This window comes from Passer domesticus, chromosome 14 (genome assembly GCF_036417665.1).
Source record: "Passer domesticus isolate bPasDom1 chromosome 14, bPasDom1.hap1, whole genome shotgun sequence".
Classification (NCBI taxonomy): Eukaryota; Metazoa; Chordata; class Aves; order Passeriformes; family Passeridae; genus Passer; species Passer domesticus.
In genome coordinates, this window is record NC_087487.1 from 15,776,067 (window position 1) to 15,897,962 (window position 121,896).

At 41.6% G+C, this 121,896-nt stretch overlaps 2 protein-coding genes across 33 annotated transcripts; one reads left to right on the top strand and one right to left on the bottom strand.

The window, feature by feature from the left end:
- Window positions 1-32,798: 32,798 nt before the first annotated feature.
- Window positions 32,799-111,093, bottom strand: LOC135280657 (uncharacterized). Of its 30 annotated transcripts, XR_010347530.1 has the most exons (9): window positions 108,025-110,840; window positions 102,264-107,887; window positions 100,237-100,284; window positions 92,123-94,004; window positions 91,599-91,953; window positions 88,591-88,872; window positions 85,073-85,148; window positions 84,336-84,449; window positions 62,473-79,400 (listed from the first exon to the last, which is right to left on the bottom strand). XR_010347530.1 is itself a non-coding variant. In XM_064388787.1 (8 exons), the coding sequence occupies exons 5-8, from the start codon at window positions 88,663-88,665 to the stop codon at window positions 79,286-79,288; spliced, it is 342 nt and encodes a 113-aa protein (XP_064244857.1). In that variant the 5' UTR covers window positions 88,666-88,872; window positions 91,599-91,953; window positions 92,123-100,280; window positions 104,845-104,915; window positions 108,025-110,837; the 3' UTR covers window positions 62,473-79,285. The 30 variants fall into 30 exon arrangements, 14 of the variants coding, with proteins under 14 accessions (XP_064244869.1, XP_064244857.1, XP_064244856.1 ...); XR_010347532.1 differs by adding an exon at window positions 32,799-34,283 and having other exon boundaries at window positions 78,185-79,400; window positions 92,123-107,887; window positions 108,025-110,842; XR_010347518.1 differs by lacking the exon at window positions 108,025-110,840 and adding an exon at window positions 34,864-47,747 and having other exon boundaries at window positions 78,185-78,249; window positions 79,290-79,400; window positions 84,336-84,411; window positions 92,123-104,661.
- Window positions 106,904-121,339, top strand: NR2F2 (nuclear receptor subfamily 2 group F member 2). 3 transcript variants are annotated; one of them, XM_064388785.1, is made up of 4 exons: window positions 106,904-106,963; window positions 107,345-107,406; window positions 115,122-115,649; window positions 118,799-121,339. In XM_064388785.1, exons 2-4 carry the CDS (start codon window positions 107,364-107,366, stop codon window positions 119,071-119,073), a joined length of 846 nt encoding a protein of 281 aa, XP_064244855.1. In that variant the 5' UTR covers window positions 106,904-106,963; window positions 107,345-107,363; the 3' UTR covers window positions 119,074-121,339. The 3 variants fall into 3 exon arrangements, with proteins under 3 accessions (XP_064244855.1, XP_064244854.1, XP_064244852.1); XM_064388784.1 differs by lacking the exon at window positions 106,904-106,963 and having other exon boundaries at window positions 107,262-107,406; XM_064388782.1 differs by lacking the exons at window positions 106,904-106,963; window positions 107,345-107,406 and adding an exon at window positions 111,397-113,308.
- The last annotated feature ends 557 nt before the right edge of the window (window positions 121,340-121,896 follow it).

Consider the following 121,896-nt stretch of genomic DNA (forward strand, 5'->3'; position numbering starts at 1 on the left):
GAAAGCAGTCCAACCAGTGCAGAGGGGATAAAATCATCTCATGGTTATATCTCTTATGTCTTTTATGTAACTTAGATATCTCTTAAGTAGTAAATTGTGGAACATTTGTGCATGGAGCTGTAGATGAAACCTTAGAGAGTGGAGTGCTTTAGCCTGACCTGGGCTAAAGGAGGATGCTTCCCAAAAGGCAGGTTTGAGTTTAGCAAGGATTGCATGGCTGTAGCAGGGACAGCTTTTTCTAGCCGGTGTTTTACAGCTCCTTCTCTCATTTTATGGGGTTTTGCTGAATGTTTAATGTTCCAGACACTAGTTACTTAAGTCTGCAAGGGAAACAGTCTGTGGCTGCTGGTTGAGGTGTCAAGAGAGAAACCTGTATGAAATGAGATGATGAGCATCACTTAGAGATGCTTACAGACTTTCAGTTACGTGGAAGGAAGAGCATTTTCTCCCTTCTCCTTGAATATTCTATTCACTTAGCCATTTTTTTTTCTTGTCAGTATTTGGCTTAATAGAAGAGCTGATTTTTCACCTGACCACAGGACTGAGAAGTCAATTTCTTTCAGTAGCTTTGATTACATCCAGCAACCTTCCTCCTGGAAATTCACAGCATCCAGTGAGTTTCAGTAAAGCACACCTTGAACTGCATTTATAGCACGCCACAATCTGATTCTGGATTTAAAGCACCAGAAGCATTTTCAGACAGACAAAAACAAAACAAGCATTTGTTTGTCCACTCCAAGTACCTGATTGAGGAAGGGGTCTAGTAAAAGTAACACCTACTGATGTTCTGCAAACATGGAGACTGGGAATTGCCTTAGGAGACAGAAGTTCAGGTGTCTATGTCTAGTCTAGAAGTCAATGAAAGTCCCTTTCCTAAAGCTTATGGTAGGATGTGTATTTCCCTGTGGCTTCAGTTCACTTCTTGTCTTTGGTTTCCCTGTCTGCAAAGAGAGTCAGGAGGTGCTCACCCACTTGTCCTACCTGCTTTTTGGGGCTGAGGATGGAAAATGGGAGCTGGTAGACAGCAGACACCACATAATGGCTTAAATAAATATAAAATACAAGTTAGGAATGACACCACATATTCATAGAAACAGAGACGGAGCTTAACTTCTTCCATCACGTGGTTGTACCAGGTCATCTGAACAGGAAAGTACGTGATCAATCCAGCCACAGGTGTATCATTAATATTGAGTGTGTATTAAATTAGTTTTTGCTTGGAAAAATTAAGAAATTGTAAATTTGTTTGGGAAGAGAGGATAACAGGAGATATTGTCAAGACAGTATGCCATTGTTTTAATGTCTCTAGGTAAGCAAAAGCATCTTTTCTTCATTTTCTCTTTACTACAGAAATTATAGTCAGGCTTCCTAAAGTAGTCTGGAATTTACAAATGAGGACTAATTTGTTAATATCCTGAAAATGTAAGCAACACTATAAAGAGTGATTGCAAGGAGCCTGAAAATGTTACCAAACAAACGTGTTATATCTAAGAAGAAAAAGTGTCTGAAACAGTGAACTTCCAGAGACATTTTCTGGGCTCCTTCTGCTTTGAGCAACATGAACACAATCCTCCTAATCCGCTGCTCCTGCTCTGACATTCCAGCCTCATGCATAGCCATTGGCAAACTTGGAACGTGCATCCAGTGCATTTTTTTGGTTGAAATGCTACATCTGGCTTAGCTGGCAAGTGTTACTATGCCTCTAGAAAGTAAGCCAAATTGAAAAAAAAAAAAAAAGAAAAAAAAGGAGGAATCTTAACTACATGAAGGAGAAGCTTACTGAAATATACTGTCCTCTTTGTTTCCTGGAAAACTGAAACTCCATTTATGGCCTCTGACCTTTGGAAGGATGGCCCCAGAGGAAAACCAGCTACCTAAGAGTTAATGTATGCAGTGTACTGTAAGTATTTCATTAATTTGCTTATTAAAAACATGAAAAGCTTTTGCCTCCTTGACACCCAAACAAAAGGCAAGCAATTGGGAGACTTTTGACCCGAGCTTATCAGATGACTGGTGTAATGCTGTCAAACCTTCCCCACTGCATGCAAGGAGGGTCACATTTTAGAGGTGTTTATGACATCCTAAGGTTCATAACGCCTATCTTTGTCAACAGGAGAATGATGCAGGTCAACTGGACGGGTTAATGAGGCTGAGCACGTAAGGAAAAACATACAAGAGAGATGGATGCCTAAATTAAAAGTCGCAATTTAAATAACTTGTAATGCAAACATGTTCTACCAAGGGATAGAAATATCACAATTGGCTTATACTTATCATAAACTTTGGTGCCCACTAGTATAAGCAGACTTAGGAGTTGGCTATTTTCAGTTGTAAGGCACTACTAGACAGCTTTGAAAACCCAAGGACAAAAGTGTTGTGATAAACTTCTTATAGTTCTCACAATTTCCTTTCATCCTTTTTGAGAGCAGGAATGTATATCATCTTCTTAAATATCTCCATAAACAGCAATTTCAATGAAAATGAGGGAAAAGATTGCTCATATAGTTTCATAGTGCAGCGTGATCTTTTGGGGGGAAAAAAAACTAGGTTGATCTTAAATTTTGCAACAAAAGAAACAGGCACAGGCTCAGATCATTTAAAATTCATTTAAGAATATTTGCACCAGATCCAAGGAAAAGAGAAGTGAAAAACAACTAACACAGAAAACGTTTGTAAAATCTGGAATACTTTCAAGATGTCATAGGCTACATCTACTTTCTCAAGGCAGCTGTGGCCACAGGAGCAGATCAATAGATTGGAGCAGTTGGAGCTGAAGGTTCTTTATTTGCACTATGGCAAATAAAGATAGAGACAGGATTGCTTTAAACGTGGTTTAGCCCAAATCCCCAAACTGAAATATCCCAGAGTGTGATTCCAAGCTTTCAGGAGGTCTAGTCATTGGTTTGGCCTCTTATTCCTGCAATAGGAACTGGAGAACATTTGGCACATGCCTGGATCAAAGCCTCCAGTTCAGTTTTCTCCAAACACAATCCAGATTATGGGCTGCAAAACCACTCTGGAAAGTGAACTACTGCACAGTAAATGGGACAGTCTGGGGCATGTGCTTCAAAACAGCATCACTGCTCTGAATCACAGCACTGATGTGGATGCAGTCATAAAAGCCTCCCAAAAGGCAATTTAAAAACAAGCATCCCAGAGGAGACATTACTGGCAATTCCTGATTCAGTGATAAGCCTCCTTTTCAGGATGGAGAATTTTTCTCTAATAGCTTGATCCTCTGAATGCACGTATTCTAAAGCACTGGACAATGTGTCATTAGGATCTAGGCTAAGTGAAACATCTAAAGTTGTTTGACTTTTCATTCCAAATTTCAGTCCACTGGTTGTTTTTTGGTTTTGTTTTTTTTCTCCCAGTAAGCATCAGCTAAAATGTACAGGGAATACCAATATTCTCTGTGCAAACATTTTAGGGATTTTCCATGTATTAAACACAGAAGTCTTACATGTGAATATACAGCAGAATGACATCCCAGTGTTTTCTCTGCTGGGAGAATGTAATGGAATAGGTGTACACAGGGAGTTTTCCTGTTCTTCTGCACCAATGCTTCTGAACATTAATGAAAAGACCCCTGCTTTTAAACTCCTAACACCAATATTTTGTTGAACCCAAATGTCTCTTCAACTCATTTGATGGAGGAGTGAGACTTTTCAGAGAGTAAAGAGGTCTAAGATAGGAGAGAAGTAACATGAAAAACAAGACGTTGTGATAATACGAAAAAACCAAGACATGTATTCTTTTTATATTTTTTTTAACCCTAGAAAACACCAGTACTTTAAGACAATAGAAAATTCAGAGGGATTATTTTAGCCCTATGTTCAATGGTGGTTGCTTGGTTGATGATTTTTTTTTTTTCCTCAAGATAAAGCTATTATTATGATGGTATTATTATCATGATTGTCTTAAAAGCTTTCTTATTCCCACCTAGCACTTTCACAAATTTCTTCCCTCTCCCCCTCCCCAGCATTAGGGCTTCTTGGAATTTTTAGTATCATTTCAATTATTTGTAAGAAAAACACGTCATTATATTCAAGGCTTGCCTCACAAAGATTTTGGGGTACAATCATTGCTTAGCTGAAGAAATGCCAAAAATACGAAGAGTGCATCTTAAAAAATAATGATGATAACTTCTAGTTAGTCTGATCATATATGTGGGAATGATTTTTAATGTCTTTTTGCTGCTGTCTGTGTAATACCTTCTGAGATGCCAGTAGATCCACAGAGGAAAATTCAGCTTTACATTTAGGATTAACACAAACTCCTCTACCTAAATTTAGAAATTCTACAGATAGATCTGCACAGGGGAGTGCAGAAAAGCCCCAGGAAAGGAGGAAGTCTCCCTGCTGCTTCAGGTAATCCTGCAGGTCCCCAAAGCCATCTGAGGAGTGAAAAGATGGAAGTGGACCCAAATCAAGAGCTGGATTTGATGATTCTTGGGGGCCCCTTTCAAGTCAGAATATTCTGAGTTACTCTGGGTTTAGAAGGACTAAAAGTAAAATTTCATTTTGTCACCCTTTCCTGGCTCTGTGACCCCATCTTGATATTCATCATAAGCCTCTCTACATCTGTTTTTTCAGCAATTTGCAGCATCCCAGTGATATCTTTGGGATCACAACCAATGACTCAGATAGATCTTCACATGCCAAACGAACACATACCAATATGCTACACTATATTTCAAAGGCATAATAACAATATTTTCTAGTCAAGAAACAGAGTCAAGCAGGTATCTATAGAGATAAAATTATGTATTCATGCTTATATTTATTAATTTTTTTCTTGATTATTGATTTTTTCTGTTTTACCGAAATTCTCTTTTTTTAAATTTCTCTTTTGTAAAAAAGCAAGCTCAAATTGGTGATTTTTAATTATGTACTTCCATGAACTTCATATGCGTAATTTTCAGAGCAGAACCAAAATTACATCAAACAAACCTGAGCATCACACAAAGTGAGGTGAATACGGAACAGTGGAAAGTTATGGAAATTCAGAGAGTTAATGGTGAAAGAGACCATATGTCCTCTGACACCTTGACTTGATGGAATGCCTCTCCATAAATGCTCCCTTAATGCATCCCGTTGTGCCTAGGTGTGGGATGACGTATGGCCTGCCTCCATCCTTTCATGAGCTTTCATCCCTTTCATTTACAAGCCCTGTGTTCTTATAATGAAGATTTTTCTGTTAACCAGAATATTAGAAAAGGGCAATTAGGGCTAATTGTTCAAAACCTTTGTTAGATGCACGTGCAAGCCTATGGGTAATATTTGGATATTGGAAGCTTTGGGAGTGGTTTGGTCAGGACTCTCTATAAATCAAAATAAAACTTTTGTCCTTTCCCTTTTCTGAACACTAAGGTTCAAAGCATTTGCAAAGGTGATTACTACTCTACAACCACTTTTAAGCACCCTACTCTCTGATGTGTTCTGATACCAAGAGTTGCACATTTCTTTACCAGGACAAAAGAACTCCTGGCAGAATTATTTTATTGTTACAATCTCTCCCAGACAGTTCCACATCCATAACAGTAGGGCCTAAATAGAGCAGCAATACACAGGAAGACATGGTCCCTGCCTCAAAATGTTTATGATCTAATTTAAGACAAGACACAACAAGTGAGTATAACAAATGTTCAACACAGGTTCCAAATGTAAACATACGGTAGATAGGAAAATGGCCATAAATTCCTCTATCAAAGATAACACCTCTCAAAGTCTCTCACACAGGCTCTGTAACATGAAACATGTCAAGTGAAACAAGGAGGGAGGGGATTGCACATGTTGGTGCTGCTGCTGAAGATTCAAGTGAAAAGTAATGCAAGCTTCAAACTTTTTTTGTGTTATTTAAGAAATACATTCAGCCCTAGGAAAATAAAATACCCACATGGTTGTGATTCAAACGGTTGGGATTTTTCAAGTGTGGACACTCCTATAGAAACATTTTCTAGCTGATACTAAAACAATAAATAGAAAAATGTGTGTGTTTGTGGCTGTTCTCTGGCTTTATGTTATCTAACACAGGAATGACATCTGGAGTGTTGGCTTTACGGTTTGTTTATTGCTTTATTGTTTTGTTTAAAAAGGTAATCTTGTCTCCTTTGGATCTGGTAGTGCCTATGAGCATAACAGACTGTGATCCTGTGTGCAGAGCAGTGGAGCTGGATGTACATGACATCCAGAGAGGGACAGCCCTGAACTTGCCTTATTCAGAGCTGCTTTGGGCCCGTGCTCCGAGTGAGAGCCACAGGCAATTCCAAGAGCAAGCAGCTAAGCTCTCTCCAGTCACCCTCACACCAAGATTTAGCACCCAGTACATTCAGTCACTCCACAACCAGATGCCATTCAGAGACTCTGAAAATGAACATGACACACCCTACAAACATTTCTAGCTATACCTTGAATCATTCACTCCAACAAAACTCAAAGGTCGCATCCTACATTTGCCCCAGTAAACAAGGAGGTGCAGTATTTTTCTCCAGCAGATTATTTGGGCTGTGTGATTTTGTTCAAGTCACCTTCAAAGGTCTTGGAACAGCTGGTTGTTGTGTGGCCAATCCTTCTCTCTCCCCCTTCCCCTTGTCTAAAGAACAATCATAAGCCTCAGAATCAATAATTACAGAGTCAGCTTTACCAACAGGCAATATTCAGACTCACAGGTACAAAATGTAAACATAATATAGGAAGCAAAGCAGCTGTAAATTTATCTCCTGAAGATAACACCTCTCAAAGTCCCCTTTCCAGACTTCATGAAATAAAACAAGCTGAGAACCAAAGGGACTGCATAGCAGTCTAAGGAGCAGGTTGGAAATCTCCAGGCTGCCTGGGTTTAGCTCAGCCATCCAGCAGGTTTTCCTTGGACCTTCCCACTCCCAAATTACCCCACGTGAGCCCCACACCATTTCCAGTGAGAGCTCACTTAGCTGAGCCCCAAGGGCCATGGTCTTTGTTGGGCTTGATATTGAGATTACAGATTCTGCAGCTTTTTTTACTGCAGGGATTATTTCTGCTCTTGGCTAGGACTAAATTCCCCCTCTGCTGTTTCTCAGGCTCTCTGCTGTGAGGCAATTCTCTGCTCAGCTTCCCTCACCGGCCTCTAGCAGACTCTGCCACTCCATGTTTCATATATAGATATAAAACCCCACTGTGCAAAATACTCTATTCACCCAGGCACTTGCATGCTATCTGTTATTGATAAATATCAATATTATCATCATTAGCAGAGCAGAAAAATTACCATTATTATCTGCTTAACTGGCTGCACATACAAAGGGATTTGGTTTGTTGATTTGGGTTTGTTTTGTTGTTGTTTTTTTCCTGTTTTAAACTCTATTATGGAAAGACTGTGAAGGAAATAAGGGGAAAAAAGGAGCACTCTACCATATGAAAAACTACATTCAGTATCTACAAACAGATTAAAATCACATATAGAAAAAGTATCTTCCACAAGAGAGAATTAATGAACAAGCACAGTGGCCCAAGTTCTGCCCTTAGGTGAAGTCAATGAAAAAAAGTAAGTGCATATTTTTGGCCCATTATGTCTTTTCTTGCAATGTTTTCTTAATATAAATCCAAATCTAGGGACCTGATCAACTCCAAAGTTTCTCAAGTTTTCTCTTGAGCAATATGAAATCTTATGGAAAATGATTTCTAATATCACAGAAAACAGAACACGTTCAGTACAACTGGGAACACACTTATTTCACACAAATGAAAGAAATAATCCCGCTCATTCTAATTGGAGAATATTTTTCTGGGGCAGTGATTTTGTCAGCTGTAAAAATGATTAATGCTGCAATTCAGCAGGATACTTAAGCACATGTTCAGTCAATTCCTATTCAGCAAAGCATTTAAGTACTTAACTTTACGCACATGCTCAGGAATTTCAGCATGTGCTCATGGGCGTGTGGAGCATCAAAAGACACAGTGGCATTGAGGAGGTTTCCAGCCACTGCCCAGCAGATGTGGGGTACAATACACTGACCTTCCTCTTGCCATGCGCTGCTCTCAACGCTCTATTAAATAAGTTTTGACTAGGAAATGGAGCCTTATTAAATAAGTTTTGACTAGGAAAAGGCAATATTTTTGTTATAAACTTAATACTTGGCATTTCCAACGCCAGTGGCCACAGTCACAGCCCAGTCCTTTTGCTCAGGGAATGTTTCCACACTGAGCCATGCTCTGCTCCAAAGCACCTCTTGAACTCCCCCAGGACAGCTCAGCTCCCCACTTGCACAATCCCATCTCCTCTCCACACCAACTGCTGAGGTGGAAACAGCTCTGGTTGGATCCCAGCAGGCAGGAGCTGTGCTGGGAGAGGCTGGGGGAGCAGAGCGGGTCACACACGCTGCAAGCACAGGCACGAGGAAACAAGCTTCCCTCTCTGGCTCGGGGACAAGTGCAGACACATGCCTGTGGCTGCAATGACAATATGATGTCAAACAACAGGATTTGTGCATGCCCTGTGGGAAAACACTGTTTGAGGAGAGCACAGGGAGCAGGGAGAGGAGTAGAGAGGCTTCTGTTGCTGGAGGAGAGGAATATCCCCACTGGTGGTGAAGAAGAGTGGGGGCAGAAAGAGCAGAAGTATGGCCAAGCACTCCATTAGGTAAAAAAGCCCTCTGAATCATCCATAGAAGGCTTGAACAGGGACAAATGTACTATTTGCCAAACTGTTTGGTGGCAGTTATCATCTTATCCAGATGTTCAGATATCATAACATTCCCACATCTAACCAGATGGATCCAAATGTTTCACAGTATTTTTTTCCCCAGTTCCCTTAAACAAGGGGGTTCAAAAACAGGTGTCCCCAGTGTAAAAAAGTCTTTAACCTTCAAGTGAAAATCAGCCAATACACAGAGGGCATCTCTGCATTAGGGAAAAAGAAGCCTTTTTTAAAAAGATAAGTAGTTTTTTATAAAAGCATGAGAGAAAAGTACATGTGTGTTACCATTGACCGCCATAAAAACTTTAGCATGGGAAATCTGGAAGCAGATGATGTTTTGTTACAGGGTGGGGGTTATTTTTCCCCTGTTGTTCCGACATCTGTTGAAATCAGAGCTGGATAAATACTTTCAATTAAATTTATACAGTCTAAGCATTTCATGACATCTTTACAAATTTTTGAGGACCGATAATTCCAAACAGTATCCAGTTTTTTTCTTAAATTGTGCATACCCACAAGTATAGAATTGGAAGCCATCTTATACCTTTTAACAAGAATGCCAACAGGTCTTTGGTGGTGTCGCTAAACATTTATCTGAGCAGAATTTGTAAAAATCTGTAAACATACAAATATATGTCAAGTTAGCAATCAATAAGCAGATAGAAGCTCTGGAGGCAAATTTCTTACTGTTGAAACCACAATCATTTAGTGAAGATAAAGCAAGCGCTTCTCCCACATGATTAATTTAGAGTAGCCTACAGGTTCTCCAAAAAATACTTTGATTTAGAATAAAATTCTGTTTTAGCTCTTAATAAAAACAAGAAAAATAGCACCTTTAAGTAATCCACAGAAAATGCAGCATGAAATTTAGTGCAGAGGACTTTTGGCATGAAAAGCTGAGCTACATATTCAGGATGGGTGGCCCAAATACAGATGCACATAGAAATATTTGTCTTTGACATGCCTGATGGAACACCAGGAATGAACAATTTCCCAGTACCTGAGGAAAAAGAAAAGATATGCAAAGAGCCTGGTTTTAAGGGAGCAGCTACAGATTAATAAAGATAAACGTGCCATTATGATGGAAACTTTATGAAGTGCCAAAATTCTACCCTATAGATGGTGTCTCATCTAAACCATGAAGCAGCTCAGTTTTATTTTCCTTCTCCCAACACTGGAAATAAAAATACTATTTCACAGAGGACAAAAGGAGCATAACAATGTTGTTAGGTCTGGTCAAACTTTGCAAATAATTTCAGGAAATATTTATTTCACTTGCAAAAAAAATCTTTCAATAATTTATTTAGATATACCATTAAGAAATACATCTAGAACTCTATCATGATGATAATCATATAAATCAGCAAACATTTTAAATGTTCAAAATCAGCCTCTCTAGGGCAGTTTTTCATCCTTTCTCCAAGGAACAAAAATGTAATTTGGCACCAAAAAAATTCCTAAATATTTGTTAAAGTAAATCATTAAGCAGGAAAAAAAATTACAGTTTTATTAAACAGAGTAAGAATAAATAAAGCAGGAAAAAGACAGCCTGAGGTATTTCAGATGGGATGAGATGGTCAGGGAAGCAACAAAGTACAAGGTCTTGGATATGAGAAAGCAGTAAATGAGAGAGATGTTAAGAAGGTGTGTGGGGCAAGAGTGGAGGGGATGGAGTATGATTTCCTGCAGGGGACGTGGAGAAAGCACAACAGAACTTCTTTGTTTCAATTTTATTTTAAAACCACCATCCTGTCTGGGTCACAAGTTAGCACACCCTTAAACTCAAACTGGCTCTGCAAGTTTTTCACTCCTTTAGACTGTGTTGCTGTGTTGTACTTTAAAACCTGTTTTTCCTGTGGTCAACAAAAAGTCAATGAAAAAGAACAATACAGCTCCAAGTGCATTTTTGGCCTACAGTTGATAACATTGCTTGAATATATTTGCACACAATTATTTCTGGTATAGTTCTGTGGTCATACTCAGATACAAGTTAGTGGTGGGAAACTGCATCATTAAGAGGCCTACAAACAATAGTCCAGTCTCATTTTTTTTTCTTTTTTCTTTTTCTAAATTAAATTTAGATGAATTTGGTTCCTTTTAGAAATCAAACCAGGTCAAATTCAAGTGTATCCAAAATCAACTTTTCCTGCAGATACCTGTCTGAAGTCACAGAGGCAGAAGGATTGCTAAAAACAGATTTCAGCAGGAGACCAATTCCTGTCAGAGATTCAGGCTGAATTAATTTTCCTTTTCATGATGTTGTTTGTACTTATAGTTAACTAATTTCCTAGGAAGACCAATAAGTCTTCTCGCCCCATTCCATCCTGCAGGTTGACCCAGGTGAGCCAACTCCAGGAGTTTGCACAGACTGTTTGCAGAAGTGTTTGTTTAATAGCCTGATTAATAGAGAAAACAACTTTCCAGAGCCCACAAAAACACATAAGTCTATAGTAAATTCCATTAAAACTTGAGAAACTTTTCTCCTCCCCTTATCCTGGCTATCCCTGTGTTTCCCATACATTTCTTTCTTGCCCAGTGCTGGCAGTGCTTTCCACACCCTCTCTCACTCTGCACTTTGTGACTCTGTGCCAAAGTTACAGGGCCTCATACAACACTTCTATTTTTAGCACTTAACTGCTCGTTCTCATCGCATTTTCTGACAAGATAACATCTTTTTCTGGAGTTTTCACATTTGTTATTTTTTCCGAACTGATGAGCCTGGCTGGGATTGGTGGAATCACCTGTGGATAGCATGGACTGTAATTTTTGGCATTTGCTGTAACTGAGCAGTTATTTACAGATATTTTTTCTATTACGAGCTAGCTGAGAGTACACCTGCAGCATTAGCAGCTATATGGTTTACTTGCTGTGCCAGTTACAGGAGGTAGCAGTTAAACAGTGAAACACAGCAGGCTCAGCTCCTCTCTGCTTATTTCCCCACTTATTTTCCACCAGTCCCAACTGGTGTAGTACCCCTCTCACATTTAATATTCCTAAAATGAATTTTGTTCCATTCACTTATCCTTAAAAACCCATGTCAAGGATCATTTTCCTACCTCTTTATATTTATATGGAGATGGAGAATCAAAGAGAAAATTTAGGTTTTTTGTGTGAATTCCCAACCTCATTGAAATACTAGGCTGACAGTGCCCTGACCCTAAGAGGTCCCCAAGGAGCTTCCCAAGGAGTCCCACCATGGCAGAGTGCCTCCAGCATGGGCAGATTCTGCACTTCAGTGGTGGGAGCAGAGAGGAGTCTCCTTCTTTTCTATTCATCTTTTCCATGGATTTGTAGGGCTGTTCACATCCAGCCCAATGGACAAACAGCTGACTGATCCATGAACCCACTCCCATTCCCTAAGTTAGGATCAGGTCACAGAGCCCTGTAGGATTCTGCCCTTTGAGAGAATTGGTTTGTTCAATAATATTTGAATTTCTCCCTTCCCCACTTCAAAGTCTGAAGATCTCTATAGCTCTCCTGAATGCTATTCCTCCTTCCTACACATTAAAACTCAGGAACCACCTCTCCTCCCTGCCCCCTCAACTGCCACTGTCCAAAACAATCTCCTGGAGGATAAATTCTTCAGCCATGGTAGACTTTCAAAAGGCCATGAAGATAAAACTTTGTAAAGAAGGAAGGAAAATCAACAATGGGGCACTGCCCTATCTAGGTTAAATACATATTTTGGTATATATACTATTTACGCAATCGAGCCTAATGGCTTCTTCAAAAGCCATTAAGGTGTATTAAGTAAATACATAATTTGGTACAGGAGCTAAATTTGAAAGCACATTATTCTGTTTACAATACATTCTTTCAGGTCTGAAATCTACTCTTCTGAAGTGCCTGAAGAGTGACTCACAAATGGATCCTTAATCCAAAGTGAGGAAATCACCTCCTAAAACCAGGCCGGCTGTCTTAAAGTTTACATAGATGGTTGGAAAGAAAAGAGAAAAGAATCCATATGAAATATTAACCAGCTGAGTGCTCTCCAGTGGGCTGAGTCCATGGGATAAAACACCACCAGGGATACACTATCCACCTAATTCACAACATGCCATCTGAAATACCATGGCATGTGAGATCCACATGTGAGGGCATGCACTCAGCTACGGCAGGAGAAGGGTTAGAGGAACTCTGCCTTTCTCTGCTGTGAAGTAAAATAAATGAAATGAAAAGTGATGTTTCAGGAAAGATCTATTTTGTGTAGCGCAGTATGTGAACTGATGTAATAAATGGCAACAGTAATTCCTTTTCTAGAGATTCATCCAAGCTAAGGCTGCAGATCCAAATGCTTTCAAGGTTTGGTACTAGATTTGAATTTTTTGGTTTAGATCAGCTGTAGTAGTAGCAAACATACTGTTTGTCTCTCATATAGAAGATTGCGTACCAATCATGAAGGTTGAGACCTTCATGAACCTCCTAAGAATTTTTGAAGGGAAGACACAAATATCCTTTCTTTTTACGCTGTGCATTTTGCAGCAGGAATTCTCATTTTATGATTGCAAATGCACAACTTGGCCCAATCCCCAGCTGTGCCTAACGATTTAAATGTCAAATCAAAATAAGGATAATCCATAGGCATTTCTGGGGAAGTCTGTGGACTTCCACTGCTGGCAGCACACATGGCAGTAGATTGTAGACTGAAGAATGACTAATTAATTTTTGTATGTATTTTATGACTGAGGGGAGCAGTATTTGGTTTTGAAATTCATGATGTGGGCTAAGAGATATAAAACTTTAACCTGATCTGTCTGAGCAGATTTGGAAAGCAGGAAGTTCTTTGCTCCAAAGCCAATTATCCACAAATATTGACCTGTTCTCTTATACAGAGGACTCTGGATATTTATCCTGAAACCAAGTCACATAGGAAGTTGTATTAGAGGGTCTGGGGACCAAATTATCTCAATTTTGCCCCAATACCTTGTTACAGGGCATTCCTCAGAAAGGCCTTGCAGGAAGCAAAACAGTGTATTAAATCAGATGTGATTAAACTCAATATAAATGATACATACTAATAAAACAGATTTCTTTGTCTGAAAAACAGGAAAAATTTAAGACAAGGAATGGGATGGGAGGACCAGACTGAAGGAATAATATTCAATGTTAAGAAAATGAAGTCATAAAATCTTTGTCAAGCATTGCTCAACTCTTCAAACCATATGGAGCATGACTGCTGGGCTTCATATAATGCCCCAAATGTTTTTCATTTTCTATTCCACCGTTCACAGCAAAGGCACAGTGCTGTAATCCCGTCCTTCCGTTAACTACCAATTGTTTCTTTTGCCAACCTTTTTGCTTTAAAATATCATTTTTTATGAAGGATAATGTTATATAGTGGAAAACTGTAAAAATTTTATGGATAGCCTTGGTGCTGAGAAAATGCATTCTTTCAACAGTTTTATTATATATATATTTTTTTGTCCATTACACATTTACAGGGTTTTCTCCACTGTATATATGTGTGTTTTATAGTTCATTCTAGACAAAAGGCATTATGTTAACAGTCCTATCATTTAGAACTTTAATTCACTATTATGTTTTTACCTTTTTGTGGAAAGAATATTATTTTTTTTCCTTCTCCTTGGTAGTGCTTGCTGCTGTTAATAAGAGTAATGGGTAATCCTAAAACAGGTTGGATGTGAATAACCACTGAATGGTTCTGTGAGCCACCAGAACCAGTGTGTAGGTCCAGCTCCCAGCACATCAGAGTGGATGATTTAGTCCCAAAATAAGGCAGGCTTACAGGTTATGTGCCCTCAGTCAAATGTTAACCAATTCTTCAGTCTCTGTGCTTCACCCATGTCCTTCCAAGCATCTGTTAACCAGCTCCTGTTCTTGTGACATCCATTCACAGGTAAATCAAGAAGAAACGTGCTCATATCAAAGGAATGAAATACATTTGCTCCAACTTTAAGAGATTCCTATAAACTCTCTTTTGACATTCCTTCCTACTAACCAGCCCAGTCCCTTCTTTTAAAGATTGACATTTCTTTGCTCTACAGCAGGCCTCAAGCCTTTAAATGTCAGCCTGCACTCCAAAGGTGCAGCTATAATCTCTGCTGGTTCACCACCACCCCACTGCAGCCCTGCCTCTCTTTGAAGCTGAGCTCTGAGGCAGGGCTGAGCCACTGGTGCCATTCCTGTCCCTTCTGTGCCCTCCTGAGCAGCCCAGTCCCCGGGAACAAGAGCCCAGGGAGGATTTCACACTGGTATCCACAGCCCAGCCAGGTTACCACAGCCAGAGAGAGGATCAGAAACTGAGACAGCAGAGGGTCAAGGATGCCAATCAGAGAGCATGACCTCTTGAAAACCTCCTGCTATCCCAGTTCTTCAGCCAAGTGGTTTTGAAACTTTTACAGTGATTAATGGGATCCAATTTGAGAAGAAATTTAAGAGCAAGGGTTTTTTTATGCTATGGATTTTGATAGGATATGGTCTTTACACTTTCAAGCAGCTAATCACATTCGCAAGTAATTAAATACTGCAACTTGTCTTCCTTATTTTCACCATAAATTGATATTTGCAGAAACCCAGAACAACTGCTTTAGTTATAAGGTTGTGACATATTTTTAGCTGCATTGTCTCTCATACATGACATTTTATGGGCAGTCCCTGAGCACCTTCTTTCCCCCTCTAGCAGAAAGGGGTTTCAGAAAGTTTCTACCACAACTAGAGTAAGTTGATCACACAAGACTTATGTGGGAGACATGAATCAGATTTCCTTGCTAGATGCAGCTAGATCATCAAGAAAAATTAATAATAATTAAAGATATAATAATAATTTTAGTAATTATTAAAGTAAATAATTAAACTTTTGGAGAGATAAAACCCTATGTTTCCACTTGCACAAAAATGACTTGCACTACTCCAGTCAGACTCTACTTCTATGCTAACATCAGTGAAGTAACAGGAGTCATAAATTGTGAATACTCAAAGTGTTCTCAAATAACCTGCAAGCCAGATCAGAAATTATTTAACTAATAATTTGAGATGATAAACAGAACACAAAAAAAAAGAAAAAAAAAAAAGAGAGAGCAGCAGATTATTTGCAGACCATTCATAAACAGGAGAAAGAGATTAAATATCAGATAAACGATTCATTATGGATTTTTCATTCAGTCTATGTGTGAACATGTGACCAGAGAAAACCAGTTTTATATCCATTCCCTGGATTTTTGCTTTAAACGAGCATGCTTGGTATAGGCTATTGTTTAGTTGGATTACAGAAGCATTTCATAAGAAGGGCTTCCCCATTTATCACTCAAAAAAAAATTAGAATTAAAAAAAAAGATGAAAAAAGTGAGGACAACGACCCTTCTGGAGTCTGAGTATACATATGTTCAAAGTAACTCTGCTGCATAAGCCAACAGAAAATTGGCCCCCAAAATGACTTATAAAGGGATTTTGTAAGACATGAACAGAACAGCATGGGCTCTGGCTAGGCAAAGTATTCAGAGTTGTAATAGAAAACATTTATTTGGCTACAGCTAAACATCCCAACACATGTTAGCATTTGCTGCCAATATGCTTCCTAATTAAGAACAACATAAAATCATAGGAAATCCTGTATCCCTGTCTTCATGCACTTTCCTTGTATCTTCGGTGTCCTGGCTCTGTTTCTCAAGTAGAGCCTGCACAAGAGAAAGGTTAATTCAAAAGTAATGTTTTGCCAGCCATTAACTGTGTTGTCATTAACAAGATTAATGTACATTCCACTATGCATCACCAAGTGCATTCCCCCTCCCGCCCCCACCCACCCCTTAAACAACTGCTCCTATTAAAACCTAATGAGCAAAGCACAATTTAAAGAATAGCACCATTTCTGTTGGGCAAAGTGTCGTCTCTAAACCATATAAAGCTGCAGGATTATTACAGTTCTAATTGAAGGGCAGCTGAAAAAAAATCTGTTCTCTCTTGGACTATGAAGTCCTGGCCATGTTTATATATTTTATCACAATGAACAGATTTCAAGACGAAGGACAGACTAGTATCTGTTTTTCTTCCTATCCCCCTCTTCCTTCAATCTCCACTCTTTCTTCATCTGAAACCATTCCGAGACTCCTGCTGTGCACAGTCCCACACCCAGGTTACCTCCAACTCATCATCCAGTGATTACTGCACAGATAAACAGTTGACTGGATCCTTCTAAACAATCATGAGATACATTTTTTTATAAGCTGCTCTTAGAGGGCCCTAATTCATCAGCATGGATGGAGTCTGGACTTGCTTGCCTGGCCAAACTCACTGTTTTTCCCAGCGGAAGCAGCAAAGAAATTGCTGGGCAATTATACACAGTGCTCCTCCTTCGTTTTCCTATTGAAAGGGCCACCAGTTTGGAGATCAAAAGATCAGCCATGAGACGCTTCCAATTTTTCATCAGATTCTTGAGAGTTCTCCGAATTATTTATTTTATTTCCAGAAAATCCATACTCTCCGCCCTGCTCTTTTCCTGCTTGGTTGCTTTACATTTCTGTTCCCTCCACAACTTCTTTTTTTTAAATCTATTTATTGCATGTTTTTCTTGGCTCATTCTCACTTTCCATTTTTCATTATTAGTTCTTTATGATCTTCTGTTTCCTTTTTTTTTTTTTTTTCTCTGTCATGGCTGCTCTCCCAGTTGTTCTCCTCTGGGGCCCTGAGTTTCCCTTAGCTAATGAAACTAGAGCTGCCTACCTCCCTTGCTTTTGCAATCCAGCTGTTTCCTTTTTAAAATATAAACTCATCTTTATTCAGTGAAGTTCCTGTGCAGGGTCTGATCCTTTAAGAGGAGATTGCATTTTGTGACAGCAAGTGGGAGGGAAAAAATAAACTTTGCTGGAGGAAAAGCCCTTTGGGTAGAAATCCAACCAGCTCGCTCTTGGAAGGCAAAACCTTCTCCAGTAAAACTGGATCATTATTTTACTTTGGCACCTTGACATTGCAAAAGTCTCCTCGTCAGTCTCCCCTCCTTTTCCTCCTAAAACCTCCCACCTTGAAAGCTTAACGTTTCCTGGCCTCTGTGAGAGTGTAGTCCAACTAACACCACAAACCTGGATTTTATATGATTAGTCAGTGAAAACTTGCCAACTTTAGGTGCTGCCTGCCAAGTCAAGTCAATTTACTGTGATGCTTTGACTGTGCAAGTAGGCCTTAATCCCCCTTTAATCTCCAGTGTACCCCTGACATCATGGAAATTACTTACAAAGCTAATGTCATCAGATGATCCATGTTAGCTATTTCAGCGAATGTTCTTCTGCACAATAGAGCAAGTTTACCTTGCAAGACACAGGCCCCAAAATATTTTCGTTTAATGAGCCCAGCAGATATCATCTTACAAATGGGGAATGAAAACTCCTTCTTCTGCACTGTAACTCCCCAAGCCTCATGTGACTTGGAATTTACATGCTAGCCAAGCATCAGGTCAGTGTATTTTATTTCATGTCTGATTGATTGGATAAAGAGATTTGCATAGTAGCCACAACAGCCCTGAGTTATTAGGAAAGCAACTTTCCCTTTTCAACTCTGCAAGGCATGTCTTGTGCTGAAAACATTTGTCCAACATAAAAATTTCTAAAACAATAATTTTTGAAAGTGAGTTCAGCCATCAAGAACATAATGGAAATGGAAAAATCAGGCCATGTTGTGCATGTGGCAACCAAGGTGGAAACCAGCATGTCTGACAGCAAGGAGCCATCTCTGGTATTACTTATTGACTTAATAATAAGGAATTCCATTTATATTGTCACATTTATCTCAAAATGACCCATTGTTCGCTGTATAACCAAAATAATTTTGTGGAACCTATGTAAAAGCATTGTTTCAGCCACAACAGGAGCAGTGGCAGTGCTGGGAAAGGAGCAGGACACACGGACATCTCCTGGACAGCCTGGGCTAAGGCTGAGGCCAGGGTTTAAGACAGGAAGTGGAAGGAATGCTGTGCACCCTCACATCCATAGGATGAGCTCATGATTTGGAGAGGAGCAAGGTCACTGGGGTCAGCTATCTCCTGTAAAAGAAGGAAAGCCTAGAGGGCTCATTTTAAAGGTCTGCAGAGGTGAAGCTTGTCCTTATGTCAGGAGGGCAGTGCTCTGCATAGGCAGTTTGTGATTAAGGACTGACTCATTAGTGTCTTAGAGGAAAGAGGAGCACTTACAAATGCTCCTTGCTGGGTCACTCAAGAGGCTTTTAGGAGTGCCTCATCCCAGCACCATCCTACCTCTCCCTCATTTAGGTTTGACATTGCCCTTTGAAAGCCAAGGAGATGTCTAACATTCATTTGCTTGGGAACAGGCCCAGATACTTCACTTGTGATACAAGATGAGAAAATAACACATAGCAGAACTTCTGTGACCAGGCAGACCCTGAGAAAACAAAAAAAAACAAAACAAAAACAAAAACAAAAAAAAAAAAAAAAAAAAAAAAACCACAACCACCCAAAAAAAGCATGAAAGTGGAAAAGGTTGCATGTGCTCTGTATCTGTGTGTTAAACTCCTTCTTCAATTCCAAAGTGCAGAATTCAGAATTGGATGTACAGGACTGGTTTTTACCTAGCTCTTGGTGCATTACAGAATAAACACCAACTTTCCTCCAACATATGTCTCCAGTCAACCAAAATTTTTCGCACTGTGAGAGGGGATCTCTTTCCGTCCCCAGACATGTGACCCCTGGGACAACAAACGGTGGCTCCATGTCAAAGGACATTACAACAGTTGAGGGAGAGAGTAAGATACAAATCCAGATTCAGACTTTACATGGGGAATAGATGGTGCTAATCCATGTCAGTGAGAGAAAGGGAAAATAAAAATTAACCTGGGCAACAAAAACTAAGAGAGTGTTTAATTAGGAATGTAAAGTACAGCCACCCTGTTTGAGATTGCACTAATACACTGAGCTCGCAGCCTCCCAAGCTCTCACAGCAATTTTTAACTAACAGATGCAGTCAAGCTTTCCGTTTTATATTGCCCTCATAACTCATGATACACAATCTTGGGCTGTTTCAGAAGGTCCAGCTTGCGATTTCATTCCGGAGCTGTGGCGCTGCTCTGCTGCCAGCACCTGTGCCCGACATCTGATCTTAGGGCTGGAGCACATCCTCTCCCCCCTCTTCCCTCTGCGACACTGCCTATGCCAAGCCAGCTAAGAAGCATTCCAGCAGATTATGAAGCACAACTATCTTGGCCCTCGCTGGCTCAGAAGAAACTGGACCTAGCAGGAATTTCTCACGCCATTCTCATGGATCTAAAGCGGGCTGTAGGGGCAGGTTGTGTCCATGTGCTCATCCGCGACCACGGGACACGCGGAGCCCCAAATGCTATCATTAGGTCAAGGATAATGGCAGGGACAACTGCTGCGCTGAAACATGGGATCAATGAAATGAACACATTCTCAGAAAAGGTGGCAAAGACGTAAATGGGAGTCGCTGATGCTTCCAGAGAATGGCTTGGATTACTGAATCCGTACGAGGACGGGTGTACCAAACATGAGGGAGAGAGGAAATGGGGAAACGCATCATGTTGGGCACTGCCTCAGGAATATTAAGGCCTCCTAAACAAAGGCCATTATCTCTGAGCCAGGCATTTGGATAGAGGGAAGTATGAGCCTAACTCTAAGCTTCCACAACTCTGATCCTCCTGGGAGAGTGACAGGAATGAAACAGAAATCCCTCAACACTGTCGCTCTTTTTATAGATCCCAAAGCAATGCAACGAAGAATGGAAAAGCACTTTGGTGTCACAAAGTGCACAGGAGGGGTCACGACAGATCAAATGATTGAAAAGGAAAATATGACATTCACCGTCTCCTGAACTGTAAAAAACAGGGAAAAAGAAGAAAGTTCACCATTCTTCCTCTCAACTGAAGGATCCAAAAGGGCCTCCTTTTAGTAAGGAATTTTTTCCAGAGTATTAGAATCCCCACAAAAAATCCTGCAGCTGTTTTAACAAGAATCAGTGGTCGTTTCCCATCAGTTTTGAAGGTCAGAGCTGTCAGGCAGGTGAGCTAAATGGGGCTAAGGCCAGTCCCACAAGAGGTATTGAGGCACCTCACTCCTACTGAAGTGCCTAAATATCTTCGTGGATATGGCCTTTAATCTTTGCATGAGCTGTGATCCCAGCAGAGAAATCTGAGTCCTCTAGATGAAATCTTCACTTCTGCCTGATCCAGGGTAATTCCAAGGATTACTACTCAGAATATTGGGAGAATCGACTGTCATGCTGTTTCCAGGCAGACAGCACTTTAAAATACCCAGCTAACACAAGATGCACACCAAGCTCCTGTGTCAAGCTAAAGGGTAGGAATTGCAGTGAAATCCTATTAACCAAGGGCATTACAGTCATTAAGTGAAGCACTGAATGCAATTTTGTGTGGAGGAACAAGAGGAAGGAGATAAAAAAGGAAACTACGTCTCATGTGGGAAGGGAATTCCCTGTCCTCTCAGATGTAAGCTTTGGGCTTTGGAGACATCTAGAAGCTTCAGAAACAAGACACACAACAACTGACACACGCTATTTTTTAAATTTCTTTAGTGCAAGACTACATGCTTGGTCTTGTTAACAACTCTGATACTTTATGTTCCCTTGTGCCTTTTAATGCCAAGGGGACTGATAGGCTTTATAGTCCTGCAAACAGACAGCATTCCACCTGCATCCGCCAAAGCATTTACAGATTTTATTAATCTGATATTTTAATTGTTTTTGAGATTAGGAAACAGCAGGCCCTTTGTTCCGACAATGTCAGTGCTCTCCTGGAGCAGTGGCAGAGGTTGTTTGATTTTTGTATATTGAGGTTGTTGATAGGACAGGGAAAGGAACATGACTCAGTGCAGGTGATTCATAGCGATCACAGACTAGAAGCCAGCTTCTCTGGAAGCTCATGACATTTCACAGATCAGGAATAAAAATGTTCTACTGGGTTGTCCCTGCACAGTAGCTCTGTGCTCACACAGCTCCTGTTCTACCCATCTATCTGCTGTTGTCTGCCAAAAGTACAAATCATGTTTGCTCACATTTCAGGGCTTTTAAATTAGGAGCAAAGGACTTTTCCTCCTGGATTTTATGCCAAGTGAAGTAGGACATTTAGACTGATTATAGCTCTTTCCAAATGTCAAGGCAGGGTCAGAGTGCGATAAAAATGAGATTACCAGAGGGGACAAGAACAGAGAAGGATCAAAAGGAGAAAAAGATGTAGTGTTGGGAGAAAAATGGAAAGTGGAAAAATCAAGCTACCAAGTCTCTACCACTGGGCTGTTGAGGCAAGAAGACCAGACATTACTGAAAAAGAAAGTTCATAGCTGTTGGGTAAGCAGTGTCTCCGCCAGTCACCATAAATGTCCTGATGCAAACAATAGAAAGAAAAGGGCGTGGTAAAAGTGTTACACAACTTGGGCAATACCCTGCTCAAATCAGAAGAGAACAGGGTGGAGATAAGGAACTCCAAAGGAAAGCAACAGTAAGATCTGAGCATCTGTAAAGCATTTCATGGGGAGGCACCTACCAGCAAAGCTTAGATCAGCCAACAATGATTTGGTCTTAGGTCCCAGGGGATAGAGGTGGGTCACAGTGAAGAAACAGACTTTCCATATATCACCTGGAGAGACCAAAGAGTACAAGATCAGATCTGGCTGTTCTATGGACTCTTAGTTATACTGTATGGATTCCACCTAAATGTATCTGTGAGTTCCAGGAATGGTTCCTGCTTTTTCCATGCAGGATAGCCCAAGTGTCCCTTCCATGTATGCATGAATTTTGTTGGTAGAAATGCCCCTCAGCCATTACCCAGCCCCGTGAGTTTTACAGCACAGCAGACACTTTATGGAGTGGCACAGCCAGCACACCCTGTTGACTTTCTAGTAGCAATAGATTTTTTTTTTTCCTTCGCTTTAGACGCCTATGATCTTATTTACAGAGTCAATTAACAAAAGATAACCTCCCATTGTGCAATCATCAATAAATCAATTGTGTTAATACTATCTTGGAATGTCCTCCACTATTTACTTTAATATTGTTGACTGTCGGCACTTAAGAAAGGCAGCACCTTCAAGTTTCACTTGATTATGGGCAAATGGATTTTGTAGTAGCCATTAATAAATATAAATTGTTTTGGAAAATATTTAAGTTTGTTGAATTTAACCCCTTCCTGAGCATTAAAACTACCCCTTATTGAACATATTTGACAAGCACTTCAAGAGAGTCAGTCCCACACTCTAAAACCATACTTCTGCCCCTTTGTACTTTGGTGGCTTACCATTCTTACAGCTCCTTCCAAATGTGAAGTGTCATTATTGATATAAACATATAAAAGACAATTAAACCATCCAGCTCAGTAAAGTGTTTTTCTGTCATTTGGCAGATTCCCACCCCAGGTAGTTTACTTCTCCATAGCTGATGTGTTGCTGCATTTACTCCCTGAGCAGTGCCACTGCTTTATCTCCACCAGGATGGACGATGCCACATCCATTAATGTTCATCAGCACAGAAGGGTCCGTTAGTCACATTGAATTGTGCCTGCTTCCACAGCAGGATGATTTATATCTACAGGGCTGCTCAGCATGAGCAAGGACAGTGGAATGTTTCCCTAAATAGACAATATATAGGCATAGGAATGGGGCAGGGTCATGTTAAGGAAATCCAATGCCCTCTGCTCATTCTGCAAGGACCTCCACCCAAAGCTGCAAAAAAAAAACGTTTATTTCAGGGCAGAATAAACATACAACAAAGAGTGGCAAAGGGGTAGTTTAGGTTTTGTTTCAGGCTGTTTGCAATCTCAGGCAGACAAAAAGCCTGGTTTTTGGTAGGCTTGTATTTCAGGTTTTTCTTTGCACCCCTAACATACTAAGAAAGAGGATGTTTCCATGCCATGGCTACAAGACAGCCTTTAAGAGCTTCTGATTTTACAGAGGACTAATATAGAATCCAGAAAGTTGCTTAAAAAGAGACAATTAACATGGCTAGTGTAATTCTTATGCCATATTACCTTCAAGGTAAGAAATCAATTATTTCACTTATTCTCCTATTGCTCCACAAGTCAGTAGCCTTGGCAGTAAATTGAATATTAGGCTGCCACAGACAACATCTTCCTTGTCAAGCCTGCATCTCCATTCTTCTCTTGATGATGATTGGTGACTTTAAAACTCACATGACTTCTAGATAATAAATGAAAACTGTCATTGTTCTGAAGCTGTTGGGAATCTTTTTTTTTTTCCCCTTTCCTCTGCTTTGACCTCATTGTGATGTATTGTCTACTTTAGGGTGTTTGGAAAAGTAAAGGAAATAGTGGACAAGGACTTTTAAAGAAAAAACCAGACCTCTAATTAGACCCCTCCAAGAGACCCTGCAATGACCCTGTTTAGATGGACATTAATGGATGGGCCTAACATCCATGTTTGAAGTGCTGTCCTGGTCAAAACAGACCTAAAAGAGGATTTTGGCTGGTGCCCAAGCTGCTGCCAACCTCATCTTCATCTTCACCATGGGCTGCATGTCCCTGGTATGCCCATGGCAGTTGTGTGAGTGCACACCCAGCCAGCTCAGGGCATGGAACAGTCTGAAAACCAGTCTTACTGAGGGCTCAAAGAGCCAGCAGCTCTCAGTCAGGTTAATCTGGCCTGATATTGGGTATAGGTGTGAATCAAATTTCAGGAGTGTGTAACTAAGGCCAGAGCTGCCTTCTATCAGCAAACTATGGCTAAATTGATCACATAATCACTCCTGTAACTGTCTGCACACCTCTGCAGCTTAAACACTTGATACTCATCCATTCCTTTTGTCAATCAGGAAGAAAATTTCTTTAAGTAGTTTTGTTCAGAGAATACCTTTGGCTGAAACCCCACACTAGACAGTTCCAGAACTTCAGGAGATTTCAGTTCTTGTAATTCAGTATAACTCCAAAACTCAAACTACCTTTCACTATTCAATGCTTTTTGAATTTCTCATCTGGGATATAAATCAGAATTAGGTTTCTGGAAGAAAGAAAATATTTTGTGTTTTCAGAGGCCTGTAGTGGAGCTGGAACTGAACCAGCTGACCATGGGGAGGCATGAGCAGAATGTGACAGAGGACTGAGAACTTGCTGACAGGGCAGTTTCTTTGAAGAAAGGGGCTGTGAGAGAAAGGAGTCACAGAGCCGGATGAAATGCACAATGTGGAAAAAAGAAATTCAACAGTTTAGTCATCATGCAGTTCAGCCATCATCACGTGTAGGTGAAAAATACAATCACACCATGCAGCATCTTTGGTTAGCCTCTTAAATTAAGAAAATCATATACACCAAATGTGGTGCCTACCTCTGCTTCTGTGGCTGCCTATTGACGTACTGGCTAAGGGAGACACAAAGTCTGGAAAAATAAGTTAGAGAAGGGTGTTCCCTGATGGATCATATCTTTCAGCACAAGAGAAAGTGGTTTGGATATGTTATGCTCTTAGTTCTGTAGTGACCACATGTGACTCTCTGTATTAATTCGTTATAAAACCAAATTATTAAAAGAAATGAAAGGAAGAATAAGGCCTGAACAAAAATAAAGGAATATGGTGCAGATAAAAAGTTTCTTTTAAATATGGGAATCAAGAATAGGAATTAAGATATACAAAATGTGTGTAAATGCTATCATTTAGCATCACTGAGCCCCGAGCCCATGCCTACTGATTACTCTGGTAGTTCATTTTCCTTGCTGGGCGAATCAGTCCCAAGGTTTTTGAAAGTCTAAGGCAGCAATGCCCACACATGAGAAAACCACTGCAGCAGAAATTTATATCTCTAGGAAGTACTTTTAATTATACCATTGGTAAGTGCTTCTGAACATGTATCTGCTCTGCTGCAGTCCTTATGGTATCAAGCACTCTGCTGGCTCTCCAAAAATAAATAACAAACCAGTGCCTATCCCTGCAGTATGGATTTATGCTCCTGCCTTCTGAGGCCACACAAAAATAAAGCAGGAAGGTAATAATCACATGGAAATTATTCTTGTGCTTTCTTATATACACACACATCTACACATGTATATAACAAAATCATGCCCTAACCACTCACCTTGTCAGCATATAGGCATTTAAAATATCTCCCACCTGCACTGCACAGAACACATGGCTGAATAACCTGCTCTCACACTGAACTGGAGGGAGAAATGAACGATACATTATAAATAAAAATAGTCATGGAAGCAGTCGGTTCTTAATCTCTCCCTATTATCTCTAGATCTGCAACCAGACTTCCAGAAGATGATGGGCTGCATGAGACAACCCTTGCCCCTTTTACTCACTCACCCAGGTGATCCCCATCCACTTGGGTACAAAATAAGTAATGTGAGCAGAATCTGTATTTAAATAATTGTGGCATAATAGAGGGAGTAAAGGCTAAGAAGAAGCTGTTCTGCTCCATTGGGTAAATATTATGATCTTTACAGTGGAAAATAAATGCCCAGCTATCTATGAAACCAACAGAGCTGTTCCCGTCTATCAAATTAGACCTTGTGTTTTTAAAAAACAATTTTAAATGGAGTTGCTCTGATCTATAGAGCACATTATATGGTTTGGAAAGACTCTGAATACATATTTATCTGGAAAACTTAAACAGCTCCCTATAAATAATAAGCATTGGAGGGGGGGAAGGTGGAAACCCTGATTAAATATGTCATTGCTTTGCACATAAAAGCAGATGAACAGAGAACACCCCTTCCCACAGGAATATTATATTTGATCCTTGTCCCTTGTCTCACAAGCTGAGATGTGTTGAGTTAGGTCAGTCTTAGATGAGACACCTCCAATGAAGGCATGCCTCTTGCAAAGGATGGTGCTGACAATTCCAGTTCATGCACTGTCCTCTGAGTCAGCACTGGATTTCTTTTCTGGCCTGACACTGCTGAGGTGTGCTGAGCTGTTGTCTTTCAGTGATGTCTAAAAGAAAAGCCTCCCCTGCACAACTGCAGCTCATTAAAGTTTCCACGGCGCGCTTTGCGAGGCCGGGGTGCCGGAGCCAATGTTCTGAAGAAGTTCCAGCAGAAATAATTAAATTCCCACTCAGGTCTCCCTGCGGTTCCAATCGGATGTGGAATGCTTCCTCGCATTCTCCCCTGGTGTGCAGTGTCACTGAACACCATTAGACAGCTGTTGTGCTTGAACCTGGGGATAACTCCCTACCAGCCGTGGGTGACGCTAATTCCGTGTTACACTCATCCAGCTCACAGGGCTTTTGGTGACTTAATTAAGGTGCTGGTTAAAAACAGTCTCAAGAAAGTATCGTGTATTTTTTTCCCCCCTTTTTGGTAATATGTTTACACGTTTAACAAATAAACCACGTGGTTATCACAACAAAAAGTAGGAACACAGCGTGGATTAATGGCTGCAGCACCACTCATCCCTATCTCCAGGAATAGATGGATTTGACCAAGTCCTGCCCCTCAGTCCTTCACGTTAATAATGCACATTTTAAAGAATATTTTTCTTTGTTTCCAAAGTGCTATAACTCCAGGTCAGAATGTCAGAAGAGCTTGATATTCTTGTGTTTTTTCAGGTTTTGTCATACCGTTATTTAAACATAGGTTTTTGGATTTAATTTGACAATCTTCATGTAGTTGCTGGCATGGTAATTGAGTCTACTTGTCTTTTTCAGGACACCAGAAGATCTAACTAAGTCAGAATGTCTCAGTTACAGTCCAGATTTCTATTTATTACCTACCTCAGCGAGAAAGACAAGGTGAGTTATCATTCAGTACAGAAAACCTGAAAGGCATTTATATGCTTGAAGTACTGTATAACCACCCTGTACAGAAGCACAGGGCTTAAGTAAATGTGTTACAGCACAGACAAACCTTTTTGAAACAATACTATTGAGCCCAAATTGTCTCTGTAACTGAGGGTACAAATCTAGAAAGCTTACCTCCCAGCCAGGACCAAAACAAACCCTTTCAGAGATTATTGATACAATGGCTTATGACAGATTGCTCCTCAGCCTTACAACTCACATGCTGTACGATAAATTCAACATAAAGTGACAGTCACAGCAAGTGTTCAAGGCTGTAACTAAAAAAAAAAAAAAAGAAACCTAATTTTTACTGGAGTTAGAACTCCAATGAATGAGAAAATGTGAACATGTACCTATGTATATATCAAAGCTGCAATCTCTGTAAATGCCATCACCATTACTTATGGCTGGGATGATGCTAATATTTGAAAATATTTCAATAGGAAGCCAATTTCCAACGTGTAAATTGTAATCACAAAGACAATATTTCAAGGCTTTTCTTAGGAAAGGATGTTAGTGGACCAAGGAAAAAGAAACCTGCCTGTTTCACTTATCTCCATAGGAGATTGGATGGGGCTATCCTACACCTACATCAGTTTGGGTGGGAAGTGCCCTCATGTTCTTTTTCATCCTAACCTGCTGCTTGTCTTTTTAATTTAGGTAAATTTAGTGAGAAAAATTATACATAGGGTTTGATATCATGGGTAAAAATTAGTGTCATCACTTTAAGGTTCCATCTAATTGTATCCCTCATGTAGCCTTTAGCTAATAGTAGAACACATGGAAGAGACATCTCACTTGTGTTCAGATTAATACTGAAATTATGATGCAAAAACACCAAGATTTACCTACAATAATTCTTTTAGTGAAGCATTTTATTATGCCTGCATGCTGGACCTATACTTTTTCCTGTTGTAATGTATTTTAAAACAAAACCATAAGTAAGGAATTTAAGTAAAGTTTTTTTATCCTTTACTTTCACTCTGCCATTTGACTGCAAAATCCTTATACAGATGTATGTGAATTATAAGTAGTATTTAAATTTTGTTTTTCACATCAGAAAAACTTTAGGTAGACAAGCTATGAAGAGTATTTTTTAGGTTATTAAAAAATGTTGACATTTACTGGCCATGTGCCTGACATGTAGTTGCAAAGGTCATCAATGAGTAAACAGACATTAATGGTTAGCTGGATAACTGGTACATAAACAGGTCATATTAATAATTAACAGAGAGGAAAACTGGCAGTTTATAGCAAGCTTAGGAAAATAGCTAATAGAAATAACTTTGGAAAGGGCAAGGACCAATATTTTAAAAGCATCAGAAAATCAAACCTAGAGGAGACTGAGTTTTAAGACATTCATTTCTCATTTTTCCTAATCTTTCTCATCTCATGAACAAATTATTTTTTAATTCATGGAGAGAAAATTTATTTGAATCACTGAAAAAAGTACTGCACAGCTGTTCGTTCTGCAATTGATTCTCAGACTGATGCTGTCCTGTTGACAACCCTGCAGCATATAAAATATTTAAAGAATTGGTTCCATCCCCAAACATACCACTAGTCCCTTTGTTCATTACAAGAAAGATATTAAAATATATGAATATTTGGATTTAATATTCCATCAGCAATTACTAGAGCTGCTTATTAATTCTAAATATATTCTAACTATAATTTAAATTGCCAATGGAAAAAGTTTTACCAACACCTTTTTTTTTTCCCTGAAATATAAATTCTCAGCATGTCTCCCCCACATCCTAAAGACTGAGATTTCTTTTTTTCAATTCCTTTTGGCTTATCAGCTCAGCAGCAGTTTTCCTGTGCAGTCCTATCTGTTTTTTTCCAGTTGAATATCAAACTCACCATGAAGCCAGGCCTCACTCTTAGCCCCACAATTAGTCCTAGTTGACTTGGCTCTGAATAGGTCCCTGGTTGTTCAGGCTGGGAAATAAAGGCAGCCAGATCTGAGACTAATTACATCTCTCCTGACATGTTTTCCTCACGCAAACTTCAGTGGACATGAATCAGTTGGCTTTTACCTTTAATTATTATTTTAACTAAAAATTAGACAAAACATACAGAACTTTATGTTAGAAGATAGTGGATTTTCCAGTTTTTCAACAGTAAACATCATGGTTCTCACACTATGGGAAAATATTTCTGTGGATGAATATTACACATTTATAGTGTTTAAAAAAATGCTGGGTTTGAATATTAAGCAAAGCAATGCTATCTGAACACTGAGTAAATTTGGAGAAACATCTAAGATCATCTCAAATGTACAGTCAAAAAGCAGAGGGCATTTTAGGCACACCAAAAGAAAATTGATGGAATATTTTATGGGGAACTGAAAGGGTTTCTGGTTATGGACTTGGAGAGCCAAGAGTCTGCTGTGGGCCTGGAGAAGAGCCTTTCTCCCTGACTTCTACCAAAATGCAATTTATTAAAGTTTCCTTAATGATATACAGAAGTCACCCTCTCTGTGTGCCAACATGTGCAGAAGTATTTATGTTTTATATAGTTTATAGGCAGTCTCAGGCTAAAAATGCAACTCAGACTAATAGCTTGGCTGAAGAACTGAGAATTAATACTTCTATCTTCTCATGAACATGTGACTATTTTATTTTGTGGTTCCTGTTCCCTGTTTGTCAAATGAAATCTAACTCATGATTCTGAAAACTAGTTAATGACTGAGAACTATTAATTAATACCTGTCTTACCCACCAAATAAAATAAAATATTGAAAATATTTTTTTAATATTTCTCATTGCAGCAGAATAAGAGGAGGGCAGCTGTAGATGTTTTTATCTTTGATGTTTTTAACATACCTCCCCTTTTGGCATCCTGGTTGGTATCACAGAAACCATACAGGTTGGAAGGGACCACAGAGATCATCTGGTCCCAGCCCCCTGACATGGGCAGGGACACCTTCCACTGGAGCAGGTTATTCAGAGCCCCCTCCAGCCTGGCCAGGAACATTTCCAGGGATTGGGCATCCACAGTTCCTCTGGGCATCCTGTGCCAGTGCCTCATTACACTCCTAGTAAAGAATTTTTTTTCCTAATATCTAATCTAAGCCAGCCCTCTTTGAGTTTAAAGCCATTCCCCTTTGTCCTATCACTGCCCTTGTATGACCTGAGGTTCAATCCCACCTAAAACACTTCACTCCCTCCCTCCCTCCCTCCCTCCCTCCCTTCATCCCATGAACTCTAGTTCTGTCCAAAGAGCAGTATAGGCCTAGAGTTACTAAAGACCTCTAGACTTATTCTAGATTGGAAAATACATCTTTACCCTGTAGAAATCTCTGTGAAAGATGAAGATCTGTCCATTTGGAGTGGGTGTCTGATTTGTTAGTGCTTGTTTCAGCGGCTCAGGAGACTCATGATAGCAAAAGGTCAATAGGTATTGATGTTCATTGCAACAAAATTCTGTTTAATGTTTTTAGAAATAGACCATCTCCTATTTGTTCAAATTCCTTATTCAATACAGCTAAGGTTATTGAAGACTTTTAATGGCTACACTTTAATATACAACCTACTCTTATCCTTGGACAGCCATATTTCTCCACCTTCTCCTTTACATGTATCTTTTTCTCATAAATTTACCTTTAAAAAAATCTATCTATAATTAACTATGCCAATTTTTAATCCTTTTCCTGCCACTAAAATGTATACTGAAGAACTTCTGAGTCAAAAGGGCATTTTGGTAAAAGAATATTGCAGCTGCATTGCCTGATATATCTTAGAAGATAGCGTCCACAGGGAGCAGGGGAGCTCAGCAAAAATACTGACAGATGTAAATAACAGTGTCACATTTTGGGATGAAAACCAGTTCATGGCTGTGCTCATTAAGAGCAATTTCTGTGTCTCTGCAAGGCTCCACGGAAATGGGGAGGTCTGCACCCCAGGCAGCAGATACTGCAGTGGCAGCGAGAGGAGACTCGCTCTGCACCGCTAATCCAGTTAATCCCGGTGATTTCAGGGTTCCCTCTGCAGCAATGCAGGGAGAGATGTGCCTGGGAGGAAGGGATGAGCCTGAAAGAGATAGTGGGCAAGGGCAAAGCAGCAGATTCCCCCTGGTGCTCCCGTTGTCCCGGGGTCTCTCCAGGCATCAGGCCACAATGGCTAACACGAAGCGACACTTTCGTCCCCTGAAAATTTTACCACTCAGCGGAAACAATGAAGCTGTGCATGGTGGACACAATTTTCCCCAAGGCCCTCATTTGGCAGCCCTTTCTGTGCTAAACCCACCCGGGAGATCGAAAGGAGAGGCTGTCTGGAGGACCGGAGGAAGGAGCACATGGACAGGTTCTCCTCCACAATCCAAGCTCCAGCCTGCGGTGCCCATCAGTAGGGCAGGAAAAAGCAGTGTGAGCTTGGAATGGCTGTAGAAAAATGTATTTGGGATTTCAGGGAAAAAAAAAATATAAAACACACCAATAAAATAAACTGAGAAATAAAAATGTGAAAGCCATTAAAAAACGTGGTTTAAACTTAAGAATAAATGCAATGGCATAGTCACATTCTTTTAAAAGCTTTGCTCCGCTTAGAATGGCTTTGTTATTAGTGATTCTTAATGCATGAGATAGTGGTTTGGAATAAATCTTTAAGTAATTCAAAACAAGGACTCTTCAGTAAATAGTTGAAATTAAAGGGGGAGTTAGAGTCATCTGGTTTCCATTAGGATGATAAAATAGTTCACTTGAAACCTTTTACAAGATGCTTTGTTACTGGGAGGTGTCTGTGCATCTCACTCCATCACTAGCCATTTGACACAACATAAAAGGCTTCAAAAGCCATGCTAGGCTTCTTAATCAAAAACTAATTGTAATAGATATTGGGGAGTGTTAACACTGTGACCGCTAGGTTGTATCTTCAGTATATAAGCAGGAGTGAACATTAAACACAACCCTGAGTTGATAGGGCTTATCAGAATTTCAGAGTTAAGTGCTAAGTACTGCAGCCCGGTATCTGCGCGCCATTGCTTTGTACCACTTTTGGAGTTAATTGCGCTGTAGAACTTCATCTTCCCAACAAAATTTATAGCATTGGCAGAGAAATTGGAAGCCCGCTGAAGAAACTGCAGTTTACAGGAGTTCTGTGAAATCATGGGGGGAAATATTGTGGTTTCTACTTCAGCATCTAAGAAGGGTTCCCTCCGCGGCCCCTCCCCAGCTCACCCCATAATAAAAATGAATTGTTTCTCCCTCTTGAAGCTTTACTTGCTGCTGGTGCTGTAGCAAAGGAATTGCAGCACCAGCTCCCCAAAACAATGCCTGCCCTAAAATTATCACTAAATTGTCATACGTGCATGCTTTGCATTCCCATATGTCTTATGATTGTTGACATGAATATTCACAGTGCTCATGGAAACAGCTTTATTGATTTTACTGATACAGTGGGCTCACAGTTACCGATTTTAACTTAATTCATGCATTTTTCCAGATAACAGATGACCTTAATATTTACACACAATTGCACCATAATAAACCCAGGCCAAATCCTCTCCTGTTATGAACTGTTGAAAATGAGAGCTGTGGTTTTTTTTAAGCTAGGGGCTCAGAACCAGGCTGTTGTACAGTGAGGAAATCAGAGACATGGCAATTTACCCCAGCTGAGAATGTAGCCCACAGTGTAAAATTCCTGGTTCAGTGCAGTAAAGTGCATTAAGGAGACTGCTATGTTATTTCTCATGAGTTCATTATAACCTGTATGCTACCAAAATCTCCAGGCAGCTGTGTTCCTTTTTACTCCAATTTCAAACAATATAATTAAAAAAGCATTTGATGAAATGTAGACACTTTTACCATTTACACTGGAATGCTGGCACCATCCAAAATCAGCCAGTCTGTAAATACCAGATTAGAATCTGTGTAGTCAAGGTTTTTACTCTAGGAAAGCATACTCCAAAGAAAGTCCCAACCTTTCTTGGTGAAGAATAAGCTTTATTTGTAAAACCCATAATTATCTCAAATGTTCCGAGAAGCTGAGAGAGCTGCAAATGGTAAAGCAAAACATAAGGAAACAGTTTTGGGCATTTAAGTGAAAGCAAATAAGGATGATGTACTTTTTCCCTATTAGTTTACTATATAAATGAGAAGACATTACAGAGTGAAATTTAATTAAAGTAATTGACCAAATTGCATTTTGTAGTAGTTATTGTCGTTAGCAGCCCTGACTCCTCTGTCAAAAGGATTTGCTGAAGATTATTTCTAAGGGGTATTTATTATGAATATTAATCTCTCCAGTAAGTACCATCAACATATTAAAATTCACTTGAAGCACTTTATGGAAGACTGCAAACAGAAATGACTGGTGAAAAACAAGGTGTCTAATCGTGTTAGCTTGGTTCACACTTGGTTAAACCACAAGTAGAACAGGGAAAGGAGATATAATAAAATGTATATTGGTTATATTATGATGAAAATATGCTTAAAGGGTGCCTGATTTTCAAAGATACACAGCTGCACTACCAGGAACGCTGATGACTCTGCTGTTTAGGGCAGGCTTTTAAATAGTCTTACACTGTCTCACTGGGAAAGTCTCATTCTCAGCCTGTGTGTTAATTTCTGTTTGATCTTTTCAGTGCTTGTTTGCAGGAAGTCTATATTTAAAGAAGTTTATAGAGAACTTGGTTTATGGGTGCCACCCACACTACTGATTCCAGCTTGGGTTCGGTATTCCATACCCCAAATTGTTTTGGTCAAGCCCCTCTCTTCAGTAGGGGGAAAGACACAACTTTTAATTACACTGTCCATATGAAGCGCTGCACAGAGTTTCATCACTGTCTCTTCCAGCAGTTAGATGATGCAGTTTCTTCTCTTCAGTTCTGTTCGGTCTTCTTGATGAGAAAATAAGAAAAGTGGAGGGAAGATGAGAAAGTAGGGATTGGCACTGAAAGAAAAGCACAAAGGGAGAAAAACTAGGAAATCTTGATGTGCTTTTTTTCAATTTTCCATGCTCTGGAGACAGGGTTTGAGGACTGATGGCTGTATGCTGGAGGAACAAAAGGTGTTTTTGAGTTTGCCAGGGTTGCAAGATGCACATTGGGTCAGTCTCCATCCTACTCAGACTCACCTCATCCTTTCTCTCCTTCACCCCTTTGCTTTGAACATTTTTTTCTTCCCTTCCAATGAAGTCACCTGCAACTTTCACACCACCTGTGTTTAAAATAAACACCTGGCATCAGCTTAGCCCTAAGTACACACAAGTTGGGCATCCCAAGTTTTGTTGCAGCTTTGGACGTTAGATGCGCCTGTCCTTTTAATAAAGGCTCAGATCCACATCGTCCTAGTGCTCTGCCTCTGTTCTGCCAGGAGGCATTCCTTTCCCTCCCTTACGAAACAGGCTGAACATTTTCCCCATGTAAACATTGTTCCACATCTGTTCATGCTGAAGAACATCAGAGCAGCACTTCCCAGAAACCATTCGGGCTATGTGTGACCAAATGTACCACAGAGGACCCAGCAGGAATTTCCTCAAAGTTGAGGCTGGGAAGAGTCGTTTAACTACAATGCCACAGTTACTAGGATAAATTTTTTGTAGGTTTTATTCACCTATTAGCACCAGTCAGTGTGGCTGTGGCAGCACAATCCCTCTGCACAGACCAGGGCTGTGGAGGCCACTAAACCACCAACCTGAAAGTAAAAATCCCAAACTAACTCTGATCCTGAATAGAGAAAAAAAGAGAAACCATTTCAATTGCTGAATATGACAAAAATCCTTAAGGGAGTCCACTGATTACACTACTGAGATTTGTATGAACTAACTAGGGTAAATAATTAGTCTATATTTTAATTAATATATCAGTGCCTGCTAGCACAATATAGTTAAATTTGTGCCACTATTAGAGCTGAATGAAAGAAAGTTGTCCTATTTGTAGTGAAATTATAATCATAATCTTTCCAAGAAAAAAAGAAAGCAAGAAAAATCCTGCAACTCTTTTTGTGCTGAAAGAAGTCAAAAGGTGCCTTTAGCTCACCAAGTGCCCATGTGCCTCTTCTCTAGGTAGCAAACCTGAATATGGCAAAAGTGTCTCTGGTGAACAGGGAAATGAGCCACACACACATATATATATGTGACACAGATGAGGGCTAAAAATACAGCTCAATTATTCAAAGTATATAATTTTTTTTTTCAAGCTTGACCTTGTTATTACATTGAAGCACCTGTGTCACTTGAAAGGCGCCCTTCTTGCACAAACAAGAAAAAATATCTATGCATTGCAATGCAGACTTTTCCCAAAACCTTGCTCCTCGAATAATATTGCAGGCTTTCCCCAAAATTTTGCTCCATGGATAATGTTGCAGTTTTGGGTAACAGAAAAACCCCTCCCTGTGGAGTGTTAGCAGTGTTTTTACACAACCAAATATGATCAAGACACAGAGTGGGTCTCTTTTCCTGCCTCCACAAATCAGACTTTCTTCTTTATTGCCAGAGGAGGCAGCTCTTTACCATCTTTCAGGAGCAAGGATGGAGAGATAGTAGTTTTATAGAACAAGGGATAATGGTTTTAAACTGAAAAAGGGAAAACTTAGATTGGATATTAAGAAGAAATTCCTTTCTGTGAGGGTGTTGATGCCCTGACACAGAGAAGCTGTGGATGTCCCATCTCTAGAAGTGTTCAAGGACAGGCTGGATGGGCTTGGAGCAACCTGGGAGAGTGGGTGGCATCTCTGCCCAGGACAGAGGGTGGAACAAAATGATCTTTAAGGTCCCTTCCAACCCAAACCATTCTTTGGCTTGATTATTTTATGATTATTAATCTTTTGGACTTCTCTGCATAAGAGGTGGTTTTCACAACAGCAAAGCAGGGCTGTATGTCCAGGGCAAGGCTGGCACCCAGAGCCCTTATTTGACATTCCATTGGAGCTCCTTCATGCTGAGCATCAGCAGGAGCCCAGGGATGTGGAGGGAGAGCTCACCAGCAGAACAGTGTGATGGTGGCTGTTTTCTGACCACTGCTCTGATGGCACCTAAAGACCAAGCCGGCCCACCCCAGGCCTCCAAAAATGACAGGGAGGTGAACTGATGGGGGAGTTTGAGACAGGGAACTGCTCAGCAGCAAAGAGCCCAATCTGCAGAGGAATCCTCCCTGTGGTGGCTCTGCAGAAGGAGAGGTTTTGCCTCCCAAGGTGGCAGCTGATCTCTGCTCACTGGCAGCCAGCGCGAAACACGAGGGCTTGATTTTCAGAAGGTGGGAGGCTTAACACTGGCTGAAAATAAGACCCATGTAAGTTGTCAAGACAGCAGTCACCTTGAAAGATTTAGGCCTTGAAAGATTTAGTTGGTTGTTCCCCTCACTCTGCCACATTTACCAACCCCACAAAAATTCCTTCCCATTCAAAAATATATTTGTTTTTGATCTCCTCATGAAAGTTATCACATTGGTTAATATTACTGTTCTTCCAAATTTTCCCACTTTTGGCCCACACAAGGCTGAGGATAGCCCCTTCCCTGTGCTGCCCCAGCACCACTTATCAAAAACACAGAGTGAAGGAGGCAACACACAATTCAGTTTTAACATTAATCTTCCCACCAGCTCCTCATTACTTTGCCAATAAGATGATCTCCCTCACACCACATTTCGATATATTTGACATCTGTCATAAAACTCAGGTCACATATATCTGTCTTCTGGTAAAATGAGTCATCCTACAGAGACCCGTGCCACACTGTTCAGGTCTCACCAGAAATAATTATTGATATATTGTCAACACATCCAGCCTACAGTATTAACAGGAGCCATAAATTACCAGCCTTTTTTCTACCCACTACCTAGCAGGGAAACAAGGGGACATACAGCAGGAAAACATGAATGGAAGTTGGGCAATGGATCCAGGCAGGGTCTTTCACTGTTTTGTAGAAAATTTGCAGAATATAAATATATTTAAGCAAATAAATAATTTCAGAAATCATTCAGAACTAGTAATAACTTTCCCTTCATCTTGGTTCTTTTAGGAATCATACAGGTCCTGATCTCTCATCAAACCAACCAGCCATGAACTCCCTAAAACTTGTAGCTGTAGTTAGTAGTTATTTAGGGAAGAATGGTTACAGACAGATAAAAGCTGAACTAGTCAAGAATAATATCATTGACTGGATTGAGAAGAAAAATTTAACCTGTTCTTGGCACTTAGTGTACAAGATAAAGGCAACTTTTCTGTTTCATCACATATATGAGGTGCCCCCCAGCTGATTTCATTAACTTAGTCATTGGGTTATTATTCTGCTCTTTTTCTTCTAAACTGCAATCTCTCACAGCTAAAGGTGAAGAGATGGAAGCCAGAGATAGGAGAGAGGAAAATCCTTTCCCACAAACAGTATCTGCTGCAGAACCGTCACAGGGTTCAAACGCTGTTTTATTTCCCTTTTGGGGTTGCTTCAGTGGGTTCCCACCTCCTCTCAATTTAGGGACCCAGGGGCTCCCCTTGCTCCACGTTTTCCTGTCGGAGGCACAAGGTCCAGGTGGTTACAACACCTTCCTGCAGGCCCAGAGAGAGGAGCACAAGCTTTGCTTTGAGGGCAGGGCTGAGCTGTGGGTGGGACTGGGAAGGGGGTGATAGCCATCACATGATGTTCTGCTCCATCGGCTGCAGAGCGAGGCCATTAGGCTGCTGTGATTAAGGTGTGCTGGGCAGCAGCCAGCCAGGCTCTGACCTTCACCTTTAGCAGGTGAATGCCATGGTTTGCAGCACTCCTCCTGTGCTCTCTGGAGCTGGGACTGTGATTGCCTTGCTACAGACCAGAGAGGAGCAGGACCACCATGGGGAGGTTCTCCCTGGGAAGGAAATTCATTTTGTACCAGTGAACCTCTACAGGCTGCTGTGTTAGAGACAGGCTGCTGTTGCTGAGGGCAGGAGAGTTCAAACCCACCAAATATCACATGCACACAATGTTGTGGAGTTGTGGGAGAATGTTCCTCCTTGTATAAATTTATCACTAACCCAAATCCCCAGCTTCAGTGTCAAAATCCCAAACCTTTTTGTGCAACATTCATTTGTTTTTGTGAGACCCCAGATGGGATGACACTGAGAGTGAGTTACCCAAGTAAGGGTGCTCTGCATGTTGCAGTAACACTCCACAGGCCCAGCAGCTGCTAAAATGTCACCTCAGTATTTTATGGTTTTAGCCCTTCCATATATACAGGAGCACTGAGAGCACCTCACACTAATTAATAAGCTGCTCTGTATCTTTGTGCATTACCTCTCTTTTCCCCCTTTGATTCACATACAAATTATTTTTAGAAAAGGGAAAAAGGTTTCAGGGAGGGGGTTTTAGGAAAAAGCAATGAAGTGAGGTCTGGCACTGCTCATCTGCTCTGTTCAGTGCCTCAGCAGTGTATTAGGTTTGTGGGAATGTGGAGGAAGGGGAAAAATTTGAAAAGTCCCTTCGCTCCTGTCACCTCCTTCCAAAACCTCCCAGGTCCTCAACAAGCACCAACTCCCTTCCTTCCTCCCTCTCAAAAAGCCCTGTGGTTTTACTCACAAAATCCTGGTAGGAATCTTTGCACTGTGCTCTGCCCGCTTTCCATCATCTTTGTGAGGGAAAGCTGTTGTTCCAAGGCAGTTTGTTTTCCTGGAGTACCTTAGGTGGCACATACCCAGGGTGACTGCCTTGGTGGCACCTCCAGCCTTACACTGCAGGCACCATGTGATGGCACAGCCACCTCAGATATTCGGTTCAGGTGTCGAGTTCTTGGGCAATTCTGGGCCAAGAAAAGTGACCTGCAGAGATCATTTTAAATCCTGCTAATTACAGTATCCCTGAATCTGCTCCAGTTTTTTTCCAGGTTGAATTTAGCAGATAGGAGTGCAGAAAGGCACTCTTGCTTTTCTTCTTGGGCACTGAGCTCTGACACACCAGAGGATGTCGTCTTTCATTATTAACTTTGGCAGCATTTAAATTAAGTAATATCTTGACAGGGGAAAGGAAGGGAATGAAGGGCCCTGGGAATATTTTTTTTTTCTCCTGTTTAATTGTACTGCATTTGATGTGTTCCAAAAACACTAGAAAAGCTGCTCTTCAGAGACCAGGAAAAAAGTTTATAAACCCCCACCAGTTGAGGTAGTTTGGCAGCACATAGAAGGATGGAGAATTATCATCTGTCCAGGGAAATCCACCCCCCACTCCTCCCAACCCTCTTTCAGCTGGTGCACGCAAGATGTTCCTGCTCACTTCATCTTCAAACATTTAAACACTTTGAGGACCACACACCTACAGTGCGTTATTTGCAGGGCTTTCCGAGCCGAAATCCAGCGTGTGTGTGTGTATCTGTGGGTGGGAATGGCTGGATAATGTTACCCTGATAGTTGATGATAATATTTCTACCAATTGTTAAGCTTCCTAAGTCTCCACTTCGCAAACGCTTCAGCGGATCGGTTTCTGAAAAACCCAGCTCTCCTTGCCTAGGGAAAGGGACGAGTCAATAACGCGTTTGTGCAGATTATCTTGGAGGCTCTGATTTAATCCAGAGGGAAAAAGGTCTCCCTTACAGAAATGCACCTTTCTAAACACTTCAGGGGTCGCATGGTTCACTGCAGGACTGTGTCGGTGCAGCCATAAAATGAGGCGGCCGCTCAAGCTGGCAGCGTAGCAGGTCCTGCAGAAACACAGATGTGCTGGGGCTGAGCTCCTCAGAAGTGGCTCCCTGCTTGTGAGCTCTCTGCTTTGGGTCCAAACAGACATTAGGAAAATGTGTGAGGAACAAGAGAGTGTGTTCCTTCAGTGTTTCAGGGGGGAAAAAAGCGTGGGACGAGGGATGATTTTGTTGAGTCAAATTCCTAATTCCCTTCAGACCTGTAAAGTCAGTGGGAGTTGCTTTTCTTTCATCTTAACATGCAAAGAGGGGTGAAGTTAGAACAAAGGAAGGTGGAAAAAAATAAAGAGGCTGTTTTTTATAAAGCGAGTTTAAGGAAAACCAAAAGAAGCAATGTTCTTGGTGTAAGGACAAAGACAAAGGCAAACTGCATTCTTCATAACATTTTATCTCATAATATTTTTTCAGATCCTGGCTTCTGAGAAGTCTTCTGCTCAGCTTTGTTCCATTTCCTCCACTGTGGTGACTCTTCTGGGCTATGCATGCCTCACACAAAGCATAATATCTTCTGGGACTTGCTTAAAATACTATTTAAGACCAACTTCAAGCCCAGTTCTAACTTTATCATGCCTTTGCTTCATATTTTCCATCAGTCCCTCCTCTTCATGCACTGAATTAAGGCACAAAATTCTTCTTTTATTCAAAGATATTTACAAGTTAAATCCTCCATAACATTCTTCTCAGCTGCTTTTGTCCCCAAAAAAATCAAACCTGACTGTACACTTCTCCCCCAAGTATGTGCAGTCTCAACATTTCTCAAACTCCACAAATTAACAATTCCTTTTGAAGCAAGGATTCACATTCTACCGTTCCAAATTTACCTTAGACTGAGCAGTTTTGCACCTCAAGTTCTGCAGAAAATTTTTGTTTAGTCTTGAAGCAGAGAATATCTTTTCAGAGATCCATTGGAGGCAATTTGTATATGTAAATCTGATTGTTAGAATGTTTAAAACTGCCATAGAGGACAAAAATGCCGTGGATTCACAATTCAAAATGAGTTGAAAAAATCACAGTTTAGATATTTGTAGATTTCCTGGTACTAAAAGGTTCTGTCTTTAATAAAACCATCTGTATTCTACTGTAAAATATACAGTAAAAACTGTGCTGTCCCCATCACAATGTTAGGCTCCCATACTCTTACCCTGAGAGCTCCCAGGCTCTCTCTTTCTCCTGGAGGCCACTGAAGAAATAGATTATACAAAAAGTCTGTTTGTGCACGAGGGGGAAAAGCCCAGCACCAAGGCTAAGCTAAGCAACAGCAATGAATCACTCGTTTCACTGGGGAGGCAGAGAGCCCCAGTTTTGTTTATCTTTTGTGTGGACAAGTTCCCTGGTCTGGGTCCCTATCTTTTTTGAAAGCCCCATCCCCCACCAGGCCCCAGCTGACAGCCCCATTGTCCCCATGGCTGTCGTGGGAAGTCATGATAGATGGCTGCACCCCGACCCTTTTAGGAGGTGCGTGTTCATGGCATGCTCAGAGCCCTTTTTTTTTTGATCAATAGTCATTTTGAACCTTTCCTCTCGTGGAGACACACAGATGCATTTATGTTTATGATGTATATATGTATAAATAAGTGGCTGGAGAATTGTTAAGATGAGCAAAACCACTTCAAGAGGTTTCAGCATTCTGGAACTCAAAGCAGTGATATCTCATGAGTAAATGTGGTCATTTGCAGTTTCTGCAGTATTTTTTTTCAGTATTTTAGTCAAAGGAAGAGCAGCCAGAATACTTTCATTGTGGGGAGCAGAGAGACTTGAAATAACTAGGGTTTGATACTAGCCATATTGCACTTCACTTTTCCTCAGCACAGAATGCCAGCTTGTTTCTTCAAATTAAGACAATATGCTTATAGTGATGAACCTTATTGGCCATCTATCTTCCTTTTGTAATCTGGCTCTCATCAAGCTGAAATGAAGCCATTTCTTCTGACTGTGGCTGATTAAACACAGAGTAAACCTAGATCTCTGAGGAGGCTCTAATGATTCTCCACAGGCCTGGTGTCAGCCCAGCACCTGCAGCATTCAGCTTCCCCATTTCCATCATAAAATGAAGCATCTGTTACAGAGAAGTGTTATCTTTTTATCATCGATGGTATCTTTCTGTTTGAATTCACCTACCCCATTTGGTATAAATTACAGCCATTTCATATGTAATGAATGGTCACACAGGATGCACTCTGGTTATTGGGGGTTAAAAGGGCACAAAATCCTTTTACTAAACCTTTATTTAACTTGGTGAAAGTTAAGACTACATGGCTTGTGTAAAACCTTCTTTCTTACAACAAACAGGAGGAAATACTTACCACAGCTTAATGCTGAAGCATTTTGATATTGCTTATCTAAATACTGGCCTTTGAGTTTTTTGGAAGCGATTCCTGAAGAAACATTATTAGTTGCAGAGAAGAGAAACAGAGAAACATGTTCATGCCAAAGACATTTCTGTCTCACTAACTTGATTAACTATAAGCCTGAGATGTAAAAGTAGACAAGAGTTGTTTGCTAGAAAGGGTAGTTGCCAGCTTAGAACCTGCTGCAAATCCCACAGAAGTCAACTGGCATATTTTCAATTATTTCGACAGCATTTGTTTGGATCAGGCCAAAGATCAGGTGGCTGTTTACTTTTTGTGTGGTCCACATGCTCCTCTATGTTTTACCTTCTCCAGCTTTCCATCTGAGCTGAAAGAGGCAACTTCATCTTAGAAACAATTTATTTTCCTCTGAGGGGGTTTGGGACACAGCTTTGCCAAGCATTTTGCTGTTTCCAGCCTACGACATGGATAGTCTGGACAACTTCACGTCTCAGAAAAGGAAAGAAAAACTTCCAAAGACTCTAACTCGGAAGTGAAACTCTGCTCACTGAAGTAGTAATGTAATTGATGGCAAAAGCAGTTGTAAAACTGCTGAATAATTCCACTTAGTAACAAGTAGCTACAGGATATAGAGGTGGGGACAAAACTGCACAATGGCCTTCCTGGTCACATGGGCCTGAAAGACGTTATAACATAGCAACCACTTTGATAACATCTGAAGATTGCAAATAAGAGATGGCTTGCTGTGTTTGATGTAAGTAGAGATAAAGACTTCACTGAGCCAAAGAGCAGCACAGAGAGACTCCAAAGCAGCTCGCTCAGGTATTGGTATGAGGCTATTTGAAATATCAGCTATTTCTTGGCAAATTCTTGGTGTGTTGAACCATTCAGGTGTTACATAAATCTGGGACAGGAGAGGCAGTTACAGCCCAAAAATTTCATTCCACTCTGTTCCACAGTCTGAACTGAGATCTACAGCGCAGCATAGCCCAGCAGCCACACAAAGCAGCACTGTCAGAGTTCTATTGAATTACAGATGTCAAACAACCAAAAAGGGAATTATAATCACCAAAAAATAACATGGCCACAGCATCTCTGGTGGATCATTTGCCCAGGTGTTTTTCATACTTCTCTACAAGTGAAATAATTTCACGATATAAAATTAACTTAAAATAATGTACTTTATTGTCATGTTTAAACTTTCAACTACCTGTTATCTCCAAAGCCAGGAATTGCTTAATGGACTCATTACTGGGGGGAGGGGGGAAATCATCCTTGTGAAAATAATGAAGAATGAGCAATTTTGTACCAACATGCATTTTCATGATAGCTTTGCTAACCTGAATTATGTAGTGACTTTCTGCTGATCCATTTTGTAGCAAGCAAAATCATATTGTCCTACCACAAGAGCACACTTGTTATTCAAAATAATTAAGATGTGAGTCATCTTAGTATCAAAGTTGGCATTAGTGATATATGGGGCTGATGACTGATGAGTCCAATGAATGTTTGACTCATGTAGACTTAAAATATGCAGCTGAAAAGCTCAGTTAATTCAGAAGAGACAGAGCATAGCTGTGATAGCATCTTGTAAAAGCAAGATCCAAGACAAGTAGAGATGCAGTAACACTAGTGATGAAAACAGCTGAGGTCTTTGGGTTTCTCAGGACAGCTGAAAAATGGAAGAACTTTTTCATTAAAAATTTCAAAATTCCATTGTTTTCCCCTTGACAATGTATAAAATGTAGCATTTTTTTCTACTGTTTACATGATATTTTTTGTAAGCACTGGAATTATTTCAGTTGCCTGTCCATTTTCTTTCATTTTTCCTTTTTGTTGCTGTAGTTGAATAAGTGAATAATATCCAAAATTTCAGTTTGGTTTGGAAAAGCTGTAACAGCAGAAAGAAAAATGAAACTACTTTAACCACTTTAGAGAGTTTCAGTTTTCCTTTGTTTTCCTCTGTAAGTTCTCCAGAATTAACAATTTTTAAGAATTAGTCGGAAAAGAGGAAAAATAAGGAGAACAAGGATGAGGAATGCAAAAGGAGGGGAAAGAAAAATAAGGGAAAAAAATCCATACTACTACTTATTCTCTTACAGGGAAAAAAAAAGGGAAAATGGGAAATAGGTGCTTAATATTTGTTTTAAACAAAAGAAATGGGAAAATATGAAAAGAAGCTTTTGTTTTAGTCTTTTCTTGTGGATGCCAACCATTTCCCTGTCAGCAACTGTGTAATTGACTTATACAGTGAACATGTGGCAACTATTTTCAGCTGTATTTAGCCAAGTCTGCTGTCTTGTTTCAGACATAATGAAAGCTTCCAATGCCCAATAGCTGCTTTTCCAGCTTTACTATGGATCTAACAAAAGCCATTGCACCTAAAAGCCTTTGACTTAGTTTAAAAAGTAGCAATGTTTGCATCTAAGTAAGATTTAGGACAGTATCAAGGGATAAATCTGTGTCTGGTACAATTAATTTTGAAGGCCAGCTCTGGTAAGGATTTCCACTTGGTAGCCCAGTCGAGGTGTCCCAAAATCAACTACCTCCAAAGCTGCTTCACAGAGCTGTAAAACTAATAAAGGCTTGTGCTTCAGCAGCTGGACACCCTGAGGCACACAGAAAGCAATCAGAGCCAGAAACTCCAGCTGATGTTTTCTTCCTCCATGGGACAGTTCTGGGTGACACCAGGGTGTTCCCCACCTCTGTGTTAGATCCAAATGTCACTGGAGTTAACAGGCTGTAAAGCAGTGGAGACCACAGCATTTAACTGCAGACTGTAAAACTTAGGGGATCTCGTTTCTACCAGACACCTCACAGGGAAATCTGGTTTGTAATGAGCCAAAAATAAACATTTGAAAACTGGGAGAAGAACACATAAGTGTCTCCCTGATAATGGCAAATATCAAGGCATCTAACCACAAGCTGATGTTAAAAGATTTGAAATTTCTGGAACCAGTCTTAGGTTTGTGCTCCCCTAGAAAAAAATTTGACCATTTTACTCCTCTTATTCTTTTTTAAAGTGTTGCTCTTTTACATTTAAAACGTTCAAGTGACACAACTATATTTGTGATCAAGTGTCTTCTTGCTGTAGGTTTTTTTGTTTTTTTCACTGATTCAGATGCTGTAATATATATAGATCATATATAATGGTGTCTGTAGAGGCTCCATTAATGGACTGAGACTATTCTGTGCTTATTCCAAACCATCAAATCATTCTGTAGTTATTCTGGGGGGGAAAAAATTACCCGAGCTAGAATGAAATATCAGAGGTGGACACCAACTTATGTGATTGTGAAGAATATGTGAAAAATGTTGTGATCACAGGAGATGAAGAAACTTTGAGATTAAATTGGTCTTTCACAGAAATATCAGTTCTCTTCATGAACAACAATGCATCTGGACAATGAACCAGTGTCATTGACTTCACCATTTTAAAGGCTTTTAATACTGATTACTGCCCAGTGAACAAAGGCTTTTCTTGTGAGGAGTCTGAAAAAGTTGATTATATGTACATTACAGCTGAAAATGGATCAGAGGAGTAGTAAGTTATGAAAGTACGAACACAAGAGAATAAAACCATTCACTGGGCTTGAATTACTTTAGTTTATCTTCTTAGGCTGAATTGTGGCTGTGGTCTTTTGCAACTCAAATAAAAAGCATAGATCAAGATGAGATAAAGATAATGGAGTATTTCCAGCATTAGGCAATAAAATCAGTAGCAGGAATGGAAGAAAACTTTGATAACCTGAGAGAAAAATGTTTAAAAGTTACGGTAATAGAGGCAAAATTCCTCTGTAGCTACTGCAGTTGAGTGAATTAGGCACTGAGACAATGAAAAGATACAAACATCTGCTCTTGCATTTCTTCATGAAGATATTTGGAACTGAAATTATTCTGACCAGCTGAAGGGACTGTCTCTGATGTTCCAGTTAAATATGGTTTCAAAGCAGCTAAAAGTTGAGAGTGGTAACAACTTTCATGTTAGGGCCCACACAGGATGGTAATTGAGATTCAAAATTCATTCAAAGTTCCATTTTACACTGGGGAAAAAGAAACAATTCTTTTCAAAAAAGCAGTTTGGTTCTTGAATGGATTGTCCAAGGACTTTAAAATCATGTTTCTTTCCATATATTGCAAAGAAAATTAAGTTTTAATTACTTTATGTTTGTTTTAAGATGAAGGAGGCAACAAAGCCACCACTGGAAGAATTTGTGTTGGCAACAAGAGTTCACACCTCAGGAGAAGAACAGCCTGGTCTCCAAGATTGAGCAGTTTGTAAATTGAGCAGACAGGGGAAAAAATATGATAAATATATTTCAAAAATGTATTTTTGCTCTAGCAACCACAATGAAGACCATGGAAGCCCCATTGTTATTCCTGTGCAACCAAGCACGGACTTTTTAAAACAAAAGATCCTAAATTAAATTTTAGCCACCGTATTAAAGGGTCATTTCCAAAAGATGAAAGTACATTCTGTGGCAGTGTAAAAGGATAATAGAGGGCAAAAAAAGAATTACAACACACTCGTATTGTGGAAAAAAGAGCGTGAGTTTAGATATCCATGAAATGTTAGATTTTCCGCTATTCACAAGGCTCTGCATTCTTAATATCTGTAAAGAATGGTCATCTCACTTGCTAAAATATAACCCAAATGCTCAAGCCACTCAGCTAAAATACTCCAAAGTAGCCACTCCATCCAGCTGATTCTGCCATTTAGCACTTCTCCTGTAACATCAGCAGCGTAACCTTAGTCCCCAAAAATTGGAGGGCAAGTTATGCCATTGACCTCAGTCTGATCTGGCTCTGGGACAAGCAGCTGTGCAGTCCCATGAGGCTAAGAGCCATGGGGAAACTCCAGGGCTCTGGAAGAAGAAAACAGCCCCAGATGCCTCAGCTGAAGTGGAAAGTCAGAGCTATAACCTCTCTCTGCAGCTGCCAGGAGCCTGAAGTAGTGGGGCCAGGTTTTCGGAGAATCACAGAATGGTTTGGGTTGGAAGGGCCCTTAAAGATCATCTTGTTCCACACTCTGCCATGGGCAGGGACACCTTTCATGAGACCAGGTTGCTCAAAGCCCCATCCAACCAGGCCTTGAACACTTTGAAGGACCTGTTCCACCCTCACAGTAAAGAATTTCTTGCGTATATCTAACCCTGCCCTCTTTCAGTTTAAAGCCATTACCCTTCATCCTGTCACTCCATGCTCTTGTCAAAAGACCCTTTCAGCTCTCTTGGAGCCCCTTTAGGCACTGAAAGGTGCTGTGAGATCTCCCCAGAACCTTCTCATCTCCAGGTTGAGCAATGCCAGCTCTCTCAGCCTGTCTCCATAGCAGTGGTGTTCCAGCTCTTGGATCATCCTTGTGGCCTTCTCTGGACTCACTCCAACATCCTTCTTATCCTGGGGTCTCAGAGCTGGATGCAGAGCTCTGAGTGGAGCCTCACAGAGTTAACCCTGGCACACGAAAAAGGAGAAATCCCAAATCAGAGCCCACCTGGTGACACACTGGAAGGTGCTGGAGCAGCCTCGTGTACAAACAGCCAGTGTTGGCTGAGGGCTTGGTGTTCATCATAGTGAGAAATTCACGTGTCCATGTCTTTAGACACATTGGTCAGATACCAAACCATTTTATTAAGTACTGGGGGGCACCCTCGTGCTGTCTCACACTCTCCAAAGTGCACGTCCACACACACCCCTGCACGGACACTTGCATGCAACCACTGTCTTCTCAGCCACAGAGCAAAACTCGCTAATTAATGTTTGTTAAAATTAATATTTTTTCCAGTCAGTATTAGTCACACTTGAAGCATCCTGAGCTTCCAGTAGGCTGTCTTAATTAAAGTTTTATCTCCCACTTAATGGAAGAATTATTACCAGTTTTGATCACTCTTTTTTCTTTCAGATAGCAGCAGTGCTGTATCAGACTTTGTGTCCCTGTATACAAAGCAAAATTTCTTTCAGATTTCAAAGGCAGGCTGATTTATTTTGCAATATTCTACTGCATCCTGGGGTGTCTTGGATCCAGTGCTCTCACCCCACAGTGCAGAAACCACGCAAACAGGTGTTCCCACAAAAGGAAAGGACAGTCCCCATGATGGATATTTTTATGGAAAGCAATACCATTTGCACAGCTTTGTTTTCAACTGCTTCAAAAATTTTCAACAGCAAAAAGCCATCCAAGTACTGCTTCTAGTTACAAGTGAATGTTCTTCCTTTTTTTTTAATCAAATAATAATCCAGCAACACTGATTTCCCTAATGTAAGGTCTATTGCCCTCATGCAAGTCTGGAATAATAGCACCATCAAGAATGGAATTCAATCTGGAGTCATTCAGGAGCAGCTGAGATCCAAATTCCCCAATCAGTAACATTTTGTTCCAGATTGCAAAACTTCTTGTTAGAACACAAACACTCTCTTTACAAGAGTTTAAATGAGTTGTTAGTGACGTCTTCACAGAGAGAGTTGGAGAATTTATTTGTACTTCACAAAGAACCTCTTCCTCTCTTTAAAAGCACCAGTTGTTTTAATTTAAACTATTATTAAAGGTTTCTTGCCCTGAGTGTGGTGTTGGATGTACAACTGTACAGCATCTCTCTATCAGTGGAGGAATTCAATGGCATAAAGACCAGGCACTGGAGTGAGACAGATCCTTGTATTGCTTCCCTCAGCTTGCCAGAATTAATCCAGATTTACACGCCACTCATCCGTAAGGGATGGTTAGTGCCTAATTCTTTCCTCATAACCATGGAGCAGCAGGGAAGACAAGACCCTCTATGTATTTTAATTGAAAAGAATGGATTGGTAAACCAAAATGTGCCTTTTTCAGTCACAGACTCAGACCTGGATCAAGTGACAATATGTCCTAGAAACTGCAGCGTCACCAGCACAGTGACCCAAGTCAGGAATGATTTGGTGGCACTTTGAAGCATTTCTTTTTCTCTTAGAAAAAAAAATAGCGGCCAATCTTCCTCTTGTGCCACGTTGACGTCAGGAAACACAGAAATCTACAGAATTCTCTTTAAAGTATTTTGGCCGCATGCAGCGGAGCTTAAATAGGATCAGCTCTTTCCTGACAGGTCACAGTATGCTGACTAAGTTTAGTTACACTTTATGATTTCAAAGGCTTCTCCCCAAAAGATACTCCCCTCTCTCCTCTGTTGTTTTTTTTAACAGCGCAATGATCAAAGTGCTTTTCAAAATGCTATTCATGACTACTTTGGGCTAAAAAATAAAACCTAAAGTGATTCCAAGCAGCATTTCATTTTAATTTAAGTGATGCATAAATTTTGCACGACTGCTCAGCTTACTCCATTCAACCACTATAGATAATAAAGAGTTATTCAAAATATGTGGAATATGCGAATAGTTCTATTAGTGTGAAATTATTCCATGTACATACCAAAAGCTGAAGAGATGCTGAAGAACTTTAAAATGCCCAAGAACTTTAAACCAGGGCAAGGGTGCTGGGTACCATGAAGAATTAAGGCAACAAGATACAAGCGAAACAGAGTCAACACATTTGATTTAATTGCTATAATTTTATTCAAGTTTTGAGTTATATGGAGCAAAATTTTAAAAACTGGAGAGTTTTATTATTGCAACTGAAAGGGAGAAAGAGGAATATTTCTGCCACTTGCACAGGGTATCCCAAGCATGTAACATGAAATGCAGCCTTGTGCAGAACTTCAGCAGAGATGAAAAGCACTTTAGTCTCCAGAGCAAGTTTATGTTTTTGTGTCGTTATCTAAAATACCCTCTCAATGCAAACTCCATACTTACCTTGGGAGGAAAAGCCAAGTTCTTTCTGCCAGGATTTAAACACCCTGTTCCTGGGAAGTGTGTGTTTTCCATGCTCAGACTGCCAAACCTCCTGCACCAGCACTCATTACATGGTCCAGCGAGAGTTAAGGGCAATCTACTTCCCAAAGAAACAGACTTTTTGCTCATTTCACCTTTTTTCTTCTGAAATATAGGGCTTCTCCAGGGGACCAGCTTCAGCTCCTAAGTAGGTAGTATATAATGACATAATATTCTAGGCTCAGTGTCTGCAAAGGTACACCCATCCCATGTGGAAGGCTGTTACTAAAAAACATTGCCATCTCTTTGGTATCCTTGGGAAAAAATGAAGGGGAAAACCAGATTAAGTGTTAGAGCAGAGAAGGGGGAGCCACTGGCATTTGTGCTGTTGATTCTCTCCAGTTTGGGGGCTGAGAAGTTAATGCATTCAGCTCATCTTGAACGCCAGCCTTCCCTCACGTTATTCATACAACTTAACTCCAGCTGCCTCCTCCTCATCCCTCCTGCTTTGCCTTGTGCTTCTCAAAAGGCATTTCTCTGCACGGCACATCAGAAACTAAAAATCTAAGTTGCTATCTTACTTCCAAACCAAGCTGTTGTCAGCATTAAACCTACACAATGCATTACAATATAATCCATTTACAGGGTGTCTTATCATGCAAATAACTCAAGGTGCCTCACAATAAAATAAAAAAGGACGAGAGGAATAAACCTCAGCCATTGGAACACACAAAAAGGAAACCTTGAAATTTACTTTTAAACACACTAATGGCTCTTTTCTCCCAGTGAGGCATGAAGAGGGACAGGGCAGAGGATTTGACCAAGGAATTCCTATTAGCATTTGATGTGACTTAAATGTGTAAATCCACCCCAAGGTTACTGGGAGACCAGACTCCTTAAAAGAAGAAACTTCCTTCATACCTTGAAGAGAGAAGATTCATGAAGGCACAAATGTTAGAGGAAGCCTTGGTCATCAAAAATCATCTCGTTGGCCTAGATCTAAACAGGAGTAAGGCCTGAATTATCCAATTCAGGGCACAAACCATGAAAATTCCCCATAACACAGGAGCAGAAATACTGTTTAAAAGTAAGAACAGCTTTGACCAGGGCTTACCTCTGACTCATTTCCAAAAAGGATTCTTAAAATTAATGTTCCATTATCAGCGTAGAAATAGCAAATAAAAGGTGCTTTTTTTTCCTTCCTACTTAATTTGTTTTCATTTTCCATAGTTTTTCCTTAGATTTATAAAATGCTCTTTGGAAGAGATGAATTGGCAGTTCCCCCCTCTTCTTTTCCCCCCTGGGTGGAAGCATGAAGCAGTCAGAGGCAAGAAGCAGATTGACTCTCCCAGGAGCAGAGCAGAGGAGGAACAGGCACCAAACCACACTTGGAATTATTGTTCTCCCTCTCTCCCAGCTCATGTTATGGCCCACATTATTCCCCTGATCAAACCAAATAAATTTTACCAAAATGACAATCAGAGGATGAGGCAAAGCAAATCATGGAATGGTTTGGGTTGGAAGGGGTCTTAAAGCCCAGCTCTTTCCAACCCCTGCCTTGGGCAGGGACAAATTCCACCAGACCAGGTTGCTCACAGCCCTGTCCAACCTGGTCTTGGACATTTCCAAGGATGGGGAGTCCACAACCTCTCTGGGCAACCTGTGCCAGTCCCTCACCCATCTCACAGGGAAGAATTTCTTCCAAATATCTGATCTAAACCTTCTCTCCTTCCTAGACACCATGTGCCTCGTATGGCACCCAGAAATAAAACCATCCTAGGAGAGTCACAGTTTGAGTCACTGTTCCTGCTCCTTAGAGCCCAATGTTTAATACTGAAAAAATGTCAAATACTGGAGATAAAAGGCAGCACTAGGAACAAACAAACAAATGTGAAGGTGCCAGATGTTGTAGCACAATCAAGGTTTTTGCTTTATTTTCTCATCCTTTTTCAAGGTACCTGCAGTTTCAAATTAAAAATATTTGGTGAGTGTTCAGCTTTGGGGCATTCAGGAAGGGAATTAGGAGGACTGGTGCACCTCAACCATCAGGAAACAATGGAAAGCATAGGATTCAGCATACAATTAAAAAATCATGGATATCTTGGCAGAGTTGAACAATTCTTCCTGCTCCCAAAAAAGAAAAAAACGTCCACAACCCAAATATATCCAGCATCCAGAGTTTACTACTTTTTTAATTAGTGAGCATTAACACAACATCCAAACCAAATAGTTCAGCTAGCATCCATCTATCCACTTCTAATTTTACTGAGGAATGTATAACCTATTTCCAAATCTATACTAGCAGCCATTATAGAAATTTATTATTATGCACCAATATTTGCTCTACTTCTGGAGCTCATTGCAGCCAGCCTTGCCTACAAGCTGAGTTAAGTCTACAGACAAATTAGCAGAAATATAAATTGCCATTTTACATTTTAAACACCGCTCCCTTTCTTTCAAGGTCACAGTAGCCATGGTTTCTGTGTTGCTGAACACTGGCTCTACTCAGATTTGAGTGATCTTTTTCTTCAGGATTTCCATTTCCACATTTATTCCCACAGATTTAAATCCAGAGTAATACTTAAATAGTGAGTGATTTTCCACATTTCTAAATGCTATCAGATATTTTCCTATGGCCCAGGCTAAGCAGTAATGAACTCCTAAAGTTACTTTAAGAAATAAAAGACTAAAGTAAAAATGCAATTTAAATTGGAAAGCACTGTGTTGTTTGACTTCTCTTGCTTCAAAGTAAAAAGGCCAATTTATTTGCCATTTGAAGAGGATGAAAGCCTTTCTCAGACACTATTCCCCCTTCATCTATCACATATTGCTGGACATGTATTGCACCCATGGTTTGTGAGAGCCCTTCCTGGGGGATCATAGCTAATTTCAGAAGAGACAGAGGGATATGTATCATCTGCCTTGCCAAGATCAGAATCAGGTCTGCCTTGGTAAGCTAAGCTTTAGCTTGGAGAGAGTTTTTATGGCTGAGTTATAAAAACCCTGGAAACAGGGGAGTTTATGACAGAACCACTGACAGACCCTTAACTATGGCAGTATTCATGGTTACCACTACAAGACAGGCATTATGTTGGAGGGCAGTAAAGTTAAACCTGCCCATAGGGCATTCCCAAATGTTAACTGCTGGTGCATACAGTAAAATTTTTAGCACAGGTGCACTCTCCAAATAAACTTGACTTCCAGAAACCCCCTTTAAAAAAAATAGGAAAAAAAGGTTTTCATCTGTGCCACTGGAAATATTTCTATAGTTGTGAACAACTACATTTGATTAAAAACTGTCAGATTTATCTTCTTAGCAGGAGGGAAGAAATATGTGTTTTCCTCCAAAAGGAAATCAATGTGTCTTTATGACAGATACAGAGTGAAAAAAGGGATGGTGTCACTTTAAAAGGGGAGGGAGGAAGGACAGGTGACCCACAGGATGTGACCATTAGCTGCTGGCATTGTGAGGAAATGCCCTGTTCAGGTCTTATATTCTGCATTTATAGGAGTGGTTTATATCACTGACCCAACAGTTACTACTCACACTCTTAAGGCACAGCATCTTCAGTGCAGAGTCACTGTGATTCTTTGTCCTCTTCCCATTTCTTAATTATCACACCTTAATGAAATCTCATGAAAAAGGCCCTTGGCTTTTTCTTTACTGATATTATCACTGCTAGAGTCCAACCAGTTTCTTTAAAACAGCAGAATAAAAGCAAATTCATTTTGCTTGAAATAACACAGAATTTTTTATTATGGCATGCTGGTTGATTTAGTGGCCAAAACAAATATTCTCGCTGAGACAATGTATCACTGAAATTAAAATATATATACATAAACTGAAAGAGTGAAATGGCGCTTGATTAAAACCAGTGACTTAATGCCCTTATCAGACTATTTGACCTTAACAAATGCATTATCAGCTTGGATTATGACATCATACAGATTTACCATACAACATGGTTTAAAGAAAAATCTAGAGGTGAAGATGCTGCCCCTATCCTGGAAAGCTTAGAAGCTGAAGAGAGGTGATGGCAGAAACAAGTAATGATTTCACCTCTGAGCAACTGCACTGCAGGAAGATGAAACAACTTGCTCAGTAAGACAGATTTTTGGCAGAGAAGGAGTACAACCTGTATATCCCAAATGCCAGATCACAGCCTTAAGCAGAAAAATACATTCTCCTTTTGAAACTATTTTAAATTTAACCAAGCAAAACCACGGTGGCTTTTAACGCCAGGTGATGTTCAGAACCATCCCTTGCTCTGCACAAATTCCTTTTAATGAATTTCTGCCAAAGGAATCAGTAACTTCACGTGCATCTCCAGCAAGAGCACACAGATTTTTAGAAAGGCTTCGAGAAAGTTTCAGTGCTTTAAACTAAGCTGTCCTAAAATGTGATGGTTGCAATAATAAGTATCCAGTTTTCAGAGTGGGAGCAGTTACTGAGTAGGGGCCCCCAGAAGTGACCAACTATGCTGATCATACATGGATAAATGATAGAGAATTATCCAACACTCTCCAAGCTGAAATATCTCACTGTACTGAGTGCCAGAGTATTAGAAAAAGAGGAGAAATTCAGTGTCACTGGGTGGAGAGTAATAAAACTGCAATCCAGACACACACAGAGGCTGTAGATGCCTCTGTGCCAGAAAGATCTCAGTGATTGTGAATAATTCACTGTAAAGCATCAATTCAGCACCCCACAAAAGGGAAAATAAGATACAAGATTATGAGTGGAGAATGAAAATGCAGAAAATATCCTCATGCCATGTATAAATCCACTGTAGATCTGGTCACTCTGACTCAAAATAGATGCAGAAAATTACAACACCTTCCTGCTTCTTTTAAGTAAAGAATACCTGAAAAAGAAAAAGAGAGCACAATATCTGGCCTATAAAATCTGGAATAGAGAAGGTAAGTAGGGAATGATTATTCACTCTTTTTCATAATACAATATAGGGCACCTACTACAAAAAAGTATTTTTCTCCTCAGCATGAATTCAATGATGGAACTCATTTTCAAAGATGTTGGAGAGAACAAAAGTATAGATGGATTTTAAAAACCATGAAACCACACTGAGTAATATTAAACATCAGCTCTGGATGTCTTTTAACTGCAGATTTTGAAATCAGGAAGGTACAGAGTTCTCCTTCCAATAATCTTCCCCTAATCTATCACAGACTATGGCTGGGCCAGGTTTTACTTTGGTTTGACACAACTTGAAGTTTATAGTATCATGAACTTTATTATGAAATTTTCACATAGCACATAAAATTGTGCCAATAAAATCTGTAGATGACAGGAAGAATTATTTTAGCAAGTGATGGGAAAGGATGAGGTTCTGATTCAGGGCAGTTTGTTATGCTGTATTTGCTGCAATGTAGCTAAACAATACAAAAATCAGGGAACAAGGTTTATTTTATAGAGTGGGAAAATGTCTCAAAACATTTGAACCTGAAGTATTTAAGAGTCCAGAGGAGCCAGAATTAAAAAAAAAAAAAATTAAAAAAAACTTTACCTTCAAAAGGGAGATATACCAAAGTAAGACCGTAGGAGAATAAAATAACCTAGATATTAGAAACAAGCACTGCTTTGCAACATATAAACTCAAATTCCTCAGCCGAACAAGAAAGGAGGAAGAGGACTTGATTTCTAAGCAGTGGGACCTGTGCACAGGGAGAATATTGGATAACATGGGGCATTTGACCTTGTGCCAACAACATGACAAGATGCAAAAATGGAAACAGGAGTTACAGAAAGTCAGCTTTGAAGTAAGATGCAGTTTCCCAGTGCTGCAAACTGCTAAACTTTGAGATCATCGGTCTTGGACAACACAGAATTTATCTTCTTCATCGTCTGACTTGGGACACCCAGCAGTTTACACGCCCTCCTGTTTGACAGGATATGGGGAAAGGAGGAGGATTCTTATGCAAGTGAGAGAAATGCAGATGCTCAGCATCCATAAAGCAGAGTCTTTTTCTTTACCATTCTGTGAATGTAGGGCTTTGCCTTGTCCCCTTTTATTATCCTTGTGGTCCAACATTAGGAAAATATTTATGCTTCAGAGTCCCAAGCATTAGACAGGTATTTACCATGTCAAAAATAATTCTCACACCTTGGTGTATAACTCAGCTACTGGTCTTGCTTTATGCCAGTGTTTTTTCCCTTGGCTAAATCCAAGATTTTGCAATGCTAGGCATGAAATGCAGAAGAGGTGATCAAAGTCTGGGGGGGCAATGAAGAGGTGCCACAGGTGGTAGCTGGTGCCTGTTCTTGTCATGTTCAGGGTTGCACTGATCACTAGTTTCAGATCTGAGAGTGAAATTAGCCCAGGTCAGATTATCAGGGACAGTGAGGGAATTCTTACTGGGCAGGAATCCCCAGATATATTTCAGCCAGTTTCTCTGGACTTTAGTACTGCCTTGCTATGACCCATTCTCTGCCTACTCTTAATATCTGAGGAACAAGAAAGGGCAGAGCAGAAGAGGGGAAAAAAATGTACAGAGTTTTAAATAGGTTGCAATCTCTGCTCTTATCATAGGTAATTTGTAGTATTTAATAGCCCTGATATACAGGAGGTCACATGAAATCATTTAGAAGTCCTGTCTGGATTCAATTTCTAAGAATGTATTAATCTCTGCCTGGCACGGGAAAGATAATGGCATTTCCTTCAGTGGAGCCTCGGTGTGTGCCAAGAGCAGGAGCCCGACTGTCATCGGATCAGCCAGTGAAAACAAGAGGGGTGTATGGTTGTTTATTTATTGAGTCATTCCAGCCTGGTATTGGCTTTGTGCCAATGCATATAAGTCCAGAGATAAAGAGTTATTCCCGACGATAGCAGGACAACCCGTTTCTCCCCATCACCGTGCAGAAATCCAGTGCTAAATTAAATCCAACCCCAGATATGCAGGTAACCTGAATCTCGACTTTCACGAGGGAGAAAAGGTTCAGGAGACAAGTTGGGACAAATCCAGAGAAGGGTCATAAAGGCACAACGAGCCAGATCCCTGCACAAACCTTTCGCTGTCTTTCAACAGCCCAGTGCAGATCTGAACTTGGAAAGGTCCAAAGGAAACTATTTAAACCCAGGTCCCAGAATGCAAAGTGAGCTGGTGGGATTGCTCAGGAGCCTGAAGTGGCATTTTTTTATAGAGCAAACAATATAAAGTAAATAAAGGAGAATGACAACCCTCTAAAAGAAGACTAAAAGCCTCACTGGTGTGTGCTGCTTGTCAGAGAATACAAGAGCAAAATGCAAGTGTGGTAAAAGGTTCTAGCCTGGAAAACCTTCTTTTTTTCCTTCTTCTTTAAAGTAATGAAATGGTTCAACAACCTTCTGAGGAGGTGAAAAATCTTGCCTGTTTACATTTGTAAGAGAAGCCTGAATTACCTGCCTTTCCCTTTAAGCATTTTCAGATACAAATCAAACACAGATGGCCCATTATGTTTATGACCTCACTGTCAATTGCTCTAGATAGTGCATGCATTAATTATTGAAATATTTTCATAGTATACAACTTTTTAGTGTTCACATTGTCACAGATAATTTCAACTTTCTGATTAGGAGATATAAACAGTGTTATTTACGAGAATTAATCTCCCGAATGCCATAAAAGTCACAAATATACTGGGGGGAAGGGAGGTTTTCCATATATATGTATATATATACACACAATGAATCCAGCCCAAAAAAATAAAATAAAAAAAATTGGCCTCAGTCCTGAAAGTCAACATTATGTTAACATTCCCTGTGATACATAAACGATGCCAAAACCTATTACAATTGCAGTAAATTTTGATTACCAGAGTTGTTTGTTATTTATGTCTAGAAGATAAAGATAATATTGGGAATAGCCCTCTTCTTTTCTGCTTATAAATTACATCCATAAAATACTGTGTTCTTCAAAGAGTAAGAAACTTGATTGAGGTTTTTTAAATTGTGTCTATTCTGCTTCTAGAAAACCAGCTTTGGTGAGTGAGCAGGTAGTAGAACTTTTTTAATTCTCATTTAGTTTCATTAGTAAAAATTCAGCAGCTCTAGACTGCGTCCAGAGAATTCTACAGAGTAACAAAGAGATCCTAGGGGTGGCAAAGTGTTCATTTTACAGTGATGTCATTAAAAACACCAGTTTCACTAGAAACAGCCCATCGTAACATGCCTGTTAATCATTGTATCTCTTTAAAAACAAAAATAAAAAAATTACTCTTGACTTCCAATTCTGTTTTACCCCTCCCAATACTATTTTTCCCCTCCCAAAAATCTGCATTCATATTGTGATAAACTTTTCTAGGCTTTCTCCAGCAGAAAAGTGTGGAATTTTTATCCTAGGTGCTGTTTAAAAGGAAAGAAGAAAAAGAGATCTCTTGCTTATTAAGGTTGCAAAAGTATATCTATGGAGGAAAAACTTTTCAGTTTCTTTTACTGGTACTTCTCTTGCCCTAGTATTTCTGCAAGGCAAAACTAGAGTGGAAACCCCAAATTTATGGGGTGAAGAATTGAAAGAGTTAATCCTCCCCAGAATGTTCCAGATGAGCCAAGAGAAAACATGCTTTTTTAATATTTCTATTTTCAGCAAACCCCTCCAATCAGCTGATGGCATCCAAAGGAGCAAAGGTAGAATGAGGAGGGGGGAAGGAAGAGAAAGAAACATCTCATGGAAGTAGCCCAAGGGAGAAATAAGTTCATGACTAGCACATTTACACCTTTCTTGATTTATTTAAGGTACAAGAATAGTGTAATATGACCTGTTTGCTTCCCTAACAAGCATTTCTATTTGCAGCAGATCAAGTCCAGACCCACTTCTTGTGGCACAGGCACCTCTCAGAGCCCTTCAGGAGAGCTTGAGCACAGACCTGAGCCCTCTGCAGCATCCCACAAGCATGGGGAAGAGCAGCTGAAGTAGAAGAAAAACCCCACACCACTCCTTTTTAACCAAATTTTGTGGTGAAGCAGCATTCTCTCTTTTAACCATAGCCCCCAACCTCACATAGACTCCACCTCTAATTGTTCCAGCCAAGTGGCTTTTGGGTTCTCATGGAGCCCAGATTTCTTACTAGTCCCATGAAACCCTCCCAAACAATTATTTACCCTCTCCTCACTTCACTCTCCTCAAACATGTCTGTCAAAGATTTTCTGATAGTCAAAATAACAGAAAAAGAAAAAGAGTTGGCAAATAAAATCCTAAATTTTCCAGGACACCCCTTGTGTCGTGATGGAGATTTTCAAGTCCTGTGAGGACCCAGAATTCCCTCAGTTCAATTTACACCCAGGCCCCAACTCTCTGTAAATTTCCTTGATGCAACTTCTTCCCCTGTGGGGTCCCATGCATTGTTAGAAGGGAATTGGGAAGGAAAGAAGAGGTTTGCTTCTAGATAGAAGTTTTTCTGACCTTGGAGGAAGGAAAGTTGTAGGTTTTCCGTGCGCCTGTTTCTATGCAAAACTGCTCTTAATCCATCCTGCTGATTTTATTGATTCTGAAATTGTTAGTACTGGGTTTTGCTGGAGCTGAGAAACAGGAGAAGAATTAGGTTTCTTGACTTTTTTGTGGGTCTTTTTTTATTCTGTAGAGGATTGTTACAGTTTTCTTCAGCTTGAAGAGCTAAACCTCACACTTGTGATTATTTCGGATGGATTGTCCCTATCAACCCTTCCAGGACTAGTGCTTATGAGAGATAATAAATATTAACCCTCTCTTCTTTCCTTTTTTGCTTCCAAACAGAAAGCAGAGGCCAGGTGAAGCTTCTGTCCAGGCAGATAAGTAGGAAGTTTATTGTTTAACTATCATTTAACAGCAAACTTTTCCTGCTTTTTTCCCCCCTATAAACTGTAAGGGAAAAGTGGATAATCAGGAAAGGACAGACCCTACTGAAACATGTTTGGGGCTGATGGAAGCAGGCTGGCTGTGCAAACAGATCTTTGGGGATTTATGATGATCAGTTTTTCAAGCATTAGGAAAGCCTGAGAGCACATTATTTTTAAATGAGTTATATATTTAGCACTATGCCCACCATTCTTTCAGTTCTAATTTTAGAGGGCAGGGGACAACTCTGGCACTATTGTAGCCTTGTCTAAATTTAATATAGTTGAGCAGCTGATGATTATCAGAGAGATTGGCTTTTTGCTCCTTCAGGAATTTTTCACTCAGGAAAAAAAATCACTGCGTAGTACTCTGCTCAGGGTATTGTACAATCTGCTGTAGTACTTGAGAAGAAAGTGTGCTCTGAAATAGTCTTTGAAGCCTTATCTCTTACTCCAGGTAGGGATTTTCATTACAGGAAAAGGGCATGAGGTTGGTTTGGTCAAAGTTTTCCTTTCCTTTATGCAGGAAGGGCAGTACCTCGTGCTGTCATGTGCCAATAGACCAGGCCTTTCCCAACTCCTTATGAGTACAGACACAACTGGAGGCAGAACAGAGCTCAGGAACTTCCAGGTCACCAGCTGTCCTGTGGGAAGGGTGAGGAGAGGTGTTCCCAACTTCTTGCCCACAGCCAAAAGTCAGGTGGTCCAGCCAGAGCCATGGGTTGAAGAGCAGAAGAGGAACTTTTGTAATCCTTCAGCTCAGCCTCCCATAAATCCCCCAGTCCCAGTCAAATGTGACTTTTAACTCTTACATGCACTGCAAGACAGCCCAGACCTGGTGCTGTCTTTTTCCTGTGGCCTTAGAGAGCAGTGTCATCTCAAGCAGTGTCTCTGAATTTGACAAATGATATGCCAGTCATAGTTTATGGAAACAGGGCCACGATTCAGGGAGGGTGTTTAAGTGTTTGTGAGTGATTAAAGGCAACATTCAGAAACACTTCAGTACTAGAGGCAAGCTCAATCTGCATAACTCTACACAGTGTCAAAGACTCATTCGAGACAAAGGATGTTTAAGGAAAATCTCTGTAAAAAGAGGCCTTGCAACTTCCTATAAATATTAGGCTTTCTGCCTTCCTTCTGAAATATATTAACAGCCTCAAGAGGGATTATTGATGCTGGCAAGTTTAAACAGCCCTCAGAAGTCCCTGACACTGTGTACAGCATTAGAATTTTGCATATGGTCCCCCCCTCATGCACTGAAGTGTTTTGAGGTTGGGGTGACTGCAGGTCTCTGAGAAAGCAAGATTGATAAAGCAAAGCAATCGGAGTTATTTCCTATGCATGAAATTGATTAAATGCTTCACTAAATGGCTTATAAATTTGGCTCTCATATTTCTGTCACCCACTGCAAAGATTACAGAAATTCCGTCTATAACCATGTTGTATACAATACCAAATTACAAAAGGTTGTAAAAACTAATGTTTTGTTTAAAGTTCTGAGCAGGACCATATGCCTTTGGTGACCTTGAGTAAGCTATTTTAATTCAAAACATTTTAAAGAGTAGAGGAGAAGGGAAAAAATCCATCTGCATAACAAAACTGAACTAAGAGAATTTAGTACTTAGGATGCTGCACATCATTTTTCACTTCTTGCCAGAAAAAATGTTGAACCCCCTTCTACCAAAGTATTCTAATTTTATAGCTACTAAATGTACATGCCATGAAACCTAGAAGCTCAGGTTTCCCCAGATTGAATTTGCTTTTCTTATTTTATGAATTCTGTTATCAAATCTACCTGGGAACTTGCATGGTCCCCTCTACTCTTGAAGCCATGTGCATCAGGCACTGGTGTTTTCTTGACCTCATCAACCCTTTAAAGTGAAGCTTTATTGATTCTTGCCTTAGCATAGAGTTTCATTACCTCCCAAAATAGGGTGAAAAACTGAGCCACAGAGACCCTGAGGATCTTTAGATGCCAAAAACAGGTGTGAGTGTAGTTTGCACCCAGAACTGCTTGTTTTCCTTTCACGTGAGACAGCCACAGGACATCCTAGAGTTTGTGCAATGCTCTGTGAGCACTGTCAGCTGCTGAGACCCACTGGTACAACATTAATTTCCTGACTGTGCTCAGCCATGTGCAGTACTCTGCACACATTTGACAACAGCTGCTGCTCACACCCAGTTGTGCTCTCAGTCCACAGCAGAGTAAACTTCGGGGCATCTGAGTCTTCTGTGATTTTAAAATCTTGTGTTGGATTATGCCTTGGCTGCCCTTGTGGAAGCACGTGACCTGGAAACCTAAGCTGTCCCATAGTATCTAATTGTAGATGTCCCGTCCCTGGCAGTGGCCAGTGTCAGGTTAGACAAAGCTTGGAGCAATCTGGTATAGCAGAAAGTTCCCTGCCCACAGCAGGGGAGTTGGAACAGGATGATCCTGGAGGTTTCAACCCGAATTTTTCTGTGATTCTCTGACTGTAGCAAAGGACGATATTTAGAAAGTTACAGATATATAGTTAGCCACACTGAAATAGCCAGATTACTTTATAGATCAAATAAACTTCTGACAGTCACAGATAAAATTTTACAGGATCCTTTTTAAATGGAGCTCCATTGTACAGATGAGAAAAGTAAAGTTCAGTGGGCTTTTGCCCAGTTTCACAGTGCAAGTCCTTTGGCAAAACTTGAGGCTGAGCTCTGGCTCTTTTACTCCCCAGTGCTTCAAGAACTCAACCATTCTGTCCTCAACTATACAAATAAAGACCTTAAGTGATTAAATGTAAGTACTGAAGCGAAGCTCATAGCAAGCAAGAGTGAATTGGCATGAAATGCAAACACAAGCATGAGAAAACAATCCATGTTTTAACCATAAATGCCTGTTTTCTACAGGAAAAAGCTGTGTTCTCCCATAACATTTACAAGCCATCTTGTCCCCAGCAAGGATTAACATTTGGCATCGAAGTACTGATCTGGCAAAGGGCTGCCAGTAACGTAATCTTTTTTACAACCAACAACATGCTTAAAGTCTTGACAGACTTGACCTCTGCCCATTGCTAATCCCTAACTTTCTTGCCCACTCAGATATACATCTTTAAAGAGATGGCACCGAATGTATAGCAAACAGCTACACTTTAACTGATGGTGAAACAAGACCTGCCCAGGGAAAATCATTGGGTGGAGAGCCTACCCAGCCTGGCTGGGATTTTGGCTCCATGGTGGGTAGAGGTGCCTGCTCATTTAGACATTTGTGGAGACTTTGTGGCTGCCCAGATGGGGGAACACACCTTTTGGCAAGAGAGGATGTAATGTATTTGCTTGGATTACTGGAGAGCCCAAACTGTAATCAGACTCTTGGTGCTCAGACAGTCTGAACAGTCTTTGATCCCAAAGGATAAAGCTAAACAAAGTAGATGAAACTCACACATGGAAAAATGAGATATAAAGAGACCTTATATTTTACTGAATCAGTTTCTAAACTCCCAGTTCAGGCGTCTGGTTGAAAAACCAGAGTGGTAGATTTACATTATATTCACAGAAAATAACAGTCAATCCAAAAAGATTCCAGCTGTCTTTTCTTTCATTTGTATGACAACCAGTCCTGGGACACATGCCAGCTCCTCAGATATTGCTGCTCCACAGTCTAGTTATTTTAACTTCTGGCAACTGGTTATTTGACCTCTTGGTGGCTTGTCGTTTTAGTATCACTTTCTCTATGTGGATAATCTAGTGGGAATCCTTCTTTTATAATGCAACATGGTAATTGGCCAGAACACTTAAGCATTGTGCCGTTAAGTCCAGTCTTGAGCTACAGCTGAGGAGCTGTGGCTGGGAAGCACAAAAAGTACATTTCAGGGTCTTGTTCATGAATTGGTGGTCATCAGACACTAGGAGAAAATGAATTTTTTCTAAGCCATGTGTTATATATCAGCTTGGGGTCACTCCATAAAGCCATGTGGTAGCAACCTCCTTCTCCTGGAGGAACACAGCCCGGGCTCCAAATGACACACAGGGAGGAGATTTGAACAGCATCACCCTCAGCTTTCACTGGCTTGAGAATGCTGAGTGAGATCACTCTGGTGAGAGAAACCAGCCAGGTGTAAGACCTGATCTATCCTTCTCTATCCACTGATTCCAAAGTGGCACAAAAGCCAACAGAGTTCTCTGTAGCCCACGGAATTCCTCCAGGGATTGGCCAGCACTGCTGGATGAGAGCTGCTTTTCAACAGTTTCTAAAGTAGCCTGAAAACACTTCAGAAGAGCCTTGTGTCTGTAAACAGTCTCATCTTCTGATGAGAAAAAGCAGTGAGAAATGTAAACAAAAGAGGCAGCCATATATCTTTAATTTAAGGCAATATTCCTTTGTCCACCTTGAGCAGTCAAAGCACAGCCATGGATTTTTCCAGTAGCCTGGGAATGGGATCTTAGAAAATGGTGTACTCAGTCTGACATGGACTTAAATAGGCTTCAGAATAATCCATTATGCATCAAGTGTTTAATTGACATAATTAATATTTTTAAGGGGAGCCATTTACATTGTAAGTTCTATACACATTATTTACAATTTCAACAGTAACAGTTAATGCTCTGTGACAAACTATATTGTTTCCAGCTTGTTATCCATTCATAACAAGGTCAATCTATTACCATTATTTTTGTGAATGTAGCTGTTACCTTGAGGCAAAAAGTTAATTGTAAATTACAGAGGAGGGATTATTGAGTTGGATTTTTTAACTGTATTCACTGCAATGTATGGTAATGCTGCTATTTTATGAAACATTTACATTTAAAAGCATTTTGTTATTCATATCACACATGCTGGACAAATTCACTTTTAAACTTTTCAAGAGCTAACTCAATGGGAAAGGAAGAGCCATTTGGAAGGATCCAGCTGAACACTTCATAGCCACTGCAGTTAAAACCAGATGGAGCCTCATCTGTTTTTCCCCCTTTGTCTGAGGCTGGTCCCTTTGCCATGACCATCCAACACAACTCTGAGAAGTGCTTAGTGCTCTGAGGAGCAGGAGCAGATTTGATTGTAATTTAGAGTAAGATCACAAAAGTGATGTATCTGCAGATTTTACTCAGCCCCTGACACACAGCATGTACACAGAGCCACTCTGGTGGCTGAACTCTTCTCTTCCCTTCTTACTCCCAATTTCTACTGCATTGGTTGATGCCCTGGCAGTCAGAGTTAAATTTTATATTTACACCCTGCCTTGTTTGCTCCCACCTGAGCAAAAGTCAAAGGTTCCACGGCATTGCTGCTTCCCAGATGGCAGTAAAATTGTCATTCAGAGACTACACAGAAAAGGATGGAGAACCATCATAAAATCTGTCTTTACCACATCATTTTAACAATGCATCTCAGGGCAAAACCCATGAGCTTTCCATTAGATGATGGACTTGTCCATCTTAATGGAGAGCTGACACCATTTAACTCCAATCTAGATCTGTCTGCAACGTTGATCTCCACTTTAGTTTCCTTCTGTATTGTACTTGGAATTAGGTGATTCATATAGTCCCATTCTATTCTGGCTTCAATTAAAATACTGTCATTTTATCTTCACAATCACTTCCAGAATAAGAGAAGACAAACTCATAAACACTGAATATTTTGAGCACACTAAAGAATGTAAGAGACTGATCAGATGCAGAAATGCATTTGCAGTCACACAGAAATAAAAAAGCATGTTAGTTTTATCTTCCTTTCTCTGTTTAAGAATAGGCAGGTGGGAGTTGTTGGGATATTTCCTTAACCAAGCTATAGGAGACATGTTCTAACTTCTCAGTGATGAAATTTGTGTAGTATGCTGATGGTGTTTAGGTGAAATTTTATAGAGAACAATTTAAGTCTGTTAGAATCTCAGCTGCTCACTTGAAAAAATGTATTCCTTTCTTCCTCAAGTCCTGATGAAAAATAAATTTGTCAGGCTTGTGTCTGATATTTCAAATGTTTAATGTGCTATATCAGACCAAGGTTTTTACCTACCTCATGTTCTCAGAAACTTCAAGGAATCATCAGGTATTAGCATATCGAGCTTGGAATGGGTTAATTAACATTATTTCTGTGGTCTCCTTTGCTGGTAGCATGTTCAAAGTGCACAAAGCTCAGGACATGTGCATTCTTCGTCCAATAACTTGTCCAGTAATTGGTATATTGATTGCTAATGTCATCATGTTTTAGTATATATAAACCCTCTCACTCTATCACACAGCCGCCAACAATCCAAGAAGTCATTGTTTATTCATCGTAACTCCCAAACTGGCCGTGTCAGATTCTGCTTCAGGCCTTGCTGATAAAAATCAGCAGATGATTGGGCACACACATTCTTGACATGGCTGACCCATGACATCTTAGGGCCAGCAGGGAGCCTGTCATTATGTGTACAATACTCTTCTTTCTTCCCCCTTATCTATTCCCAGATGACTTTGAGATTTTTATTAACTCATTAATGACTGAAGATGTCATTAAAGAAAGTGGGGAGGAAGGGGGAAGGAGGACTTTGTGTTTGTTTGTTTAAAAGTGGGGAGCAGCAAGCCATTGGCTCCATTTGGAGAAAGGTGAGGAGCCTTAAAGACAAAGCTGAAGTACATCCAATGGAAAAGATCATTAGTTCATTAGGATGACTAAAGCCAAGCTTTGAACAGAGAAAAAAAAATATCTCATATTTGAAACAGAACTAAAAAGGGAGGGATGAATTTCTCTGCAAAAATAGCAAAAAAGGGCTGGTCAGGTTTATTTAGCACAATCAGGAGCCCTTACAAGCATATAAGGATATGTCCCTGTCACTGCCTGGGTGTTCAAACACTTCAATATTCAGTCAGAAGGAGTTTTGTGTTCAGGCTTAGAATTTTATCATGTCTTTAAAAGAGCATCACTTTACACAGAGAAATAGTGCCTGGGTTTATGGTTTTTTAAATTTTCTTGTATACATGTCAGTTGAAAGGACATTGAAAAGCATTGAATAGCAATCACACCTGAAGTTTTTCTCAGAGTTTTTTTTTTTTTTATCTTAAGTTTATTAATTCTATCTGTAAATGTAAAAGACTACTGCATATATAATTTTGCAGATTTTTATTATATGGTCAGAATTTTATTACATTCAAATATATGTATTTAATGCAGAATTTTCATGTGAGTCTGCTGATAGCCTGTTTCTGATCCTACAGCACTCAGTCACAAAAATTACCATAAATTCAGGATAAATACTTGGTCCTACCATATAGATTTTTCTTCCACCTCAAAGTATTGCTTATATTCCTTAATTTCTCTCTGAAACAATCTCAAATCTGATACTTTATTGGAAGCTGGATTCTTATGACAATGAAAGTAGTCTTTTTCTCCTGAAATTTTTGTGTTTCCTATAATTAGAGTCCTGTCAGTTTAGAACCAAGGACTTAATATTTTAAAGATTGCAATTATTTTATTTTAATGATTGCCATTTGTGGGTTGACTGAGGAATAGTGAATGTTTTCCTTTCCTGGGCAGCTGTCCTCCATATGGTTGTTGATCTCAACCTACAAAACTCTGATGTGTTTCTGTGATTCCTGGGTGCTAAAGTGACCCAGAGCTCGGTGTCATCTGCATTGGCTGGCCCATAGTATTCCTTGTTTCCATGTCTTTCTGCTTCTTGAGGTGAGTGGAATAAAGATGAGCTTATTTCTCAAAGGGATCTGCAGGTATTGGTATAAAATAATGGAATAACCTCCGTAGATAGGACCTGTGACTTCCTGCTACCAACTCAAACAGGAATCTGCTTATTCCATCCCATAAACTGCAGATAATGGATCAGATGTATCAGTCAGATCTTATAGACTGAGTACAGTCAGTTTAAGTACTCCTAATAGGAGCTAAATTAAAATAATTTAATTAAACCACATTGTTTGTGACAACTCTCCATTCTCTCCACTCAACAGGTGATCAGATCACCTGGGTCATAGGGCAAACATTTATTCTCAGGAATAATGATAATATTTGCTGTGTCCTGAGTCCTTGTGAAGACAGTGGACATTTTCTCCAATATTAGATGTCATTTCGGGTTTGCTTCTTTAAGAGTAATTTCTATCATTCTTTTGTCTCCTGATAATTAACAGAACATTGTTTGTATTGTAGTGGGAGCTGGAGTTCTCCATCATAGGTCACAGATGCGGTCAGGGGCTTTTAAAAACTGCACATACATATATTTTTATATACCTATATTCTCCAAAGGAGCACAGATGGGTTTAAAAAGAAAAAAAAAAAAAAAAGGCAAGCATTTGCTGGCCTAATCAGCAATGCCCTGATTAATCAAGGTGTGTCATTTCCCAAATGCACCTTTCTTAGAGGAAGCTTTCCTTTCTCCTCCCTCTCTGACATCCAGCTTCTCTTCCATCGTGTACCAGAGTGGGAACCTGTCATGAATCTTTGGATAATGGACTGTTCCTTTGACAAACTACTCCTGGTGAAACACGTGCCTGTCTTGGCAACAATAATAGCAAAGTGCAGATTTTGGGGAAGAAATAGAGGTTTTGAGGGCTGCAGCGCCAGACTTTGAGTCTATAAATTGCTGGCCAGGGATGTTAGATGCCTTTTAATATTTTCAAACGTCCAGTAGAGTAATGAAAGTACTGTAGGACTTCCCTGATGTAAGACCTCGGGAGAGTTGTTTTCAGAGATCATGGGAGCTCAGAACTTGTTTAAGAACATGAAGTCCTATCCAAGTAATAGCTGGAAATAAGTTGCTTGATTTTTCTATCCCTAAAGACAAATTCTTGTAATAGCAAAAGTGTAAAATCCAACAAAGAGGGGCTTGATACTTTCAGATACTCCAGCCACTTCACAGTGGAGAAAAAAAAAACAAAAAAGGGCAGACTGACAGTGAAACTATTTGGGCTAAATAATGAGGACAGACTTCTCAGAAATAAACTGGCGTGGATTTGGCCATGAGATGTCAGATTCATAACTTGGGAAATGAAAGCCTCTATATACTAGAGAGCAGGCCCTAGCCCAGCAGTGGCAATTCAGCCTTCTGAGCCACAGGGATTTCTTTATAAGCAGTGGTATATTAAATGTGGGATGGGGTAGGCCAAAGGGACAGCAGTAAAACAGAGACAACGTGCAGCGACCAAAAATGAGCTAAAGCCAGACACTAATTACTTCACAGTAATTTGGTTTTCCTGTAGAGTTGACTAATATTGCTTGCTCCTGGAGAGTAAATGCTTTCCCTATCAGTTGGGTTTTAGACCTAGTATGTTTTGGTTTTTTTTTTTCGTTTAAGTGAAACTGGGGAGAAAGCAGTTTTTGTTTATTTATCTGATTTTGCGCCTTTTTCAACGTGAAGATGCAGGGTGGATTGTTACACTGTGCACATAGATGGAGTGGGCTGAGGAGGAGACAGGCCTAGGTCAACAAAACAGATTCATCCATCACATCTGCCAGAGTGGAAAGATAGTTGTCTGGATGCTCGGTCAACCCGAGACCTTTCTGCTGAGTCAACTGACAAGACTGCAGATACCTGTGACAACGAAGACACTTATCCACCAGTAACTGGACTGGAGACCACCAACACGTTTTGGTGGTGGGTCTTCAGCTTGGGAAGCTCTGAACTCTTGAACAACAGCGTTTGCAATGCTCCTCTCCTTATCGCCTGAGCATCGTCACCAAAAAAACTAAGATGGAATGAGATAAAAAGAACAAAAGGAAGAGATCCTGAGGTGCTAATGGTGGAAGGTGTGAGAGTCAGTAGAAAGTACAGTAAAGAAACCCATGACAAGTCATGATAAATGGGTCGTTATAAAATTCATGTTTAGGCTGCACCAGTCTGGGGATAATGCCATTCGTCATGGCAACACTGGGGCACTAATGAGCCCTCATTGCATATTCATGGCTTTGGCGCCTCTCTCCTCTCTCTGCCTCCCTCCCACCCCGAACCAATGCCTGGTAAATATCTCCACCTCAAGCTGAAACTCGACTTAGGCTGCTTTTTTTTTTTTTTATTTGTTATGTTGCAGCAATTACACTGTAAAAGTGCTGCACAAGATTGATTGCTCTGATCTGTAGTTCAATTGTAAATTAGAATACACATCCCCCTGGGGACACACGGCCCCTATTTGTGATTAAGAAAAAAGCCCCATAATAGACTAATAGCTAAAGTTCTCTCTCTTTTACTTTCAGGCAATTAGCTTGATGAAATGGCCTCTTTTTGTGTACCCTGGAAGTGTAAACCGATATCATAATGAAGTATATGATGTTTATTCTATTATTTTCACCTTGCCATGTATGCAGGAATGCATAAATAATGGCTGCTTTGTCTAGTACATTTACTGATCCAGAAGTAAACTCTGTCTTAAAGATGCAGCCTGTGATCCCGTAGCCTTCTGGACACTGTGACTAGTGCCTGTAAAAACTCACATTCTGCCCAAAGATATTGGAGACCATTTTTTGGCCAGGTGATTAAATACTGTTTGCAAGACACTTTCATTTATGATGAACCTTAATTGGAAAATCCTCCTAATAACCTTGTGGAAAAGAAGGTATGCCCATTTTACAGAAAGGAAAACTGAGGGGCAGATGCTGAACGCGTTACACAAGCCCACACAGGACCTTAATAAGTACTTAAGAAATCCTACCTCCTTGAAGGTTTTTTCAGGCAGTCAGAGGCTCCCTTTCCTCTCTTTTGTATAGTTATTAATGCTGTCATGGATGGGTCATGGACTGGCTCTGACCTTACTCTTCCTCGACGGCGTACGACTCCGCGGTGTCACGGTTGCCTTCATTTCCACATGACACACACAGCTAAAACTCTTTCACCTGGATCCAAGGTGGATGTGGTCATGCCCATTCTCAGTGTTGTGTGTTGGATGTTGGCTTTCCCAAGGCTCAATTTGAGCTGTCAGTCTGAGCCAAGGAGTGGGGTTGTGCAACAGCGCTAGAACGCGGGGATGGTGTTCGTGCAGTTGAGCTCCAGATAAATATCTGGGAGAAAACTGCCATGTGATGATAGCTCTGGGCATATCTGCCTGCTGAGGAAAGGTGCTTCTGCATTAGCCTTTCACTTTGGCCCAGGAGTGCACTTTTGAAGAGAATCCTGCAAATAACCCTGCTTACCCCATCCCACCAGGCCAGGCAGCTTTGGAGCACGCAAAGGGAATTCTTTAGGGTGGAGTTAAAGCAGGTGATGTGGCCTGGGAGCTGCAGCAGCTAACGGGAGCTCAGTCCACAGGAGCATGCTAGGGCTAGTCTGAGTAAACCTCTGCCATGCAGCGACTTGGGCCTGTCCCTGCTCCTCAGAACATGGTGTAAACAGAGCTTTCTTTGCCTATTTGCTGAGTGGAGCAGGGCTTCTATCCAAGGAGTTATGACAAACTTGGATAGTATGGTAGGGAGGACGTGTGAAATGGCCTGAAAATCCTGCCTGAGGAAAGGCACTGCTTTATGTACAACCCCATCAGTTTGCCTGCAATAGATATGTCTCTATTTAGTTTAAATTCTGTGTGAGGGGGGTTCTGTAGGGGAATACAACAGAGCTTGGAAACATTTTGCTAAGAAGCACTACCAGTGCAAACCTTCAAAGGGTAACTCTGTACATGGCTACAAAACCATATTCTGTTTAAACTTGTTCATCATTGTCTTCTTGCATGACAGCCCTGGCATTTAAAATATGTTAGGGGTGACACAATACTTTCACCTGGTGCAGACATATATCACTGGAAGGATGTTCTCATAAACAAAGTGCTGCAGGCTATGATCTTATCATTCTCCTCTTCCTTCTTCTCAGCTCAGTTCAATGACAAACACGTATTTCTCTTCTTTGCTCCAGTTTCTGCTCTACAGGAGCCTGGTGTTGGAGCAACAGGTGATGTTGCAAATCAGGAATGACAAGCGTTGGTGGTGGCCTCGTGGGGGGAAGCATCAGAGGGGGCAGGAAACAAATGCAACAAATTTTACCCCAATTCAGCTGGTGCAGTTTCATGGCACGGGCAGAAGTGCACTCGCGTGCGTGCCTGCACACGCGTGAGTTTTTTGAGAAAGACAAAGCAAATTAGAGTGTTCATGTGTAATTAGCTGACTATTAGTGTGGTTCAGCCAAGGCAATAGGCAGACAGTTAACTTGAAGATAGCTCGCAGATAAAAGGGCTGGGAAGGGTGTTCTGGGGAAAGCTGGAGGTAATAGTTCAGAAGATAAAATCCTGACAAATTGAGCAGGCATCTCAGAAGTTCTTTCCCCACACCATTAGCACAGTGAAGCTACACAGGCCTTTCCTCTCTGCCCTACAAAGCTTAACCCTTCATGGCATCTGGGGCTCTTTACCCTTGGATAGCTCACTTCTAAATTATTTAATTATAATTTCCTGTTTAAATGCATTAGTTTGAAATAAAATGGTGAAACTTCCTGCTCGTGCTTCTTGCCCTCCTTCTTGTGCTAGCCTATGAAACAGAGATTATTACCCCTGTAGAGGCTGGCAAACCTCCAGCTCCTTATCTGAGAGTGTGGGTGACCAGGTCTAGTGAAAACATTATCATTAAACATCACACCTGGGAAGAAACCAAAAGGGTGTCCGAGTTCAAGTCTTTGCAACTTCTGTGAAAATGTGGGTGTTTTAGTAAATCTCTGTGCTAAATGAAAATGTCATTATAATTTTCACTCATTTTATAGCTGACAGGGAAGTGCTTTCTTCTGTCCTTTGGGAGTTTTCGGGATTTCACTTTTTTTCAGCTAATTCTGTGGCTAACCAGTAAGCTGCTAAAAAGTGAAAAATCTAACTGAGCCATTTGCTTCAGTACTTTCAAAATATTTCTTTTTTTTTTCACTTATAAATTAAAAATTAAAATCAAAATATATTTCAAAGTAAATATATATTCACTTAGAATAATATGTATTGGGACTTGCAATTATTTTTAAAAGTCTTTAACATCTTTTTTTTCCTAGCAGAGAAGCCTCATGAAAACTACATTATTCAATCCAAACCTTTTTGCTTGTTTGGCATTTTCCAGGACAAAGTTCTCATGAAAAACCCTAGCCACAATCCACTTTTATCATTAATTCAGTATATCAGGGTGTTCTTGTTTGGGATGACTTCCGAGAAAGAGTAATTGAGAAGTTCATGCTGAGTTGATTCAGCAGTGAAATTCTCAAATATTGCTGTAATTATCCATACTTCCATTCACGGAAAATTTACATTTCTCTAAGGCCTATATGCCTATGGCCCCTTCCATTCCTCTCAAACAGGATGGTTTAAAAGTTCTTTTGTTGAAGTAAAAATTTATCATGGGTTTTGCAGAAACTTTGCACTGTTTCTCTGTCAGTGTGTAAACTCTGTAGCAAGACTGTTAGAATTTTTTCCTGCAAGGAAGATGCACTGGGGGTGTTTCAGAGGAGACGTTCTTTTCTGTCATGCCAGACACAGAATTCACCAAACAGACAGGAAAACAGGTACTGTTGGGGTGGGTAAAGCCATATTCACTGAAGAACATATTTTTTTTGCAGGCAAAAAAACACCTCTCAGGGTAAAACTTTTGGTTGATAGCTATTCTTTAACCCCCAAAAGAAAATTCCCACTGATACTTTTAATGCTTGTTTGTCCAAGCCTTGTGTAGGCATTTGTCATGAGCAAAATTTGGAGCAAATTCTCTACAGAAGAAATGAGGAATCAAGAGTGGGCAAGACTGTGTTGGTGTTTCTGTTCATCTTGAAGGAGGGAACCTTCTGCTGCAGATCTCAAGTGATGCTCGAGGGGAAGAACAGCACGTACAAGGAGGAGAGCCAAGTGCCTGCCACTAGAGAGAAACCCTGGGGACAGTATCAAGGTAAGGGCCCTCACCAGCCACTCAGCAAATGCTTTCCTTGTGACTTTTGCTGCCCCACTTACCTTCTTCCCATGTCCTGTCGTTTTCCTCATCCCATTTTGCACAATAACAGGAAAGCCTGAGGTTTTACACAGGTTTCTGGAGAGGGGAGCAAGCTTTCAAACAACTGCTTCCCTGAAAATAGCAGCTGGGTTGCACCAGAGGTCCTGCAAACCCCTCACCATCTCCTCTGAGGAGCAGCTCAGGGAGCTTGGGGTGTTCAGCCTGGAGAAAAGGAGGCTCAGGGAGGACCTTATCACTCTCTACAGCTCCCTGGCAGGAGGATGCAGCCAGGTATGGGCTGGTCTCTTCCCCCAGGTAACAAGCCACAGGACAAGAAGAAGAAGACTCAAGTTGCACCAAGGGAGGTTTATGTTGGATATTAGGGAAAATTTCATCACTGAGAGGGTGGTCAAGCACTGGAACAAGTTACCCAAAGAAGAAGTGCAGTCATTCTGCCTGGAGGTGTTAAAAAAAATGTGTGGATATGGTGCTTAGGAACACGGTTTAGTGCTAGACCTGGCAGTGTTGGGTCAGTGGTTGAACTGAAGATCTCAGAGGTCTTTTCCCACCTTAATGATTCCATAATTCCATGGTCCCTGTGGCAGAAACTCCCAGCAGATATACAGAAAAATGTCAGAAGTCAAACTAATTCTTTTCATGAGATATTTTCCTTGTTCCTATCACTCAGTGCATTAGAGACTGGCAATAGAAGTCGCATTAAAAAAAAATGTTTAATGGTATTTTAAGTTGATTATGTTTTTGGTATTCTTTTGGCAGAAAGTCCTGCAATTTAATTAACTAATTTTGCTGCATGACAAAATTTTATTCACTTGAAACCTCTTTTGCTCCTGGTATTAACATAGTCTATAAATATTCCCCTCCTAAGAACATTCTCCATAACATTTGCTATGGTATAAACCTCAGCCCCCTCCTCCCAAAGAGTTCTAAATTTATCTAGTTTATCCTGGCATGGAAGCAGATACATACAATTACTGACAAGACAACCACTATCAAACCCAACTGTTGTTACCGAGACTGAAATTCTTCCAAAAATTAATTATTTAAAATAATCCAAACGGTGCAAATATCCAAAGATCAGACAGATCTATAAAACTTGCCTGTAGCAAAATCATGCAATTAGAATCATGCTCATAAGTGTTGCAGTCTTAAAACATTAATGGAAGGAGTTATTAAAATTGTATTTGATTTGCATTATTACAACACTGAATGCACTATGGAAAACTGAGTCCATGAGTGAGGTGCAGCACAAACCAGAGTCTTATTATTTGAGTTGGAACTTTAAAATAGACTGTGCTTTACAGTCCTGTCTGAATTTTCTTTAGTTTTATTGCTCTTCTAAATTGATAAGGACTCTTGTTTTTGTTTTAGAAATAGAAAATGAGGAGGAGGATAAGAAAATAGTTGTAGATAAAGACTCAGAAAATCAATTTGAGAAAAAAACAATCCTTCCCAAAGTAAGTAATTTTTATCAGAAATGAGATGTGTTGTTGTGATCATAAGTGCCATCAGAAGCCCCAAGAATTGCAGGGTTTCTGTAGACAACCCAGGGAAAAATTGTCCCAAATGTGGAAGCAATTATAAAGAAATTCATGACTCACAGTAAGAATTCCTGGTTTTATTTCCATTACAAATAGAGTGTAATTTGTGCATCTCTATCTGACATCTTTTTATTGGGCACTTACCCTCCCTGACATGTTTATAAAATTACCTGTTTCATTAGTGGGACATCACCAGCAAATCTGATACACAAATATTGCCTTTAATCCAGCAGGAAACAGAGTTTGCTAAAGTCAATGGAATAATTTCAATCATTTCCAACAGAATTAGAGATAAACCTGTGAGGGTTAAAAAAGATATATATATAACCACTATTACGAAGTGTAAGAAGGAATACAGGGAATTTTCTTTGCAACTGAGATATTTTTAGGTTTTTTATTCTTTAGAATCCCTGTACAGGCACGTCCCTCATGCACAGTTGTCAAAAATAGTGTTTAGGCTTTTAGACTCAAGTTGATTTAATCCAGTACAGAAGTGTGCTCTAAATTTTTCAGGGCAGTGAAAATATGTAAAAATTGTGTCTTCACGTTCAAAAGCTCCATTTCATTCAGAAGAACAGTGCCAATAAATTAAATAAATGAGATAATTTCTATTAAAAATAGAAATAGTGTCTTGTAGAAAAAATACTCTTTCTTCTGAACTTAAACTATGTTTTAAAATTCAGTATTCAGATCCTTAGCAGGTGTAAATCATCACAGAAATTATGCTGTTACACTTTACATGATATTACCAAATTGTCTTGCTGGTAATTAAGAATATCCTCTATGGAATAAGGACCAATGACAGGAGAAAGTATAAGTTGATATTGTCTCAGCACGCCTAAGTGGTAGACAGAAATATTCATGTGCATAATCTTGCACCTTCCCTACATGATACCCAGTGGGCTGAAGTAATAGTGTACAGAATTATCTTGGAAAAGGCAATTCTCAACAGAAACTAAAAAATCTTATGAGTTGTCTGTGTTTCTCATAATTATACATGGCTAAAATGAACATAAAACTAACAGGCATGCTCTAGAAAAATGTTTCTTTAAAAATGTTTCTTTAAACTCTCAGCACATTATACTCAAATGTTTTCCAAGCTCAAATTTTCTGTATTTCATTCCAAGAAAATCAGTATCCCTTTCTCCATTTCTGTCATGTCCATAACATACAGCCCAGGGAAACCCATGTCATTCCTATTACTCAGGAAGGCAATGAAGCTGTTCTGATCAAAGATAAAATTTCTGAATTTCTGGTGTAAATTTCAGGGGAAAGGCCTGAATTCAACAGAGGCTTCCATGAGAGCCAAGCAGCCACTCTGTCTTCTACAGCACAGCTCCTCTAACTCACCAACAGAGACCCTCTGCCAGAATCAAACTTTTCTTTAAAACGCAAGTGCTCTCCTTCCTCAGCATTAAAAGTGATTCTTGTGAAAATTATTTTCTTCTGATTCTTGTGGAAATTATTCTCATCAGCTCCCTTAAGGACATGTCCATTATGAGCAGCAGAGGCTCAGGGCTGGCATTTCAGTTCATGAAACATGCTCTGACCTATTTGTTCAGCTCATGGCTCTCCCCAGTATAATTTGGACTTTAGAAATCACTTTTCTTTAATTCTGGCTAAGTTACTGTGAGGATGCAAGATCTAAATTCCATGTAATGTGATGTTATAACCATGGAACATCAGCATACAGCTGATGACCAACTCCCTATTTTCTGATTTTGGATAAAAAGGTCAATATAAGTTTCATTATCCCCCAAAAAATTTTGGAAATAGTCAACTGAGAGAGGAAAAAATGCAATGCATAATGGTGAATGATCCATGAATGCATGTGTTTAAAATGTCCTGTAAGTGCAGAGTAACCAGAATCATGATGTCATAAATATATGGCATTTAAAGGCCAAACATATTAAGACCAAAAAATATTCTGTATAGATTATGTGTGAGCATCCTTATGGCAGATACTGGAGGATATTCTAGATTCTAGCAGAACTCAAGAAAGAATTAGGCATATATGTACATATAGGAGGAGTTTTTGATATCATATAAAATGTAGAAAGCATAAAATACTGTGTATTAGAGGTCCCCTGAGCAAGAACTATTATCTCAGCATCAACTGCAAACACATTACCATCAGAAGACTTATTCCAAGGTATGGAAAAAATCCACTAACAGCAGGGAATAGAAACATTTGAAAGCTCCTCTGGAAGCCCTCAGAACCAGACCAGGATGCCTCTGTGCAACGGAGGCTCCAGGAGCTCTGATCAGGCACTTCCCTGATCGTCATGTCTGCACATTCCAAGCAGGAACATGCTGAATATTAGCATCTTTCTGAAGCTGCTTAATGTGTGAGGCTCTTTTTTAATCTCTTGGTATCCTGTCTGCTTGTGGAATGCAGAGAAGTGTAGTTTTTTTCCCCTTATTAATATAGAACTTACAAGTAAAACGTTACCTGTTGCAATGCAGGAAGAATTTTGTACAGAGGGAAAGTTCTGTGTCCTGCCTACTAAATGACAGGCACGAGCAGCTCCTTCTGTACAGCCCTCAGTGATCACATCCCACTTTGTGCACACTGGAGCTTTTCAAACCTCCAGAGTTTTGTGTTTAGCAAAGCAGATGTGCAAATGGAGATCCGGGTGACCTCCCCTCTGAGAAGCAGGCCTTTGACACACATTACTCCCCTGCTGACAGCACCAGAAGTGTGGATCAGTTGGCATTTCACACCTGCAACTAATGTAGAAGTTGTAACAATATGAGTGAGCATTAGGGAGAGAAGGGATCCTTTGGACATAAGCCAGCTATATTTAACAGGAAAGGTGCAAATCCACATTATGACTCAGGATATGTATGAGCTGCAGCCCTTCTACAACCTAGAAAGAAAGAATTATATCCAAGGGAACTTACCTCAAAGAGTTTCTCTTTCCTCAGGCAGAAGTGATGATTAGGCTAAAACTGGCCATTTGTTTTATCTGTGGGTCAGGAATAGACAATTTAGTCCTTGCAGCTTCAGCTGTCTTGGCTCAAGACCCTGACCTACAATAAATACCTCTTCCAATCAATAGAGCACTGAACTTGGAGTACAGCCAAGGACCTTTCCCGGCAACTTTGGCCTGGACTGAGATGACCTGGTAAATCTGCAGGGCTTGGGGAGGAATCTCACTGAGGATCCTGAGCTCTCCAAGTCCTCCAAGCCTTGGGAAGTCTGTGCCTCCAGTTAGGCTGCTGGGGACAGGAATTACAGCAGCTTTTCACATGCTATTTTCTTGACAGATGCTCTGCACTGCTCCTTGGGCTGTTTGGACTTTCCTAATGCTGCAGCATGTATCCTACAACACTCATCACTGCTCAGGGCACTCTTCACTGAAGCAGATCTATCAGCTGGAGAGCATTTGGGGTTGGATGTATTTTCTTCCCCATTTAGGAGTAGCAAATCTTGTTGGGTGGATAGAAAGGTACCACCATCCTTTTTACCAGCATGCTCTAGCCCTGAGAGCTCATCTCCTCTGGATGAGTTCTGGAGGTTTCTTTGCCAGTGTCCAAAGGTGGCTGCCCTGATCCCTCCCTACAGCCTGATGCCTTCTGCCTTTCTTCCTGCCTGAGAAATGTCACAACTGAATGAGCAGCTTCAGCTCCTCCTGCCAGGGTGGGAAGGGGCCACAGCAGCACATCTCTCCTTGAAAATCAGGGTGCAACCCCCACCAAAACAGGCCCCGGGCAGTTAGGTGACACTTCCTTGAGAAAGGAACCAGTTTGTCACCTCTTGCTTAACGGTGTCACCTCAAGAGAGAGCTGAGGAGCACCTATGGGCAGGACAGATAAGGTTGCATTATTAACACTATATTCATCTTGTTCTGAAGATCGTGGAATCATAGGAAAGCTTGGGTTGAAAAAGACTTTCAAGATCACCTAGTTCCAAGACATTACATTTTCTAGCCTCAAAATGTGATACAACATTAAAAATGTGGTGAGAGTCTCACTTACATAAATGTTAATTTATAGATTGTCCTACCAAAGAAAGTAAAGCATCTCTCCCAACTCATCTTCTTGATTTCTCTTAGAAGATAAAACAGCTCCAAAGTAGATGAGAGTTGTCACCATCCATGACCCCTTGGGCTGAGAACTGTATGAAAACATAGAAAAGGTGTTCTTAATCCAGAATGACATAAACTACAGATGAAGTATGTGTGAACACTTTTGTGTAAGGTGACTGTATGTATGTACTCTGCAAAATGCATTTTGGATGTAGCTGAGAATAGTAGTGCACACAATTCAAAGTTACCAGGAATATTAAAACAGGTGGGAAAGGCACAGAAGAGACAAAGGAAATTGTAGATAAAGGCAGGAAAAAAGGAAAGATGATAGATGTGGAGACAGCTAAGAGGATGACAGGTGTGACAGGCAGGATGAGGTAGGACAAATCCAAATGGTTCATTAGATGGGAAAATGCCTCTCTGGCATTGTACCTTTAGTTTGTTTCTCCACAGTGCTGTTACAGTTCTTTTTCTACTACAAATGTAGTGCTGAAGTTCTCCTGATTAGTTTTTCCCCCCTGTGTAAGGTGTCCTCTACACTGTGATGAGATCATTTGTGTATTAGTTCATTTTAATCTTTTCAGAAGGAATCCAGGAACTGCGGTGAGGTCATGGCTGCAGTAATGTCTAAAAGGATGGTTTTATAGAGAAGGGGAGGAATATTCCTCTCATTTAGCAAAACTGTAACAAAATTTGTGGCTCTCAAGTGTGTTGGACAAGTTAAGGTTTGGGTTTTTTTTCTTTTGCATGTATTGCAAAGGACAGCCTGCTTCATACTCTCGTTCTTTCCCTAAGTATTGCATAAGTCTAATAAATGTTGCAGACAAAGCACCCTGTTAGAATTCCACCTGGACAATCCTCTAGCATCATCTCAACCCATGGCACCTCCTGGTCTTATTATGAAGAGAAGGGTAAAAAAACCCAGACTCCCCTGATGGCCTGAGTGTCCTTATATCAGACCTTCTGTACCATTGAGAAGTCAGATGCCCCACTAAGAGCATCCTTGGTCCCACCTCTTTCAAGGAGGAAAATCCTAGGGGCACCCCCCAGGGCCATGGTATCACCCTTTAATATGACATATTTGTGCCTCATGGGTCAACAGAATAATGTCAGGCATGAATTTGGACCATGACATTTCAGGAAATGACCCAAAAATAAAAGTGCCAAAATTTCACTGTTACTCTGATTTTCATCTCCAGTCTTTTCCACTCTCTGTGGACGTGACAAGACTTAATGATATAATTCTGGAAGGTCTCTGGATGGATTTAGTACTGGAAAGAGACATGTAGACAGATGGAATCACGTGCCTTGCTTTGCCATGACCAATGTATTATATTTTAATGTGTTCTAGTGAACTTTAAAATTACTCCCCAGCATGCATTGGTCAGAGAGGTTATTCTGAGTATGCCATTTTCCTGGATCCTTAAGATCATTCCCTCTGGATCTGTTGGATCAACAACAGAGTGCTGATAACAAATGCACTGCTGCTTAAACCCAGCACTGTGCTTTCTCCCTCTTTGCTAAGTGGATTTGTGCATACCAAGAGTTACACTGCTCCTCTTTTAGAAACTTCAGGGCATTAGTCATGTGCTCAAAACCAGTTCCCCTTTCATATCTAGAGACCAAACATCTTGGATGATCCATGGGACACAGAAGACACCACAGGCTTAGTTTTGCTCCAGGGGCTTGAGAGATTTAGTTACCCAGAGAGGAGTGGGAGATTAATGGTGCTCGTTGATGGTGACAGGGACCTGTGTGCTCTAAATCCCATCACAGGCAGAGAAGAACCCACCTCTACACACTACTAATATGCATAACTGTGGAAAGCCTTTTAAATAAAAAAGACTAATTAATAATGCTTAGTGGTCTAGGTGTCTAAGTATGAATTGTCAGGGATTTCTGCAGGCTCAGGGAGGTGGGGAAATGGGTTAACATTGCATTGTTTCAAATTACAGGGTTTTAGAGTGTTTCAAACGAGATGCAGAGAGGGTTTCCACACCAGATTTGAGACGTTTGCTCTCTTTTATTTGTACTCAAATTTCGGCTTCAGCTCAGATTGTCATTCTACCCAGGCTGCTTCCCAGACCAGCTAATTTGTCTACCTGTGTTCCATTTTAGGCCTTGGTTTTAATTTGAGGATGATTCCTGCTAATACCAAAGACTGGATAGGACATCCATTAAAAGTCCACACAGCAATTGAAATGGAAAATTCCAAAAGAAACCCTATTAGAGTTTTTCTCCATCAAATCAACATTACAGACTTCTTATGCATTTCTTAATTAGACATTGATATTAACTGGACTGTTGCATGATTTAAATCTAGCTCTTAATCTCAGCTATTCTATGCTGCTGTAGTTTTTATGACATCCAACTAGTGACTGCTTTATGCATTAATCTATCTGGAAAACCACCTTCACATTTTTTTTGTCTTTTTTTAGAAGAATAAAGGCCCCAAGAAGGAAATGAAAGCTTTTGGGTTCAGCCATTAGTAATTTTCTGCTTAGTATTTGAAAAATTGCTTATTTTAATTGCTTCATAGAAGAAAAAGATATCAAAGCTAACGTTCTTTCTCTCCAAACTTTGTAATTATTTCTCTCAGACTCTTATTTGAAATGCCTTGAAAGGATTTTCATTGAAATGTAGATTTCTTCTCTTTCAAAAGTACTTTTATTCCCCTGTGCTTCTTTCCTTTTTTTTTTTTTCCTATTGACTTCCTCTCTAGATTTAGAGCAAAAACATAGTCTCCAATGTCTGGACACTGCAGCATGTGTCACACAGATGTCCCTAAAGTGACATCTTCTTTAAACCTAACCTTCCCATGGCCTATAGACTCTGCTGACAATTTGCCTTAGGTCTTAGTCTGGTACCCTTGGGCTTCCTCCAGGGATAGCAAAGAAAAGTCATAGGCATTATAGGGGTTTGCCCTATCTGCTCATTATGAAATGTATTGTGTTATTTGCTAATTAATATCACCACCAAAATTAGGAATCTAATGGAAAAATTCTATTAATATGAGTGTCAATGAGCTGCAGCCAAGGCATAGGTAAGCCTTGTATAATTTTGGGTTCTGTTTCCAGCAGAAATCCTGAGTTATTATAAATTCCTGTAAATTCTGAATATCCTAATCCAGAAGGGAATTTACTAGCCAAACCCTGTAGTTAGTTCTGCATTGTATTTAAATGTCAGTAGCACAAAGCCTGAGGATCATGCTGGCCTCCACATTAATCCTTGACACCAATACAGCAATAGTAGCAAGAAGTTCTTTATTTCACCTATACATTTTCAGAGAGCCTTATTTACTAATAGATTATGATCTGGTCAAAATGATCTATACATTCATTACATCTGGAGTGGGCTTTCATAACTCACAGGACCTGAGAATGAGGCAAAACTCACATTTGTTTATAGTGCTGCAGCTCTGCTCAGCAAGAAAAGGTGCAGAGGAAACACTGTCCTAAGCACTTGTGGTCTGCTCTGAGTCCCAGGTGATTTCTCATGCCAGCTCACAAATATCTCTAAGAGCCTCAGAAGAGTGGGGACCTGGCTGCCTCAGAGCCACCTCAAAATGCAGCTGCTCCCTTGCAAATCAGTCACCCCAGGAGCCTCCTGCAGTCATGGCTGAGGTTATCTCCCAGCGGAAATCTTCCCAGTGGAACAAAACATTTTGAGAATAGAAGGTGGAAATTAAGCTAAAGCATTCTCAATATCAGATTTTGCACATTTTTTTTTTGCAATAACACATAAGGAAGAAAGAGAATAAGAAAATGAGTTAGAGGGAGATGGAGAGAGATGGTCTATTAAGCAAAGCTACTTTTTACCCTCTGAATTTACAGTCCTGATAGACATCTTTTTTCAAAATTACTCATTTTTTATATTCAGATACTCCAGCTTTCAGTACTAGGTCCTAGATTTGTCTGGACAGATTACCCTCTTATTTCCACAATGAAACTTAATTATCCTTTTTACATCTTCAGATACTTCCAGTTATTTCCTGAACTGTTTCTGGGGACAGAGAGCAGCTGATGGGTCAGTCAGTAAAGTAAATACTGTGCATCCCTACTGTTTTTAAGGTAATAGCCCTTTGGCCCCAGGTCTTTTTAGAATATTTTGAGGGTTAGTACATATAATTTGCTCAGATCTACTTTTCTGAGCTCTTTCCTTTTTGTGACTAGGCAGAGACTCATCATTTTCTCACCACCTTTCTGTGTATTACTTGGAAGCATCTAAATGTGACTAACTCACCTGGAATCCATAGAGGGATATTTGAATGCGTCATCTCTGAGACAAGAATAACTCCTCCTGAAATCCAGGGAGGAATTGACTGCGTGGTTTCAAACACCCCTTCCTGTACCCCTGCTGTTGCAGCAAGAAGGAATGTGTCCGAGTACTTAAAGCCCAAATGAATAAATAAATTGGTTCAAAGCAATGGTAGGAGCACAGAGGGGTGTGGAAGTTGCTGGTATTGAGTAGTTACTGGATTTTAGGACACTCTAGGTTTCATCTGTAAAGAAACCTCTAACGCATGATCCACTGTCACTACCTTCTGTCTGAGCAGAACTAACACAGAGCTGTCAACATGAAAATATCACCTAAGATAACCCAGGACCCACAAATACTGAACGAAAATTATAATGAGTATCCATTCAGACTTTGAGAGTTATTTTTTAGCTTTTTTTTTATTTTTTTAAGTCTCGGTTGTTCAAATTAGAAAGTAAAGTGTTACAACTAATTAAAATATAAATTGGCTAGAGAAAATCACCCAAATCATCAGGAAGTAGAGAGAGAGCTCAACTGGGCATGTGTTATAGAATCCTTTATGAATTAAATGTTAAATCCTAAAGGGCTGACCTGGCAAAATAATCTTAATATATAAATAGAGCAGGTGTTGCTGTGGTATCCAGGTACTCTTTACTGGGTTGAACAAGTAATGGTCAAATGCAGCTTAACTAGGCTGGGATGAACAACAGACTTTGTATGGACTTTATATATTGTATACACCCTGAATTAAACAAAAATTCTCTTACCCTGGCACAGTATTGACACTGCAGTCACATCTCCACATAGAAGTTTCTTCTTCCAAGCCCAACTCATGACCCCAGCCTGCAAGCAGGAACCAGGATGGTTCAGTATCACTGAGTCTGTCATACCAAAACCAGAAATTAAGATGTCACTGCAGTATAAAACACAAGTTTCTCTGTCACACCCAACCTACATTTTCTCCAGATGAGCTCATCCTACTGGGTTTCCACTGTCCTCAGAGAACAGATAATCTGTTTCCTATAAATACAATAAAGAGTGCTTCAAATGACATGACATTTTTTCAATTCATCATTTCAGTGATTTAAAATAAGTGTGAAAGGAAAAGATGCTGAAAGCAACAAGAAGCAGGAGCCCAGAACTGAGGAGCTCAGGAGGCTGAGTTCCCATTTTTGCTGTTGATGGATTCTCCCATCTCAGACCTGTCACCTGAACCTTCAGCCTGGGTGACTTTACCTGCCTCCACAGAATTCTGCAGCCCTGTGTGCTGCACAATAAACTGGGTCCTGATCTCATCTCTGCCCTCACTCCCTGCAACTGGAAAAAGAGTGATAAAAAATAATAATAAGCCCAGAATAATTATGTATTGTCTTTATAGTGAAACAGGCCTTGAGCATGGTGATCTCTCCACTGGGAGAAGTCCCATTTAAAAAATCTCCCTGGCATAAAAATGAATTGGATCCTGTTACATGAATGGCCTGTGTTTACTATTCTTTTCACTCACCTTCCAATTGTTCATTTTCTGAGCTGACTTGTGCCTCTTCCTCTGCTGTCAGCAGGAATTGGGTAACAAGAACTTGCTGGAAATGGAGTGGTAAACAAATAAGCAAACACAGAAAAGAACCTGCTGACTTGGCAGATGCACTATTACAACCAAGATGTAAAACTATCAAACAAAAATTGCAACTTCTGAATGTCTCATGACTCACATCACAAACAGTAAGGGAGGAAACTGAAAGAGGATTTTGATCAGTGATAATGAATTTGGAACAACACTGGATTTTGAGATCATAGGAAAATCAGGACAAGTCTGGGTTGAATTCTTGGTCTGAATCAAATATTCTTCTTCCTGTAGCCATCAATCACTACATCCATTATCTGTAAAAAGGCAGCACTTGGACTATCCCAATAGCAATGACCACTCTACTATAACAAGAAAATCAGTCAGCATCTTTGCTCTAGGGTAAGGAAAATATTTGGACACTTCGGGAGTAGTCATTTCTCCTCCCAAGAGCCCAACACCTCTAAGTGTGTTACCAGGGCTCCTTGCTTCATCTGTTTCAATTTTGAAGCTCTTGGAAAAGGTAACAGTTCACAACTGCTGCAATGGTCTTGCCCCAGGGAGATGGACAAAACAGCAGGGCAGAGGCAGAAACACCACAAGGAACCTAACGGATGTTTTCTTGGGAAAAAAGAGGAGATTAATTAAAGGGGAAAATCTGCTGGTCATTAAGTGTCCTGGAGCAAGTATTGTGACACTGAAGCAGTGAGTTTCTGTGTGGCTTTAAGACATCTGCCCTAAGGAAACATTTGCAATTGAAACTGTGTCCTCTTTTTCCCAAGTCTCGGATTCCCATGGGCCAGCAGTTGCCTTGCTAAATGAAATGCTTCTTTAGGGAGACTGGCTGGCCCCAGGGACTGGTAATGCAATATAGAGCCTTTCATCTCTCACCCATGAACCCAAGTCAAACAGAGTTTGGTAAATGGCCAATAACCCCTACCATTCCAGGGCTGTTTGGTGACCTGTGCGAAATGAGGAGGGTCATCTCTGTGTCTGTTTACTAGAAGGCAAGTGTCAACTTCACCATAAAAAAGGACACAGTTACTACTCATTATCACCCAATTTAACATTCTGAAGACAAGAGAATGAGCCTGGAAAACTCAGCCATCTTCTGACCCAACCATGGCGGTCCCAGTACATCAGGGCTTGAAGAACATTAATGAGGACAGTTGCATTGTAGCAAACCAGGCTGTGCCTCTCCTGCCAACAAGAAATCCAAGTCTGAGCTGCTCTCAGCTGCATGTGATTACAGTCCTTCCCAGATCCACATGGAAATTCACAGGACTCAGTCCAGTTTTGGGGGGCATCAGGCACTAAAGCACAACCATGAAGTTTGCAGACTTCTGCAAATCTGCATTTATGGTCTTAAATATGCACAGGCAACTTGCAGAGGGACCCAGAATCCAGCAGTGATAGAGTTAATGTGCTGAGAAGCCCTGCACTGAAAGTCTCTGTTCCCTCACCCATCGTGAATATAGTGTTCTGGTTACCAAAATAGCTGTATTTGGAAGGGTTGAAGGCCAGAAGCTCACTGCAGTACCCACTCTTGCCCTATGCACTGCTCATTTTAAGGTCAGACCTTTAGCATCAGGAATCTGTTAGAAGAAAGAGGAATCGCTTTAAAAGTTGTTGCCACTCTGGGGATTACCCTGGAAGGTCTGAGAGGGTAAAGGAAAGGGCAGGGGCAGATAAACACTTGGCCACATGAAAAATCAGCTGCCCCTAAATTTCAATACATCTGCATAAACCTCCCAAAACTGCAGCCAGCTTGTTCTTCCTCAGTGTTCCTGGTCACCTCTCTCATTTTGCAGCCCTTCTCATGCCACAGCAATGCTAACTCTGTCGTTGTCAGCTGAGTTACTGTTTAATCCCTCCTATCTTGATTAATTGCATTAAATTGGTATACCTATGTTAATTAAACAGAAGCTGGCAGAGGCAGCTTTTACTTCTTGTTCTTTTGTGTAGATCATTTCCCAGGGCTTCACAGGTTGTGGAAAAATAACAATACAGACAGACCACACATCATATTTCAGCACAGCTGATAAAGCTATTTTACTCATACAGTGGTCCATGATTCTTTTTGCATATCTCAGTATAGGTTTAATTACCATGCTGCTGCTGCATGGCAGCTCTTCTCGCTTTTTCTTTTTTTTTTTTATTTGTATTATTTGCAAGTCATAATCATGTTTTCCTGTCATCCCCGAGCAATGTGCATGCGTGCGTACAGGCAAATGCCAAGCCTGGAAAGGAAATTTGATGCGTGTCCATGAATTAGAGTTTTCAAACTTTGGCTGAAGATTAGTACATGTAAACATAGCTCTGCCCTCTTCATCTTGGATAATTGGTCACAAATGCTACTTGACACTTCTCAAATCAGACACTTTACATACTTCTGAGCATAGCTGAACTTTTTTGGCAGGAATTAATTTGCTTTGCAACTTAGCTGCTCATTCCTGGCCCGATCCCTGCTCCAGTGATTTCAGGGCAATGTTCTGCCAGTGTGAGGAGCACAGAGGCAGGACCGGATCTGTTTGCTAGCGCAGACGAGCCCGGCTTTGTTGACTGCCTCAGAAAAACAATTACTGCAGCTAATGTTCTGCCCTTTGCCAGCCTTGATTAACATGGGGATTTTTACCTTCAGGCCCCTCTTTCTATTCCAATTACTGAGCCAGTTACAATGCATCAGGGGACATCTCAAAAGAATGGAGAAGGCGATGTAGCATCACCAGAAAATGCAACTTTTGAGACTCCAAGACCCTTCCACAGCATTACCAGCTTTATGGGAGATGGTCACAGACACATCCAAGGAGACTCCCACTTTTTTTCCTGCCCCTCCTGCAAACAGTGGACGCTCCAGCAGAGAAGGGGAATCCATTTCTGGAGTAGTGATGGAGTTTGAAGCAGGCACAGAATTTTGTGCTATTAAGGAGCCCCCTGTTTGCTCTGACAGTTCAGCGTGTTTACTCACCGTGCACCAGTACTGCGAGAGCTGAGCAGACCATATGCTCACTTAGAAGGACTGCCAGGTCTCAGGGAGCACTACTGTGCCTATTCCAGGAGGAGTTTGGGGCAAGAACACATTCCATAAAGGATTTCACTAGGAATATTGTATTTTATCTGGCGATTTATTTCTGTCCAGTCTCTGGACTAAGTGGCAGATTATCAGCATCCCCATGTAGATCTATGAATAACCAGTGGAAAATCTAATTTGCCCTTTATTCACTGGGATGTTGATAAGCTGCAGCATATTAAAAATATTTGTCAGTTTGTTCTTCTCAGCTATCAAGTGGGGTATGTGCCAGCATGCCCTCCTCACACTGGCTGCTTCTCCCAGAAAATGGAGAGAAAATGATGGAACAATGTTGGTTCTAGAAGAGGGTGAGCATTTGTATGAGTTCTTTTAGGATTATTGTCTTGCTTCTAAACTAAAACTAAATCTGTAAATTAGATTGAGCTCCTACCTGCAGAAGCAAAGGGTGGAACTTTGTGCTGTGCTTCAGGTGTAGAGAGGAGCAAATCCCTGGTGGTGCACTCATGTTTCCTTGTTTCTCAGGGCTCCCTGCAGCTCAAAGCACTGATGAGGAGTAGCCAAGACAGAAACAGTCCCCACCTCTGGCCTCTGGTGGCTTGTGCCATGACCAAGAGCTGAGCCACAGCCCAGGGCCAGGGAACAGCTGCATCAGCCACCTCCCTGAGTGCTTGGTCCCCAGGCTTTCCAATCAGGGTCTTGTGATGGTTCATCCCTGGAAAAGAAGGGTAGCTCATGTTGTCAGAAATATGGCAGATTCACTGTGGAGAAGCAAAAATTGCCCCAGGATTTGTCATGGAATAATTAAAAAAAAGACATGGCATGTTAGTATGTCTTGAGTTTTTATAGTTTCATACTTTAAAATAAACAAATTGAGATGTATTTTGCTTCCTTCTGTTTAACTCTGATATTTGAATCACTGTGGGAGTGGTGGGTATGATATTTCTAGGTGAACAAGGCAACAATTGGCCAAGAGATACAGCACAGCTCTGAAGTCTGAACTAAAGAGGATGTTTGGTTTCTATTACTATTATCTATCACTATAAATTTAGCTTTCAGGTCCTAGACATTTTAAAATAACATGTCTAGTGTTGGAATAGGAGACTATCAGAAAATGTGAATTACAGGTTACAGGCTTCCAGGATTTGCAGTAAAAGAACTATTACAGTAATTACACCTGTAGAGTACTCATTTATGTTGTTATTAGGGGAAAGAGATGGGAGAATTAGGATGTATGGAAAGAAAACATTGCAGAAGGAGAGCTAAGTAGTTTAACTGGGACAAAGATCTGTGATGGCTCTTGGTCACACTTATGTTTTCAGCACTTGAAGTACCATGTGCATGAGGACCTGCAATGTCCAGGGGTTTAGGTGAAACCACTCTGGATCACCAATATCTGGTACAAATGGACACAAACCTCAGCCCCCAGGAAGGCCCAGCCTCACACTCAACCCCCAGACTGGGAGCTGATATGTTTTTGTACCATTGGCCTTTGCTGGGTGCAAATGGGGATTGACCAAGTGACTCCATGAGCTCCATTCTTCAGAGAAAAAAGTCCTTCCCAAAGAAAATTAAACCCAGACTCTTGAACATTTGAAATAAGACTAGAATAAGGAAAAACAAAATATTTCTTTTCAGGGGAGAGGTGAATCTCCATTTTGACTCATTATTTTGTCAAGGCTAAGTGGCCATTATTAATCCGTAGGTACTTGCTGGTGTAAATCCACTCTGTCACATCCTGGATGTCATTACTTAAAGTCAGCAAACTCATGCTTCAGTGGCTGAAGATTTGCTTGCTTAATGCCTGGTTTCATCAACAAATTCAGGCTGGCAATGACATCCTCCTTGTCCAAGCTAATATACCGCCTTGCACTGTCCTTGTTTCCCTGCCCATTCAAACTTATGGCTCTCTGTTAGTGTCTACCAAAACCCAACATTTCAGCTGAAGAGAATGAAGTGATGAATGAACATGAGGTTTGCATGTAGATAATTAGAAGTCTGGCTGGGTAGATCACATTATTTAATGTATCATCATTATGTTTGTTTTTAAAAAGCATTTAAAATATATTATTTCTTATATTACTCCATCTCTTCAGTGCTCTGACTCCAGGGATGAATCGTGTTGTGTGTTTTGGTAGAGATTTGTTTTCTAAAACATGATAGAACCATGTGGATATTAAATCATGGCTGTAAAAACTGAGTTGTCCTTACTTGAGGAAACTCTTGTGTCAGGAGTAAAAGTCCTTGTTTGGCTGTGCTGCAAGAAGCAGGATGATATTTAATTATGACAGCTGAAACTCATCTCTGAGTGCAGACAATATTGATTTGTTCTAATATAGAAAAAGTGGAATTAAAAAGCTGATTTATTTAGAAATTTACGTATTCCTAAAAATGTCTGTTCAGCTCATTTTTAAATTTGATTTCTTATCCCAGGTGAATTACACTGCATTTCTGAATCTCAAGAACTGCCTGTGCCTGATAACAGCTGATCGAAGTACCAGCATAATTCAGTTGTTTTGATTGTAAGATTTTCGTTTGCTGCTTTATTGGACAATGGTGTTTGCAAAAGAGGTGAAGAGCACCAGAGATGGAATTACAGCCCGCAGCTGGTGCATGAGACTTAATATTAGGATAGGACCACAGTCCATAGGTCAGTGGCAAATGATACCAGCTAACAGGCAAAATCAGAGCCTGGTTCTGAAAAAAAAACAGCAAGGAAAGTCTGTGCCAGTATCCCAGCATGACAAATGAACTTGGGCAAGTTGAAGATAATCATGATTATTTAATATTCCACAGCTTTACAACTTGATACTCTGTGGACAAAAGATCAGAAGTCTGCTGAATCCAAAGTTTTGAATCTTTGGGTCAATATGCTTCTCATGTCTTCAACATTGTTTAATTTAGGAGGAAACAGTTCTGAGCTAAGATAAGATCTCAGACAAAATTGACGTGGACTCACAACATGGCCTAACATAACAATTTAATCTATCCTGTGCTTCCCCTGAAAGAAGGCTTAATAACTGTGGTATGATTTCACCTGCTGCTTCTAACATTTGCTCATTCTTTTTTCCTGAGCAAATTTGGATTATCAGATGGCGAGCAGCTTTGTTCATGGTAGACAAACTTGAATTCATTTAGGATTAATAACAATAGGTTCAATCTTGGATTCAATGGCAGTTCTTAATGAATGGAGTCTTTGGAAGATAAATGTTTGTTTGTGTGAAAAGAGAAATAATTAATTCTCCATTTTTCTGGGTATGAGGTGATTATAGTACATATCACAAAATGTTTTCCCTGTGTTTCCAGCCCTGGGTATAAGAACTGCAGGAATGTTCCCCAAGCCCCAGCATTACAGATATGAGCCACTTTGACCTTGTCATTTCAAAATCTGAATTTTGCAATGAATTGTTTGTGTGAGAAAAAAATGTATCTCTTACTCACAGTACTCTCAGGTCCTCCTGGTGATCTGATGCAGGGCAGCGAGGAGGGAGGAAGGTCCACGTCGCTGCGATCCATCAGCAGCCGTGGGTCAGCTCAGGGTTACTTGGACGAAGGAATCAAGGCTGCATCTGGATTGTGGCCCAATCCTCACCATTGTCTTAGACATGGGCATCTTCCAAATTCCTGTGGGAAATCCCACGTTCTTCATTACTGTCCCTGTCTCTTGGGAAGCAGACGGAGCCCACGCGACCACCGTGCCCGGCCAGGAGAGGCTGTGCTGCCCAGCACCCGGTACCCGCTGACCTCAGGAGGAATTAACAGGCTTCAGCAAACGTACCCTGCAGGCAATTTTACCCTGGAAAAACATCACCCACATTGCTAGAGTTTAGGACAACAAATTAGAGCTTTTAATATGCACTGGCCGCTTTTTTTCCCCCCCCCATCCCCACACCACCACCATCCCCCCTCCCAGCCCAGTACGATCCAGTTGCTTAATTCCATTTGAAATCACCCGGGTTAGGCACCTAAATAATCTTGTCCTTCATGCCTGTCAACATCTTGAGGCACCTAACCACCTTTAGAGATGTGGTGTGAAAGCTTGTGAACGATGCAATCGAGGAGGGAAACAAAAGACAAGTATCCCTATTTGCTGCCCAAGAATCCACAAAGAATGCTGCTTCAGCTCTGCTCTGATTTCTAATTAGATTATGAGTGATGTAGGACTCTGAAGCCAAGCTGGAGTTTGTGCTAGCACTTTGCATGTATGAATGACAAAGGGACACCACTTTCATATTGATTTAAGCAAGCCAGTGGAAGAATGTTTAAACATCAAGTGCTTGATGTCCCAGTTTGCCAGAGCACCTGGAAATATCAAATTAATTCCAGGTGTTCTGCCATTAAGACAGGCTTGCTGCTTTTACAGCCACACATACAAAATGTGGCTCCCAGTTCCACAAATAAAAACGGAATGGTTTCTGCTCCTAATGCCTCGATAACTCCGACATATTGCAAGTTCTGGAAAGAATTTTAATCTACATAGGTTTTTTTTAAATGGGAAGGGGAGCGAGGGGGGAAAGTTTTTAAATATGCTGCATACAATTTGTGATGGTCATCTCTAAAATGCAGCTCCATTATCCTTTTCCATTTGGAATGAATGAGGCTAATTAATTTCAGGCCATACTTGATGAGGTCAGCACCATACGAAGGGTGCGTGCTAGACATTGCTAATCTCTTTCAGCTGAGAGTGATGAATTAAAGATGAAGCATTCCTTTGCAGGCCTAATTTAGAATGTATATCAAAAACCTACAGCAAATAATACTATACCCTACAACAAAGGAAAACTTGTTCTCTCAGGCTCCCATGTAGGGTTGATTTTAAAGGCATTTTCATTTCGCTTTGGAATTCCAGCTGTGGATGGGTGAAACAGTTCAGAAAATTCAAGCTTTCTCTCTTTCTATTGCTTTTATGGACAAAAGTAGGCAAGGGGGGGCTAAGGGGAAAGAGAAACTGGTCCCTGTTTGATCCTGTATATCCTGTGATTCCGACTGTACGCTCAGTGTTTAGGAAGCCAGGTACCTGTGACGTGACACCCCCCAGGGCCACACTCACATCTTACTGTTGGGGTTTTCTAAGTCTGAGGGGAAAGAAGTCAAGGGTGCCCTTTGGTTCAGCATCATCCCAAGAATGTTTTGTTGGGCATTGCAGGCAGGAAACAGGACGGGTCCAGCAGTTCTGCTGGGTCACCCAACAAGGACAGGAGCTTCCAAGCCCTCACAGAGCTGTCATCCTCCCTAGGGATAAACACCTCCCTATGCCAAAAGATCCCATCACACCTAGAAGTGCAGATAGCAAAACTGAATGGAACAAATCACTGTGAAAGCAGCCAGGTCTGGGAGCAGTACAAATTGCTACACAGCTCCCAAACTGGCTGGAGTTGAGGCTCAGCCAAGCTTTGCCACCTTTCCCTCAAGGCAAAGCCACCCACAAAGTCCATAGGGATTTTCCCCGAGTGAGGGACTGCAGGATTTGTCCCTGTGGGCAGCAAGAAGCTGAATTGTCATTTTGTAAAATAGAGACTTACGAAATCCTAAGCCAGTCTCAGAAGGAGGCTGCAAACAACAGACCAGCGTCCTCCCCACCACTTCTCTGTTCAATACCTGGCAGTTTCTTGGAATTCTTGACAGGTTGCTGCAGCGAGTCGGAGTTCCCAACTGGTGGCCATAAGCGGCTGCCGTCTTTGTATCCCAGTAGTCCTCATTAGAACAAAGCTGCTTCGAATTAAATCCAATCTACATGCCGAATCAATCTTTCAACCCTTTGATTGCTTCTGAAAATATTTATACTTCTTAATAATGCACATTTTGTCCCAAAGCCTGTGATTAAACCCAGACAAGGTCCGGAGAAGCCTGAAGTATATGTGGAAGGGGTTATTTTGGACAGGAAAAGAAAGATAAAGACACAGGTTTTTCCTATTGTGAAATCATTAGAGTGTATAAATCTAGCAATTGCAGTTGTATAAGCATCAGAGTGGGGTTGTAATAAATACAGATTGGAGTATTATAGTAACCAAATGGAGTTTATGGATTATGTTCACTAGTTCATATTTCTCAGCTACTACAACCTAACTAGCTTCATGCTGCACTCACCTCTGTTAATATTCCCTATTAATATTCTCTTTACATGTTTGTGAGGGGAAAAAAAGTTAGGATTCTACTGCTGCTCTGTGTAAAATAAATATGTTTAAAGAATCATGCCCTCCAAAGAAAAAAAATAAACACAGGGATGCTGCAAAGCGACTGTGCTCGAAGGGCACAGGCTGTGGCTGGCTGAAATCAGCCCCATTCTGCTGAAAGTTAATAACTTCCATCTGAGTGGGATCTGGTCCTAATGCAGGGCATTTGCTGTGTGAAAATTGGGGTGTAAAAATGAAGAAAACAACTTCTGCTATCCTTTACCCTGGTGAATTTTTAGGGTGGTAAATAATAAGCTTTGGCTGGAGATGAGAAACGCACAAAGGCTTTGAAACTGGGCTGTGTGGTAAACAGTGTATTATTCCCTTCTCAAAAAGCAACATGCATCACAGGTGAGACATGAGGAGATGAAGGGAAGGAAACAATCCTTGGCTAAGAAGTAACCCAGACAGGGCCAGATCCTCCAGAGTGGGGATCTGCCGTCGATTAAGAAGGTGGTGGTGGCTGGGGACGCAGATCAGATAAAGGCTCTGTACCTGTCTCCCTCCCCTAAACACAAATGACTGCCCTTGTCTCTAAAAAAAGGGAAAAATTGACTTTGGAAAACACATGATGATAAATCTCCTTGGATATAGTACGCAGTGTCTGGGTGAGAGGGAAAGAAATCCTAGAAACTAAAAGTATGTAAAGCTTATTTAATATCATTGTCTTCAGCAGCATCAGATTGTAAATGCAGATAATATTCTTCGGGAGTGGGCTGGTAAATGCGTGTGGTAGTTTTGCTTGTGACAGTTTCCCCTTTCATCAAGGAGAGAAAGAAATATTCTCAGCTAAAATATTATTCATTGACTCTTTCATCACGTAGTTCATTATATTAAGTTGTTATTTCCTAAATATGTTGGGGGGTGGTAATATTATTATACATATATCCTGACTCATGATGGCTGTTTTGCATTAATGTATGATTTGGATGCTCAGTCTTTCAGGTAGAGAGAAGGGGTGGGTTTATCATGACCATAAATAAGGGGAGAGCAGAGATTGGAAAAACCTCTCATAAATAGGGATGGGTCCAAAATCTAATGACACTCATGAAAATCCATTTTGGATCAGAACCCATCAGAACTCTGTACTATATAACCAGCATTTCCTGAGTATCTTCTATTGTTTGACAACCCTCATTTCACACTGAACTTGGAGTTCATTTCTGAATAGAAGCTTTTTGTCCAGAAACTTTTAATCATATCCTTTAGTGAACACACACATACCATCGAGGATATTGTCTTATTAAAGAGTTTAAGCCTAAAGGTGCATGCCTACTTTTAAAAGAAATTTTCTGATTGTAGATAACTGCTCAATTTGATTTAGTGTCCAATGATAGTGATGGGGTTGATAACTGAGCATTCATCGGTAATTCATCTTGTGCTAGTAGAAATTTACAGCAAAGCAGTGCTTTCCCAACACTGACAAGTCCTATTAATCTTCTTCAGACACATTTCAATAGGTGTCTCCATCTGTGCCCAACATCTAAACACTCTGGCATCACTGGGGACTTGGAGACACCTTCATTTCAGGTTACACTAGTGAAAATGTGATACTAGATTGTACTCTATTTTTAACCTAATTCTCCCTTTTCATTCAATTAGCCTTTCTTGCCTGCATTTTTCTACTCATGTGTAACATCCTTTTCCCAGGAATAGCTTAAAAATGAGATTTAGTTACTTAAAGAGACAGAATCTGCCAGGGCAAGAGCAACCAGGAGCTCAGTACAGAAAAGCAGAATAACAAAGCTCAGGGACACAGCGTGGAGACCGAATTGCCACTCACCAAACACATCCCGAGCAGCATTCCCACAATATTCCCCTCCTGATGCACCTCTTGCAGGCACCACTGAGTTAGGACAGGTCTGAAACTAAAGCTGAAAACAACTGCAGGGTGTTTGGGTGTTGAAATCCCAAACAGCTCTGTTTGTTCGTGCTGCACGGGGATCCCCAGCATCCATCCCCACTTCGCTCTACATAGACAACTAATGCATGAACAAACACAGAGCAGTCAAATTACAGCAGTAACATTTATGGGTGGATTATGTTCCAACTTCCTCACTTATTATTAAAAGCGAGTAAATTGCGAAGCACATGGAAGAGGTAGGGTGCAAATGCAGGCGAATTTCCACTCTGAACCAAATGTTGTTTTTTCACTTTCAAAGCTGCGATGAGTTTGCGAGCAGACGCAGCACAGCTTTAAAGCTTACTCATTCAAAAATGTGTGTTTGGGTTCCTCTTTTTTTTTTTTTTTTCCCCTCTCCCCTCCTTACTCCATTTACGTTTGCCTTTCAAAGAGGAGCAGATGCACACCATTTGGGTTTGGGTGGCTCCTACTTGCTCTGAACTTTCTTCTGAAAAGAGCAAACCGTGAGCCGTGCGTCTGCTCCGCGCCTCAGAGGCAGTTTCAAACTTTGTTTCTGGCTTTATGAAGTTCTCTCGTGAGTCGTATTATAGATCTAAATGACCTTATTGTAGGTGGCAAGTTTAAATGTGCCATATTAATAACTTGTTATCCAAGACAAATTAAGTCCTTATGTGTCAAAAGCACTCTGTTCTGGATTACCTACAAGACAAGTATTTATTGAATAAACGTTGGATCCAATTTCATTTTAATGTGACTGACTGTATGCTGCAGCCCCTCAGAACGAGATAAAAACACTCAAACCTACAACTGTGTTGCAACATTACACCTAACTTGTCTATTTCTATTATTGTCTTTTTAACATGGGATCTCAAAAGTGTTTGGGGGGTTTAAGGATTTATTATTATTATTGTTATTATTTTTTTCTGAAGAGCAAGGAGAGAGATAGAAAAAAAGACTGGCATTCAGCCTAAAGAGAAATCATTGAAACAAATTAATCCTATGCCGTTTAAATTGACATGGTAATCCATCATCAGCAAAGGGAAACTCTGAAAGCAATCTAGAATCTGCAGTGTTCTTTCACTGGCCCTCAGGCACAAAGACAGATAGTAAAAGAGGAAGGGGGGAAAAAATCATAAAAGTTAGCAGCACCTTAGCATAGGGAAGGGCTAGAGAAAGCAGCTTTCACTTTTTCCTGCTTTCAAGCACCCAGCTCAGAGAGCAGTGCTGATTAACCTTCAGTCACTGCCTGCTAACGTTTACTTGTGTGTCAGATCATCCTCAGCTGCTGGGATAGGAGTTATTTCAAATAGTGCAGAGCCCCCATCCTGTATAAACTCCACCATTGAAAACTCTGCCAAACATCAACTTGGGCATTTCTGCTTACAGAGGGCCTTTTATTAGCCTAAACTTGATCATTCCAAATGGACAATAAATTCTATCTGCAGAGCCCTGCAGAAAATAGCTGTACTATCCTTGGGAGTTTAATAGCCAGGATTTTCATAGAGCTAGCATGAAAAAAACTGGGGGGGTTTATTTGGGTTTGGACTCAGGGTATTTTTTTGTCTATCCCCTGCTTTCTCAGTGGGGCTATCCACTATAATATATGTCTCCCAAGAGATTTTTCAAACTAGTTTTAAATATCTAAAGTGATGAGACTTTGTGCACCTTTAAAATTTTATTAGACTTACGGTCAGAAGAAAACATAAACCTCTTGGGCCTTGAAAGCCCATTGCAATACAGCCATTATCCCTATAATGTCAACAGAGCTACAAAATTCTCTAGAAATAAACCTTTTAAGAACAGCTTTGCCTGCTTCATGTTTTCTTTTAAGGTCAGTGGTGCATCACTTTTTTGGAAAGCGTTTCCCCTCTCTGGCCAGGTTTAGCAATGTGAAATAGAATGTATATTACTAAATGAATAGGTTTAATTTTAGACACTGAAAAAATAAATAGAAGAAGAGAGCCAGGGCAGGAATAATACCTTTCAGTTAGAAACAGACATAGTAGAAAGAAAAAGTCAGAACTTTAGTGCCAGGGGCAAAGGGGTGAAAGGCTGCCTAATATGAACCATATCCAACATCTGCCCTATTTTAATTTAGCAGGGATAAAGTTTCTTCTTTTTTATTATTAAGAAAACTTTATGTGGCAGAGAAACCCATGAGCTATGTTATCAAAACTGTTTTATTGTCACACTGAAACTTAGAACTATTAAGAATTGGCGGGGCAAAGAGATAAAAACTCCCCTTCTCTCTCCCTTTATACTCTGTGACAAGCCTGGGCTCGGGTCCTGCTGACTGGGATGTCCTTTTCATGTCTTTATGAAGTACTGCACTTGGGGCTGTAATATAAAGGGGAGGTTAATTGTTCAGGATGGGTCCAAATGATTGATTCTCCAGGTTAAAAAAATTAAATAAATAAATTTTAAAATCTGAATATTTAAAACAAAATCCTGACGCGGTGGTCGCCCTCGGAGGTGAGCGATGGTGGTGGTGCACAACAAGTGTAAAGAAGGGCTGGGCTGGGGATCTGTATGAGAAACAGCCCAAATTGCCAGGCTGGAACATGATCTCATTCCATCTAAAAGTTTTCCACCTCAACAGTGCAAATTCCACTATAAAATAACAAAGTGTACCAAACCACATGTGAGTAGCTGTAGGAGTAAGAGAGCAAATTGGTTTCTGACAAAAGAAGGATGAATACCTTCGGATAATCTAAAGTTAAAATTTGATTGAAAGCATAACATTCCTCTAAGCATCAATATGCTTAGGATCCAAAATATGGTTATTTTATTACCAGTTAATACTTAGATCAAAGCAAAACACTGTAGCTGGAAGGGACATTCTCTCTGGAAATAAAGTTCCATGTAATTATTTCCTATTAAAAACTAAAACTGGTCTTAGATTCAAAAATTTGGGCTTCCTTACATGTGATATAATGCAAGCTTGTCAAGAGAGAGCAGATGTACTATTTTTCACTGTTTGCTGGTATCTCTTTGCTTTAAAGTTTTTGCTTTAGCTTTAACCCTTTGAATGTGAAAGATTCTCATCCAATTTACCTCCGTCAGACCAGGAGGACTGTTTTGGATTATATCAACTCATTTCTTTCGATAAGAAATTAGGATTTGATATAAACTAACATCATTTTAAATAAAGCCTGCAAATGTAAGGAGGTGAAATCTAAAGAAAATGATATGGCAATGGGTAGGCAGCTGAAAGTTAAATATTAAATTGTAAACAAAGGTTTTACTCTTGGGCAAAACAGCTCATCTTAATTCAGTTCGAGACATGGAGTTTAAAATATGCACTCAAAATACTTCCAAGAAAGCTGCAACCTTTCAGAGGAGAGAGATAAGAATGTATTTTAATTATGAGGTTATAAATATGCGATAGATTTAATTTTTTTTTTACCAACTCCGAATGTGCTACGTAACATTGTTCAGATGCAGTTATACATTTATCTGTCTGTCTCTATTCCTATCCAGGGCTTTGCTTTTATTTTATTCTTTTTTATTTTTTTCCTCCTGATAGCTCAATCTCTATTTATGGCATCGTTGAGGCAGGCCCTGGGAAAAAAAAAGAATCTATCCTTCTGTATTTATAAACCACCACAGAATAAATAGGGAATGGTTCCTTTTTACAGCTGAAGGGCTGGTATTATAAGTAGCAATATGAAATATTTAGACACATTATTTCAAGCTTCCCGGCTGCTTCTGATTCTGCTAATTATTTTTGATCTGTCACTCAGAAGTAAAAAAATAAATAAATAAAACTTTAAAGAGTTCATTAGGACTGCAGAAAGGAAGAAGAGTCAGATATAAGGCAGCAATTATAATTTGGTTTTAACATGTTTTTTTTATTTTTTGCTGACTCCTCAGCTACATTGTTTAGTAGAAGGATGGCTACAATATACTTCTACATTAAAGCCTGTTAAATAGGGAAGAAGCTGAGACATTCAGCTGGGATATTGTTTGCTAGCTCAATTAGTATCCCAAGAATTTGAAAGTACAATAAATGTATCTGAAGATCATATCTAAACATACTTACCAAAAAGTACCCACCTCTCTCAGCAGTTCACATATTTCTGCCTTCTAACTGGGAGGGGGAAAAAAAAGAAAGAAAGAAAAAAAAGGCAGTTCGATGTGTAGGTTAAGATTGGCGTGTGGCAAGGTTTGTGTGAGATACAAAGAAATCTGTATTTCACTCAACAATTTCATTGCTTAAACATATAGTTTAGAAGCATCTTTTCCTTAAACATGTGGTTCAATAACATTTTCTTCAAAGGAACAACTCAGTGTGTTAAAAGATTTAAGAACAAAGAATGTGCTGCAAAATGCAAATTCCTCCAGTGTTACACTGTGTATGCAATTATGTATGTAGGCAGATAGATATAATTTGAGAGTTATTAACTTTCAACATCAATGATGTACCCTGAATCAATACAATGTAACTACCTATTAAAATATAAACCAGGTGTGTTCCCAGGCAAATACAGTCTGAGAAGCTTCTCTAGAATTTTTTTTTTCTTTAAAGATTACAGCTCTGCTGTGGACAAGAAGCTCAAGAGATTGGTGCTGGTCCTAAAGATGGAGATTGCTTTGCTTTTTGCTGATGGTTCTAGAATGTTTCATTTCCTCCACGTTTGGACCAAAAAAAAAATTAAAAATAATAAACAATAATGAAATGTTGTGAAGGGAATGAATTGCCTCACAAACATCCGTACATTTATACACCTCCGGATGCATAGGAAACAGAAAAGTTCCCCATTTCCATCTTTCCTTTGGCTGAAGGGAGGGAATGAAGGGAGCAAAAATCATTTTAAGCTTTGCCCTCCCGGCGGATCGACCCCTCTTGCAAATCCCTTTCTCCCGGCCGCCCTCCCTCGCTCCCCCGAGCACACAGCCCGGCGCAGTTAACCTTGGAGCGGCGCCGGGGAGGGAAGGGTTAATGAAACCCAGCTCTTTACGACCTCCAGGGTCAGACTCTTCCTATCTGCAATCTAAGGAATTAGGTAAGGAGGTTATAAGATTATAGTGAAAGGAGTTATAGGCCCTCGTAGCCTCACACCTGAACATATTGGGCTAATCCACTGGGATTCTTAAAAATCGCTTCAGCTATGGAAAACTGTTAATTAGGCTGAGTCTGTCCCGAGGTTTCCTGTTGCATTAGAGATCCAGCCGAGCTGCCTGCACTCCATAGGCTCGCATGAAATGTTCTTAGTGTGCCTAACTTTCTGTCCCTTCTCCACGACTGAAATCAGCATCAGCCCCTGATTTCGGGGTTAAAAAAAAGCAAAACTGGGGGAAAATTCAGCCCGAGAGATGAACAAAAGTCAACCCCCTCCGGTCCCTGAGCCCTGGGTGCCCGGCAGGCTATTTGCAGCTGTTTCTAACTTCAGTGTTTGTTTACAGTAGCAAAATTAGCACTTGGAGGAGAAGTGAAAAGCTGTTTTCACATCAGTTTTACTCCTCGGTTCCTAGCTTGAGATGCCTTTCCTCCCTCCCAGCAATCAGCATCATTTAAAGTGCGGTACAAACTTTCTCTCGCTGCTTTGACTTAGTTCTCTGCAGTCGCATCCTATTTTCTGCTAAAGAAAACTACGCGGAGAGAAGGTAGCATGTGAACACGGGCCAAACATCACGGATTCGAGGCAAAAAAACAATAATCATAATCCCGAGCATCCCCACAGAACGTATTTCAATGTCGCATGGCAGAGCCCTGCCCTAGTCCCAGCTTTCTGCCCTTTGGCACTCAGATATTTGCTTGTCTCCAGCAAAGTTTTCTTTAATCCGCCGAGACACCCCAGGGCTGTACCTGAGCCACGGCTAAATTGCTCCCTACAACCGATAAAATCCTGCAGCAGCAACTCCCCAGCTTCAATACTTAAAGCAAGGGCTGGTTTTAGCCATTTTGTCATTTGCAGAAATGCTGAATTTTTTTTTATTTTTTTAAATTTTTTCCTATGCCACTTGTGGTCACCCTCGAATGGCAGTAATCTGTAGATTACATATTACGAGCCTTGTCATTACGTGGATAAAATGAGGTGGTTAAACGCTAAAATCCATTTTACTCACCACATTTGCTTGTGGGGAGAGAGGGGGGCGGGAAGGAGAGGGGAGGACAAACTTGTAGGAGAAGGATTTAAACCCCTCGGATGGGAGCTGGATGTGCTGTCAGAGCCCTCTCTGCCTGGTGGGTACACGGGCTGGGCACCCCTCAACTTCACCTCCAAGGCAGGCGCCCGATCACTCCAGCCCTCTCCCTCGCTCCTGAGCCTTTTGTCCCCATTTTCGTGGTATCTCAGCTTTGCTCCACAGAGGCGACTTTTCTCTGCCTCTCCTGGATTTGCTCTGTAGCATTTCTAGGCTCCTACTCTCCAGCTCTCCCCCCGTTTGCCTCTTTCATCTGCGTCCCTGATCCCTCTCCAGCTGATGTGATTCTTTAGAAATGTGGGTCTTATCCCGTCCCTACCTTTGCCGGCTCTGATTAGATATTATTTTTTCATTGGCTCTGCTACAATGGGTTCCTCCCTTTAATCTCTCGGTATATTTTCCCCCTCCCGGTATAACCAAATCCATGAAATTCACAGCCTCTCTCTTTGACACGACTGGTTCGTCTAATCACTCCATATCGATTTCCCTAACTCTTTTCATCCAGCTGAAGACACATTTTAAAACACTCCAAGCCAGAGTGTGCTCTTTGCTTTATACACACTAATAAAATGATTTACCCTTCTCTCTCTGCTCTCCTCACAGGAGAAAATCGTTCAAGTCGCGGCTATTTGTGTGTGATCAGTAAATATTTAGTGTGGCGACATCCTCAGCTCCTCTCCTGATCAATACGCAACCCAACAGGAGGTGGACTATTGTCCGGGTAGTGACTTGCTGAGATCTCCTTTAGATGAATTCTTTGCCCCCCATACTGTCTGTTATGATTTATCCTCGAAGGTGACCAATAAAGAAAAACTGAGTCTCTAAAAACGTCTGTTTCTAACCTGTTTACCGTGCCATTAAAGCACCTAAGCGAGGAATGTCTTATTCATCCCCGTCTCCCACATCCCTGGGATGGGCTGACACACGCAGGGCGCTGCTGGAAAATGGGAATCCAAGCGGGCAGCCCCCGCAGCGCTGCCCTGCATCCCTGAACCCCTCGATCCCCTCTTCCCCGACCCCTCCATAAAACCCCGGCCGCTCTCTGCGCTGCAGTGTCACGGCACTGAAAGGGCGACTCCCCGCTCGCAGCCACCCTGCAGCATCTTCGGGCACAGGGCTGGCTCCCCCAGCTCAGCCTCAGCCGGTGCCAACGATGTGCCCAGGGATGGAGGGTGCCCCAGCAACTCCCAGCCCGCCTCTGCCCTCCTCTTCATCGCATCCCGCGGCTCTGCCTGCCCCAGGACCAGGCTGAGGCAGGGCTGCTGGGGGCTCTGTGGGATTTTTGTTTGTTTGTCTGGGTCTTTTTTTGTTTGGGGTGGTTTTTTGGAACGACATGGAAAAGCTTCAGTGAAGGAAAATAATAATAATAATAATAATGGGAATGGAGAAGAGCTTAAAGCCCGTTTCCTGTGGTTAACCATAACGAGAGCTTTCCCAGAGTGATAAAATAGGCAGCCAGAGAAGTTCGCGTGTGTTTGTGTGTGTTTTATCCTGATCTGCTATTTCACTCCTGGGAAAGCCAATGCCTCCCCTTGCAATTACCCCAGGAGTGTGTGTGCCCGCTGAGGTGTCCGAGGCAGCAGTGCCTGCTGTGGGTGCCTGTCCGAGGCAGCCTGGGTGCCTCCACACAATGGCCACACAGTGATATCTGCATCGTCTCTGTGTGCTCGCTCACATCGTGTCCTGCAGCCCACAGAGGTGCCCAGATATTTATTTTATCCCCGTGCGTGTGCGTTTGCACCTCAGCTCTAGGTCGAAGGCGTTTGTCTCTGCAAATGGACATTGCCTGCACAGGCGCTGCACAAATCCGGGGCTGTGTATTACAGATGTGCGACTGTTATTCAAATGTAAAACCAGCTACATCCACCTGTTAACTTTGTTTAGAAACCACTTTCACTAATGGCTTTTCTCTAACTTATTCAGCCCGTTACTCGAGTATAGGAGGCAATGGAGGGGAAAAATCCATATGAAACCCTGCTCACAGCCTCTCTTCGAGAGGACACTTTCCACACCTTGCCCAGACAGGGCTCCTATAGAGCGCTTATCTCTCGAATATATCTTTATACTAATGCATACTTAATTGGTCTGTCTTGACTGTCCATATAAAACAATTTAATTAGGGTGCTTTCTGCTTTGGAAAGAAAGAAAAAAAAATCTGCCCAGCATTTATTGTATTTAGCACCAATACAGGCAGAAAATGTTGCACAAGTTTTTGGTTGAAAGAGCACCTATGTGTCCATTGAAGGGCGTTGATCCGAAAAGACAGAGAGGACAAGTAAAATCGATTTGAAGCAACCCTCTCTGTCCCTTTCACACCATTCAGACACTCCATTCCTTCTAAGACAAAGACCCAGCGCCTTGGGAATGCTGGCAAGGCGGGGGGGGAGGGGGGGGGAAGGAGGAAAAAAGGAAAAAAAAGAGGGGGAAAAAAAAAGGAAAAAAGCTTCAATCCCCCCAAGCGAAAGGGAGAGCTCTGAAATTCCTTCATATTGCTGTTATTTACCCCCGAAGATATGTTCAACTCCAGGATTTTCTTCAATTCGGCTTCTAACACTGCTGCTGCGAGGAATGTCCCTGGAAGGGGAGGAGGTAATTATGGCTATTAGTGCTGCGAGCCCAGCCGCAACCTTGGTCACTCGCAGGCTTTTAGGGTTAAAATAGCCCTCACCTCTGACCCCTGCGGAGCAAAGTTGTAGCTATTGCCACAAGTTGGGCCAAAGTTTTCAAATCCAGGGCTGGGCAACACCGGAGGGGGCAAACTTCTCCCTGGAATTATTTTTGGTTAGGATTTAAATCATCTTTAGTCTATTTAATTGCCTTTCCCTCCTCCTTTGGCCAAATAATCCCTTTCGGAGAGGTGGGGGGGATTTCAAAACGCCCTGCTCTCACTACCTTTCCCACTGCTCTTTCCATTTAGGTTTAATTTGGCAGATTGTTTTCAAGCATGAAAATGGTTATCATCAAACTGAATTACTGGGTCAGCCTTTCATCCAGAGATCTCAAGAATAAAAGGGGGGGCCAGGGGGGGTCTGGCAGGGGTGTCCCCCCCTTTAGGCTTTCCCCGCCATGACCCGTTCAGCTTTACAAAATAAAGGAGCTTTTGGAAAAATGAAGAAAGGACAAAAAGCTTGGATTTGTCTCCTGTGCTTTCTGCACACCTTCACGATCCTCCTGTGCAAGGGGGAATTTTGGAAGGGGGGGCGGGGGGGGTGCTCAAATTGAGGAGGGGAGGGAGCCCACAGATGCAAGTACCCCTCTGGCAATAATAAAAATTCATTCAAGTGGGCTATGTCTCCATCGTCCATGTACTGATTAGACTTAACAAGAGTGGAAACTTGTGTAGACCATATTTATGGTATTAACAAGCAGTTAAAAGATTTATCCTTCTTCTGATCAATATTGTTCGTGCCCGGTCCTTCCCCCCCACCCCCCGGGCCCTCCCCGAAGGCTGCAATGACAATCGCCTTCATACTTTTTCATCACCGATCGAGGTGGCAAAACCCTTTTGTAATTTTCATTAGCCCAGTAAACATGCAATTAACATGCAGCACTGTGGTTAACTTAATTCCTGTTTTAAGGCAAGGACAAGCAAGAAATGGAAGAGCGTTTGTTCCATTTGTCAAGTATGACACACTCCCTACCCTAACAGTTTCTTAAAATAAAAGCTCGGCTCCCCACCACCACGACCACCACCCCTCTTTCCAGAAACCCCCCACACTGATACACACACACACACAAAAAGGAGCAGGAATCCATTAGTTGGAGAGTATTCTCCTGCCAAAGGCGGTATAATGTATTCCAAATTTTCCCAAGCCCTCACTGTACCGGGGTCCCGTTCCCCCCACTCCCCCCTCCCATCCCGGGGAAGGGGGCTGACTCGCTGATATTTCTCGTGGGTGAAAGATTCAGCCTTTTCCTAACCGTATTTTTTTTTTTAATAAAATAAAACTAAACGTGCTTCCCATGACTAAAAGTTGCCATGTTTGTGAAGGGGGTGGGGAAAAATGTCTCCAAGGGTTTCAATTAGCAACAAATGATTATTGCAACGGATTTTTGGTAATGAAAAAATGTGGAGTACCTCTTTCGAGCTGGGATCTCAGGGGCAGTGAGAGAGAGAGAGAGAGGGGGAGAGGGAGAGAAGGAGAGAGAGAGAAAGAGATTGCTGATTAGCTCGGATTCTTTCCCAACTTGCTTTAGCGTGTGCTTGCGTTCCCTGCCGACCCTACACAGGACACTATATATTTTTTCCCCTTCGGTGCATGTGTTGATAGTCCAGCCTGTAGTTGTTTGCGGTTGGCTTTTTTTTTCCTTTTCGTTTTTTTTTTTTTTTCCTGCCGGGGAGGGGGGAGGTGGGAAAGGGGGGGAGGGGGGGCTGAAATCCGTCGCATCCATCCTACCCCCATAGTCATTAACTTAGGAGATTTCCCTCTCTTATTTTTTTTTCTCCCCAATTGGAAGGGTGGGTTGTGAATATTTTTCCCCCTTTTTTTTTTTTTTTTAAAGTCTCGCCTTTCCAGCTCCAAACAAGGTGTAGCGAGACGCTCTTCCTTCTAAGGAATGAAATGAGACAAGGATCACTCAAAGACATCTCCTACCTTGGGCTTGGGGATTTTTTCTTAAAGGCAAGGCGCACATTCCTAAGCAGCTGTGTACAAAGCCCCCCCTGAAATCTTGTCTGTGTAAAGTTAGAGTGTGTTCAGGGTGTTTTTTTTTTCCTCTCTCTCCCAAGGCTGATCGCTAATAATACATCGAAAGCACTTCCCTTTAGGTTGTGGGAAATCTATTCCCTTCACCTTGCTTCCTTTTTTTCCCCCCCTGAAGGCTGTAACTTTACTTTTTTTTTCTCTCTCTCTTTTTTTTTTTTTTTAATCAGTTTGCACAATCGCTTAGATAAACACCAAGAAGGAGACTTCTCTTTAATTACCCAACGCACATCTTTCTGGGGGGCAAACAGCGGTCTGATTTTTTTTTTTTATTTGTTTGTTTCACCTGCCAAACTAAAGGAGAGGTAGAAAAAGGAAGATGCAAGCGATTTGGGACCTTGAACAAGGCAAATATGGTTTTGGTATGTTTACTTATAGTTTTTTTTCTTCTTCTTTGACACTTTTTTCGGGCAATGTGTTGTGATTCTTGTGTTTCTCTTTTAAGGAAAACAAAAAATCCAAAAAAGCAAATGTTAGCTAACGTGCGTCTTAAACGATCGTTTCTAAGGTTACGTGGGTTGCTCTAAGGAGGGGAAGAGGGGAGGGGGGCAGACCCAAGTATGTGTAATTGCAGCACCATCAGTTAGCACGTCCTTTAGCTAAATAAAGCAAAGCAGCAAACAAACAAACAAGCGAACAAACCCAAGGACCGGACCCGGCTTCCAGGTCCGAGGCGAAGCGCCTCCGAGTCATTTCCCCGGGAGCAGCGGCCGGGCGCTGCCCGGAGCCGGCGCTGCTCGGGCGGAGCGCGGACCGACCTGCTCCGGAGGGTGGGAGGGCACGACGAGGCTCTTAACTTAAGTGATAGGTATTAAACTGACCGGGATCGCGTCGCTCTGTGCTCTATTTGGGAGGGGGGGAAAGGGAAAAAAAAAAAAAAAAAGGTTGGTGGGGAAGGTAGAGCGCCGAGATCCCCTCTCCCCCTCCGGTCCCTTCCCTGGCTAAGCAAGTACAATGGAAAGAAGCTGGAATATACTCACCATCCGAAGGTGTGGTTGGCAGTTCGGCTGAGGCTTTAAGGCAATTATTTATCCTTTTTTTTTTTTTTTTAAGTATTATTGCAAAAGACGTAGATCTGACTTTAAGCAGCAGAAGTGTTTTGCTCTGACAACAGCAAGCGAGGCTCGGATCCTCGTTAAAAAAAAAAAATCACAAAACAGGATCTCCCCCCCCCATCCCTTACCACTATCCCTTAAAAATACCTATTCGGCACAGCTCTCGCAGAAACCCTGATGCAGAAATCTTATAGTCCGGTCTAGGAGTGCCCAAGCCAATTAATTTTAAATCCTTAGGAATTAATCAGATTAAAATGTACAGAAGTTTCATTCTCGTATGCATACGTGAGCCAAAAGTCGTTTCCCTTTAAGAGATCCTTTTCTTTTAAAGTTGAATTTTAGGCAGATAAGAGACTTACACTAGGGGGCAGCCAGATACTGTACTTGCTCCAATCTTAAGCAATTTTTTTTCCTCTCTCACAGCATATGCTCTGATTTAGCACTGTAAATTTTTCAGAGGACCCAACTCTGACAGCCCCTGGTGATTTTCAAAGTACCACAAGCCAGTGGTTAAAAATTGCATTGACTTGGAAGTTCAGAGGCACACAATAGGAGCCACTTTCCCTATTCATGGAACTTCAGTGTGGTGGAAGAGAAAAACACACACATACTACATTGAGGGAGAAGAGGAATTCATTGAATTCTGTTAGACGTAACTGCTTTCCACTGAGTTCAGAGCGAAACTCGGTATTTGTTCGATGCTGTATTCATATTGCGATTTAATCTAGAAAGAATTAGAGGACTGTTAGGCAGCTTTCTGCCAGGAAAGCAGCTTCCCCCTCCTTCCTCCTCTCTTTTTTAAACCTAAAGATTTACACCGGCTCTATCCCCAACTCAATTTTAGCAAAATAAATCCTTCCACTCCCTCTCATTAAAATAAATTTACATCTGCAGTAAAATGGCAGGAGGGATGCGTTTGTTTATTTGGAAAGCCAACACGGTCTCACTTTTAAACCAGAGCATTTCTATTGTCATTAGCCTCGGAGAAGGACAGTGGAGAATCTCCCCCTTCCTTGCGAAGCGCTCAGGTTTCGAGGATTATTTAGCGAAATTAGCTGCAGTTCATTTTTACATTCATCTCTTCTGTCTCAACCCACTCGCAGGGGTGTTTTCAAATAAATAGCAAAGCATCTAATGGTGCTAATAGATAGTTATATCGCTGCATCCCTCGAAGAGCAAATAGTTAATCTGGGGCATTCTTCATTAATGCTTGAGCAATCAGCGTATACGGCGGCTTTTAAGCGTATATCAATGGTTTTTCATTTTTACGATCATACGTTCAAACTATTAATATTGTGCGTCCTGTTAAAACCGCTTTCTCTTCTGATTTCTGCATTTGTTAGGACGGCGTTTATGTTTTTTCATATGGTGAATTAATCCTGTTTACTTTGTCAGATTCGAGACAGGAAAGGTTGGTGTTGGGTTGTGGTTTGGGTTTTGGCTTTTATTTTTTTCCTCAGGAAATCCAACATCAGCAACAATCTGTGGCTATTCTGCATTTTGAACCCCCACCTTCTCCTTCCCTCCCCGAAAGGTCACCTCCTCAGCTCTGGCTTGTTTGGAAATCATAAGGCAGTTCCCCACATTTTAACCAGGAAAGATTCCTTCCCCACTTTCTGCCTTCCCAGTCCCTCCTGGTCACTGTTTCGGGTAAAGGTTATTTTTTGCTCAGTGAGGATCAATGAGAACGCTGCAGCCTTGTCTTTGAAATTGAGTGGCAAAAACCTCTTCGCCCGTGGGCTCTGAACACACCAGGTTTCCCTGCAGGACACTCTCAAGTCGAGGTGCTTTTTACAACTTTCCAACCATGTCCGCACCTGCGGCTTTAGCCACATGTATTATTTCTGCGGCAGAAGTGTGTGGGCATGTGGCAACATGAAAAAGTGTGTGTGAGGACGTGAGGGGCAATTAATCCCTTACAGAGTTGTGCCCAGGTCTGCGTCCCCGCGGCCGTGCTTGGTGACCGGCTGGGATGTGAGCGCTCACAGACGCGTGTGTGGCAGAGGAGGAATGGCCCGGCCGGGCATTTATCTGTCTGTGTTAACGTGTTTTCTATTTTATCTCTTCGTCCCTTCGCTTGTTCGAGTGTCTTTTGGCCATTTTCACCGGGAGACGGACTCGAGTCCCCGCTCCGCTGGCCGCTAGCTCCATTCAGCGGGAAATAAACACGTCCCCGTGCTTCGCTCTGTTACCTGCTCGTGGTACAGAACGCAGGTCGTGTTACGGTGTCGGGCTACGTGCGCTCACGAAACCCCCGAACCCGCAAAACCCCGAAATAAACTTAAAGGGGTTGAGCCGAGCCACGCCGCGGCGATGCCGTGCGAGAGGCGCGGCTGTCACGCTCTGCGGAGCGCCGAGCCGGGCTTCGGAGGAGTCTGGAGCGGAGCCGCGGTGCCCTCGCTCCGGGGCGAGCGGGAGCCGGCAGCGGTCGGGCGGAGCGGCGGAGCCCCCGCGCCGCGCCGGGGCCGGGCTGTGCGAGCGGCCGCTCCCGGAGCGCCGGGCTCGGGCGCGCTCCGCTCGGCGCGGCTCGGCGCAGCCCGGCCGGGCTCGGCGCGGCTCCGCGGGCGGCCGGGGCACGGCTCGGGCGGCCGGCGGGACACGGGGCGGCCGCGGCGAGCGCAGGTGCCCGGAGCGGCTCCGCTGTGAGACCCCGCTCCGCGACCGCTTTTCGGGCAACCCGCGGCCGCCCCTTCCCCGCAGCGCGGCGGCAGCGCCGGGGCTCGGCTTTACTTTATTCCGTGGAGTTTTACCTCGGTTTAGCGCCTGCTTCCCGCTTGGCACCCGCCGCCCCCTCCGACCCCCGAGGCCGCGCCCCGGCGGGCAGCCCCAGGTGAGGCGGCGGCGGCGCCGCGCTCCGCTCGCCGGGCTCGCCCTAACCCCTGGCCCCGGCGGGGCGTGAGGGCGCGGGGCGTGAGGGCGCGGGGCGGCGGGCGGCGCTAGGACCGCGCGGGCGGCGGCGGCGGCCATGGCGGGCCGCGCAAGGGCGGCGCGGCCCAATGAGGGCCGGGGGGCGGGGCGCGCGCGCCTGGCCAGTCAGGCGCCGGCCCGGTTGCCTTATAAGGCGCGCGGTCGCCATGGCGACGCGCGCTGAGTTGCAGCAGCCGTGTCAAAGTTCACTCTCCCGCCAGCGGGGCGAGCGGCCGGCGGGGAGCGCGCTCGCCGCTCCTCGGCCCACACGCCGCCCGCACCGCCCGCCCGCCCCGCCCCGCGCCGCCCCTCCCCGCCGCCGCCAGGGGAGGGGAGCGGGGGGGAGCCCCTGCTTCTTTTTATTTTGGGGCGGGGGGGGGGGGGAGCGCTGGCGCGCTCTCCCCGTGGTGATTTTTTTCCCCTCCTCCCTCCCTCCCTCCCCGGCTGAGGAGCGATGCTGCGCGCTGGGTTATGATCCTTCCCTCTCTCTCTCTCTCTCCCTCTCCCTCCTCCTCCTCCTCCTCCTCTCCTCCTCCTCCTCCTCCTCCTCCTCCTCCTCCTCCTCCTCCTCCCGCTCCCCTCTTTTATCATCCTGGCTGGCTGGGCGCTGCTGCGCTGGCGAGTTGACTCCTTCCCTCCCCCCCGCCCCGCGGCCCCCCTCCCCCTGCCCGCGCCGTGAGCACCGGCGGCGCGGAGGCGAGAGCCCACTTGCGAGGCGGCAGAAGCAGCATAAGGCAGCGCGGCGGCGGCGGCAGCGGCGGCGGGAGCGGCGGCGGCGGGAGCGGCGGCAGCGGCACCCGAGCGGCGGCGGGAGCGGGAGCGGCGGCGGGGACGCGGCGCGGCGGGAGCGGCGAACCGGCGGAACGGGGCAGAGCGGCAGCGGAGCGGCGGCGGCGCCGGAGAGGAGGAGGAGGAGGAGGAACAAATAAACAATCATAATAATAATTCATAATAATCGTAATCGTAACGATAATAAGAATTTTTTTATAAAACAAAAAAAAAAAGAGAGAGAGCGAGGAGGAGGAGGAAAAAAAAAAAAAAGCCAACAGCCCCCCCACACCCCCGAGCCCAAAAGAGGGAGCGAGAGAGAGCAAGAGCGCAGCGGCCGGGCGGAGCGGCGGAGAGGAAGAATTAAAGCGAGCGAAGGAGGGAGGAGAGACAGAGCAGAGAGAGAGGAGGAAAGAGGAGGAGGAGGAAAAAAAAAAAGCCCACAAAAACAAAGCGATCGCAGTTGATGTTGCTGCTGCAAGCTGGACTTCCAAAAACTACGGCGAGACCGACCGCTCTCCGCGCCGAGAAGAGTCTCCTCCGCTGTGCGTGTTTTTTTCCGCTGTGTGTGTAATCTTTAACCTTTTATTCATTCTTATTTTGATGGCTTTCCTGAATGGCTGACTGCGAGCTTCCCTGGACCTGGCCCCCAGACACCCGCCTCTCCTCCTTCAACTACTCTGCTGCAGATCAGCTCTAAGAGAGAGAGAGGGAGATCTTTGAAGAGATTTTTTTTTTTTTCTCCTCTCTCTCTCTCTCTCTCTCCCCCTCTCTCCCCCACCCCCACCACCCCTTTACTTTGCTCTCCTGGAGCCCAGACAATCGACTCGCACCTCGCCCCCCCGCACACACACCTCCATCGCCCCGTGCTTCTGCACCTTCGCCGGTACCGGGAGATCCCCCCCACCCCGACCCTCCTGAAAAAAAAAAAAAAAAAAAAAAAAAAAGGCAAAACAACAAAAGAGAGAGAGGGAAAGAGAGAGAGAGAGAGAGGGGAGGACAAAAAAAATAAAAAGACTGCTGCAAAGCTGATCTGAAAAGCAAAGCAAACAAACTTTGAAAATAAAGGGGGAACAGGAAGTTTGGCAACGGTGTCCAATAGATATGGCAATGGTAGTCGGTGCGTGGCGAGACCCCCAGGACGATGTGCCCGGAGCTCAGGGAACGCAGCCTTCGCAAGCCCCGCCGGTGCAGGGACCCCCGGCCGGGGCCCCGCACACCCCACAGACCCCGGGGCCCGGGGGCCCTCCCAGTACGCCAGCCCAGACCAACCCGCCGAGCCAGCAGAACCAAGGAGACAAGCAGCAGCAGCAGCAGCACATTGAATGTGTGGTTTGTGGGGACAAGTCTAGTGGCAAACATTATGGCCAGTTTACCTGCGAGGGTTGCAAGAGTTTCTTCAAGCGGAGTGTAAGGAGGAATCTCAGCTACACTTGTCGTGCCAACAGGAACTGTCCCATTGACCAGCACCACCGCAATCAGTGTCAGTACTGCCGCCTCAAAAAATGCCTCAAAGTTGGCATGAGACGGGAAGGTATTGGGATTTCATTTGTTTTGCAATATTTTTTTTCACTCGCTGCGTTTTGGGGTTTGTTTGGTTTTCCTTTTTTTATTATTTTTAAATAATATATATAATTACTCTTAGCATTTTTAACCTTCCTCTCCAAACCCCAAACCCAACCAGAACCTTTCCTCCCCCCCACCCACCCCCCTCGAATAAACCAGCCAGAAACTTTCTCGTAATGAAAGAAAGCGGTGTTGGGGAGGGTGGGCAGGGAGGCAGGGGCTCTCGCATGCTTTCTCCTGCACTCGTAATTGATTTGTGTTTGTTTTGATTTTGCTGATGGAGGTTTATTGAAAGTGGATTTTTAGTTTCACGCTGCTTAGGAGCGAGATGATGATTCTGACGTGTGGTTACTTTTCCTTCGTGTTTCCTCCTGCATGCTCAGCCTTAGCCCCCGTCCCCCGAGCAGCCCTCTGTGTGTGTGTGTCTGTGCGTGTGTGTACACACACACACGGAGCCTCCCGAGATGCACACACACACACACACACATACACACACATATATATATATCCTCCAGCACCCTGCCTTAGATTGCAATTTTACACAGGCGGTTCAAATTACTATTACAATGGGACTCACCCTACCGAGGCTCTACAGCACTCCACTGTGGATTCCCAGCCGGATTTTTCCTCCTTTAAAAAAATATATATACACACACATCTCCACGCGTGTGTGTGTGTATATACACACTGCCGTGTGCCTGCCTTTCCTGGTTGTTATTACCTCACTTTTCTCTTCTTCCTCTTATTTTCTTGTTCCTCCGGGAGAGGCAGGAGGGGGTAGAAGGGATGGGGTGGGGGGTGTAAGGAGCAGTCCAGAAGTAAGTGTGGGGTGCTCGGATCTCTGCAAGTGGAGTCTTTGTGATATAAAATTAGACGGGAAATGTGAGCCTGCAGTTTTCCAGTGCGTGCTCTGTGTCTGGACGCTGCTATGTAGGTTAAGGGTGAGGGGGCTTGGGACTCGCCGGGCTCCTCTCTTTGTGTTTCTGCAAGAGTAACTAACCTTGGAATACAGGCGATAACAAATATAAATCAAGCACATTTTTAGGCGTTCTCCCTTCTTGTCGTCTCTCTGCCTCTGAGCCCTTTTTCTCTCTCCTTTTTCTCTCGCTGTCACCGTGTAAATTTATTAACAAAATGAAAGGCCCACTTTCCATGGGCAGCGGGGGAAGGTGCCTTTGGATAATGCCCTCAGCCTCACCAGGGGACCTGCCGGGGATGTTGTGGGGTGATTTTGTCTCCTTTGGTATTTTTTACGAGAGGGGGGGATGTATAATACCAGCAGCAACAATGTATTCAGTGGGCGAGAATCGCGTGTGGGACCAGAGCCGGGGATTTCGAACTGAAGTGTTTCTTCCTTCTCCCCTCCTCCCTCCCCATCCCGCTCCCCCAGCCTCAAATCAATGAGCTGGTTTAGGTGTAACGGAGAAAAAACACACAAAGACGTATCCTGCATCTCTTGAAGGAGGGGGTGGCGGTGGAGGGGAGGGGGGGATAACTGGACTGTGGTGTGTTTTGGGAAGTGAGGAGCCGGGCTCCCACAGCAGCCCTGGCCGAGCCCACGGCGTCCTTCAGCTTTTGTTGTTGCTTGACTTGACCCGAGAACTGCGGAGCCTTAGAGCGGGGCTGGGGCTGAACTCTGCCCGGGAGAATGCATGTTCCCCCCGAAGCCGGCCGGGTGCGGGGTCACACAGGCACGCACAAGCACACAAAGCAGGCTGTATTTGAACCGATGGTCGCAATTCAGATATTAATAGCTGTAGTTTCTTCTTTATTTACTGCAGCGGTCCAGAGGGGCAGAATGCCACCCACACAGCCAACTCATGGTCAGTTCGCCTTGACAAATGGGGACCCTCTCAACTGCCATTCCTACCTATCCGGATATATCTCCCTTCTTCTGAGAGCAGAGCCCTACCCCACCTCCCGCTTTGGCAGTCAGTGCATGCAACCCAACAACATCATGGGCATCGAGAACATTTGTGAACTGGCAGCTAGGATGCTCTTCAGCGCGGTGGAGTGGGCCAGGAATATCCCCTTCTTCCCAGACCTCCAGATCACAGACCAGGTGGCCCTCCTGAGGCTGACCTGGAGCGAGTTATTTGTCCTCAACGCTGCCCAGTGCTCCATGCCCCTCCACGTAGCTCCGCTCCTGGCAGCTGCTGGCCTCCACGCTTCGCCAATGTCTGCTGACCGAGTGGTCGCCTTTATGGACCACATACGAATCTTCCAAGAGCAAGTAGAAAAACTGAAAGCATTGCATGTCGACTCTGCAGAATATAGCTGTTTAAAGGCCATAGTCCTCTTCACCTCAGGTAGGCGGCATTTCTTTGCTCCTTTTTTTTTATTTTTTTTTTTTCCTCTCCTTCCCCGGGCCCCCCTTGAGAAGTGTTTGCTCTTGCAAAGTGTTATTGCCTGCACCCCATCCCCTCTCCCTGCCCCCCGAGAACCAGCGCGGTCTCTTTTCCTTTTAGGAAGCGGTGCCCTGTGCTCTCCCCTTCAGGGCCTCGGATCCGAGCATCCCATCTTCTAGGGAGTGCAAATCAGAAAAAAAATAAAATTAAAATAAAATATACACACACCCCATTTATTTTTATTTTTTTTTAAGAAAAATGCAGACAGCCAAAATATACCCCAACCCTAGCTGAATAATGCTGGGGACTGGGAAAGAAGGGGCCCGGGAAGAGGCACCCATTCGCCACGAGAGACTACGCTCTTCCCATTGAAAATAATATTTTATTTAACAGTATAGCTCTGGGTTGTTGCATTTAATGACACGCATCCGAACAGCAGCAAAATCTGTTTGATGTTGTTAAATACAAGTCGTCCTATCAGTGAAACCACTTTAAAAAGAGGATCATTTTATGGGCAGCCAGGAAGGGAAAAAAGCCCTGCAGGATTAAAAACTGAATTTAAAAAAAAAAAAAGTTAAATGCGCAAATCTGAGTTTAAAATATGTTCCCTGCCATCTCATAAAATAAAATAAATCAACTTTGCAAAGAGCTGTCTCTGATTTAAACAGAATGTGGCAGTGAGCAGTTCTGTGTCATTTAAGCTAAGGGGAAAAGTTTGCATTTGTACCCAGCAGGAACTGCATAGTCCAAAGCGAGTAGCGGGTGCGAAAAGATCATTACCATAAGTAGACAGGGGTAGTATGGAAAAGTAAGAGGAGGCTGAAGCTGCCGCTCCGCAGTGTAATTCCGGGGTGGCACAAGCATGACTCTCCCGAGGAAAAGACCTCGAGGTGTTTCTTAGATAATCAAAGAGGGGAGGGGGGGGGAAATATGTGTCAACTTTTGCTGCCTAGAAATAGTGCATGAGTTATAAAGCAATAATTGAGTGCGTTGTGAAATCTAATTAGCTTGCACTAGAGTTTAACCTGGGTGAGTAATAATCCTGATATTAACTCTGGAGGCTAAATTTTTTTTTTTTTTCTTCTGAGGGGAAAAAAAAAATCTGCTTGCTAATTTGTGCAATACGTTATCTCAGATCACTAACTTTGAGGCTGCACCGGCAACCCAGTGTGCTGGAGCCCTCGAAGTTTGGGGATTAAATTTAAAAATACATACATTTCGCCTGTAACTCATTCGGACGCTTGGGAAAGTGGCCACGCGATAAACATATGAATGGAAGCAGGACCTGCAAAATAATTACTCATCAGAGTTTTTTAAAGCCTGATATCAGGAAACAGGAAAAAAATGTAGTTTATGTGGGAAAAGAAGGGCTCACAATCCGTTCCTTGTTGTGTTAAAGGGGGTCTGGGGAACGAAGTCATTTTCTGGACTTTGTCCAGGTTCTGGGTCGTGACCTAAACTTCCTTTTATATATTATTGCTTTACACATAAAAAACTTCTCCCTTTTTTTTCCTCCCCCCCCAATTACTGGTGCTAAATCCTGAGGTGATCAATGAGTAGGGCGCATCTAGCCACAGGGAGACAGGGATCCCGAGTGGGAAGGGGTGTCCGTGGGGTGCTTATTTTATTTTTCTATCATTTTTCTAGGATGCATTTTCCTCTCCCTCGCTCAGCCGCTCAGCGAGGATCCCACACACGCTCACATCCCTCCCCAGCCCCTGCCCAGCTCACACCCACACCAAGGAGTTTATTTCCAATCCTGCCTTTTCTCCCAAATCACTTTTTTTTTTTTTTACTTTTTTTTTTTTTTTAGCCTTCTGAGAAAACAATCGTCCGATCCTGTCGTAACTGTTTAATTTATGACTATTTTCAAAATGGGAGGCCTGGCGTGTAAATTGCCTCCCAACTAGATAAACGTTTCTTGTTATCTGATTCTGGGGAAGACAGCCGCATGCAAAAAAATATAGGGTGATGCTTGCAGCTTCTGCAGCACCCCAATAACCCTCCCTGATGTAAAGCAGACGCACATAGATGCATATAATGTTTGCTGCAGCCTCTTTTAAGAGGGAGGGGGGAAAAAATCTGGGTTCTAATGACTCGCAGAATATGCATGTGTTAGCCCTGTGCCTAGGAAAGCCACAGGGAGGTCAGGTCACAACCTGTGCTCTTTCAGCACAGACGTCTCTGATTTAAAGGGAACTTATTGTATTTTAGCGTATCAGGGAGAAAAAAAAAAAAAAAAAAAAGAGAGAGAAAAAATGTCCAGACCCTATCAGGGAGTTTTCTTCTTGTAAGGGCCTTTAGGTTTAAAAAGAAGAAGAAGAGGAAAAAAAAAAGAGGGGGGAGTGGAGGGGGGGGAAGAAAGAAAGAGAAAAGAAAAGAGGGGGGAAAAGAAACAGCTCAAATGAACAGAGAGATCACAGTTTGCATGGCTGCCTCTGAATAGGCTAAACTGACAAGATCAGTTTTAAAGGGCCACTTAAATCAGTTTCAAAGACTGAAGAAAAACGCGTTGTCTTCTTTGGGGGAGAATCTGTTGCTGGATCCGGGGCGCCATTATCTTTGGCTGGGCCAGTTTTTTATTATTATTATGATTTCTATCACTGTGAGCAGTAGTCCTTCTCATCGCAGGGTTAGGCTTCCCCCAATTATTTTCCAAGAAGGGGGGGTATGGAGAAATAGTGGCTCCCTTTCCCCCTTTTCAGCTCAAGCCTTCCCCGCCCCCCCAGCCTTTCCCCCAAAAACCACAGAGATATGAAATTGGGCTTGGCCAGCACCTCCTTGCCACCCCTCAGGTCTGTCGTGCCATTCGAAATCTCGACCCTGGGAGCTGTGCTCAGTCCTAAAGGAGACCCTCTAGAAGAGAGAGAAAATGCAGACACACACACATGCACAGAGAGATTGTCCCTTTTGGTGAAACCCACTTAAACTCTGGGGGGCGAGGTGATGGCGCACGATCCACTCTTAAACCTAGACACTTGAAAAAAAAATTCAAATTAAAAATTAAAAAAAAAACACAAACCACCAAAACCTTTTTAATCTGATGATTGCTTTCTTTTTTTTTTCTTTTCTTTCTTTTTTTTTTTTTTTTTTAATACACTTTCTTCTAGATGCCTGTGGTCTCTCTGATGTAGCCCATGTTGAAAGTTTACAGGAGAAGTCACAGTGTGCTTTGGAAGAGTATGTTAGGAGCCAGTATCCCAACCAGCCAACACGATTCGGGAAGCTATTACTACGTCTCCCCTCCCTTCGCACTGTCTCCTCTTCTGTCATAGAGCAATTGTTTTTCGTCCGTTTGGTAGGTAAAACCCCCATAGAAACCCTAATCAGGGATATGTTACTGTCTGGCAGCAGTTTTAACTGGCCTTACATGTCCATTCAATAAAACATCCAAGAGAGAGAAAAAGGAAAAGAAAAAAAAATAAAAAAACCACCAAGACAAAAATTTTAAAAAATAAATAAATAAAATCAAAATTGAGAAGGGAGATGAGAGTGAAAGGAAAGCAAATGACATTTGGGTTCTGGTTGTTTCTTAAATTTCCTTCTGCTAAGAAAGGATGTAAAAGGATGTTACAAGTTTGCTAAGAGAAGACAGGAAAAATTAATGGACTGTGAATTAAAAAAAGAGACTGTCAAATGAACTTTTACAGAATGCATTAAAAACTCCCGTGTTGTTCAGAAAAAAAACTTGCTACTTATCATTTTTTTTGTAAAAAATAAAAAAGAGGGAAAGAAAAAAAGAAAGAAGAAGAAAAGAAACGATGGTGGGCTTTTTCTTTTTTTCTTTTTTCTTCTTTTTTTTCTTTTTTTTGGGGTAAACTTTTTAAAAAATCTCGCTTAAAGTGCATTTAAAGGAAATTTGGAGAAAATTAGCAGAACGGAAGAAAGTAAGTCTTTTTTTTCCAAATTATTAATTGTCCTATGTGTCTATGTACCTATAGCTGTTCTTTTTTGTATTTTTCTGGTTTCAAACCAGTTTATTCTGTGGTTCTATAATAATTTTTGATATAACCTTGGCTTCTTTAAAAAAAAATAAACTGTGTATCCTTAAAATATATGTTCTGAAAGAATTAAAACTGAGTCCACGAAAGTATCATAGGAAGAAAGGAAAGAGAAAAAAAAAACCCTCAACAACACAATGATGGAAGCGCACTTAAGGTGGTGACCCAAAATCTAGCTTGAAGCTGAGAGAGCTATAATTATATAGACCCGAATGAACCACACGTGTCATATAACTCCCCCCAAATCTAGGTTTTTTTGATATTTCGGACAGAAAATGGACTGTGGGGATTTATTATAGGTAGAAGGATTTTGTGTCCAAGACACACTACGGTTTTGATTTAAAAAAAGGAAAACACAAACAAGCAAACAAGCAAAGTGAACTTTTGTAATTTGAATTGGGTTCCACATAGTTCATCATGAATTGTTATTAAACTCCTCTATCTGTTTGTATATTTGCAAGCCCTTTGTATTATAATAATTGTTGATATTTTCCCTTTTTAAAAAATACCATTGAAATCAGCATGACAAAATAACACTGTTGGCACTTATAGATAACGTGATTGATTCAGTATCTTAGAGTTTACAGTTTTGTGTTTAAAAAAACTGAAGGTTTTTTTTTTTTAAGTGCAACATTTCTGTATACTGTAAAAGTTATAATAACTGAACTGTTTGGTCGAGTCTTTGTGTGTTATATTCCAAGGAAAATTGAAAGTATTCAGAAATTAAAATATTATTTGATATCTGAAACTTGTTTGGCTGTCATAAATGTCTTTCAGAAACCACATTACTTCTCTATAGTTTGCAGTCATTTAAGTCCATAGGCGATTGATTTGTTTACTTGTCACAGTAAGTTTGTAGCAGATGTATTGTAGTGTATTTACCTGTTTAATTCCGGGATGGGGGTGGAGGACTTAAGTTCGTGGTTTATCTCTGGTTTTAGGAAGTACTATGCTGAAATGGTAAACCATCAACCCCCATTCATCTAATCCTCCTGTTAATTAAAAATGGATTTTCTGGAAAAAAAAAAAAAAGGCCCTTATTTTTGTCACACTTAAGTGCCTGCGTAGGAAAGGTATTGTTGTGAAAAAGTATTAGAAATCTGGAGATCAGTATCTATTTTATGATCAGAATGGGGCGAAAAATCTTTTGTAAATGTCTGACATACGCGCACAAGATCATTCAAGCAAGGTAATAGCAGTATTGTAAATATAGGTCAGTTGTTTGCAATGAGTTTTCTTTAAGTATGTGTGATTTTTTATAATACTCCGTAGTTGCCATCTATCGTTGTCATTGAGAGGTCTTCAAATGGAGTGGCTTTAGCTTCTAGCACTGAGGAGTCGGTTTTTAATGTATATATACTCTCAAGTGGATTTCTTTTTTTTTCTTTCTTCTTTTTTTTTTTTTCCTTTAAACCTTAGACTGTGAAAGCATGACCATAGGTCATCTCTCTCTTTTACATATGGGCTATCTGTCTGTGTGTATGCTGGCACACAGACACGCGTGGGCGTCCATGGATGTCCCCTGTGGAGGCACAGGGCCCTCTCCTGCAGCCCTGGCACCGGGAGTGGGACCTGCCTGGGCGGGTGGCATAGGACCGGACACACCACTGGGGAATTGAGTGCTATCCCGAGCAGGCAAAAAAAAACAAACCAACCAAAAAACCACAAAATAACCCAACCCAAACCTGAAGGAAGGCAAGATGATGTGGTTTTTGCAAGGGGTTGATATTTTATTTCGTGTGTGTGCGTGTCATTTATTATTTTTTTTTCTCTTTTCTTTCTCTCTCCCCCCGCCCGCCCTCCCCTTGGTCTATAGCAGATGCTTTGTATGTGAAAGCTTGCAATTTTGTTCTTGTCTGAGGCTTCCCCCTCTCCCTTTTTACCACACGTAACTACACCATGTTGTGGTTTCACAAAAAGAGAGAGAGGGAGGGAGAGAGATCATTCTGTAAAGTCGATTAAACCCTGATCTTTAGTGTGTTCCAGTTAGACACATCTGTACTGGGGGCTGAGGGGCGTATGACTGTGAATTTGAGCAGAGTTTTACATCTGAATCATGGCTCCTTTTCTATAAATATATAAATATATATAAATATATAAATATACTATTATTGCAGGGGAATTGCTGACCTCTAGATTTAGCTTTTTCTATTGCAAGTGCTATCCATGTGAGTGTGTGTGTGTGAAGTTTTTATGCTTACTAAGAA

Bases quoted from the DNA above. Each gene is read 5' to 3' on its own strand.
- NR2F2 (XM_064388782.1), top strand. From the start codon at position 112,879: ATGGCAATGGTAGTCGGTGCGTGGCGAGACCCCCAGGACGATGTGCCC. The intron at 113,309-115,121 runs GTATTGGGATTT...TATTTACTGCAG, and splicing joins AGTTGGCATGAGACGGGAAG to CGGTCCAGAGGGGCAGAATG. The intron at 115,650-118,798 runs GTAGGCGGCATT...ACTTTCTTCTAG, and splicing joins CATAGTCCTCTTCACCTCAG to ATGCCTGTGGTCTCTCTGAT.
- LOC135280657 (XM_064388788.1), bottom strand. From the start codon at position 88,665: ATGAGTGCACCACCAGGGATTTGCTCCTCTCTACACCTGAAGCACAGC. The intron at 85,149-88,590 runs GTAGGAGCTCAA...CTCCATTTCCAG, and splicing joins TCCACCCTTTGCTTCTGCAG to CAAGTTCTTGTTACCCAATT. The intron at 79,401-84,335 runs GTAAGAGAATTT...GTTTTCATACAG, and splicing joins AGTGTCAATACTGTGCCAGG to TTCTCAGCCCAAGGGGTCAT.